At 41.4% G+C, this 133,406-nt stretch overlaps 1 protein-coding gene across 1 annotated transcript; it reads right to left on the bottom strand.

The window, feature by feature from the left end:
* Positions 1-28,063: 28,063 nt before the first annotated feature.
* On the bottom strand, positions 28,064-119,996 carry DNTT (DNA nucleotidylexotransferase; the record flags this gene model as incomplete). The annotated part of the gene is made up of 11 exons (XM_083441026.1): positions 28,064-28,499; positions 44,015-44,098; positions 45,623-45,886; positions 56,034-56,136; positions 84,856-84,988; positions 87,874-87,997; positions 93,964-94,035; positions 94,956-95,126; positions 107,535-107,663; positions 114,984-115,152; positions 119,794-119,996. 11 exons carry the CDS (start codon positions 119,994-119,996, stop codon positions 28,413-28,415), a joined length of 1,539 nt encoding a protein of 512 aa, XP_083297152.1. The 3' UTR covers positions 28,064-28,412.
* Positions 119,997-133,406: the final 13,410 nt, after the last annotated feature.

A 133,406-nucleotide genomic window follows, 5' to 3' on the forward strand; every position in this document is an offset into this window, starting at 1 on the left:
CAAAAAAAAACCACGATTGTGTGTTTGCCAAGCACTGAAGTCTTCCCATCTTTGGCAACTCTGCCAGCAAAAGCTGAAGATTCAGTAAGAAGACTGCTTCTGTTTCAAAACTGAAGGAAACAGGTGAGACTTTAAGAGGTTCTCAACCAAAATTCTTCATTGCCTGCAAGGGAGTTATTTGAAAGAAGGGCAAATATAATGTAATGAGGGCTCGTTTCTTTAAATATGGAGAAGTAGGGTGAGCTCTTGAGTCCCAATAAGCAATGGTTGCATCCTTTAAGCTGGCTTCAGTGCCATTTAAAAACTGCCCCATTAATGCACTACATGAAGCCCAGAGTTCAAAAGTAGGTGATTTCATGGGTTCAGAAAAAGGGGAGATTTTGATGACACAAAATTGCACTTTTCTAACATCTTTCTGCAAAATTGTGTTCACCCATCAATGGAAAAAACCCTTAAGTGCATGCTTAATTCTCTTATTTAAAACCAATAGGACTTCAAAGTATGGAGAAAGGACTGAGAATGAAGCATCTGCCTCTTAAAAAAAAATACTAGCCACATTTGAAGTATTTTCCAGGCACATAGACAGAAAATCTTCTCTGAAAGTCATGTGAACCAAGAGTAGATTGGAAAGCTCAGCCATTTCTCACCTTGTACTTCCAACTTCGTGGGTTTCTATAATAAGGTGCTGATGGACCATCTCCCTGTGTATATTTGTTATGATCCAAGTGACTCCTCCAACATCTGGGTGAAGATGTTTGGGGCTATAATTTCCATAAGCCACAGTCAGCATAGCCAATGGGAGTTATAGCCTAAACATCTGGAGGGCACCAGGTTTGTGTATATTCACCAACATAAGCTCAGGCAGAGGTAGTGACGGTCACACATTGTTGTGGGCCCTTGTGCAAAATACTGGGGGGGGGGGTCCCAATTAATCTAATACACTAGCATCCAATTACATTACATACATTCTGATCATAGATGAAACATTATTATGAGTAGAAATATAGCTAAAGATGGAATACAGAGTTTTAGAATATCTATCTAAAGAACAGCACAACTTTTAGAAGACATCTGAAGGCAGCCCTGTATCGGGAAGTTTTTAATGCATGATATTTTACTATGGTTCTATATACTGTATGCTGTAAGCCGCCCAGAGCGGCTGGGGTATAAATTATTATTATTATTATTATTATTATTATTATTATTATTATTATTACTGCTGCTACTGTCAATTATAGTGCATTTTTATATATAATATTAACTGACATGAGAGAGTTATGTTAGAATATAACAATGATTTAATTTATGATAATGTAAGATTTTTGGGTTTGGTGGGCCATCTAGTCTGTGAGCCCTCTTGTGCCACACACACACACACACACACACACACAATTTAATATCACCACCATTGGACAGTGGTGGGTCATGGAAGCCCTTCTTAATATCTTATGGGGAAACTCATATGGGCATAAACATTCCTTTATTCCTGAGATAAGATTCTGCAGATATAGAGAAATGGTCTTTCTTTCCTCCCTTAATCTCAAAAATAGCATCATCAACATTCCATCAAAGCTAAAATGTATCCAAATTAGCATAATGAGATATAAATACTGAAGCCTATTGAACATGTCTCCGCAGATTTCTCATTTTCATGTGGTTCTCCCCCCTCCCCCACCAGCAGATTTTAATTTCCCTCCAGCCTAAGTGAGGAAAAATAATTTTGACAGTTACTTGCTGTTAGGCAAATACAGAACCTGGTGTAACAGTCATATGCATTTTGTCAGTTTCTTTGGACGTAATTATGTTAATCTGCCAGGGGTATTTTTCCCACAATGATTTGTCACTGGTGGGATCAAGCATCCCTTTGTTATCTATGAACTCAGTCACATGCAATCAGGCCTCCTGCTGAAGTCAGTTGAGCTTTGCCGCTTTTACCAAGGTCGTACTCTGCCCCCCTAGCTACACATCAACCTTTCATTTCAACAATATTTTATTTTGCCCATATGCCAGGATATAGATTTCAGAACAACTGCCTCAAATAAGTTAACCTTCATTTAGCAAAAGGGAAAAGACATGGATTGGAAGCATAAAGGGTCTTTCGAATTAATCCACTGAAAATGTTACCCGATTTCTACTCGTTTGAGGTTCATATACAGATTGTTTCCTCCTGAAAGCATGTTAATAAGTACAGTGGTACCTCGGGTTACATACACTTCAGGTTACATAAGCTTCAGGTTACAGACTCCCATAACCCAGAAATAGTGCTTCAGGTTAAGAACTTTGCTTCAGGATGAGAACAGAAATCGTGCTCCAGCGGCGCAGTGGCAGCAGAAGGCCCCATTAGCTAAAGTGGTGCTTCAGGTTAAGAACAGTTTCAGGTTAAGTACGGACCTCCGTAACGAATTAATTACTTAACCCAAGGTACCACTGTATGGTCAAAATCTGCTTGGAAGTACTCTTGTACAAGCCCCAGAGAGATGAATGGGAGCCCTGGGCAGCTCAGTTGTTGTCAAGAGACTTTGAATTTTGAACTGAGAACCTCAGAGTGAGAGTGTGGGGACTTCACTTAATGGGCTCCCATTGTGTCAGGAGTCCAGGTTCCGAGCTTGATAACACAGTAAGCATAGGTAATTAAAAAGGAGGATTTATTGCAAAAACAAACAGATAGCTCCGGATGGCTCCAATGAAGCCGCCTACATTATCATTCAAGATGACTCTTCTGAAGATTCCTTCCAGTTCCTACAGAATATATTGAACCGTCGCCCTTTATGTCTCTTGTTTTGCTTCCTGTCTAGCAGCCCTCCCATTCACTGACTCTTCAGACTTATTGTATCAGCTCCAACCTCTTCCTGTTATGCCAGACTGTTTCTGTGTCTGTGTGAGCCTGTTTTAGCTTCCTGAGAGCTTTGGCTGTGTTCCAGCCCGCTCTCAGTTGTTCCCTTGGCAACCAGCAATCCAATGTCTGGGGGAGTCAGCACAGGCCGCTGTTTCGCCTGGGTCAAATCTAAACCTCTCTGTTCTGCAGCCGGCTGTAAAGTTCCACTAGGAGCTGGCTCATTCCTGACACATTGGCTGCATATGCTTACATGCCAGAATCCTCTCTGGGAGCAGAAGCGATGTACACCCATTTTTACATTTATTAGAAACAAGTGAGACCCGCAATGGTACTGTGTAGCATGGCATACTTCGGTTCAGAGTGTCTGGGTACTCAATTCATAACTCCTTGTGCCTGGTTTTCTGGTTTCTCTGCTCAACAGGAGGTATCAATCCTGTGGGTACAGGAAAAGCCACTTGTGAAGCCATACCCATGCAAGATTGGATCCCCTTTAGAAGAAACCTTAACAGCTGTTAAGCAGGAGCACCCAATCCTGCATGATACTGGCTGCTGCTCCCTCATGGGTGATTTCTGTTGCATGCAGAATATATGCATATTCTATGGTAACCTATCCAATGTCACAGCTGTCGAGATGTACTCAAATAGCAAATATGGCAATTATTCCAGAAAAAATGTAATTACCCTTACTAAATTCTCAGTTTCGTGTAATTTTGCATGCATGCAACTATGGTCAGGTGCACACTCTCATCACAAAAAGATAAACTCATCTCTGCTAATATTAATACTTGGCTTATCCAACATGAAGGAAGAGAATTTCTGCAGGAAAAAAAATTAATTGCTTTCCTCCTTTCTATTTGGAGCTGTTGAGGTGCCCTTTCTCATGTCTTTCCCGGAACAATTAACCTTTTGTCATGTGTACAAATGTTTGATGGAAGCCCCATGAGGTTCAGCATATGATTTACAGGGGGAAATGTACAAAGTTAATTAGTATAAATTGTAATTTGTATATTATCGCACACAGCAGCTAGGTGATATGGCTCTCGGAGAACTTGGATCACGCATTGGATTGTGATCTGGATTGCACCAGGCCCATATGTCTTATGCCTTAGAGGTTTCCTGCCTTCATCTCCAGGGAGTCTGTGAGTTAAGTTTTACAACAAAATATGACTAGCCAAACAGCTGGCAAGGTGATGCTGACTATAGTAAACAGGAGTCTACATTACAGAGGATGTAGGGCATAGTCATTGGATGCTGAGTTCAGAAAAGGTGGAACAATAAATGTTTTAATCAAGAGAGACAGTTACACTAGTGAAAGATGTTGGCTGTTGCTTGGATTACACTTTCTAAGTTCTTAGGAGCATAGGAACTCCCCTAACGCCAGCTCAGACCATTGCATAGCTGTCAAGCATCCCTTATTTGGCAGGACAGTCCTTTATCCCAGCACCATGTCCCGCTGCTGTCCCTTATTGATGATGTCCCTTAAATTTCCCGGGTTTCAAAGGAAGTAGCTCCTCTCCCTCCCTCCCTGCTGGCCAGGGAGGAGGGAGGCTCCAACTGTGTTGCTCACCCAATAAGAAGTCTAAGAACGACTGGGGGATGGAGCTTGCATGCCTTGTGCTGATCAAATTGGCTGCGTTGCCAGGAGACTCGCCTTTGCTCAGCACTTCCCAGCGGAGAGGAGATAGTGGTTTTCCTTGAGGCTTCGTTGGCTGCTGGCTGGGCTTTCTGCCTTTGGCTCGGAGGGGCTCAGAAGTTGAGCACACCTGTGCTTGGAAAATCCCTTATTTTGGCTGCTGATCCCTTATTTTCGAGGCTGCTGGTCCCTTATTTTCAAATCTGTAAGTTGACAGCTGTGGACCATTGGTCCATCTAACTCAGTACTGGCTTCACTGGCTGGCAGTGACAGTTCCGGGTTTCAGGCAGAGGACATTCCAAAGGTATCAGGGACCTGGGGACGCCCAGTATGGAAGCTGGAATCTTTAGCATGCAGAACAGATGCTCTACCACTGAGCGACACAAAGCACTTGCTCCGCACTTGCTGCTCTCTCCTTATTTTTCTTCCAGTTTTTCTTTTTCTTTTTTTCTATTTGGATAGTCTTCTATGTGTTATTGTATGTGTCCTATAAATGTTTATGCAACACTCTTCCCCAAGAGTTATGTTTGGTTCCCTCCTACCTTCAATTTAGGGGAGTCCAATTGAGTTTGAGATACATTGGTTTCACTCTTACAAACTTTCTCACACTGGTCCAAATGTGAGCCTTTAAACATTTTTACTAAAAAGTAGCCTTTCAGCTACAAATCAAAATACTCTCCCTTCCTCCTGCTGCATACTGGCCAACACCCCAAGACCACCTGCTCTGTGCATTTCTTTGCACGTCTGTGTCATGCAAGCAGCTCCATTTGCTTATAGAAACGCTAGCAGACACACTCAGGTGACAGCTCCTCTCACCACTGCCTTGGGATTTAACTTGTGATCCAAACATAAGACTCAGTGGCATGCCACACCTTTGAGAAGAAAAACATCAGCCGTATTGGGGGTGGGGGTGGCTGCTCAATGCATTCTTTATAGCAATTTGACTACAATGCAACTAAAAACATTAAACACAATTACAACATAGGCTGAAATTCGACAGCCCTCCTACGTGCTGCGATCCCAATCCTGGTCCCACTAGCCAAGAGCTTTTGATCATAACACCCTAGGTCAGCTTTCACAAACCTGGACCCCTTCAGATGTTTTGAATGTCAACTCCCATCAGCCCCAGCCAACCTGACTAATGGGAAGGCTGGTCTAGGTTTTTAAAAAATGCTAGAAGTTATTACAGAATTACAGTTCTATGCAGTTAAATGCAGTTTCCTAAGGGACCATGTTGCTCCATATAACTCCGCCTGGCAATTACACTCCTCAGATGGGGCATTGCTGAGAGTATTGCATGTCCCAGAGGTGTACTTGTTTGTACTAGTATCCAGGCTTTTAAAGTTGCAGTTCCAGCCCTCTGGAATCAGCAACCAGCTGAAATTATATAGGTACAAGAGCTGTTTAGGCAGCTCTTGAACATGTTTTTGTTTAAGAAGGCTTTCCCTGATGTGTGACCCAGTCATTTTAGGAATGTTAATTGGTCTAATTTTAAAGTCTGCATTTTTAGTAATTTATATTGCTATTGGAATCTGTATCTTTGGGGTATTTTGCCCCATTTAATCTTATTGCACAAGAGCTTCTGACTATGAAGCAGTTTATAAGTCGTCATCATCATCATCATCTTTATTGAAACCCAAATATTCAGCAAAAGTTGAAGATAGAGGGGGAAGTCATTTTTTTGTTTCCAATAAGCAGATTGCACTTCTCTCTCTACTGCCCATGGGTTCCATTGGAAGCTTGTGAGAGATGTTTATTTAATAGTTCGCAGACAGCGGGAAAACTAAACATTGCTTTGTTCAAACTGCATTAGCTCACACATTCCCTTCACACCTCATAGAGTCAGTTTCAAGACAGTTGTATGTGGCAAGCTTTCTAAATTACCTGTCAAAAGGAAGAAGGGAGATGTTACAGCGAAAGCCAAAATACATGATGTGACGTGACACAACTGGAGTGTTGTGCAGTGCTTGGTAGAAGACTGAGGGCCAAACAGCAAACATATCTATTATCTGGATTAAATAAAATATTGGTGGTGCAATCTCTATTCCTCCCATCTCAGTAAATTGGAAAATAAAGAGTGTGTCATACTGATGGCACAATTTATGTTCCTTCCATCTTAGTGACTTGAAAAACAAAGGGTACTATAGATGATCAAAACCTGAAAATCAGCAAGCCAGAAATGCCTTTAAAAATACAATGTACAATGTTGCAAGTGTATTTTATGAATGACAGTGCTGGTATGCATCTACTAAAGAATTAGGGGCAGCTAGTACTTCATCGTCAAGCTAGCAAGCTGGTTGTGCCACCCCCCCTCCCCCAAACAACAGAAATCCAGTGTGACATAGTGAGGGTGCTGGACTGGGAGGGTGCTGGACTGGGACTGGGACTGGGGAGCCCCGGGTTCAAATGTATGCTTAGCCAGGAAGGTCACTGATGACCTTCGGCCAGTCATGCTCTCTCAGCCTAGCCTGCCTCACAGGATAACAGGGGGAAGAACCAGGGCCGTCTTACACATAGGCACTAGGGCTGCGGGGCACCCAGGCGCCAGGCTCTCAGGGTGCCAGGCCGAGAGTCCCGGGCCCAAGAGTTGAGTCCGGGGAAGAGTCCACCCATTGGTCGGAGCGCCACGGTGGGCTCTTCTGCTGCGGCCAGCTCTGCTCCACGAGTTTGGGGGCAATTGAGCCAGCGAGACGCTGAGGCGGCCGGCTGGCCAGTTCCGCCCCCTGTGTGCCTGGGACTGGGCAATCGGGGGTGGGGGGTGCGCCGGGCAGATCTTTGCACCCCGGCACCACATATGCCTAAGACAGCCCTGGGAAGAACTGTGTATGCTACTTTGAGTTCCTTGGAAGAAAAGTGGGTTGGGGATTAATGATAAAATAAATGAGCAATAACTTGTATAAAAGATCATATTTGTCCATATAGTCCTATCTATCTGAGCTGGCTCTTCAGAGATTGAGGCAGAGGTCTTTCACATCACCTGTTACTCAGTCCTTCTAAATGGAGATGCCAGGTATTGAATATATTACTTTTTTCATGTTGTAAGCCACCTTGAACATGGTTTGAACTATTGAAAGGCAGCATACAAATAAAACTATGCATGTACAGTGGTACCTTGGTTCCCGAACAGTTTAGCTGTCGAACAAATCAGCTCCCAAAAGCCACAAACACGGAAGTAAGTGTTCCAGTTTGCAAATGTTTTTCAGAAGCCGAATATCCAACGTGACTTAATTTTTGCTTAATTTTTCTGTTAGAGTCAATCAGCCTTAGACTTATTTTTCTATGGCTGATCATGCCCATTACAGTAGTACCTCGGGTTAAGAACTTAATTCGTTTTGGAGGTCCGTTCTTAACCTGAAACTGTTCTTAACCTGAGGTACCACTTTAGCTAATGGGGCTTCCCGCTTCCACCACGCTGCCACTGCGCGATTTCTGTTCTCATCCTGAAGCAAAGTTCTTAACCCGAGGTACTATTTCTGGGTTAGTGGAGTCTGTAACCTGAAAGCGTCTGTAACCTCAAGCGTCTGTAATCCAAGGTACCACTGTATATGATGAAAGTCAAATTAATGCAATGGAAAAATGTAGGGACTGTTTTAGACCTTCCTTTAGTGGCCAGCAGGTGATGACCTTTTGCAGTAATTTTCTTCCCTCTGGTAACAAAATAATGCCTTCTTGATAACAAGATTCACACATACACAACCTTCAAGGCCTTGTTATTGATATATGTTTGTTCTGCAAAATGCTCCACATTACACTTGTGGCTAAAGGGAATCTATCCCATGATTGTTTGGAATACTTTTGTGCACACTTCACTATGAAAAACATTACCATATAGTACCCAGATTTATGTGTCAAATTAAAAAAAGAAATGGAGGAAGAAAACAGCTACACCAAATAACCAAAGCACACATACACAGAAAGATCATTTAATCAATTATATTTCCCTCCTTTATGGTACACTTGTGAATTATGTTCCTTTTGCATTTATAGTTAGGAACCACAGAGCAGATGGTGAAAGCTTAGCTGAAAGTGATGCATCTATTAAAATAACCTCTGCTGCCAAGTGATCATTCATCTGAGCTGGAGGTTTTCTCTCAACCCCCTCCTCTCTCCCCCCTTTCATGCCTTTCTTTCTCTCTCATTAAGCTGTGTTGTGACTACATTCTAATACACTGGGCAGTAATGACACTTTAAAAATATTACTCTCAAATGATGCATTATAATAAGGTTGGCTGCAAAGAATTATGGAACAGGGACAGAAGATAGAGGGCCCTTTATTCTGAACACACTTTCCCCTTTCACCCAGCTAAGGATAGGGGAGACGTCAGTTCATGTTTAAAGGCAAACATGCAGAATTTGCAACTGAACTAAAACACAGTCATCCTTCAAAATCTGCATTTTTCTCCATTTTGCAAGGGATTTCTCTATCCAAGTAATTGATACAAGAATGCATATATATATCAAGCTAAAGTGTGCACACAAATGCATGGGTTGGTGAAAATAACATACAAGCATGCATTTTACAGTTTGGGAATTCCTCCTAATGTTTAAATGTTACTTCATACTCTCAAACAGTAAGTTCTGACTGTAGCCTCACATTGCAGTTAATAATAGTTGCTTATTGTCTTCTCCTTTGAGGACACACTTAGCAATTTCCTATTTGAGATTATTTTTAGTTTTTAAAACAACAACAACAACAATTTATACTCCACCCAGCTGGCTGGGTTTTCCCAGCCACTCTGGGCAGCTCCCAACAGAATATTAAAAACACGATAAAAGATCAAACATTAAAAACCTAAACAGCCCTAAATAGGGCTGACTTCAGAGGTCCTCTAAAAGTCAGATAGTTGTTTATTTCCTTGACATCTGTTGGGAGGGCGTTCCACAGGGAGGGCGCCACCACCGAGAAGGCCCTCTGCCTGGTTCCCTTTAACCTCACTTCTCACAGGGAGGGAACCGCCAGAAGGCTCTTGGAGTTGGACCTCAGTGTCTGCCTACATCCAGTTGCTTTAGACCACACCCTCATAAGATTTGTGTCCTCAGACCTTCATTTCTTCTCAATCTTTTCCAAGATGCATTTCCAGAGAGGAAGATTGAGGGAGCATAGAGAAAAAAACATCAAGGCAGCAGCTGGGAGGAACTCGTTTTATGCACACAACATAACACAACACAAGAGATGGAGCTAATGAGGCCTTCGTCACTGAGCAGACACTCGTGGCAGAGAACTCCCAAGGTAAATTCTACCAACTAGGATTTTCATAGGTTTTCAGTGCAATGACACAATGTTTACGTGTTACCTCTGTATGCCTTTTACATGACATGATTATCTGTTGAGGGCTTGTACCACAGCTGAAAGCAGAAAATTTGCGAACTCACTACTGTAGTTTCTTTAAAATATGTTACTTAACTGTTTTCACCCGAGCTAATTGCATGTCTGTCTGAGGTAGAGGTTTTTAGCTAAAAAAGGAATGCAACCTTCCAGCGCAGCCCACAGCAGGCAATGCTGGAATAAATGAGGTTCTGCAATACCAAGGAGGAGTTGGTTGACCCCATTGTTGGTAATATATTTAAACTAATTCCAATTCCTTCTACAAAGGGAATCTATATTAAGTAGGCTGGAGCATAACTGGGCCTCCCTTTATTGCTAAATAGCTCGTGCCTGTGAAAAGAGGCACCTCTATTTTGGTGATTTGTTGGAGGGCAAAGAAACAGGAGCAAAAGTCTTTGCCTCCTTCAGGGTTAGAATCATAGAATCATAGAGTTGGAAGAGACCACAAGGGCCATCGAGTCCAACCCCCTGCCAAGCAGGAAACACCATCAGAGCACTCCTGACATATGGTTGTCAAGCCTCTGCTTAAAGACCTCCAAAGAAGGGTGACTGTTGCTACTTTAAAGGAAGCCATCAGCATCTCTCTCAGTGTGTAGCACAGTCTTGCCCATCTCAGTCTTGACAAGTGAGAAGGGATGTGTGCTTCGGATTGACTCCCCTGAAGCAGCTGCTGCCGCTATTCCCAATGTCACCTCTGGATGCAGAAAACACAACCTACCAGAAGAATAAGAAATCAAGATAAACTTTTTATAAAAGAATAGAAATGGTTTACTGGATATTTACAGATAAATTGTAAACAGATAAGAAAATTGGCAAGATCATTGTAATAACCTGCAGTTTCATAAGAGTATATATTTAAAGTAGATGAATAAATGAGCAAATTAATTTGGATATGCAGAAGATATTGAAATTAAATTTAAGGTACCGCAGAAAGAGGGGGAAAGAAGTCAAGTTTCGAAATGTTAAAATGATCGTAAAATTAGTGAAATGTATAAACCTGAAAAGCATAAATAAAACTTTTTGAAAAGAAAGTTTTGAAAAATTGGCTCAGGCATACAATTAAGCAATCTCTGCAAATATAAACATTCACTGGGGGAAAAATATATCATGCCTTGCAATTTGAAGTCTTTACGGATTGTCACTCACAGACAGCACAAAGGCAGTGTCACTCAAATGTGAGAGAACTTGTGGCCATAAATAGCAAATGAATCCATTAAGGACATCACTTTCCCATAGCATAAAGGATCTTTACTCTCCATGATGTGCTCTCAGGAGTCATTCACTTAGGAGGACATGACAGAGGTAAGCTTGTTTGATTGTTCCCTCCTTAATCTGTACTGGCTGATGAAGCCCTCAAATGGGAAGACCACTTATCAGTTTTCTTCCATGGAGAAAATCTCTCAGCATAAGCAGTAATACTCCAAAATGTAGCTCCTGCTTTTGAAAATGTCAGTTTTGCCAGAACTCTTCCCCCCAAAAAGATAATTCCTCAAATCAGAAAGAAAGGTGGGATCACTGGCTTTAACATCAGATAAAACATAAAGATTCACAAGAGATAGATGTGTATCAGCTGATTGCCTGGCAACCTGCAAAGGATTTGTAGCTTAGAAAAAAGGTAAGGAGGTCTATAAAATTATGCATGTGTGGACAAGGGGATAGTAGGTATTGTTCTGCTTCTCTCATCACATTAGAATTTAAGGCCATCCCATGAAGTTGAAAGAGGAAGTGCTTCTCCATGCAGTGCCTAGTTAAGCTCTGGAACTCACAGCAAGATGTGGTGGTGGCCACCAACTTGCATGGCTTTAAAAGGAGGCTAGGCAAATTCAAATAAGGCTTCCAGTGGCTACCAGCCAGGGTGGTTATGGTCTGTCTCTGGTATCAGAGGAAGCCTGTCTCCTTATACCAGCTGCTATGCACCAAATGGCATAACCCAACATTAGGGAATGCAGGGAGACACTCTAAAAGCCGAGCACAATGGAACAGCAAGCAGATTTCTTGGTGGCTTGGTAGCCCATTTCTGATGTTGGAGTGGAAGCCTAAGCTCTCATCCTCATGCTGTCAAGGAAGCTTCTTCTGGCCTAAGGGCTCTCTTTGCTGTCACAGTTAACTACAGGTAAGAAAATGGCCGCCATAATTGTTAAAATCCACCTGCCTTTCATTTCATGGACACTTCTCTTTTATATATAGTTTGTTGAACTTTGCATCAACTTCTTTCTTTACAAAATACTATTTTTCCAGGGCCATGTTCCTCCAGCCCTTTTAGGTTTTTGGCTCTCCTGCCCTCAGGCACAGAAGCCAGGCACTTCTCTCAGTCTGTCAACCGCCAGCACTTCTGCGGTCTCCCAGGAGAGCAAAGCTCTTCTCTTCAGACATTCTGTTACTTCTCCCAACCTCCCAACCCCTTTCCGTTTCTGCCTTCTCAAGCTCCATTTCTTTGCCTGGCTTATCAAGTATCCTTGTCTTTTATCCCAATGGCTGTCAAGCAAGATTTGTTAAAAAGGGAAAAAAAGGGGGAGTTGCCAAAAAATTTAAATGAACCTGCTCTATTTCACAGTTGCAATGACCTATTCCCTGCACTGACTAGAAATCCTTCCAGAAAAACTGTCATAAAGAATGTTTGAAGCATTTCTGAAATTTCATCATGCACTATTTAGTAAGGGAGACACAAAATCTTTTTCTTTTCTTTTTCAGGGTGAAGTAATTACAAGATAAAATATGAGTGTAAAGTAACCATAAAGACATACATAACTATGACACCTCATACGAAGGGATGTCAGAGAATTCCAACACTATTCCTCCATAGCTGACAGAGAGATAAATAATGTAGTTTTGGGCAGAAGATGAACTGCAGCGGCGCAGAAACAGTGCTACATGCAACAAATACAGGGTGGAATCAAAAACGATGCCTTCCTATATCAGAGAGAGAGAGAGAGAGAGAGAGAGAGAAGAACCTACAATGGTACAAGCAAATAAGGTGAATTTGTAAACTGGGATGGTGAACACAGGGACCTCTTCATGTTACAGGATTACAGTTCCCATCATCCCTGACCATTGGCCATAGCAACTAGGATTGATTGGGGTTAGGAACCAACAACACCTTTTGTAAATGCTTCAGAGAAGTTTAATTTTGAAATTTTTGGCAGGAAATCCCATCAGCCCCCATGATCGGCTGATGATGACGTCAACCAGGTGCACTGACAGGAGACTCTCCCCCCAGGTTTCCCATGGCAACACCAGGCTACAATGGCCCCTGCTGTTGAAAACGGTAAGCAGTTTTATGCTGATTGCATGAGTTATTTCACTGGCTTCTCAGCAAGGCCAGTATCGTCTGAAAATGTCCTGAAAAGAAGCCCATATCTGAAGCATATTTAAGAAGGGATACTACACACAGAGGTCTGAACTTACAAAGAGAACAAACTTTCTTTAACTTAATTGCATTGTCCAAAAGCCAAAGAAGGCCAGATTTAGTCTGATGAGGCCCTAAGCTACTGAAGGTAATGGGGCCCTTTATATGTCCAGCTGTTCTTTGTCAACAACAAATTGTCACTGTTTTTTGTGTTGAATGTATGCTATATGGTAATTTATGGACCTACACAACACAAAATACTGTTGCTGTATGTAGGTTTTATTTTATTTGTTTTTTATCTTATATTTTGGAAACGTACATCCAGTTGTTGTTTTTCCTTTAAAGTTTTTTTGGGGGGGGCCCAAGAGAGTGGGGCCCTAAGCTATAGCTTGTTTAGCTTATACGTAAATCCGGCACTGGCCAAAGAGCTATGTTATACTCCCCTAAAGCTTGGATACACAAAGTGGGGTTATTTGTTTTATATTTTTTTCCATTGAACACTAGTTGGCCCTCTTAGTTGCCCTTTGGCATGGAGGCTTTCTGAAAAAGACAATTTTCCTTCGGCCACAGAACCAGTTGCAAGTTGACAATGTTCAACAAATAAATAACAAAATGCAAAAACACAGTAAAAGAGACCACACCAAATAAATCAGCAATGTTAAAATCATATCAGATATTAAACCGTTCTTTCTTCCCATCTCATAAAGTAGTTCCATGATTTATGGTGCTTTGACCCTGCTAAACATCAATCAGGACAAAATGAAAGCATAGAAACATAGAAAGCAGCCCTCTGGCCTATCGAGCTAAGTATTTTCTACACTGACTGGCAGCAGCTCTCCAGGGTTTCAGACAGGAATTCTCTCCCAGCCCCACCTGGTGAGGCTGGGGATTAAACCTGTGACCTTCTGCATGCAAAGCAGATGCTCAACCCCTGAGCTACATCCCTTCCCCATAAAGAACCTATTGTCACACAACCATCTCAGTCCATGGAACCATCTAATGTTCCCACTTGCGCCCAAGGCCAATGCTGCTGAATTCCATGCAGGTCTCCCTCTTCACAGAAACATGTCTATACAATGCAATGAACTATGGTGGCCATGGACCAGGGTGGCCATATCTCCAAAGAGCTACCATCGGCTGAGATTATTAATATACAGTGGTACCTCAGGTTACAGATGCTTCAGGTTACAGACGCTTCAGGTTACAGACATGCCAAAGCATGCAGCTTTGCCACTGACTCGGTCTATACCTGCAAGCAGCTATTCAAAACACAGCACCTGGTGGCTTTACAGAGCTTTACGTAAGGTAAAGGTTTATTGAAATTGTATGGCCCAATGGCACATATGGCACTAAGTGGCACTAAGTGGGGAAATCTCTTTGAAAAATTATACTTAATCTTAGCAAACAGTACGCAGACTACAGATGATGAGAAACATTTGATCTGCTCACATCTAGAATCTCCACTTAGTGTGTGCTCAGGAAATCAGACTTTAAGCAATTCCAGGAGTGACACAAAGGCCTTTGGAGTCTTTGTATTGTCTTGCTCTACTGCAGACCACTGATGTCTTTGAACACTGAGTAGTTTTGTATAACTACATTGCATGCCACTGGTGCTACACTGGGCTTGCTGTGTTTTAATCTGCAGCAGAGTGGTCAGTTTTCTGACCTTGGGCTATTTTTTTCTTCCGTTTCCTGAGCATTACGCTTAGCTCTGATGGTCCCCAGAGGCATCTTTTCTGGGCCCAGCATTTTCCCTAATTTATATGCTGGCACTCAGAAGGCTAATTTGCTGGAAATGTACATGGATGCTGATACTCTGCTATATCTTTCTGGAACAGCTTCTGTCCCTCAGGCATTCACAGTGATACCACATTGTTCATCTGATCAGCGCTACAAGATGGGTTGAAATATTTTGGATTTAATTTTGAGAAAGGGTTTGGGCAGGAGGGTGAACCTGCCAGTCCAACCATACTTATTAGTGCCACACAACATTCCTAGCCTTCATTCAGTTAAAATGTGAAAAGGGGAGGGTGAATGAAAGAGGGGGGTGAATTGAGCATGCTGCCTTGAGGCTCATAGCCCAGCTTTGAGCAAGAAACTACCCACCAACAACAACCAGGGGGGGAAACTGGACATGTCATAATATTATAAGAACATATGATGCTACTTTATACTTGAGACAGATCACTGGTACATCTGACCCAATGTTTTCTGTTCTGCCTAGAGGCATCTCTCCAGGGTTTCTGCCAAGGTGTTTCTAACATCTGCTTTTTAAAACTAAACACCCCCAAACAAATCTAACATGGTTGTGCAAAGGGTGTTCTCATTTACAATTCCTTAGGGGTGGAAGCAATGCTTTTCCTGTAAAAGAAAAAGGTGCCAGTACTCACCATGAAGTTGTTACAGTAAGTCCCACACTTTTCACCAGTGCTTTTCTTCTAGGGGGGAAAAAGTGCCAGTGTTACGTACTCTTGAGTATCCCCAGAAAAAAGGCACTGGGTGGAAGGATCTGGTTCACTTAGTTTCTAATTTTCCTAATTTTCAATTCAGTTCTTCACAGTTTTGTCCTCAGAAATTTATTTTTCTTTTAAACCCTCATGAAAATTCATCAGCATTTCAATGCAAACCTCCCCTGATAAACACATTTTATACACAGTTTTGATGAATGCAACACATTTTTGTTTCCCCTAATATATTCACTTAAATGCACACCTTCTCCTATTTGGCTTTTTTTGTTTTTGTTTTTGTAAACATTGGTTAGAGCACTGCATCTCAACATTCGGATAAGTACTTCAGTTATGTGTTTCAGTTCACGTATAGTTTGGGAAAGTTCGAACTTGATAGATTCAACTTGAAATGCCTGCTGAATCACATTTATCCTCTGTCACATCTCCTCCCTATACACTGGTCTTTCTGAGTGTCAAACTGTAAAGCTGGAACTTCTTATTTTCCCATCTAGGCATACTTTTTAATATAAATGATTTTAGATCCCAGACCCCTTGGCTAAGAGCAGGAGTGAATGTGCCCCCCCCCCCAGGCCTCTCTATTTGGTCCTCAGAAATTTCTCAGGCCCCACACTTCCCTGAAGACCCCCACCCCACCTTGTGTTTTTTGCCTGGCTGGAATGTGTCCTTTAACTCTGATGATGCCTCTTGCTTATCAAGATGTGCAATAGGGACGGTTGTGTGACCATGAGGAGAAACTAGGTTACTGTACAAAGGTAACATTTATGTTTGTTGCTCCTCCCACTTTTGCCTGTGGTCCTGCCTACCCCTTGAATTCAAATGAATGTAATGCCTTGATTCTCTTTTTTATTATTAACTTCGTTTCTTTCTTTTTGGATTAGCATCCAACCCCCCAGCCCCCACCCGGCTTGTGACTCTTGGAAGGTTGCTCAGAAGGGACTGCTGAAAAAAGGCTTCTGGCCCATTGCTGAGAGCCACAGCATCCTGGGTAGTAAATGTTAAGAGGTCTGTAAAAACACAAACTCACGTTGTTCTCAGAACCTACCTCGCTGGCTCAAACGATGGGTCTCTCTAGTTCAGAGTGGCATCATTTTTCACCTCAGAACTGAGGCAGAGCTTGGCCTCATTTTTCTGAAGACTCTGATATCATCTCCATTAACTAGAATGGAGATATCAAACTTTTTTTTTTTTCCTTTTGCAGAATCAATGAGATTTGCGGGCCTAGTTAGCCCCTTCTGGGTAAATGGAGCACACCAAATTTCAAGAAGGGGTAATTGTGCAAGGACGATTTTTAAAGGTTCTTTTTTTTAAAAAAAAAGGATTCCTTTGTCCTTTGTAGTTTTGTAGGCCATTTGCTCTATCCTTCTGCCACCTCCATTCACTTCATGGAGTCTTGCACTGCCTGCATGGTATACTGTTTTGCTCTCTCTTATTTCACTTAAACTTTTAAAAAAAGCATGCTACCCATAAGTTATTGTCCCCTTTACGCCAACAGTAAATCTTCCACTTTGGTCCTTGAGGGTAGGCACACGTATCAGTAGTCGCCCCTTGCAGAGCTGTAACACTTTCTACAAGCAGAATCATTTCTCCAGGTGAACTTAAAGAAAGCCATAATGTCCTCTTCAGTCATATTTATTAAAGCAAGGTAGCTTTTTTTAATAAAAAAAAGAAGTATATTGTCAAATGCTACTTCTGAGGACTATTAGCAACAGCACATGAGCTAAAACTCTAGTGGAAAATATATTTTTTTCCAGTATAGGAAAGTAAAATCAGGTATTTAGGGTTCATGGCATACATTTTTTAAAAATCATTTCCATTTCAACATAAAATTCCACATAAGTAGCCAGCAGCTGCTCTAGGCAAGCCCAAGGGCTGGCAGACACCAGTGAAATTTTTGACTTTCCCCCTCCTTTGAACAGCAGACACCAGCTGATGCCACATTACATACTGATTTTGAAACTCTCTGCAATTACATAAGTGGCTTGCTGTGAAGTGTGGCAGTGGAGGAGATGGCTGTCCAGGAAACAAGAGTCCAAAGTCGCAAGCATCCTGGCCACTGTCTTCAAAATCTCTTTCTCTCTCTCCCTCCCTCCCTCCCTCTCTCTCTCTCACACACACCCCAAGGCACACTAGATGTGGAGCAGCTGTGGACCTCAGCCGACTTGCTTTTTTCCAGGCAGGCACTTCTACAACCCAGGGATTTGAAGTTCAAGATTAAGATTAGCCCTTGAATTCAAATGGATGCAATGCCTTGATTCTCTTTTTTGGATGAGCTTCAGGCGGAAAGACACAGGTGTGAGTTGGGGATGTTGGCGAGAATGGCATTCCTTTTATTTGTGTTTCTCCTGTCGCTTGCAACATAAGGTGGTATTCAGCTATCAGCCTAAGGATTCCCACTTTCGCAACAGGACTTTCTCTCTTTCCCATACGTGTGCCTCCTGTCCTCCCCGCAATGCTGCTAGGCTTTGAAGGAATCCCCTAGAACAGATTTAGGGGTTGGGGGGAGAGAGAAGGGAAGAACATTCCTTGGTGCAAGCAGAAATCCTTGCACAGACAGGAATGTCTATGTAGCACTACTTGCATACAACCAATGTGGGTATACTCACTTCCGTGGCATGATACCATCATCTTGCGCATTTCCCTGCACCTCTCAGTGGCAGCCAATGAAGCTGCACAGGAGGTAAAGAAATGTGATATTGCCCAACCTGGGGAAACCAATCCTATGTGCTTCAAGGAAGAAGACAAGATAGTACCATGGAGGTGTCACTTTCAATGGCATCCCCATGTCATATATAGCACATTGCTCCACTCTCAACAAGCCAGAATCTGCAGTGATTCCAGCCCAGGTTTTATTGCTCAGATTCCTCATTGACTGGATCTAGGCAGGCAGACATCCACACAAGATTTCGATAGCCTCTAGGATCACGTTCTGATGATATTACTTCCCATTCCTCTCTGTGTAGCAGCTTTACTCCTCTCTTTGCATGAGTGATCAAACAAACCAGGAAGTCTTTAGTTAATTATAGTTTCCATGAAGTTGGAACTGAAAAGCTTTGTTCAATGACTTCCAAAGAAGCCAAGGCAGGAAACAATGGTATGAGAGAAGCCCTAACTTCCTGCTTCCATACACACTCAAAGGTGCACATGACTCATCCACCTCTTGGCTTAATAAACCCAAATATGAACATTCAAGCATGCTCATTTTTTATACTCCTGCTGGAAATGCTTCAATAGCATATTCCTTTGCACTGAACACCTCTCTGCACCTTTGCATGAAACAATACAAAATTATTAAACTGCACATGTGATTCCATCCATGTTGCTTCTTAGAGGCTGAGAGTAGCACCAAAAACATTTGCAGGACTCAAAAGGGCTGTAGTTTGGTGGTAGAGCACATGCTCTGCATTCAGAAGGTCTCAGGTTCAGTCCCTGGCATCTATAAGGTTGGGATGTGAAGAACTCCCACCCCAGGGAGCTGCTGTCAGTGAGTGAGCAAGATGGACCAGTGGTCTGACTCAGTATAAGGCAATTTCCTACATTCCTAAGACTCAAGCAGTAGCAAAAGGCACACTCACCTTTCCTCCCTCCAGCTGAGTTCCTGCTATATACCGGGATGAGAAAGGTGAGGCAGTAGGGGGTTGGTGAGGTGTAAATGTGGTGGCAGGAATGCTGGATTGGTTCCACAAGTGCAACTGCACTGCACCAACCTTGCCCTTCCTCCCCTCTATCCTGAAATGCAGCAGCAACTGAAACATAGGGTGGTCAGGTGAGTGGCACAGTCCCACCATGTCATCTGCTGTTGAGCTAAAGGTTTGCTGAACTATTCCATCTCTTTTCTTACCTTGCTCGTTCATTCATTCATTCATTGCACCCAAACATGTTCAGCTAGCTCAACTCCTAATTTGGCTGCGAGATCCTGACTCTTGGTTTCAGCTCTGAAACCCTGCTTTGCGTTCACCACCACAACACTACAACTGAACTCACCTGCCAATTAATTCCAAATGTATTTGGAGGAATATTACCTGCAAATGATATAAGCCAGGGGTCAGCAATTTTTTTCAGCAGGGGGGTGGTCCACTGTCCCTAAGACCTTGTGGGGGGCCGGACTATATTTTTTTGGGGGGTGCAAGAGCACCACAGGCTGCTTACCTGTGTCTTGCGAGCAGCAGGGGCTGGCAGTGGCGGAGGGATGATGAGTGGTGTGCGAAAGGGCTCTGGAGAGGGGCTGCTTAAAATGGTGGCTGCTCCAGCGCTGCTGCTGCTGCTGGCACCAACCAAGCCCAGCCCCCTTCCTCCTCTAGGCAGGGCGGGAAGAAGCCAAGAGGAGGGAGGGAGGAGGTGCCGACACTGACGTCGTGTGAGGGAGAGGGAAAGAACATGCATGCTGGCGATCCACTCGGCAATTCTTGGACCGTCCGCGGGCCGGATCCAGAAGGCAATTGGGCCTGACCCAGCCCGCGGTCCTTAGTTTGCCAACCCATGGAGTAGCCTGTCAATGACTTCCTTGAGAAAAAGCCATCTGGTCAGGATGTTGCATTGCAATTTCCTCTGCTATCTCAAAACTGCTTGCAGCTGAGTGCTTCCCTTTTCTGCAAACTTTTAAAAAAGCAGATGAATAATTTTTAACACAATATATCGTCAACATCCAACTGATTTATTCCATACAGTATCTGAGCATATTGCATACCACGTCAACTCTGCAACTTACATTTACCAACAGCTGTTTTTCTTTTTGGAGCAGATGGTACGTTGAGTGTACCGTGACATAATTCACATTTGCATTATCAGTCACAAATGCTAATGTGTTTGAGGAAACTGGATTTTTGTGTTGAGCTAAGATATTTTTAGTAGCCACAGCACTTTTTAGCATCTTTCTGAAATCTATTAGTTTGTTAGTGCAATCATCAGTGAAGCCCAACTTCTGCTTAAATTTTGTTGGTAAAAATTAGTTATTTTATTACGCTATCTGTAATAAAGTAACACATTCGTTCGTTATTCCATTTAGGTCTGCTGCTGTTGCTGTTCACACATTGGCTTAAGTGGTCAGTATTCCTTTATCAGCAAATTGGAGCTGATCCAGCAGGAACATGCAGAAACTGTGTTTCTTTGCCACCACCTTACAGAAAACTGTGGTGTTAATTTGTTTCTTCAGCCTGTACTCGCTTGACTATAATAGTATGTGACAGCACACTACTAAGTTGTCATTTACAGTGGTAAGTCGGGTTAAGTACTTAATTCGTTCCGGAGGTCCGTTCTTAACCTGAAACTGTTCTTAACCTGAAGCACCACTTTAGCTAATAGGGCCTCCTGCTTCCGCCGTGCCGCCGGAGCACAATTTCTGTTCTTATCCTGAAGCAAAGTTCTTAACCTGAAGCACTATTCCTGGGTTAGCGGAGTCTGTAACCTGAAGCGTATGTAACCTGAAGCGTGTGTAACCTGAGGTACCACTGTACAGAGTAAATGCCACATCTATTCCTGGCTTTCATGATATCTGAGCACAGGAAACTTGTGCTGATTTGGATCTTGTCCTCTCAATGAACTTGAGAGCCAGTGTGGTGTAGTGGTTAAGAGCGGTAGTCTCATAATCTGGGGAACTGGGTTCGCGTCTCCGCTCCTCCACATGCAGCTGCTGGGTGACCTTGGGCCAGTCACATTTCTTTGAAGTCTCTGAGCCCCACTTTGTTGTGGGGGAGGAAGGGAAAGGAGAATGTTAGCCGCTTTGAGACTCCTTAAAGGGAGTGAAAGGCGGGATATCAAATCCAAACTCCATTCTTCCAGCATTCTACAAGCTTTTGCCCTCCAGATGTTTCAAACTCCAAACTCCCACCAACACCAGTGAACATGGTCAAATGGTCAGGCATTATGGGAGCTATAGTCCCAAACATCCTGTGGGTTCCAGGTTGCAGAAAGCTGATCCGGGAACTCTAGATTTACTATTCTGAACTTTTTGAATATATATCCATGTAGTGCTTCTCCCCTTCTGTCATAGCTCATGCAAGCCAGCAGGGCTTGGGATGTGACACCAGTTGAGGTTAGGATTGCTCTATTTAAATGTATATAGATCCTTTCTTTCCTAGCAAATTCAGAACAGCAGCATATTTAGAAACACATTGGGATGATTATCTGAATGGCACTGGAGCATTCATGTTTATCTCATTTGGTGCCCTGTCTCTTTGCCCATCATCCCCTATTCCTCCTAAGTATCCACTAACTTGATTTCCTCCTCACTCAACTAATGAAGATATTCTCAATCACTAACCCTTATTTGCTTACTTTACTCATATGCAGTGTCATGGCTGAATTATTCCACTTTCTTCCACCCTTTCCCATATCTTTGCCAATTAAGTAATGATTTGCCAAAATTCCCATTTGCCTACTTTGGAGTGTGCATTTGCTTGGCTTATAATACTCGGCTGTATTGCAAATTGATTGCCATTTCCTAAAGACGTCGTCCTCCACCTTAGAATGTTAATGAAGGTTCTGGATGTGTGCAGTCAGCATCCAGCAGCGCAGGTGCTTTGCAAATGTGTGCATCTACTTTTGTAGGATGTCTTGTATGTTAACTCCTTCCTCTCAGTTCAACTCTTGTTTGCCATTCTGAGTTATGTAACCAACAAAGCAGACATTTCCGTGCCAATATTCTCTGTGGGTGCTGCTTGAGATCAAAACTCCTCTCTTGTTGTACAGTGTGTTTGTTGTAGGGGGAGAGGGTCAAGTTTCCAAGCTGCTCTCCTTTATGGCTGGTGCTTTGAGACACAGTAACTGAAAACAAACTACAATCCTTAGAGGTATCATGATAGTGTGTGTAAGTGTACCACTACAACAAGCAATGAGAGACACTGCTTGGAAAACAGAAAAGTTTTTTTCTGGGGGAAAAAGCTTTCAAATGCCAAAACTACTGCAAATCCAGACAAAGAGAATTTACCAAAAAAAGTTAAAAAAATAACCAGAACTATGAACATTTTGTCAATATTCATAATTTATCTTTGGCACAGAATATTGTTTAGCCCAAACTGTGGAGTATCTGGGCACAGAGATATCTTTCTTTTTCTGGGGTGGGAGGTGGGGAACTAGAGCATATACAGAAAAAAGCTGGGTCAAGTTCTTTTCCTCCTTCCCACATATTTGTAGGACCATTTGCCCCCTGCAAAATTGGAAGTAGATATCCAGTGACTTTCAATGACAAAATCCTAACATCTTTCACAAGCAGTCTTATATTGTAAATGAAGTTCTGAAGCCCCTTCTTGTTTCTTATACAGGAAAAAGAAAGAAAGGAACCTTCCTCATATTTAAAACATAAGGGGAACCCCATTTGCACATGAAATGTCTTAGAATCCCCATCCCAAGATCAAATCAATCCTCAAGGGTGTTTTGGCGCATGCATACCCACAGACGCTCACACTAAATTCTAGCAGAAAAGCTGGGCTAAGTATTGCGGTCCTGCTTAATACAGAGGTCAAATAGTGATATTTGTTGTGCCATCAATGTTCATACATATAGACATCATTTGAATACACAAATGCTTTGAGCGCCCTTTGGATTATAAGCTGCAGCATGTTGATATTCACTCACAATCATAATCTTCCCTCTCCTTGCAAATGATCCCTTGCATAATGACCTTCACAGCTGCAAAGTTCAGCTCTCACGGCAACTCCCCCCACCCACCGTTTGCAGATATGAAGTTCAAATCTGAGTGAGCAAGCAACCTCTCTGGCAGGTGCAGGAAGGAAGAAGGTGAATAGGAAAGATATTTTAACAGGCTGCAGACATTGGTTAGGAAGCAGCTGTGCTGTGGCTGTAGTGGGACCAACACCACGACCACACTGCAAACACATGCCAATTGAAGTACAATCTCCTTCAAAATTGGGGAAGGGAGCATTTCCCCCCCCCCCATTGATAAGGATGCCAAAAAACAAAGGGAGAAATCGAAATCTGGCATAAAATGGCAGAATCTGATGCAAACTGCTTTATTCACTTGCCTATAAAGTGCTGCATATAAAAGTGCTGAGCACAGTAAACTGTGAACTGTTTCTACATGCTACCCATTTGGAATGTTACTGCTCAGTTATAACACTGATATCTCAATGAACCTTTACTTTTCCCAGTACATTTAAGTGACTGCACTTGGCTCCTGTGTACTGTTTTCATTTTCTAATCCAAGTTTGATCGATACTATAGATCAATAGAACTAATTACACACATTGTTTTGGCTGTACCTTTGCTAGTTATCATGCAAATGGAAATCTAAAGTGACTTGGTCACCTTTGGCAAAAGAAAAAAGATCTAAGAGAAGGGTGGAGCTGTGCACAGTGGTGGGGCACTGCAGCACGGAGGGGCGAAGCTAGCCCCCCTGTCTTCCATGTGTTGTCTGTGTGTCCCAGTCCAGCTTGTGACACAGGGTCTCCTTTCCGTCTTACAGACCAGCTTGCACTTCAGCCTGGAAAACAGGTTCTGAGAGAATCACATGAGGCACAGCCTGGAATTTCTTGAGTGAAAGCCCTAGATTGTAGCTGTACTTGGATGAAAGAAAAGCTTTTGAACCATATTTTTGGAATGGACAATTTTTATTTTAGGAAGAGACAGATTTTATTCATCCTGTTGCTTCCAAGTGCGCAATATTCATAACCTCAATAGAGCTGGCATCCTTGCTGCCCCATCCAAAGTGACAGAAGCCAGTGTGGTTAGGGGAGATACCAACCCAGAAGCCCACAATTCATCCCATTCCCTTGGTTTTCCTTGTCCTCCTCCAGAGCCTGCCAACCTAAACCCAATCCCAGCAGCAATGTGGGGTCATGACAGTGTATGGATCACAGCAGGGCATTCCACTTGCTTCCAGCTCAAATCTCATTGAGTCTGATCTGTTTCTAACCACCTTTCTACCACTAGACTGATGGAAACCTAGTTACATTAAATCATCACTGTGGGTGCAGGGAGGCAGCTATGCTGCATTGTAACAGTCCCTGGAATAAACTAAATGTTTCTAATTCATCATTTGAGTGGGTTTGGTGAACCCAACCTGCTCTCCACCCAACTCTAGTGACCTCAGAGATGAGAAATGCCCTCTACTCCAGGTGCCCAGCAACATGGCATTCATTTAGATCTCCTCATAAGGTAACATAAACCTTATATGTATATGATGCCTCTTTAGCGAGGGCCTGCAACTCACGAGCATTTCCCACCCAGCATGACAAACACATCACTAGTGATGGATGTCAAGAATGTTCCAAAAGGGGGAAAGGTCTTAAATTCCATGCAGCGCTTGAAGTTTGTGGTTGGGGAGAGAAAAAACTGAAACAGTCTCATTTCAAACAAAGCCATTCTCACCATTTTTAATAACCATGCAAAGTATTTGATAGCAAGTTTGAGTTAGTACATTCACACTTTGAAATAGCTATGGCCCATTTGCCATCACTACCAGCCCACCAGGGAAAGAATGTTGCCAGTAAAGAAAGTCAAACCTTTCGTGATTATGGCTTAATATTAGTCATGATGACATTCCTTCAAAAAAAATGTCATGATATTCTCATGTATTTGGCCTATTTCTAACCGAGGAGTGGGGAGCCTGTGGCCCTCCAAATATTTGTTGGACTACAACTCCCATCAGCCCATGTCAGCATGGCCAATCACCAGGGACAATTGGAGTTACAGTCCAGCAACATATGGAGGGCTACAAGCTCTAAACACAGCAGAGGCTCTCATGGATTTGAGATTGCAGTTGTTGGATAAAGATGAAACTGCCTTTGCTAGTATCTGCCTCTCCCAGCTCCACAAACAGCTCTGGCCTGGATCTAGTGACATTTCACAGTATTGGTGTAAGCACTGAACCTATGCAAATAGCAAGAGATACAATTATTTTTAACAATTTGGCTTTCATTTATTATGAAATCAACATAATGTAAAAGTTAACAAAATAGCATCACCTAAAATGTGATTTGTTGCATTTTTCTCTTACCTGTGGTTTTCAGGTTCACAAGTTTTCTAAACAGCCAAGGCAGCCTAGTCATTCAGAAGCCTGAGTCTTGAAACCTCAGACAACTCACAGTTCTATTATGGCCAGGGCTTTTTTTTCAGAGGGAACTCACAGGAACTCAGTTCTGGTACCATTCAGGTGGGTGCCATTGCCATTCTAAGAGAATGAGGGAGGTGTTCATGGTGAGTTCCAGCACCTCTTTTTCTAGAAAAACAGCACTGATGGCAATCAGACCTTTCATGACTAAAGAGCTTTCATTTTAGCCTAGATGCGGTTATATAAATTAAATTATAGGTATACTTTTACAATCAAACGTGGCATTTTATTACCCAAGTCTAATTAAATTCAACAGGAAATAATGGTGGGGCAGGCCCAAGTTTAAAATGGGACAACACCATAGTACAAAGAGTTCAACCTTGGCTTAAGACTTGGTCCACTTGAACTCACCCACTACCTGGGTTTAGAGCTGAATTATTTAGCCAAGTTTGCATATGCCAACTGTGTCTACACAAACCACTCTTCTTTCTTTTGTATATTTATTGTACATTTTACCACAGCTGTTCTTCACTTCCCACAGACCCTTGGTTCCACGAACAAGTCCATTAAACTAATTGGCTGTTCTTCTCATAAGTGAATGTTACAGGACAGAGCTCCCTCCATACCTGCCATATTGTAACTGTGCCAAGATTTCATTCTTAGGAAAGATCTTTGGAATTTCTTATTCATTAAAATGAGGTCACACTTCACAGAAGTACACAGTGTGTTATCTATCTTTTTTAAAAAATAAATTGGAGTCAAATTTTGGCATAATGAAATATGTACTGGAAGGATTTTTTTGACAGTCATGTTTACTAACACAGCAGTACTTCTCTAGAGCAGCTTTTCAAAAAGAAAGAAAGAAATTCCAGATATTAATTACTTTTCAGAGCCACACTTCAAATCATCCTTCCATTAATGCCATGGGTTGTTGTTTTTTGTATTGTTTTTTGTATACGAGAAACCTTTTAAAGTCTAGTGTTGCCATGGAATATTTAAATATGGATTGTTATTAACATTAGGGATAATTTGATGGGCAGGATCCCTCAAGTCTTTGAACTCCCACTGTGAAACTGTAGGAAACAAGCCTCTCTAAGCATTAAGAAAATACGCAGCTAACAAGAAAGTACTTATCCAGTCCCAACCCAATGGGCTCAAATGCCCATAATTTTACAGTGACACTTTAGAAAAATCACTCTGTAATCTCGTATTTTGGATAAAGTAATGCCTTTGCTCCGAATAAGAATATTAAAGGACAAAATGTGCCACTTACCACCCCAGTAATTTTCACTGCAGCTAGTCATTCTGCCTACATCTAAGTGCCGACACCATTATTGGACTTCAGCTTGCTGACATCTGGCCCCATTGCTCAAACCACTTAGCACCAAAAAGTAATCATACACTTATACAAGAGCTTTTGGCATCATGTTAAACACCACCTTTACTCAAGCCCACAATCCTTTATTTAAATCAAAGCAATAGCATTTGTTTAGCAAGAACCAATGTAATTATACATCAGTATTCATAGAGAAAAGACACCCGTCAATTAGTAACCATACCACAAGCTTCTCTTGATCTGTGTGGAGGAGTGCATAGAACATGTATTTAGTTGAGTTGGGGTCAGCTGAATCGGGATAAAGACTACTGCCTGATACTTCCAGTCTGGAGCTGCCCAGTAATGTTTGCTGCATGGTGTATGGATTGATGTAAAAGAAAAACCAAAGCAAATGGCAATGGTGGTTGCATTTGACCCAGATGTGAAGCTCAAGGGACAGCGGCAGAGCATTCCGAATTTGTATTGTTTGTGGAACCAGCCTGCTAGTTTTGTGCCATGTGGTTTGAGCTATTCAGCAGTGGAACAGACTTCCACAAGAGATGGTGGGCTGTCCTTCTTTGGAGGTTTTTAAGCAGAGTTTGGGTGGCCATCTGTTATGTATGATCTAGCTGATATTGAGTTGGACAAGATGACTCACAGGGTTCCTTCCAACTCTCAATTCTACGATTCTATTCTCCTAATTATGGGACACGCATAGCCTTGATTCTGAGCAAGCTCCTTTCCTCATCTTAAAGCACATGCAAAATGTCCCAGACAGTTGCAAGGCATTCTCAACATTTTCAATAGTTTTTATTCAGGTAACATTTGGTGCTGCTGGTAACATTATGGTGGTTGGTCACCTTGAATAATTCAAGCTTCCAAAAGAGAATTATGAAGCAAGTTGCAGGATCCATGAGACCAGACCCCCAAAATCTCTACACTACCTTAAATGCTATAGAAATCAAATGCACAATATTCAATTAAGGTAACAGACCTGTGCATGTCTGCTCATATGTAAGCCCCATTGCGTTCAGTGGGACTTAATCCCAGGTAAATCAGTAAAGAGTGCAACCTTAATCTGTGTCAATATTACCTGTATACCGTATTTTTCCGTGTATAAGATGCCCCCATGTATAAGACGACCCACAATTTTGAACATAATTTTTAAATAAAAAAACCTAGCCTTATACACGGAAAAGTACGGTATAATACATTTTCTTCAACACTGTTTTCTTTTTGTTTTTTTGTAACATGAAAAATACAATCAAATGTGACAATTTATGTACAGATGCACTAAATTAATCCTCTTTTCTTTTAACTATTCAGAGGATAATGACATCTACACCTGACTATCTATGTATATTTAATATGTGACTTTCTAAATAATAAAGACAGGCTTGTCAGGTAAATGCGCCTCTACAATGTGGTAGGTTTTTAATAATAATAATAAATGCTGTGAATTCGTAATAGCACTAACAAGTCACTCTATGCGTTTCTTTCCCATGGTTCAATGTAATCCAAACCAAGATGTGCAAAAATTTCTTCCTCACTTGCAGCTTTCAGGAAAATTTTCTGTAAAAATGAAAAAGAGAGCAGCATAAGCCTTGGGAAGGTAATAATTTTTGAAAACAAAAAAACACACAATTCTATTTGAAATAACATTCTTAGCCATTTTATAATCCAACCCTATAAAATGTCTACTCAGAAGTAAGTAAAGGTAAAGGGACCCCTGACTGTTAGGTCCAGTCATGGCCGACTCTGGAGTTGCGGCGCTCATCTTGCTTTATTGGCCGAGGGAGCCGGCGTACAGCTTCCGTGGCCAGCATGACTAAGCTGCTTCTGGTGAACCAGAGCAGCGCACGGAAATGCCGTTTACCTTCCTGCCGGAGCAGTACCTATTTATCTACTTGCACTTTGACGTGCTTTCGAACTGCTAGGTGGGCACCTCACCCCGTTGTGGGGATTCAAACCGCCAACCTTCTGATCGGCAAATCCTAGGCTCTGTGGTTTAACCCACAGCGCCACCTGTGTCCCTTACTCAGAAGTAAATCCCATCAAATTCAGTGCAGTGATTCCCAAGGAACTGGGTAGAGAATCACAGAGATACTACTAATCTTGATGTCATCAGAAAGAACCAGAAAATTCATCATCATGTTCTTAATGAAGGGCCATCCTTTTCTGGACCGACAAATGAACTAACTTTTCATAGAGGGTGCGGAAACGCAAAAATACAGAGGCTTCGCTTTTCTTTATGCTTGTAATATTTTTGTAACTCAGGATCAATTATTTGTGTCTGCAGGAACTCGCTCCCTATCTTAACTGAGCAATTATTTCAATGAATATAAATATGACATTTATGGTTGCTAACATGACCATTAACTACACTTAATACAAAATGGCTGTTTTGCAAATGACTTCTGTCTATGAATTGCAATGCTGTATTTCTCATTCTGGTTTCAATTATCAATAAGACATGTGAAGCGTGAAGTGAATGATCTTCGTTAACATTTTAATCAATGAATCTTTGTTAGTGCACCAGGATCAGATTTCAAAACCACCTTTTAACTCATAACTTGTTTTGGCTTTGTTCTATTAATATTGCAAATGTAGCTTTTCCAAAATGATTTGACATACAAGAGAAATCTTAAATGCACAAATTATCTTTGCTGAGCACTTTTTCCAAAGTGCCCTTCATTAACTAGGTTGTGAATGAATGGCATACTGGCTGGGAAGGTGAGCTATAAATATATTCAATTAAATACATTTATAACCCAGAGCTGTAGGATTTCTACTTTTTGTTCCCACTGGTTCTGATCTTGCTATTCTACCAGAACCATCCCTGAAATATTTTTTATTTGCTTTTCTGTTATATCTCGCCATCAACACATACTCTGTTACATTCATGCACAAACCGAAAAGAAGCACGATAACATAAATATATAACATAAACATGTAATAATAATAGTAACATATATATATTCCTCCAAGCTGCTTAAATCCTATATATCTTTACTTTTACTTCCCTTCTACTCTTTCCTTGGTTTCCTATCTACTATCGTTTTAACTGTGTTTTCTTGTTCTTCTACATTATTCTCATTAGCTTACATTGTCTCATGTTGTAGCATATACTGCTGAGTATTTGTTCATCCAGTTATGATAATTTTCTTGTTATTATATTTTTTCCCATATAATCTAAATATAATATCCAGTGCTCTTTCAACCAGGAGCTTTAAATCACTGCTAAATTGAGACATAAGGCAGCCACAAATTCTCCTACCCATACCTATTACCTACCCCAACCATAATAAATTGGGACAGTTGCATTACATAGGATCGAGGAGGAGAACAGAATGCAGGATTGAGAATGTGCCCAAGTCTCCCAATGAAGTAGAAGTTTTAAAGGGAAAAGGTGTCTCTCCCACATGCAACCTGGGAGCCCCGAAGCAAAGGATGACCTGATAACACGCTTCACGTGTTTGACGTCTCGTGAAATGCGCATCAACATTTAGGCATGGCTTACATGACCTTGTGCTGTGATTTCACTCTGAGATATAAAATGTTTTGATGGACATTCCGTTCTTCTGCATCTCTAAACAAGTCTTTGAGCTTCTTGTAAATGGCTCCTAGAAGGTACTCCATAAAATTAAATTGCCCTGAACAATCTGGCTCTGTAAGTTAAACGTTAAGTGCTGTGCACAGCTTTAAGAAAGATTGAAATTAGAAAATGTGCACATCCAGTCCAGTCTCTCACCCTCTCTCTGTCCCTCGCCTGTTGTCCCAACTGCCTCCCCCTTGTCTCCACCTGCTTTTCTCACCCAAGCCCTCCTCACTCACAAGTTTAAGTGGTGCCACTTTGAATACAGAAAGTGATAAGAAGGTGGCAGCAGAAACTGGGATCTCAATGGGAGAGGGAGAGGTGACAGCTGGAGCAGAGCACGGGGATCCTTCCTAGCACTAATGTCACAAATCTGAACCCAAATATTGCCCTTTGTGCACAGCCTTATTGAAAAGGAAATCATAGAATTCTATGATTTCCTTTTGAATAGGGCTCCGCACAAAGGGCAATAATGAAACCATTTCTTCCTGAAAGCACTTCAAGATTCATGCAGGTGGGTCAATCACAATAAAGATGAAGGAACAAAGTGGTTTCATCTGCCTATTGTGCTCTGAAGGCTGGGTCTTGCAAAGTCAATAGCCATGAGTAGCTCAGATCATAATGGGAAAAGGTATTCTGTTTGTAGAAGGCACAGAGACACTTTACGCACAAAGGAACTTCACCACTGGATTTGGCTACTTGGAAGAAAATCAGCCAAGAAGAAATATGCAAGAGCACACCGAGAAAAACAAGGCCTCCCTTTCATACAGTTGAGTTTGGTCTTCATCTCCCATTACCGCTAGCTTGCCCCCCTAAGAGCAAGAAAGCAGTGCCAGTAGAGGCAGTTCTAGAAGAGGAAGGATATGTTTCTTGCCCCAAACACAGCCAATTCTGCTAAAAGGAGAGGCTGAGGCCTCTTTCTCTGTGGAGCACACAAAGAGGCACTACCTCACAGGCATAGGAAAAAGCCAGACGAGCTTGGTTCTGACCTCATCTTCCTCTTCCTATCCCCCCCCCCCATCATAACAATGAGTACTTGCTACGGCTGTGCCAAATCCCAGATCCTGATCCATTTCTTAAAAAACCTTCATACTCATTGTCTTTATTACATACACAACATACAACATTTTTCTCATGCTCCTCAGGCAAAAGAAGGCTTACAAATGTTAAGATAAAGCTTTCCTGCTCTCTGGCTTAAAATCTTAAAAGCATGACACAAAAGGAAGGGAGGTTGGGAGAGGAGGAACAAAGCAAACTCAGGCGCTATTTCTTAGTTGCTGAGTTCTTGTCATGGCCAGCTGAAATGGAAAGATTTCCATGGAGATGAGGAGCCTCAAGCTGCTGGTCTTTCAGCAGAGCTGAGGGAGAGGTCCTGCAGTTTCTCCTCTCTCCCTCTCCTAGAGCCCATATATTATTGTTACCATCTCAGAGGACACAGCATGGGGCTAAGAGAGCAAGCTACAAACTGGGAACTCTCTGGTTTGATTCTTGCCTCTGCTAGGAACTTGTTATTGTTATTGTTATGGATGACCATTAATTTGTACCCCACTTTTATGTAACAAGCGACCCCCAAACGGCTTGCAGAACATAAAGCAAAACCAGCAAGTTGAGTGATTTGTGCACAAGAAAATCCTGATCCAAACTGAGGTGATTTTGGTTGAGCTTGGATTAGGCTGGAGCAGGCTGAGGTGGCCCTGGATCAGATCAGAAACACCTGGAGCAATCCAGGGCTGCCAAAGAGAGGGCTATGTCTGGGAGCAAGAGGTAGGGGGAAGATGCATGCATGCACCCTCAACCACATGTTTAACCAGGGTTTTCAAGCCTAACTAAAGACTGTTCCCAACCCCTGATTTGGTTCGGAGCCCAGATCCAGCTTGGCCCCAAATCTCCATGGCCTCTTCAAAGGGTCTGATCAGGTCCTAAATTGGATCAGGGGAGCATACTTGCAAGAATATGATCAAACCCATGAAGAAATGTTGCTGCTTCCAACAATGATATGTGGTTGAAATCACATGAATGGATACATTTGCTCAAAATTCATAGCAGTCTAAGAGGTGGGGGAACAGCCCATGTCAAATATGCCATCATAAGGCAGGCACCAGAGAAAGTTTTACACTTGTAAGGAGATAGATGTACCAGAGCTCAAAAGGTTCTATAAAGTCAAGAGCCCACTGATATTTATTGAATGTATCAGTACACTTGTGCAGCCAATCCCAGAAACATCGCCACAGTCCATAGAGGTTTTTCTTGACAGGCCAACAGTTATTACATGAAATACGTGTAACTGAAAGCCATTTTTTTGTTATCCCAAAAAGCCTGTGGAACAAGGAACACTCTTTTTCAGGGTTCAACTTGGGTCCCTTTTTTATTGATTGTATTTCAAGTAGACCCTACTCTGAGCTTACATGTACTGTGGGCAGCAAAGAGGGGCAGAATCAGAAAGGATGGGGACAGAAAAAGAACTTTCAACTAAATTAACCAAAAGACAGATGAAAAGTTTCACACAGAGCAGTCAAACTGCCCTCTTGTCCATTTCAATATAAAATGTTTTTCTTTTGAAATTCTATATGCTGTTGGGTGGTACAGATTCATATTTTGCCACCTAAAGCTGCACATATTCCTCAAGCCACAAACCACTGTGCATTTGTCTTAAAGTCAATATTCAGACTGCACATTTCTCAAAGTTACAAATGCAATTATCACGATCAGTTCATTGCTGGAAATTGCTAGGATGGATTTTCTATCTGAGACAAGAACTTCAGTTTTATGTAGATGAAGTGCCCGATAATGGGAGACACTCTCAAAGGAGCTTTTTTTTTACTCCTAGCACCATGAAAATTGGTGGCATGTATTGCAGCATTAACACCAATCCATCTGCCTATTCTGATGTTCTCCATCCAAGCTTCTGATTCATTCATATCAAGTCATTCCAATGCAGAACTGTGGACACTTCCTAATTTATGTGGGGAAATGCAAAAAGCCATTGACATCTGCATTATCCCAAAACAGGAGAACCACATGTACAATGTAATATCAGTACAAGGCTTAAGTCACTAGTCAGATGTAATAAACTCAATGCTTGTTAATTAGCTCTCAGAATGGTTTGGATCCAGAGAGCCAATAAGGCAGGCATCCAAGGTTGGAGGAAATGAGCCCAGGAAAGCAGAATAATCACCTGGGCTGTGAAACCAAGCAGAGCAGTGCAGGCTTCAAATCCTGAAGCACACAAAAAAAGGACACAGGGTGAAGAAGAGGAGAAAACAGGATGCTGGACTAGATGGGCTTTTGGTCAGATCCAGGAGGATTTCTTTGACACTCCTGGCATCAGCCTCCACTCAGGCTTCTTTCATGCTCGTTCTTTTAGGATACCAAGGAATCAAGGATCCAGCAACCATCTCCAGGTAAGTCATTCCCACAGGAAGTGTATTGATTTCAGTACATTCACTTACAATGGCTATCATCCTTAGCATTTCCTACATTGCTGAACAACATATGGATAAAATCCAGTGGGGGTGGAATCCAGTCTGGAAATATATATTTACCTGGTGCCTCAGTTCCTATGAGCTAAAATTCCACTGAGTGTAGCTTATGGGCCTCAGAGAAAATTCAGCCTCACAGCAGTGATTCATATAAATGCAGTGGCATATATTCTTACTCATTAGGAATCTGCACAGTCCTTTTGACTTTTAAACTAAGAAATAAATAAAAGTATAGTCCACCTTTTGGAGAATTTTCCACAAGTGAACAATAATATTTAAAACATTCCAATAAAACACAAATTATTTCTTCCATGGAAAATGTTGGACAACTCTATCACCCCTTACTAGACCCATATATATGTGGATCATAATTTCACTTTCAACAGACTTATTAATGATAGTGTGCAAATTATAAGAAGTATATATGTTATACTTTAATTACTATTTTAATGAGTCACAGTTAATGGGGGAAGTGTAAGAGAATGAAGATAGGAACATGATCCAACCAAGATCACATGCACTTAACTCTTCAAAAAGTTGCAGTCAAACTTTGAAACCCATTGAAATTAAACATGTTCAATGTTGGTTGATCATATTCCTAATCTTTTCTTCTGAAAGAATGCCTTGAATGGGAAATGTAATCAATAAATACATTCTAAGGCTCAGAGAATACTCACCTTCACAATATATACATGCAGGTGTGATTCAGGTATATATAGCCTTAAAATACAAATGCCAATTGAATGCTGAGCCTGAAACAATGATGTCCTTAAGTGAAGTTCTGAGCAATGCCAGATGAGGAAAAGAGTACACATTATTTTATGCATATAATCTTACACAGCAGAAGAGACATATATTGAAAAATGACACACACATCAAAAAGGGAAGTTCAGGCAGGAAAGGCCATCACAAAGGAAACATCTACCCAAAACTAGAACTGGTTACATTTGGAATGTAATATTCCTGGGTTTATGAACTTGCAGAGTTCCAAACATTTAGCAAAATGGAAAATCACCACAGCACTGGAGTTATCTCAAAGAATTAAAAACTAATTTGGTATTAAAAGTAAATGTTATAGCTGTTTTTTCATTAAACCCCTCAGCTGTGTGGCCAATTAGTCAACCTTGGCAAACAAGCCTTCAGAAAGATAGCCAAGTGAATATAAGATTTCAGCTGAAGTTCTACAATAAGAATTGGTGTTTGTGTGTGCCTTGAGCAGGGGGAGCCAGTGGTGCTCCACAGATGTTTTGGATTCCAGATAGCATGGTCAATGGTCAGGGACTATGAGAGTTGTGGGGTAGGCACATTAAGCTGCTCCAGAGACAAAGGTTGGGTAACAATAAGGCCAAAATGTATGTGGGGGGTTAAAACAGGCCACAATGTTATTGATTACAAGGTATCTGGATTCAGGTAGGTAGCCGTGTTGGTCTGACGCAGTCGAAATATACTAAAAAATTGTCCAGTAGCACCTTAGAGACCAACTAAGTTTGTTCTTGGTGTAAGCTTTTGTGTGCACACATACTTCTTCAGATACACTGAAACAAAAGTCACCAGACCCTTATATTTAGTGGGAGGGTGGGGTGGGTTTTTTCTCAGGAGGGTGGTAGGAGATGGGTGATTGACTCAATGGGATGGTAAACCTGTTGACGACTGACTGTTAACGACTGCAGGAAAAAGCAATGGATAGTATGCAGATGATTAGCATATGTAACGAGACAGGAATCCAATAACTCTATTAAGACCAGGTCTCTCCATAGTTTTCAGTTTAGTGATAAGTTATAATTCAGCATCTTCTCTTTCAAGTCTGTTTCTGAAATTCTTTTGTAATAAAACAGTTGCTTTGAGATCTTGTATTGAATGTCCTGGGAGATTGAAGTGTTCTCCTACTGGCTTCTCTGTAGCTGGAGCTGGCATTTGGCAAGACAGCATGGCACTGTGCCACAAAACTGTTTCCACTGCTAACTGGGGTCTCCCCTGCGTTTGAGATCCTAACCAATGTCATTTCCATCACAAGGGGGAGGAGGAGGAGGCATAGCCAATTATCAATCATCCCCTTTGTCTATCCACTCTGCTGTAAAGGGAGATTCCGTTCCACATTATAGCATGCAAGATAGGGAAGCCTTGAGCAGATTAAATTAACATCAAAGGCAACACCAAACATCTCCCCAACACCAAACATTCTTGAAAGTTTCCCCCATTCTTAACATTGAGATATTTCAGGAGTTACATGCAGTCTTTTATTGCTGTCCAAAGAAAATTAGCAATTAATCAAATGGGATGTGCTTGGTTCATACACTTTTGACTCCCCCCAAAGATGGGTAAATCAGAAATGAGTTTGAATGGACTAAGTGATCAAATGTCAGCAAAACAAACACTACAGCACAAATAACTGGATGCTCATCTTATTGACATTCACGTTTCTACAAATCCCAAAATAGCACTTCTAAGTGATTATTTTCTTGTTCCTATCGATTTCAATTACACGTCCCCCAGTCCCATGAGTCTGCAGCACTTGGCAGCATCTTCCTAAAGCACTCAGGATTGAATAATCCTAAATAAAAGCACAGAAAGGAAGATCCTACTGAGGAGGCAGAGACACACTGGGTTGGGGGAGGGAGAATTCACTACACAAGGCAATATCATGGATGAAAAATTAGGCATGGACTCAAAGGTATGGTGGCCCAACAGCACAAGCCAACAAGATGAAAATGTTCTTCTCAGATATTTCACTGCACAAATATCAACATCAATACTTAGTCTTCAATTGAAATATCAGGCAGAACTACAGACTTCCCCAATTATTACCCATGTTATTCAATTGCAGAGGATACAACACAGATTAAACAGCTGCAACATCCAGTAAGACAGATCTAGTGCTTCTGTCTATAAAACTGAGTGGGAACATAATTTGATTGGATCCCCATGTCATATATATTGGTCTGGCTACTGCTCAGGACTTCCCATTTGATTACCACTTATTATGGAACTTTCCTCTTCTCTTCTCCCACCTCTATCCCTTTCTTGCTTTATACTTTATAGCTGAAAAGCTAGCTTTGACTTGTATCATTTATTTTATGCCTTTTAGATTAGCAAGCCCTTTTTTAAAAAAACAGATATTTTAAAGGTTTCCATTGGCAATCTGTAACTGAGAACTACATGAAAATTGTGTCAGAAAACCAGAAATAATACAGAGCTAGAGTTTTTAAGCAAATCTCCCTGCTTTGTGAAGAACAGCACCTTCTTCCTCTAGAAGTCTGAACAGCATAAAAAAGAAATTGAGAAATTCAGACCACAAAGGCATTACTAATACCTTGGGATGTGGATTAATGGATGCAATGCTGAGTTAAACATAATGCAAGTTTGTAAATCAGATTGCAGAAAGCTCTACCCAACTTCTTTAATGCTAGATGGAATACAAATATTTGAGTAGCAACTCTAAACACTATTGTTGCTGCTGTACCTGAGATGATGATTATGATGATGATGATGATAATGATGAGGTCGTAACATCAATGTGCATGGTGCCATACAGAAAACCAGGAAATACGTTTCTTCCCAAGAGGATTGCAATATCACTTTTTATCAAATTTATCTTTACTGATACTCATTTTTTAAATAACATCAGTATGAATAACTTACTAATGAAGAAAGTAAAAGATTCCTGTTCAGAAGACATCTTAAAGCATACATAGCTCCGTCTATTTCATAGCTATTTGCCCAGAAGTTATACTGGCTGCTGGTGTGTGCAAAAATTGTATCCAATTATTGAAGCTTATTTGCTAAGTGGATGATGTGACAGATTTGGGACTAAGTTCCTGATCTTCAAAATGATTAACGGGTTGGAAAAAAATGGAACTGCTTAGCATGAACTGTGGCTTAGTGTGAACAAGCAAGTGTGCTGGTGTACAGTGAGAAAATCACAGCCACTTTGGTGAGCCAAGAACAAACCTTGGTTACAGCTTGTGGTTTGTTTGGAGGAAGACCAACTACAAATCCACGTTCTGGTGTAATGCCAAGCCAAACCATAGTGCAGCACCACCAGGACCAGAGGAAGAACAAAATGGCAAAAATATTCTCACCATGCAGCAGCACACTTGCTAAAATTTGGCTTATTTGTTATGTGCAAACTGGGTCAAGTCTGAAAGGGCAAATGAGATAACGGCATGAAATTTGTGTTGGACGGGAGAAGAGAAGAGGTAATTTTGCACTGTATTGTACATGAGATATTTATGTATGTTCACTTTGATAAAACAGACTCCAGGGGTAAACAATTTGACATGCCTTAGGCCTTATATTATACAACGAATGTAAATTCCACATTTAACTGGCATTTTGTTGTAGAAATATTCGCATTACAGTGCATGCTTTAAAGATCTAATCTATCCTTAATCCAGCTACAAATATAACGACAAATAAATTAGATGGAAAACCATCACTCTTTGAAATGACATTATAACAAACTCTGATTGAACAAGGAGTTTTCCGAACATAAGCCACTGACTCGAAGCCCTTGAGAAAAATCATGAGGAACAGTATTAAAATATGTAGTGGAATTTATTCTAAGCAGCCTAAGCATGAATACACTTTGAAGCAAATATGAACCAGAATTATGTACCCTAGTTTCATTTGATCATTGGACAAGTTTTAGAATCATAAATTAATGAAGCCCTATATGTTTCTATAAATGATTTTTTTGTGATATATATCCTATGAAAAAAATTACCTCCAATGTGCTTATTAGATAAAACTGATTTATCAAGCAAATGTTGGAAATAACAAGTATTTACAAATTGCTTGGCAAAAAATATTGCAAGCACACCAGGTTTATTCCCCTGTTCCTTTGAAATGATTATATGCTCACCATATTTATATTATATTGTTATATAATCCCAGGGGCATAGTATTTCCCTATGGGGGGATGTGGTGTCTGCAGAGGAATTCCCATAGAATGCAATAGAGCTCCATGCTCCTTCTCTCAGCACATAGAGTGCAGCAGATGGTTATGAGAAAGAGGTGGGTGACTGAATGGGAATATGGGGAGTATGTGTGGGCCTCTTATTCCCCCAGGCAACTCTGGTCAGTTGACTGCGCATGTGCAAAGTTGGAGGGAGAAGAAATAAGCATACAGGAATCCTTCTGCATGTGAGTTTATGCAGGGAAGAATTGTGCCCCAAATCCCATGTAAACTAATATATCTGATGAGAGTCACCTTTTCCTAAGTTGTGTGTAAAATCCATGGCCCAGTCTAGCTAGGCTCCAAGTGCATGCACAATCAGATTGCAGACCAATACACAATTGTGCATGTAAACAGATATCAGACATGCATTTCCCCTTTCTAGGCCAATAAACCAGGGTTGTTCATGTTCAATTGTTCAAAGAAAGCTGGAATTCCAATGGAAGGGAAAACACATGGCTTCAGCTCCTGCTTCTTCACCAAACATCTGATGGGCATGTTTTAGCTATCTCTTAAAGGTGAAGCCCTAGTGTAGGATCAGTAGATGCCACAAAGAAGGCTGTTCTATGAGAAGGAATAGAAAGTTTAAGACGTGTTTATTCAAAATATTTATGCACTGCTTTTCACCCTAGTAGATTCCAGGGTCATGTAAAAATCAATAAACAAGTAAACAAATTGATAAAACACAGACCAAAGATAAAGACGGTTGCTGTCTTTCTCTCCAAACCAATGGCAAAATGTCTGTGGTACAGGACACATTCATACTCATGGGATACTAACCGTGGACATTTATATGCACTTAAATTCTGTTGAACTCAGTGGCGTAGAAGGGTACAAAACACTGCACTGGATTGTGCCCATGATCATGATGAAATTATCTAACCATTTTTCAGATGTACTTTCATTTCAGATAAATTCCCCCAAAATGCCAACTGTGACAAGAGTATTAGCACCTCAGAGCTTCATAGCATGTAGATAAAGGAAAGCATAGGTAAAACATTTTAAGATACAGTATTCATATGAGAGTTACTGTTTTTCTATAACTCTGAAGTAGTGGTTTAGTTAGCTATTCTACTTTATAAGCAGCTTAGAGAAGTCTGTCCCTTTACAGCAAAAGGCTCTGAGGCTCTTTAAACCAATCTTTATCAGAATCCCCTTGGTATCAACACGCAGCAGCAAGCTTTAATTATACAAAAGTTGCTCGTGGACCTCAGAACGCACAATCCATTGCCCCAATACAGTCAGTTGTGTGTCCCCGTGGTTCAATGATATCACAAACACCATAATATCTGAGCCAATGGCAGTCATAGCTGGCTGACTTGTAAAGGGAATGAAGGCTCACTGTGACATGCGAAAGCCTGTTGCAAGCCCCAGGTGAACTGATTTGGTTTTATTGGCGTTAAAGAATCACTTGGCTGGAGTGAAAACGTGGCAAGTAGACAAAACAGAAGCAGAGGCTCTTATAAGAAGTTATACTGCCCACCACATTGGTGGATTTGTCAGCTAACAGGTTGTCAACTGTTAGATTTGTGTTGTTAACATTTTCACAGTTTCACAGGTGCTTCTATCACAACCTTTTGTGCTGAACATGGGATTTCTATGTTTTTATCCTAAGCAAAAGCCCAACAGCTAAGAATTCTGTGTGCAAAGTAATTTAATAAGTTTCAGATTTAAGTGGATTTGTACATTGCCCATGTAAAAGTGACCTATCAATTATGAATCTCTAGCAATTAAAGTTGCCAACTGGATTGCTGTGTAGAAAGCTTTAATATGCAAAACAATGCATGGTCATTCTTTTTTTTCCTTTTTTATTTTTTGGAGGAAGAGCTGAGATTATCTGAGCACTTGATTTCTAAAGCAGGCCAGGTGCAGAGAAAAACAAATTCCCAGAGTTGAATGCAAAATTGCTCTTCTGCCCAGAGAGATAAAAGCTGGGGAAGCACTTAGTAAGTGAAAGAATGTGCATCTGTTTACAATGACTCAGTGTTTAATTGTAGTAATGACTATGTGAACAACACCAATCACATTGGAAATCAATATTATAAATTTGGAATCTTTATGTTTACTTTATGGCTAATCCAGTCATTACTGCAGACATCTAAAGCAGACACTGCAGCTGTACCATGTTTAATTCATCAAGATGTTCTCTCAAGACTGACTGCCTCTCTGTTATCACCAAATAATTTTAGCTGAGCATCTGCCAAACTCTAGACTAGAGCATCCAGTTTTGCAAAGAACCATTAAAAGCCCCTCTTTAACTTGGCAAGCAAATCCACTTCTAGAGTTTCTTTGTAATAAAAGCAAGTATGAAACAAAATGTTCTGTGTTCCTACGAAAAGGCAACTGCCTTTAAAAAATGCAGGGGTATTTATTTATTTATTTATTGATAGTAGATAAGCAACATAAACACTGCCTGGAACCCAAAGAGCCTTTTGGAGAGTTACAGGCCATATTCATACGTTACAAGCCAGAGGACCAGTTTCAGATGGCATATATGAATCTGTCTTACACAGAAGAAGCCAGCAACTCCCCAAGGTCCTAGTTCTGCTACCTATGATTCTTTTAACTGAGGGGGGGGGAGAACCTTGGGTCCTACAGTGTTGAAAGTGAATGCTCCCCGCCCCCAAAGCTATGAAACTACTGGTAATCTGGTGCAAACAAATGTTACACTGGATAGCAGCAGCAGTGGATCAAACAACCTCCCTTCACAGAGAGAAGGAATTAGAGTATACAATTTTGCACTGTGAATGGAAATAAACGTTTTACAGTATCTGGAGGCAGCGCATGGAGGGTATAATCTCTATGTGAAGACATAAGAACAGTGCTCTCCCTAAATGTCTCACTGCTAGACATCCAGTTTAGTCAGCTATTACTTGTCCTTCATACTCATGAACCCAGAAAAATCTACCTGGTCGATGTTATAGAGGGCTCATCCAGACTTCCTTCTAGGCATCAGTGCAAGCTTTAAAGCTCCGTGTCTGAAGAGTGGGTTTTTGTTTTCCTTTGTCCTGGCTCTTTTCCTGGGAAAACTTGCATTTTACTGCTAAATTGGAGCAAATGGCAATAGGATTTTCCATAGGTTGTCATTTGCTCTGATTCATCCGTAAAATGTGGGCCAAGATGAGGCCTGAAAGGATACTAGGTTAGATTGTGATGCAAAACACATCCTGTCTTCTAAAGCTATGAGCAACCCAAATGAGTACAGAGGTACCTCGGTTTTCAAACGTCTCCGTTGACGAATATTTCGGTTTTTGAACGCTGTAAAACCGCAAGTAAATGCTTTGGTTTTCGAACACACCTCAGAAGTTGAATATGCCACGCGGCTTCCGCTGAATGCAAGATCCTGTGACCTAGCTGGTGGCTATTGAGTTTTCGGTTTTCAAATATTTCAGAACTCGAATGGTCTTCCGGAACGGATGACATTTGAAAACCAAGGTACCACTGAACCTCTTACAAGCTTCTTTCAAGTTTTAAGTGAGATGTGGCCTACTTTCATTAATATTAGAGAAAGGCTGCAACCCTATGCACACTTTCCTATGAGTAAATATCATGAGAGACTGACTTCTGAAGTAAACATTTATAGAATCTTTATAGAAAACATCATCGCCTTCACTATTATTCACTGAATTTGTTAGTCATTTTACTTTGCCCAGGGAAATCCAAAGTGACTTACAACCAACCAACCAACTAGACCAAAAAAACTCACATAGATACATTAAAACCAAGAGGAAAAAGAAATACATTAAAAACATCCTATCAACTTCTAAATGGTCATAGATAGTTAAAGGCCAAAGGTCTGGTTATAGAGGAAAGTTCTGTTATGCTCTGTTCTTCCTCAGAGCATCTTACCTCTGGTTCTCAGACTAGCTGTGTTTCAACAGCCAAACTGCACTATTGGCCTTTCAAGAATATTCTCTAGGCTTTGCTCTATTTTTATGAGAGTACATCTCCCTTCTTTGTGTGAGGTTTGTATAATTACTTAAGTCTCTGTTTGCAAGAACAATGTAAGCTCATATAATATATTCTCTTGAGGATTAAAGAAACTAGGAAAATGAGAATGGGGGCCTTTTCTTCTCTCAGGCTCCAGCTTCTATTCAAAAGCTATTATTATCTAACTACATGTTTGAGTGGCAAGGCTTCGGTTTTCAAATCCATTTAGCTAAATCAGATGAAAATGTTTCCATAGGTTGGCTAAGTGAAATTTATCCGTGATGGGCAAAGCAATCACTTTCCAAACTATGATTACTTCCTGATGGGGAGCTGCACTCCCCAACATGAAATCAAACTGATGCCTTAGAAGTGGGTGGCAAAACAGACACGGGTCCAACTTTTGAAAGAAAGAAAGCTATCAGTCACTGGTTTTATTTGGATGATCAGACTTCATCAGAGGTAGCCAAGATATGAAGGATTTTTGTGTACCCACACATAGCTGTGTTGCCCCTCCCTTTGCAGAAGCAGTGAAACAAGCCAGAAAACTCTAGTTAACTATGGTTTCCCATTGCATCGAAAACTGGGAACAACACTTAATGGCTTCCAAACAAGCCAGGCTATCCAGCCAATTTTATACCATGGCTTCATATCCTGGTTTATTTGGCAGCCATTATCCATAATTTCCAAGTTTTGGTATAGCAGGAGACTATAGTTAACTGCAGCTTTCTGACTTGTTTCCCTCTTTGGCTAAGGGATGAGTGAATCATCTGCATGTGGATGCAGGAGGTTTAGTCATATCTCAGTTTATTAAGCTGCGAAATCACTGAAGTGTGGCCATTGCATCAGCAAACATAAATAAAAATATATAGTTTATTTGCACTTTTTGCATACTGCTGCTCTTGTGAAATATTTCACAGTAATTGCTTACTGACCTTTAATTAACCTAGCAATAAGAGGTCTATTGGCAGCCATTAGAGTTTTCTGGAAGTTAACATTCTTACTGAAAGAATTGGATGCCACTGTTTGATACGACTGGGTTGAGCCAAGACAGATAGCACACAACATAAGGGAAGCTTTATGAATTCAATAATGCCATTTGAGGGGGGGGGGAGAGAGAGATAGACAATACCTTGGTTTTATCATATAATGCGTGATTATCCAGCATCATTTTCTTTTCGTGGGTAGCATATCTCCGCAGGTCACGTTCAAATTGCTACACAGACAGAAAAGTCACAACGATATGATAATAAGCCAAAATGAATCTCCAAATTCAAACTCGCTGAAATGACACCTTTTAAGAAGAAATGGTGTTTTCCGATTTCAGTAAAGGGGGGGAAATGCATTCACAGCATACGATTTACCAAAGGCTTGTATTGCAACACACTTCCCTGACTTGAAATTGATGCATTCAACAGATCTCCATCAATTTCGGCTACTTTGAAATATTGGAGTAAGACTGATCTTTTAGAGCCGGCATTAAAAGAATGGGGAAGGCAAAGTCGCCATCTACAAGGAAGTCTGTCAGGATCCCATTACTGTACAGATAACATTAAGAAATATGAAATTGCGATCATACATTACCCTCTTCTCTGTAATGAATGTAGCCTGCAGTTCATGCGAGCTCCATAATGGATGCTCACCCAGAGGGACTGTCTTTTGACATGTAATACTACATCACATTAGCTTTGTCTGATACTAACTGCCTTGCCGATTGTTATAGTTTTATAAGAAGAGATAGTTTAATTTAAACACATACTGGACTCCATTTGCTTGTGACTCACACAATTTGTCTGAGTCTAAAAAGCTTAAGTGTTTGCACTTTTCCAGTGAGCACAGAAGTTTGCAAAGTGCTTGGCTGCAGCTATCTGCCTAAAGGCATTCACGCTGCTGCCAAAGGAACACACTGAACATAGCATTGTTTTCAGGCTTATATAGCATTCCAGTGCATGTCTGTTCAGAAATAAGTCCCATAGAGTTTGATGGGGCTCATTAATATCTGTTATTTCTTGAAAGGAGCAGTAACGGGGCATATCAGGTTTTCTGTCACACACATGAATACTATGCAATATGGAAAGGGAGACATTAGGGTTTTCCAGTTCTGGTGCTTTCATTAAGGAGTCTTAGAAACTAGAAATTCCATTTTTAAAAGGATAACAATACTCAGCTGTCTTTTCAAAGAAGTACATTTGTAGTTCTCATGGTTGTTTGAGAATGTTTGGGAAATGTTAGCTACAATCTCAGGGAAAAGAAATGTCTAGAGAATGGTCCCAGTTGGCTCATCATTTGCTGAAATATTTCAAATTCCACAAATCCCCAATATGCCAAAGATTCATGATTAACTTTAAAATTAGGACTGATTTTTTAACAACTGCATTTTCTAAAAATATAAACAATTTCTTAACACCTAGCACAACCTTGTATGGAACCAGTACTGTGTAAAGGAACAAGAACTGAACCTGCACCGGGGTGATCTTGGTTCAAATCCCCAATAAACTGAAAAGCTCAATGACAAAACCTGGTCAGGTCACTATTTCTCAGACTACTCAGAAAATAAAAGAGCACTCTCAACTCTTTGGTAGAAGAATGAGATACACATTTAAAAATAAATAACCCCCACTGTGGACAATGGGAAACAATTAGAAAATGAAATATTGTTCAGATATATGGATCTTCCTATTATGCTGCAAATATCAGAATTTCAGCTCAGGTTTCAAATTAAGGAAAAGAGCTTACTTACCCTAGATCCACTCCATCCTAAGAGTGCAAATGCATATTGTTCAAAGGGGCTTACGACAAGATCCACGCGAATTGCTTTCCAGTCCTTCTTTCCTTCCTCAGCAGAAGCAACTGATATAACAGAGTTGCCAAAGTCCACTTTTCCCTTGGGTAATTTTAAAATTATAAAGCACTTCTGAAAATTATCTAAACCATCAACTTTTTTGCTCGGCAGCTTTTTCTTCTCAAATGTAGATTCAATGAGATCATAGTATAAGATCAATCCCTAGAAAGAACACACAATTCAGATAATTAATTAATAGCTGAAATCAGAAGACTAGCAATGTAGGTTAATGCTTGATGGACAGCAAGTCTTAGGACCCCCATACCACTATCTAAGAGTCATCTTGCCCCAAAAGAAGGAGAAAGAGAAGACATAACAGCCTAATGAGGTGCCTCTCCATCCAGCTTTCCATTGTTCCAGCTGAGATGGTCACTTCCTCCTCCAACCATAACCATAAGGACAATCTCGCTCTGAGTGGATGGGTAAAGGGAAAGCAGAACAACAGTCTAGACCACCATTTAGTTCCCACCAGATGAAGGGGCCTTTCCCTTCTTCAAACACCACCTAGAGCAGCCTTTCTCAACCTGTGGGTCCCCAAATGTTGTTAAACTACAACTCCCATCACCCCTAGCTAGCAAGGCCAGAGCTCAGGGATGATGGGAGTTGTAGTTCAACAACATCTGGGGACCCACAGGTTGAGAACTGCTGATCTAGAGACAGAACTTTTCTGGAAATATTGGAGCCGTGGGGAGTTTTCCAGGTGGTGGTGGAAAAGAGGGGGGGAATAAAAATATGCATTTCTTATTTTTACAGCCCTTTAACTTATTGAATGTCACTTTGTTATTTCTCACATTTGAGTTTACAAAAGAGAGAACAATACATCCATGCCAATCACCTGCATATTGGCAACCACCACTATTCTACTAGCAGGATGCAAGTTGTGCTCTAAGTGTGGGGTTTTCAAGAGAACCTCTATTGAGCCATTTCTACCCATTTTTGTCATCTGCTGCAGTGTTGCTGTTGCTTTTGAATTTTGTTTTCTGAATCTCGTTCCTGTGACATGTTGCAGTGCATTCTGATGTCTCAGATGGGCAATCTCTCTTCTGCTTGTGTTTCTGCAAAGCTGCTGTGTTCCTGCAAAGCTGCTGCCAGGGGAGTTGGAAGAGTCAACATTGTGCTAGATGGGCAAATGGCATAAGGCTGTTTCCTATGTTCCTGCCAACAAACGGCTCTTCCCCACTCCACCCCTTCCCTCTTTAAATTAGATTTCAAATCTGTAGGTGATGGTTCATAATTTTATATATGCAGATCATTCCAATCTTATGCTCATGGAATGCAATATGTAATTAGCTCCATCCCCTGAAGTAGCACCTGGTTCTGTCCCAACCCACTACAGTGGTACCTTGGTTTACAACCATAAGCCGTTCCAGAGGTCTGGTTGTAAACCAAAAAAGGTTGTAACCCAAGGCGTGCTTTCGCCAGTGGGGCCTCTCCCCCCAAAAAAGGGACACACACTTCCAGTTTTGACGTCGTTGTAATCCAAAACAGTTGCAAACCAAGGTACCATTGTACTTTGGTCTGACTCTGGACAGTAAAAAAACAAAGCAGATCCCACAAATCTGAGTCTTCCCACTTGTTCCAGGTGCAAAATCCCATCACTGTGATTTTAAATTTTAACCACATTTTTGAAGATACCAAGAGAAACCCCTGAAATGATTCATTCATTACAGGAATCTTCACTTCCAGTTTTGTGGCTTGGACCCTTCCAGAGAGCACTTCACTCCCTTAATCCAGGCAATTATAGGCCATTAAATAAGTTAGCAATAAAACATAGGTATGAAACATTCTTTCTCCCTTGCTGATTTAATAATATAAACTCAAGTGGATACGGTTTCAGAATCAGCGGATGATGCTGTGTGGCAAATATGATGAGAAAGGCATTTTGGGAATGAATGCCTCTAAGTTATTCTTTACTGCCTCCCTATCATTAAATGGCTTAGCAATTTGTAGAAGTAAGTAAGAACACACAAAGGCTAGAAACCTGCAAATAACCATATCATTGCTTTTCTTTTTCTTTTTCTTTTCTTTTTTAAAATGCAATTAGGCAACAGTTACACGGATGCTGACTTCAGCAAGCAATTGAAATCTGACTCAAAGTCAGAATGCAACTTCTAAACAGTAATCAAGGCCTAGGATATATCCATTGAGACAATGTTTCTGATTAACTTAATTTGATGAGGCACCGGACAATACCCTTGTTTCACATAACACAGCTGAAGCAGCACTTCTCTAGGTTACAAATGGGGCCTTTTGTGAAGGCAGCTAGCCGTGAAAATCTTAAAATGCTGTAATCTGAACAATGTAGTCTACAGAATATGAAATAAGCAACACTCTTATGTCAGTTCCTCAAGCATCTCTCTCTACTCCCACTTCCATTTTAATATTCCTGCACTTGCAAAGGACTATATGCCAGATTTAAATTTTAGCTGAAGGTTATCATACAGACCATTTTAACGTGGAGTTCAATTGTTCTGCTCAGTGTTAATACAAGGCAGTATTTCTGGCCTTTGGATAGATTTTTAACATTAAAAAATGAAAAGTTTTTTCTTATATGAACCAACTGTTTGTCAAAATTGCCAGTTTTGTGTCAATTGCACTAGTTTAAACATTGAAAATGTTCCTCATTTTTTGAGGAATAAAATTCTGGAAACTGCTGCAGGGTTAGCTTATTATCTAGACTAATAGGGTGCCATTCAGAATATGTCAAGTCACCTTACAGCCTTTGTGAAGACTTTAAATTGTTTCAGCCATTTTGTATTATGTTTTTAGGGTTTTGTGGTCTATTTTTAAGGTTTGGGATGGGAAAACCATTTCATAAAGTGTTGTATAATGGACAGATGGCATACTGATGTTATTATGTGATCGTATTTATGGATTCCAAATTGCATTCCTATTTTGTTTGCTGTGACTCACCTAGAAGCTTCAGTTTAGGTGACATACAGATTTAATTAATAGAAATGTGGTTCTTTTAGATATGGGCTGCTCTATGCAAGGGGGTGGAATATTCACAAGTTCAAGAGAACCAATGAAACAGAAACTTAAGGGAAGAGAATGAATCCTAAATACTAGAAGACACTGAAACATAACAAATTTTGTAAAATGTAAACTTAACCAGGTCTGTACTCCCCTTTGGATTGAGTAAAAGGGTGGGAAGTGGAGTTGAGATAATGTAAAACTAGCAAATGACATTGGGTAGAGAGAACTCAAAGTGTAGGGAAAGTCTCCCATCCAAGTACTAACCAGGCCTGACCCTGCTTAGCTTCTGAGATCAGATGAGATCGGGCGTGTTCAGGATAGTATTTGAGAGAGAGCAGGTGCGTAGCTTTATTGTTAGGGAAACATGATGCAAATGTAAAATGAGAAATTTTAAATTGCGGGTGTGTGTGCGCGCGCATAATAGCTTCAGTTCTTAGCAACTCAAAGTTTTCCATGCTGAAGATCTGTGCCGTAATCTGAGTTTAATGTGAATCTGCATTTATGTTACTTTTCTTTGTAGATAACATTAGATGTACTGGTTGAAATGGGGCACAAAGAATTAAAGGAAATTGGTATTAACGCTTATGGGCACAGACACAAAATAATTAAGGGAGTTGAAAGACTAATCTCAGGACAACAAGGTATGTTGCAGAAGGCTGGAGTTGATGCAGACTCCCAAAACATGACAAATGAAGAGCAGTATTTGTTATTCCAGTGGACAGACAAATCTGGGACTCAGGTCCACCTTCTGCCACTGCCATCCAGCAAGCTCCAAGGTAGCAGTGAAGCTGGAACTTCAGGGTGGGTCCCTTGTGCCCTTGGAAAGGAGCTGTATGGGAGGCGGGACACTATCTCTTGTGGCCTTGGTACAGAGATCCACCAAGGCACCCAGAGGAGCCTGCATGACTCACCTGGCCACCCAGAGAAGCAGAGGTCCCAGCCACTCTGAGACAGAGGCTTGGTTTTTGCATGCACCCATACACTGGGCCTGCACCCTTGCCAGGGGCCAACCTACCCAACCCTAAGGTACGCTCCTGAGAAAACCCATGCTCACTTATCTCTTAAAGGAAATGTGTATTAAATGGAACAAACTATGAAGGCAGACCCCATGTGGTGAGCCTGAGTTGGAAACTTAGTGGTTTAGCTGGAGCAAGCTAGTTTCTTCCCTGTACTGGCTGTCTTGACCTGAATGCCTTACAAATCATACTCAATAAAGTTGTGGCTTTCTCATCCCAGAGCCTTGTGTTTGTCTCTTCATTTCAATTGCTGCAGCAAATGCAGGTGTATTAACCATCCAAGACATGATAAATTATTAGCAGTTGATATACTACTGGCCCTGCTTTGTAAGCCCTCACCCAGCAGAGTTTACACTAAAAGAAAAAAGCCTAGAGAGGCATCGTTCATCATCACAACATCTTAGAGCATGCCAGGCCTCAGCAAGTGTAAAATGGCAACGTTCCATTGGCTCCCAGAGACGTTGTGCCAAGTCAGACCAGCTGAGGATTTGACCTAGACTGTCTTTCTAGCATAGCTTGACAAGCACAAATGCATCCATCTTTAGACAGCTGCTAAATCAGTCGGCATGAGTGAGACTGTAATTGTTTCACGTAGCAGGAAACCACTGTTCTAGCAACAAGAACAGGAGAAAATTATTAGGCTGGAAAAAATTACAAACTGCATAATTTTAGGGTCCATCTAATGTGCAAATCCCAAACTATCATTTAAGAGTTTGTTTTCAGTGACCAAGTTACAGCTTTATCCAAAATTGATTGTGCTGCAGGAAAAAGATATTGCCTTCAGTCTGTGCTAGCAAAACTATTAAGATGATTGAAAAAGAGTTTTTAGCATCACTGGATTTTCAGACCAGCCATTCAGTTAGGTATGAAGACCTTTCTCCTCCCAACCATTCACCCCAAGGAGGTTTGCAATTAAAAACCTGTTCTAATTTAAGACAGGGCAATTTACACACAGATGAAAAAACCTAAGGATAAAACCATGCTAATCCAGGCATTTCTTTTTAATCACAATAGTTAAACAATTATAGGATAAAATTCCAAGAACCCATGTATTTTGTATCCTGCTTTTCCACAAAATGGATATCAAGGTAGCCCAAATCAAAGCTGCTACTACTACAATAAAATAATAAAATACAATATGAGAAACATAAAAAAAACAAAGCAGGTAAAACACAAAATATACCATTGCTGACTATGTAAAATAAGAGAAATTATACAAATTTACCCAAAGTGGATAAATGAATTCAGTTTTCCTTGGTGACAAATATTATTTCAGTCCTGAATATAGGTAGCCCTGGTGATATTACACCAGTGGCATAGAAATAACTCTAGTGATTTTAGAAGGGCATACAGCAGTTTTGACACGTGGAAACCCACAACGCTGAAGCTCAAAGAGCTCCATGGACACACATTTAATTGAAGTTGTTTTCAGAGTACTCTGAAGACAATAGCTAAAAGCCTATAGATTTCCAATAGGACTCAAGATATTGATTTGAAGCCAAGGGCTATGCTTACAAAACAAAAGACATTATCCAGATGCAAGACTACCATTGACTTTCAATGGTGATTACTTTGGATATTATGCTTCATATTTCCGTTCTGAGGAAGCACATTATATGTAGCGTGCAGTGGGGGAGAGGCAGATCAATGTCTCCTTCGAGCGACGGAGTCTGGTAGTACAGATCATAAAAGCAGGACAAGAGAGAGCGTGGCTAGACAGTGGGAGTAGAGAGGCAGCATTTTTGCTCTTGAGGTCTGTATTCCTTCAAGGGGGTCCTTCCTATCAGAGGGTCATGACGACTATGGGTAGAGTCAGGGCTAAGATTGGACAGGGCTACGATCTTTTATCTCTTATTTCTCTACCACCCTTTACTAAAGACATATAATTCTCCTACTCCAGGCCTCCTCGAGAGGGGTATTCTGACTGTGACACCAACTCCTAGAGGCCTCTATATTATTATCCCAAGCTATGCACTGAAATATAACACCAAATATGAAGGCTCTATCAACTTTGCTTTTGTTGTTGGCATCTGTCTGTCTTGAGAGACAATGGAGTGTGCCTCCAGGGGTGAAGTGAAACCACTGGGGAATCACAGTGCCTGCTGTGGCTGCAGAGACCAGTAATTCGTTACTGCTGCCTCCTTGTTTCTGCTGCGATACTGGCACTGAAATGACCTCTCTGGTGTGCAAGCCTGGACAGTACTACGGAGGTCCACTCATATGACAAGACCCCCACTCTCAGCCTCTCTGATGTGGTCCAAAGGAAAGCAGAGCAATACGTTTAGCACCAGCTTGGCTGCAGAGTTGCCGGAAGGAGGCGTACATGACGCCATCCAACCGTCTTAGTTCCTGGCAACTCCCAGATCATTGGGTGGAAGAACATTTGCTTTAAAGTGCATCAATATATACTAATGACTGGTCTATAGCATTCCAGATGGCAGCCCACAGCAAAGTCATTTTATAATGCCCGTGTGGCATGTTTATAAAAACATTATTGTAAAAGATAATCCATCAATTGCAATGCAGCTTTTCTGTTTTATTGTTACCCTTTTAAGTTGAGAGGTCCCTTTTTAGCCTCTGTTCCTAGACTCGCTTATCCCCAATGATGCCACATCAAAAAGCATCATAGGCCTGACTTACCCCATTTGTTTTCAACTGCCTTTAAGAGGATGTGACAATGTTAAACTTTCAGCTGAGGAAAAGCAATGCTCCCAAACTACTGAACTGATGGGAGGGGTAGGTTTATTCATTGTTTAAAAGTTAAATGCTGCAGAATTCTTTCTCAAGAAAACAGCTGAAAGAAAGTCGGCACTGTGACCTTAGTGGCTTTCTTTTTGATGCATTTCAGCCTTTGAAGTTGTTGCACGAAAGCAGGAAAGGAGTGAATACAGAGACAGGCTTGCTGTCACAAGTATAAAAGCATGCTTTCCATTTGCATAGCAATCAAAGATGCTTTTCAGAAAAGGCAGGGGGAGTATAGGTCTTTTTGTCTTTTTTTTGCATTTTGATATTTGTTGACAGCCAATTCCTTCAGCCCTGATGGTAGGGAAAGGGCTTAAGAGGACTGAAACAGGGTTGCAATCAGCTGAAAGAATGGGCAGCAAGGCAGCAGGTTCATGCTTTACAAACCATGGAAATTCCAAGAAGAATAATTGATTTCAACTTTCCCAATTGACAGATCACTATGTTATCACATATTCTGCCTTACTGTCCTTGGCTTGGATATTTCATTCTCAACTCAAATCTTCATTCATGCATCTCTAAGTCTGTGCTGAAAGTGCTGAAAGCACATTCTTTCTACAATGGTTGTTGGCACCCATCTGTCTCTGCTTTGAAAACTACAGTCAGTTTAAAATGAGGTCTATACAGGACTGGCCCTATAATGTGGCATGGAGAAGCAGCCACCTCGGGTGGTAGAAGTTGCTGATACAACATTCCTTTTTTTAAAAAAAATCTTTATTAAACATTCAACACATATTTACACAACAATTTACCATGCTAAAATTTATGCATGCACACTACACAGAAAAAGGAAAAATATATCGAAAAATAGGGGGAAAGAAAATAAAGACTAAAGATAAGAAAGATAAAATAAACTTCTGATTGTTCTCAAAAAAAATATGAATCTCATTTGTTATTTTTTACACAGCATCATGTTATTGTACTTTGTTTCCTTAATTTCCTTCAGAGAAAAATTATTTAGTTTATTACAAGAATCATTCAAGGTCTGCCAGGAGATGTTTGCTATCATAGTAGTTTTTCAAATATTCTTTAAATACTATCCATTCTTTATTCACCCTCTGCATGGAGTACCCTCTAACTCTCCCCGTCATTATTGCCACTTGGATGTATTCTGTCATTTTTACCTGCCATTCTGACTTTGTAGGTGTAATTTCACTCTTCAAATTCATTGTGACCAGAATCCTGGCTGCAGATGTTGCATAAATAAAGAGTGGTCTTACTTCTTTCTTGATTTCAGTTGACATTATCCCTAATAAGAAGGCCTCTGGTCTTTTTGTGAATCGGAATTGGAGTATCTTTTTTAATTCATGTTCCAGAACTCTCTGATTTTTTCACATTCCCACCACATAATTGATGCTACATTCCTGTGGTCAACCCACTTGCCCTGTTGCCTCTGCCACTGTTGGAGAAGCAGCACCAGAAATTCCATAGGCTAAAACAGAGAGAGCCCAACTCAAATAAATAGGGGATCTCTGAAATTAGAGAAAAACTTTAGCACACAGTAGGACCTTTGAAAGGTACTTGGTGTTCAGTCTTGTAAGACTGAAATGGTGAGCACTTAACAGACAGAGCAGTTGGGAAATCTGTTGAGAATCATTGAGATGGTGGAAGGTTCAGGTGAGTTCAAAGAGGAAGTAATTATTTGAGTAATGACAATCCTGATAAGAAAATATATAGCAGCCCCAAGCAACTTACTGAGAAGTTGTAAAGTGGGCCTGAGAGCTAAATTAGCAGAGAGAGCAGATCCAATACAGACTGAAATCAGGGAATGTGATGATAAAATCAGAGACCCAGAGCTAAAGTGGCAGATTCAGCTCCTGAGACGAGTTTTCAGTTTCAGAGAGATGCACTAAGTCTCAGCAGAGACCAGCAGAATGGGGCAGCTTGACTCTAACAAAAAGCACGGCAACTTTCACTTCAAAGGGGATATCCAGAGGGAAGAGAGAACGAAGAATTACAGTAGTGATATTCATTCTCTCCTGGTTAGGAGAGATAATAGATATAGAGGAGATCCCACCCTTGGCTATTCATAATGCAATGCAAACAGAATAGCTAGCAGAAAGGAGTCTCATCTGGGTAAGCCATCCAAGAAATACAGGAATAAAATTTATGAGCATTCTGCTGAGAAATGCAGTGTTACAAAAGGCAAGAAGAATATAAAAAATTCGGAAGCTACTGTCCTTGAGAAATTTCCTTTAGCCACTCTCCCAAAGTGACATGCCTTTAAAATGGTGACTGTGGATCAAACTACAAGCCTGCAGCTATGCATGTGCTTTTTCTCTTAAACTCAAACAGAAGTGCAAAAGGGCAGATCTGGGTGAGGCTCACACAGGGAGGGGAGGTTTAATTATGTCCTCCCTCCCCAGCTGCAGCTGCCTCCACAGCAAATCAAAACAAAACTTTCTCCTAGTACAGTGGTACCTCGGGTTAAGAACTTAGTTCGTTCTGGAGATCTGTTCTTAACCTGAAACTGTTCTTACCCTGAAGCACCACTTTAGCTAATGGGGCCTCCCGCTGCACCGCCGGAGCACGGTTTCTGTTCTCATCCTGAAGCAAAGTTCTAAACCTGAGGTAATATTTCTGGGTTAGCGGAGTCTGTAACCTGAAGCGTCTGTAACCTGAAGCGTATGTAACCCGAGGTACCACTGTATCTGATAGTTACATCATTTGTTATTATTTATTATTTATTGAATTTGTATACCACCCTTCATCTGAAGATCACAGGGCAGCTCACAACATAAAAATACAAAATGAGAACACAAAATACATAATAAAACCAAGAAACCCAATAACCTCCCCTTCCCAGCAACACATTTAAAAGGCATTAAAAAATAAATAAACAAAATCTGGACAATTTAGAAGTATGCTATTTTGTATTATTGTCTAACAATGACTGTTTTGTTTTGTTTTTAATTGCATTAAGGTACACTTATATTGAATTCATGGGATTATGAAACTCATAGAAAATCATAATTCAGACACTGACCAAACTCTGATTTGTCTTCAGCCAAATTTGTCTTTGTTTTGCTGCATCATGTGCCATTTCAGACTATCCCCTCTGTTTATCCCACCTCCCTCTGATGCCACTATTGCTCAATTCCTACTTTGCCTTTTATTTTCAATAACTCATCCTTTTTCTTTTAATAAAAATGCATGTAACTGATATAGACCATAAGGCTTATAACCCATATCATTGCTCCCCATTCAGTGACTTGAGACATTTTAGTGATGTCACTGCAATCTGAGTCAGAGGTATAGTGTTGTACAACTGGATTTTACTTAGAAAATAAACTTCAGAGAAAGAATGTAGTCATGTATCAACCCAGAGATTCTGCTGGTCATTCTGGCAAGCAAATGAGCAATTAAGTATCTCTGGTCAAGAAACAGCAAGATGAGCAGAATGCAATTAGTACCCTTTTCTATTTAGCACCCCTCGCAAATTAGCACAAGCCAATACGTGTGATTGAAAAATAACTTCTGGGGTGTTGATCGGAGCAGATAAAGTATTCAACATCTACCTACATTCATCAAGCTGAGAGTGCTGAACACAGTGATCTTACGACAATTTGTCCTACCTGCTTTTTCCAAAAGTCAATCACTAGGTGTAACAATTCATCCTCCTGACTTGATCCTGGAACTGTGATCAAAAAGTCTACATCATGTCCAGCTTTCTTGCCCCTGTCAATAACAAACAAGCAAAGCAGAATAAAACTCAGAGGTGCTCTGTCTTTGGGAGGAAAAAAACACCCATATAACTTTTTGCTGAGATCCAAGTCCAACTTTCAAAGACTCCCCCCACCCAGGCCTTATGAAAACAGCTTGCAGGATAAAATGATAGCAATGTTTCTTAAAACATAATCAAATTGAAATCTCCTATTTCTTTTACAAGGACTGTCACTGTTCTTTGTTAAGCAATAATTTAAAGGGCTTGATGTATTTCATCTCTTATTCAAACTAGATAATACAGATCTTTTGGGGCAAGGTGTGATGTTGCTTCTTTTTCTGTTAATCCTGAAAAAGAAGGCATTAGTCTTCTGTAAAGGAAATAATAATTGAGATACAGATACAGATCTAGACGTGTTTTATTAATCCAAGGCAGTAACTTCTGATAAGCCTGGCAGTCCTGTCACCATCTAACGTTCTGGTTTAAATGTTGATGGACATTTTAATTACAAAAAAAAAAAAGTGTCTAGTTGCAGGTAATTTTATTCTCTTTCTTTTCTGCTCACAATTCAGGTATTTCTTTCCTTTTACAATATAGGAGTAATGAAGGTCTTTTGTGTTTCAGTATTAATAATAGCCTTAGTGGAGTGCCTCAAATTCTAAGCACATTTATTTATATACCTGTCTGTAGCCAAGTACAGATCTCACCTGCTATTGCCATGGAAGAACAAAGATGAAGCACAAACATGTCTGCAGAGTGTTACTGAGAGGCTCAGCCTCACTGTCATTTTAAGTATGCCCCCTAACACCTTGGCCCCAGAGAATCCCCATGCTACCTGCAGTTGGTACATCACGCAGAGGCTCAAGACCACCAAGGGCAATGTTGTAGTTTGACCCTGAATGATCAATGCAAAACTCTTAATAGTTTTTCATACCAGGAAGAGCCCTCCAGAAAATGTAGACATATTTCTATTCTTCCTAACCTCTAACTAATCAAGTCATAACAGACCAGGCACGAAGTAGTTTGACATATTTAAGGAAATTCCATGCTTGGTTTGGCACTGCCGCCATAAGTAAGCCGCATTACCACCCGTAAGCAGTGCTTTTTACTTTAAAAAAATGTTTAGAAGTACTCTCACTATCCTACTACCTAAATACATCACAGTACATATGAAGTACTTTCTACTCTTGAAATGCACTATATAAATGCTAAGTATTTTTATTAGTTATGTGATGGCTTCCAGAGTGAAGGCTTCATTGTTATATATAAAGTCATTTTCTTAAGGCATCATTGTGAAAGTATCACATGAAAAAGGAAGCTGAAGTAATTATCTCTTCAATGCAGTTTAAAGAATAGACGCTCACCATATTTAGCTGGAATTTGAAGGAGTGCTATTTCTCCCCCTAGCATATTAGAAAAAGTTCACTAATGGAAGGACTCAAACACTCTTTTTGTGAAGCATGACAATCTGTCAAAACCTCGCAAACTATTCAGTAATTTTCATGCTCATATAGAGTTCAAGTGCTTACAGGGGGAAACAATGGACTTCAATTTCTGTTCTTGCCTCCAGGTAAACTATCAGTTAGTTGTAAGCCCCCAACCCTTTGAACTGTAAGAAAAAGAACTAACAAAAAAAAAAAGTCACGGGCCTGCAAGATTAAATGCTTACATTAACCAGATATGTGACAAGAAAACAGAACGTAAAATACAGTATCTGCAGAGTAAATTCAAGATGCTTTGGAAAGTTCCAGGCTTTAATTTGTCCCCTTATGGCACTGAGACATTTCAGTCCCTCAGAAAGTTAGATGTTTTAGAATTGTAATTTTTAACCATTCCTTTTAATAACTAAAGATGTTGCTATGGAGGGTTATGCACACCAGGTTCAATTTCGACTAGAAAGCGATCACTGCCCTTGCTAGGAGAAACAAGAAAAGCTGCACAAATACATATTTTGCACCTCCAAAATATTTTGGCAATTTTATATTCCTGTTATTCAATATGATATACAATATATCCTACTTCGATTGCTTATAGATTTCAGTTGGAAATGATATTTATGGTGGATATGCTAGCATGATGGTTAGAATTTGTGTGCTATTAAAAATGTTTCACCCTACAAGCAGCATTTCAGATGCATCCAAAGCTATTCATGAACTTCCCTGAATCACATCCTTCAATATCAAAACATTTTATGAGTTCTGTGATCTGAAAGCACTAAACTATGAAAATAATACGTCATAAAGTATTTCATTACTACACTGGAACCTCGGGTTACATACTGTCCTCCTTACGAATGCTTTGGGTAACGAGCTCCGCTAACCCAGAAATAGATGCCCCTAGTTACGAACTTTGCTCCGGGATGTGAGCAGCAGTCAAGCGCCGGTGGCACAGCAGCAGCAGGAGGCCCCATTAGTGAAAGTGCACCTCATGTTAAGAACACTTTTGGCTTAAGAAAGGACCTCCGGAACGAATTAAGTTCATAACAGGAGGTACCACTGTACTGCAGATGTAGGATATGCTCTTCATTTTCTTCAACTATACAAAAAAGCATGATGCTCTACATTGCTCCTAAAATAGTCTGGTTTAGTTACACTATACTTCATTTGAGGATTTATATTTAGGCTGCAGCCTTATATATGATTACCCAGGGCTGGATTAACCATTAAGCAAAATAAGCACTCACTTAGGGCATGAAGGTAAGGGGGGCATCAAATAAATTTTTAATTGCCGGATTTACCATGGACCATATGGTGCAACTGAACCAGGTTCCACAAAAAAAGGCTCCCACAATATGTGTGTCATAAGTTCAGTGCAAGGGAAGGTTTTTTAATGTTTTGTTATGTTTTTATATGTGTTGGAAGCCACCCAGAGTGTCTGGGGCAACCCAGTCAGATGGTGGGTACCTAAATCATCATCATCATCATCATCATCATCTGCAAAGGTTACAGAGAAGGACATGAGAGCCTATCACAGCATTTAGGGCCAAACTATTCATGACACAAATCATATTGTTTGTCCTTGAATGAAGGCCTTCTTCTTCCACAAATTGCCAGTGGTGGGCTGGGGTTGCGTCCAACTGGAACCTTGGTACAGTGCGGTAGAGGACTTTAGCACTCCCTGTTCCCACATTCTCATTCTGGATTGGAAGTTCTGTTCCAGGAGTTTTCACTGAAAAAAGCTCCCGCTTTCTCCATCCTTCATCCAACCAAGCAATAGGCGTGATCACAATTTGAGGACACCTGAGGAGGTGTGGAGAAGAGGCAGTGGGCAGTGTGGCCTGGGGGAGTGAGGGAGAGTGGTCTAGAGCAGGCTTCCTCAACCTCAGCCCTCCAGATGTTTTTGGCCTACAACTCCCATGATCCCTAGCTAGCAAGACCAGTGGTCAGGGAAGATGGGAATTGTAGTCTCAAAACATCTGGAGGGCTGAGGTTGAGGAAGCCTGGTCTAGAGCAAGGCAGAAGAGGCCAAGCAGAGAGGCCTGGATGGTTGCTTTCAGTCCCTGACCTGACAGACACCCCTCCCCTATTCTTGAGCTTCTGGAATCATAGTTTACAGATTGCTGATGATGAATAACATTTTGAGTAAAGAGGATGATGAAATAAGTGTTAGATATAAGCAACATTGCATGCCTCCAGTCAGTTGAGAGCAGGCTCGAGACTAACAGATAGAGGAAAATACATGTTGTGATTTCCTACTCAACCCACAAGCTCTGTCCCTCAGCCCTGCTTTCTCCTGCAGGAGGCAGCAACGAAACTAGCTCTCACCTTGTAGGTTTGAAATCCTTGTAAATTTGAAGAAACTGGAAGTAATGAATCTCTCCCCCCGCCCCCATTACTAACAGGCCCTCAGTGTGTTTTATTTATTCTTTTTAAGTAATTCTATAGCGATGTGTGAATGAGGCAGAACAAGTGGTGGAGGGACAGCTTTCAATCTGTTAACCCTGCTATAAACTATAAGCCACCCATTTTATTTTATTTTTAAAAAAAACCCTAAGAATGAGAGCAGTAGCTGGAGTCACATGCCCATTTCACAAATTCAAACTGCATTAGCAGCGCTAATAGATAGCTTTACCTCAATCATATCAATGCCTATTGAGTAGATGGGTGAGGGAGAATCAACTGAAAAATGGCCTTCAGAAAATGATAGCTATTAGGCAGCTGAAATAATTTAGGGTTATGACAGGTGTTTTTTAAAAAATAAATAAGTTATTTATTCCACAAAGGAGCCAATAATCAGCCAGGACCTCAAACAGCTAAGTTGCTCAGAATGTCATGTGTAGAGTTTCTACAAAGCCTCACATGCAAACACCAGCCAAGTTTGGATCAACTTTCTTGAATTTTAAAGAAATATTACATTAGAAGAGACAGTGATAAGTGAAGAGGATGAAATCAGACATGTGGAAATTTGGAAGAACTTTCACGAGTTTGGAGGGCATTGATTGCTTGTCATTCGTACTGGTTATTTAAAGAGTTGGGTTTATTTTTTCCCCCTCCAAGCTAATTACAAGCTAATTTACTAGCTGGTTCAACCTATAAAATGAGTTCTACCACTAGCAACTGCCAGAGTTAACTTGACAGCCTCCTCCCACCACCTGGTGGGTTGTCTCATGCTGCGGTGAGTGAGATGGTCTCTTTCATCTTGATCTCTTGGAAGAAAAATAATATTCATGGCTGTATGGAATAGACAGGGCTGTCTACAGCCACATGAGCCTGCCAGCATGCTGATATCATTTGCCAAGGCCATTTTCGGTTTTGGCACCCTGCTTATGGAATCTTCGCCCCCATGGAGACTCACCTGATGCCCCCACTCAAGTCTTTTTAGTGCCTGGTAAAGGATTTTATTATCCCAGGCTTTTAAAACACCTTTTTAAAAACTTACTTTATTTCCACTTCTTTTCTATTTTTCACCATTCTGGTGTTTTCTTGTTTCAATGTGTTGGGTGTTTATTTCACAATCCCTGCATGCCACCCTGGGTGTGATAACATGAAGGGTGGAATATAAATATCCTAATCAATTTTTAAAAATATTTAGATGGAACCTGTTCAAAGCTTATTTTTGTTATTTTAGCATTATTTCCTCTGAAACTCTTTCTAACTAAAAACTGAGCAAGTTACTGAAGTCAATTTTTTTTAAAAACCCCAATAACCTTTCAAAGTATATCTTTATTCTTTATAACTAGAACGTATTTAACCTTATTGTATTTTGCATTTCGTAACCTTTTGGGCTCCAACCCTGTATCTGCTTACCTAGGAGTAAGCCTCATTGTCTTTTAATGTCTAAATCGTACTCAGAGTAGATCCACTGAAATCTATGAGCTGTACCCAACATTCTCTGCCTGCCAGCATTCTCTTGCACTTGCAAACAGGTAAGTTACAATGTTGTGCAAAAAAGGAATCAAATGCAACAGTTGCACAAGCAGGAACTCTTTGTGCAATCTATTGTGCAACAAAGTTACTAGCAACTTCCTTGTGTTGCTGTTCTTGTGCAACAATGTCTGGCAAAAATTTCACCAGCGGAACAAGTATACCATTAAGCGACTTTAACATAGCACCACACTGGATACAACCCAATGGACACGATTCATTTAGTTTGATGCAACACCGTGAAGCTTATTTCTGAGCAGCGGTGCATAATACCGCACCATTAGTAACTTTTTCCAGAAAAATGAAAATTCAAAGATTCCCCACTCCCCTTTTCCATTAGGAAAGAAAGAACAAGCATTGACTCTTGAAAGGGAAAGCTGAAGAAGTCCACACCAGACTTCCTGTTCCAACAGGAAGTAGCATGCGCTGAATGGCCAGATTAAGCGTGGGTGTTTCTGGTCACATGTGCATTCAAGGCAGCTTTTCAAAATAGCATTTGGATTCATGCTGTCAGTGAAATAGCTGCTCACATACTTTTAGAGTAAGAAAATAAAGCTTCCCTAAACTGCAAAACCAAACAAATCAGCAGCATCAGTCCGAACAACAGCTGAGAAAAACATGGGGGAGAACAAATTGCAAAAAGTTGCCGTTCTTCCTCCCCAGCTTTATCTTCCATTGTACACTTTCTGTTTGTTAATGAACGGGGAAGCAAAAGGAGAGAAAGAATTGTGTTGAGATGAAATCCCAGGCATTTGATCATATAAGCTCTGTGCTGAGCTCACCTGAGCATTTCCTGCATGATCTTTATTCCTTCATCTGCCAACTGGGGACAAAGATGCAAGATTGATGACAAAGCCGGAGGCAAGATTTCATTTTATAATTCATCATGATATATGGTCAGAAGCTACAGAGAATCATGAGAATATGGTGTACCAAAACACAGAATGACAAGACATCACAAAGGTGGTGTCTAAAATAATTCATTATAGACTCAAACCTGCATTCTTTATACAAGGGGAGGGGAAACCTCTTTGTGGTAGCCTTGGGACTATCACAGAAGAGACATGCAATTCAGAGTTTTATATGCCTAGAGCATGGAGAGGTATGGAGCAGCGGCTCTTACAGTACATAATACTGTAGCTGAAACAACATGTCAGCTTTGAACAAGCTGCTGCCATCTGATTAGATATGTCCCATGATTGTGGAAGGCCATTCCAGAAAATAAGGCTGTCCTGATACTTCGGCACCATTAAATCCCACTTATCTCCCAGGACTCTCTTAGCATTGCATATCCTTCCACCCAGTCTTCTGTTTAGAGTTCTGATACTGAAGTAGATTTCCTGCAGTTTCAGTGTTGTGCCTGTACCAAAGAAAAAGGAAAGAACCCTTCCAGGTGGAGAATGCTAATTAGGCCTAAACTTCTGTATATTTCAGTGGAGTCAAATATTTTATTGGCAGTGGCAGGCGCATCTTAATTCATTGTTGATGGCTATTTTGTTGTGTTCCTTTAACAAATGATAATTTTATTGTTTAAGACCCTACTGGCCTCAACACTTGCACATACTTTTGTAAACCAAGAAATATTTAATAAAAAATAGCTTTTTAAAAAAACAACAACACTGCAGTCTTCAGGTGGGCAACTTGGAATTCCCATCACTTGGATGCTCTAGAGAAACCTCTTTCTCTCTATTTGTGGAATGCTGGCCCCAGGGAGGTTTGCCTTCATTATATATTTTAGGCGCCAGGCGAAAATGTTCCTCTTCAACCAAGCCTTTGGCTGGTTAATATTCTATCTAAAGACTTTTAAATGGGGGGTGGGTGTTTTGTTGTTTTCATTTTAATTTTTTACTTATATTTTATCTTGTATTTTATTCTGTGAAGCGCCATGAAATCTTGTGATGAAGAGCAGTATACAGTGGTACCTCTAGTTACGAACTTAATTCGTTCATTCTTAATGGAGGTCCATTCTTAACCTGAAACTGTTCTTAACTAGAGGCGCGCTTTCGCTAATGGGGCCTCTTGCTGCCGCTGCACCGCCAGCACACGATATCCATTCTCTTCCTGGGGCAAAGTTCTCAACTCGAGGTAACTCTTCCAGGTTAGCAGAGTTTGTAACCTGAAGCGTATGTAACCTGAGGTGTTTGTAACTTGAGGTACCACTGTATTAAATAGATGATATAGATAGATAGATGATAGATAGATAGATGATAGATAGATAGATAGATAGATAGATAGATAGATAGATATGTAGATGATAGTCTCAGGGGGGACGAGCTTAGAAGCAAACCTGAATAAGATTGCGCTGCAAATCACTATATCTATCTATCTGCCTTTAGGCTCACACACTTTTTCTATACAAGTGACCAGCACCAACCTATCTGAATATGGGTACTAATGACTTCACTAATAAAACAGAAATGTTATTTTAATGCTCCACGGGTGCCAAAATGACTGAAAGTGGCTCTATTTGATGATTGGTCATAATTTCTACTTCTACTTAAAAGCTGTTCTCTTCAGAGTCAAAAGCAGCTATTTCCTTCCACTCAGCATTGACAAATTAAAACGTCAACACCTGAACAAACAAATATATTATCATGTACATTAACAGCTCATGTACATTAACATTCTGTGGTAGAAGACAATAATGTACCATCAAAAACCAATTTTGCATTAAAAAAAATTTCTAAAATTAGTTTTAAAATACCCACCTCCTGTGTTATTTCCCTCTCAGCAAAAACTAAGTGTAAATAATTTGTTTTCGATTAATACCACCTTAGCAATAAGTAAAGCTTGTGCTCTGTGACAATAACATAGCTCTCTAAACCTCCTGCACTAACATTACACTGGATTCACCCTCTAGCAGTCATATTTTATTTATTTATTTTCTTATTTCCGCTGTGGAATCCAAGGCAGCACACGTGTGAGTACTGTATGGTATTTATTAACAATACCACATATAAATGGCAAGTATGCCACCTTGGCTTCCACAGTGGAATACAAATGTTGGGAAATTTTAAAAAAAGGAAATACTAAATCTGGAGGGCAAGACCCAGCATAAAGGTAGTGCAATCGGTTTTGGGCATTGACATTCTTGCATAAATGGGAGCAGGCAAGCTTCACAGTCACTGAATATAATCATTGCTGCTGTCGCACTAGGAGCTGCACAATGCTTTTTGTTAATGCGCCCATTGGATTTGGCTGTTATGCTAAGCTAAGAATGAGATTTTCACTAGTAGACTGGCTGTTGCACAAGTGGGGATGCCACAGCTGGGTATCACCCAGAGCTTTTTTATAAATCAAATGGTCAAAAGCTGAAGAAAGTCATCACATTTATTTCAACATGCAAAATTATAAAGGATTCTTAGGTAGCCATTTTATCTGGGACTAAGCTGATTGTAGACTGAAAGGTGCATACTTTAAGCATATAAATGTTATGCTCTTTAATTATAGCCTAATGCTGGAGGCTGCTCCTGTTTGGGCTTTAGTTCAAGTTGAAGTTTTAATACTAAAGCTCCAGTCTACTACTAAATTATCCAGACTGGATAATTCCTAATTCTCCCAGAGTCTCTCCAGTGCTTTACCATCCAAAACCAGCACCGTGCTTAAGCTTTGACTTGCTAGTCTCAGGTTCATATAAATAAAACAACTGTACATGGAAGCCATCCACAGAATTTCAAGCTTTTAAAGCTTATGAAATGTAACATACCAATCTGTCACTGTTTTATATGAAGTCATAAAATACATGGCTCGAGTTTTCCTTTTGCTGTCTTGGCAGATCTTGTAAATTGCATTCCTTTCCAATCAAGCATTTCAAATGACATCATGGCAACTTCCTGCATGCATAAATTTTTGTGAGTGCCAATCAATGCTGAAGGGATGGGGGGGGCAGAAGCCTTCTACTTGTTTAAATAAATAAATAAAAGACATACACCCCAGTGAATATTGATGCGTATTCGTGGACCAGCTGTACTCAGCTGAAATGTTAAGAGCATACAGTCGGCAATTCTTAGTCTTAAAACATCTATCTGGGTTTTGCATACACGCACAAAATAACTGTCAGCACATTTCCTCACGCTCTGCAGCAAAATTTTCTAATAGGTGAAATGTCCTGTGTGACATGATAAAACAGACTGGACAATCCAGAATTCAGACCTTTCATTGAGATTAATTCTGATCTGTGTTCAGGCCTGGCTATGTGCCCAAATCAGCCTCAGTCACCCTGATGGGTTAGCTGTACTGAGAATGGGACAAAAGCTCTTGTCCCTGATTCTCAATCACTCTGTTGTTTTTGATGCTGTTGATCATGGACCAGTTCCATGGGATGGTTATTGAGGGACTGTCTTACAGTGATTTTGCTTCTTCCTATGAGGTCAAGAGCTCTTCAACTGCATATCTAATGCTGTACTGTTTTTAACACTTGATTGGGAGCCGCCCAGAGTGGCTGGGGAAACTCAGCCAGATAGGCGGGGTATAAATAATAAAATATTATTATTATCCCAGCCAGATGGGCGGGGTATAAATAATAAATTCTTATTCTTATTCTTATTCTTATTCTTATTATTTTACACTGGTATAGCTTGACCACAGTATCCAAGCATTGATAACATCAAGACTGGGTTACTTCCCTTGGTGTTGGTGCTGAAACTCCAATTAGTGTAGAATGCAGAATCATTTTGTAGCATAACAGCCGGCAGAAGTGAGATCCTACCAGCACATTATAGTTCTGTTCAAAGATCTGCTCAGGCTGCAGATTTACTAATCGACCAAGCTCAAGGTTTACATACTGATGGTTGATTAGTAAGATATTAAGTCCTAATATCTTGGGACCCATTTACTTGACGGATTATTGAATTATTTGAGGGATCACTGATCAATGAAACTCAGTGGGTGAACTGGGGCCAGTCTCTGAGCCTAACCTACCTTGTTGTTGTTGTTGCAAGGATAAAATGGTGAGAAGAACCAGCTACTTTCTTGGAGGAAAGGTTGGATATAAATGTATTGATAAATAAACAACAATTTGAAGTACCGTACTTTTCGCACCATAACACTCAGTTTCCCCCCCTAAAAGGTAAAGGGAAATGTGTCTGCATGTTATGGAGCGAATGCAGGCAGGAGGAGCCGCTCTTGCTGGCTGTTCGGCAGCCTCTCTTCCTCCACTTGGCTTGCTGAGAAGCCGGCAACAGCTGAGTGTCAGGAGACAGACTTTCTTCCTCCTGTCTGCCTGCTCTATGGCTTTTTGGCGAGGTGGGATAAGGGAGGCAGCTCGGAAGCCGGCAAGAGGTGCACGCAGCATGTAAAAGCCAAGGTGGGGAAAGGGAGACAGCCTCTCTTTCTCCTGTCTGCCTGCTCTATGGCTCTCCCTTACACAAATGTAAGCGGCTCTTACTCTGCTTTCTTTACAATGATCCGGAAGGAGGGATAAAGAGGGCATCCCCTTCCATCCCTCCCCCAGCACCTCACCGGTAAATTCAAACAAAGCAGCTTACAAGGCTCGTGTCCCTGAGTCTCCTCCTCCTCCGGTTCGAGGCAAGGCAGCTGCACAAATGTGAGTTCCCCCTCTCTCTTCCTTCCCTCCCCCCCTCCCTCTTCCAACTTCAAAAAATATTGGGGGGGACAGCCAGGTAAGCCCCACTTACATACCACAATGGGGGGTGGGGGATGACGCCCTCAAATATTTAATGGGGGGGTGAAGGCACCTAGGCCCATAGGAGTTGGCTGCTTTGCCTAGGACAAATGTGAGCTCTCTATCTCTCTTCCCCTCCCTCCCTCCCTCTTCCAACTTCAATAAAATATTGGGGGGGGCAGGTACAGGTAAGCCCCATCTCACAGACTGCAATGATCTCAAGACAAAGTGCATGCACACTGGTACCTTATATGAATGGCAATGCCCATCAGCATGGGGGGAGGATGACTCCCTCAAATATTTAATGGGGGGGTGAAGGCACCTAGGCCTATAGGAGTTGGCTGCTTTGCCTAGGACAAGTGTGAGCTCCCCCCCTCCTCTTCCTTCATCACTGTATTGGAGATACCATACAATACTGACAATTCCTTCATTCACGTGAGCACAAAGCACGGATCCACATGGATCCTCAGGATTTTTGCACTTGATCACCCCAAATTCACCATCAGATCACATAGCATGTCCATGGCTACAGCTTGCACCAAAAAAATCACACACCCACTGTTGCCTGGGGCCGCAGTGGTGCAAAAACGTGGTTACAAAGCACGGATCCACATAGATCCTCAGGATTTTTGCATTGGGCTACCCCAAACTCACCGTCAGATCACATGTCTGTGGCCACAGCATGAACCACAAAAATCATACATCCACTGTTTCGTTTAGAATATTTTTTTTTCTTGTTTTCCTCCTCTAAAAACTATGTGTGTTATGGTTGGGAGCATGTTATAGAGCAAAAAATACGGTACACATGCTCTCAAACCATGTAATTATACAGCTCAACAAGAGCTGCATAATCAAAGATTCAATACCAATCCTTATCTGACGACAAGACAATGAAGCGACTGTTACTTTTGCCCAAAGGCCCAATGAAACAAGAATATTTTAACCTGATGTCAGCACCAACCAAACAGATCCAAGTTGATGATGACAAAACCAACAGGGCCTCCCTGGCAGACCTCAAGTTATAGGTACTCTGGAATTTTAATCATTTCAATGAGGATAGGGAACTTGTGGTCCTCTAAATGTTGCTGGACTACAACCTCCATCTTCCCTGGCCATGCCAGTGGGGACAAATTCTGGAGGGTCATGGATTTGCTCCTTCTTAATTAAACAATTGACCTCACCAGTGCCTATACCAGTCCCAATACCAGTGCATTTCCTTATCTCCCTAATCAAGGTGGTTGAGGGTTCTTATGCTTGAGAAGAAGTGGCTTTAAACCACCCTGCAATAAATCCCATGGTTAATATTGCATTTTACAGGTATGGCCAAGGTTAATTTCTGTCTCCAATTATAAAAAACATTAAATCCATTTAAGTTGCACCCTCAGATTGCCTCCAAGCCCAAATGCCTTTCTCAGCTGCACTCCAAGCCTCATGATCCACCTACTTACATGCAGCCACAGTGGATTTTTAAATGTTAAAAAACTTAACAAACGAAAACATTTCTAGAGAAAATAAGTTTAAAAGACCACGACGTGTTCCTGCCTTCTGTTTTGGGATAGATGCTAGCTACAAAACACACAGCTGCACTCAAATCCTGGAGTTTGCCTTTGTTTACTGTGAGGATCTCCCATTTCCAATAATCGCCTGCATGGGAGTAAATCCCATTGAACTCCTTGGGTAGTAGGCCTGCATAAGAGTGCATTGCAAAATAAACCAGAATTCTGTATCCTGGGAGTGGGACATGCTACTCTAGGGTTGTTGTTTTTAATCTCTCTAGGCTCAATTATCATCAGCATTCTGCAAATCCTGGAAATTCACAGGTCCTTGTCAGCTCATTATGGTGAGGTTAAAAAAAAGTGTGTGTTTTAACTTTTCAGCTAAAATACTTGTGCTTACCTCAGGAATCCCCTGAGTATGAGGAGAATACTGCCTTATTTTATGGTGGCCCAGTTTTGTTTCTAAACAGTTAGGCACTCTGCTACCTCAGTTTGCTGTTAATGTTAGAAGGAATGGTAGAACACATCTAGTAATGCCTTTTTAAGGCTTTTATTACTTTTTATTCAGAATTTTACCAGCAGACGCCTTAATTTAAAGACTATTTTTACATAATCTGCTAACCAAAGTTACTAAAGTATAAAATGGATTAGTGGGAAGAGCCAGATTGCTCAAACAATAACCAAGTGATTGCTCCACTTTCATTAATAATGTAGCTGTGGAAAAGAGAAAGGTCAGCTGCATAAAAATTATTTACTGAAATAAGTGGACAGTGTTTCAGGTTATTAATTATGAAAGCTCTGTATTCTGAAAATCTGATTTTATAATGCTATTTGTTTCACTTTTTAAACAACTGCTAGAAAGAGGTTTGTTTTTTTTGAAGCAAGGCAATTTCAATTTACTAGTTCCCATTTTTATTATCCAAAAGAGAGTTGTTTGTTTTGGAATTATATTTCTATTCTCCTTACTCAGAATCTCTCTCACACACACACACAAATAAGTTTGAGCGATGATACTCTATTGGGGGGGAAGGAGGAGGAAGACATTTTTATTTATCGAAGCTCTAATAAAAGTAACAAATTACTTAATGGCAGCAATGTTTGCTGGGTTAATGCAGTCTGATGTGCTGGGGGAAGTGTGCTTTCAACTCGAACTCCCTCTGTCTGCTTTGAAGGTTTTGAAGTGATTTATTTCATTGTCTCACTTACCGCTGAAACTTCTAATATGCTCTTTTTAAATGCACGTCTATTTTAGCATGTCAACAAACATAGCAGTGTTGTTGTTTTTAATCCTTCAAAAGATAATGCTGTCAGTCCATCGTTCTGTTCATGCTCTGATGGATCTGAGGCAACGGGGCGCTCCTGTGTAACTGGGCTTTCCTTTTCCTTTTAATGAACAGAGAAGAACTATCTGGGTTCATGTCCTGCCACCTCTTTTGAATGGAAATGGAAACCCAGAAGAATATATAGAATATATTTAGAAATCTATGCTGGTATCCAAAATACAAATCTCGCTCTCGCATTCATCTGAAGTGGACCAGCCCCATCAGAATCAGCCAACCATAAGCAAAATGGTTGCTATTGGCTTCCAGCGCAATTGTAGTAGAAGTTATGTAAACATGACAGCTTTTCTATTAAAGTGCTCTGAAGTGAAAAACAGATTACTTAAATTCAGCCAAATGAAGAAAATCACACCGGTTGGACAGTCCTTTAACATAAAATGGGAATCGTGTTCCTTTTCTCTATGAATTGGTGCAGGGATGGCAGTAATGAGTGCACAGCTGTTTACACAGCTGGTGAAGTCAATGAGACATGAAAGGGACTCATTTTGGAAAGTTAAGTTGTCCAAACTTTGGGTTGTTTCCTTCACTGCTATTCTTTCTTTCTTTCTTTTTTCCAAAAAATAAATAGGTGCCTGAAATTTGATACGCTCCATCGTGGTTGTTTTTTCCTGTTTACTTCCAGAAATGGGCCACCATTTTTGGTACCAGTGAAGGTGATCTTACTTTTTAAGAGATTCTTTTAAATGACTTCATGATTCAATCTAAGTAGTGTTATGGATTTGCGGGGAGCAAGGATCCCCTAAAATTCCTGAGTGCCAAGTTCTTCCCCATAATCTCTGAAATTAGTGGGGTTTGAAGTCAAGCCATCTTCCTCAGGAGATTGGGTTAGATGGGTGCTATCAAAGAACGTGAGAAGAGTCATTTCCCTAACGAAATGCAAAACATTCAGCAGCAGACAAGGAGAAGGTGAAGTTCCTCTCTCACTGTTAGCAGAAGGAGGGGGAGGTTGCCGGGGCAACAGTGGTCATGATGTCACCACAGGGGGAAAAGGGGTGAGGATTGGGGGGCAGGGGTTTCTTGGAAGGATGAACAGGAAGTGAGCAGAACTCAATGCACTTTGGCTGGCAGAGACCAGGGACTGAGAGACCAGGGGCTGTGGTTGGCTGCTGCCATAGCCCCAAGCTTGCTGAAGCTATGAAAGGAGCAATGAGAGACAATCTTGGGGTTTAATGTTCTGACCCTGCCCCCCTCATTGTTGTATGGCATGGTGCAAAAGGCTCTTCTTCTTAACTGTTTGGCATCTGTCTATTAAGCAAAAGATCACCTCATCCCATATAGACCCACTCAAACACTGCAATCTGTGGAACTGGCACATATGTTCATTCCACATTTGTAAGGAAGCAATCTTTTAGTGTGGCAGGCAGCTCCTACACTGTGCAACTCCCTGCCCATTGACATCAAACAGACGCCTTCGCTGTATTCTTTTCAGTGCCTGCTAAAAACATTTCAGTTTAGGCAAGACTTCCCAGGCAGGTAAAGCTGATGTGTATTTTATTCTATAACTTTAGCTTACGATGTATACTTTTAACTGTGGATTTTCTTCGTTTTGCTTTTAAATTTGATTTTTATTGACAATTTTAATATGCATTTTATATCTTTTGTAAACAGCTTAGAGGTTTTAAGCAGCGTAGGAAGGTTGTTAAATAAATAAATAACATAACATTTTGGAGGGACTTGGGAATTAGGTCTCATACATTGGATGATAAACAAACTCCCGTTGAATTTTTGTACAGAATGTAATTGTTGTGGCTTCCCCACCATGCTAATTTGATTTGTGTGAATCATTTCCTTTAAATTGCTGTTGCTCTCGGAGGTCACAATTAAATTCATCCATATGGATCTACCAGCAAATTGGTTTCACTGAAACATTGCTAAGACTTCTTTGAGACTTATTCTCTCTTCCCCCTTATTCTCTTTGTACAGTTGTTTCAAATATTGCAAACAGCCTTCTTCCACACTCATCTGGTCCTGTTTGTTTTGTAATATCCCCAAAAGGTCTTGCATCACAAAGCTGTCCAGGCAATAGTTGAAGATGAATGCAGAATTCATCATGTAGAAAGCTGGCACTGCTTATTTTGCAATGTCCAAAACTTAGGCAAATGTATCCTTCTTTAAAGTATTACCAGGGAGTTAGAACAGATTCTGTACAGAATACATGTACTCACTATTAACTTTCAGGGTTTCTGTTATATATGTGGAAGGTTGGACCCAGGCCAGGCTAAGTATTTTTCAATGCAATGGAAGCAATGGGAAAAAATGAATCTGTCCCTTTCCATATACAGAAACTGACAGGACAGCCAGTTGTATCTTATTTCACTGCCACTACGAAAGCATTCACGCAACCATACCTAAGGGCAACAGGCATGCTCAGGAATGCAGCTCTGTTTTCCAAGCAGGACTGGCCCACCTGTTAGTCAAACAGAGATCTTTTGCTCAGGTGGCAGACTGGAAGACCAGTGGATTTGCCTGGCCAGCCAGCCACCACAGTTTAGCACTAGGAATGCTGCGGCCATTTCATCAAAGTGATCAGTGGGACTCTTACATAGTTTTTTTGCTCCTTGCTATTATAGTCATGCCTTGGTTCTCGAACGTAATCCATTCCGGAAGTCTGTTTGACTTCCAAAAACGTTCGAAAACTGCAGCTTTTGATTGGCTGCAGGAGCTTCCTACACTCAATCGGAAGCTGTGGAAGCCACGTCGGATGTTCAGGTTCCAAAACCGGAACATTTCTGGGTTTTCAGCGTTCAGGATCCAAAATGTATGAGTATCAAGACATTCGAGAACCAAGGTATGACTGTATATGTGAGGTGGCTCGACAGAGTGCCTCCCTCACTCTAACATGGTAAATACTGCTTCAAGTAGTAAATAGTTTACTACTATTAAGCTTTAAAGAATCCTTCAGCATCTGGTGTTTCACCACAGCAAGATACTGTCCGGTGTGAAGCCCTGGAGAGCCTCAGCACGCTCAGTGCTGCTGCAGTGACAAAAGCAACGAACAGGGCCAGGTCAGGACATTTTGCTACCTGAGGCAAAGGACACAGTGACACCTCTTCCTTTCCACATTCAGAAGCTAAATGGACTGGCAGCTGAATCTTACTTCAGCACTGATGATCTAACAGTGCTCGGTATTGCATCTGAAGGCAGCCACTCTCAATCCCACCTTGTCTCCCAGTCCTCTGCTGCCTGAAGCAGCTGCCTCATTCTGCCTAACGATAAGGCTGGCCCTGACAAAAGGAGGATGACAGTGTTCAAGGGCAGCCAGGGGACAGGTGGCATCAGGTGTCAGAGTGTCTTGCACCAGCTCAGTCTCTAACACCTCTCCACTTCTCCATGCCCCACTGCCTGAGGTAGCTACCGTACTTCATTCTGCCTAATGGCAGGCCAGCTGTGATTATGGGCAGCAAAATGAGCAATCTGACCATTGAGGCTATGATACCTATTTACTATTTAAAACATGGGAAGATAGAGTTGCATCCATATACTCAGAGCAGACCCATTGCAATTAATGGACCTAAGTTAGTTGTGACCATTCATTTCAGTGGGTCTACTCTGAGTAGGACTATTGTTGGAAGCAAATTCCCTACTCAAGGAAACTATTTTTCTTGCAAAGCCTCCACAACCCTACAGAAATAAAATATTGACACTGAAGAAGGAATGTATTTATACATAAGATGAAAGAGGAACAAAACAGCCCTAGAATAGCAAGAACATGTCAAGCTTTTTGCTTGCATTGCTCAGGGGAAGGAATAAACAATGCTATTTAAAGATGAGAGGGTTTGTAAGTGTAAACGGTAGATAGATCAGAAACAAAGAAGAGATGCCAGCTTGCTGCTGCTTTTGACTAGGGAACTTAAACATTAAGTTTGCCCGTTCTTGACAATTAACTCTCTTAATCAGTCCCAGCGAGTAAGAACAATGTTAAGGGTGGTGACTTTGCTACTAAAGGCTACTGCTGATGGGGTTCTGGATCCATTGGCTCGGAAAAAAAGGTGGTATTTCCTATTCTGCTTCACCAAATTGCGCATCCTCCCATTACCAGGACACAGTTGAGGATTACCAATAAGGCAGATTTTGCAGCCCCTAAAAGCACAAGAGCAGCAGGAGGAGGAGGGAAGGAAGGAAAGATTGCCATTTGCAGCAGGGATGGGCAGGATCCAATCCTGCAGGATCTACTTCATTTTTTTACTAGAACCCCAAGATCTGACATCCACAGCCAAGTGCATAATAGTGGCTGGGGGGGGGGGAGAGCCAATAACCTCCTGCACCACATGAGCCATACACTGGGTTGGCCTGCACATACAAGCACATTAACCACATCTGAATTATAACATCAGATATTCCAACATGTGCAAATGCTATGACTCACCAGCAGAGCTGCACAGAGCCTTGGTCAAAGGCAACCAATTGTGACTCTTATTTTTACAGGGGAGGGGTACCAATGCTGAAAGAGAAGCAATTAGCACAAAACCAGCCATGGAGGAGAATCATTTAAAAAATAAAATAAGCTATTTATATTGGGCCTTATCTGGCATTCTGGGTCTGCTTGTGCAAGAATTCCTGGGCTAGTTGCACAGCAGACTGTGCAATCCATTGCACAGCAAAGTTACCAGCAACCTTTTGCTCACCAATGTTCCACTAGCACCAAACATTTCACCAGTGGAACAAGTATACTGCTAAGTGCATTTAAACTAGAGCTGTATTGGATACAACCCATTGATTTGGAATCAAGAGGGCACATGATGCAGTCACCTTGCAGAAATTAAGCTGATCTGGGTGTAGTCAGTACCTGGTTGGGAGACAGCCTACTGGTCTACAAAACCCTTGCTGGTCTATTGCAAATCACACAGCAGAGATCTATCTATCTATCTACCTTTTGCCCATCCTGGATTTGAGGACCTTGAATATCAATTGCCAAATTTAGAACCCAAAGATATGTAAATCTGTTTCATCCCCCCCCCCCCCCGTGTCCATTTAGCAGTTGGAACATTCCAATTATAATCTTCCAGTGTACTGTCTGTTCTCACAGTTGTATGAAATCCAATTATGGAACATAGGAAGCTGCCTTGTACCAAATCAGACCATTTGTCCTCTTAGGTGAAAGCTGTTTCCTAGTTCTGCTGGAGCTCTCAGTGGCCTTTGATACCATCAACCATAACATCCTTCTGGACTGTCTAGAGGGGCTGGGAGCTGGGGGCACTGTTATACAGTGGTTCCACTCCTTCCTCCTTGGCCGTGTACAGAGAGTGGTGTTGGGGGATGAGTGTTCAGACCCCTGGGCTCTCACTTGTGGGGTGCCTCAGGGTTCCCCATGCTTTTCAACGTCTACATGCAGCTGCTGGGAGAGATCATCAGGACGTTTGGGCTGGGTGTCCATCGTTATGTGGATGATACCCAGCTCTACCTCTCTTTTAAATCAGAACCAGTGAAGGCAGTGAATGTCCTGTGTGAGTGTCTGGAAGCGGTTGGAAGATGGATGGCAGCTAACAGACTGAGGCTGAATCCTTACAAGACAGAAGTACTGTTTTGGGGGGACGGTGGCGGGCAGGTGCAGAAGACTCCCTGGTCCTGAATGGGGTAACTGTGCCCCTGAAGGACCAGGTGCGCAGCCTGGGAATTATATTGGACTCACAGCTGTCCATGGAGATCAATTCTGTGTCCAGGACAGCTGTCTACCAGCTCCATCCCTACGACCACTACTCTCCATTTTGGTACTTTTAAAGGCCTACTTTTTTCTGACACCTTTTCAGCCAAGATTACTTATTGAATGAAATTTTAATGGGAACTCCTGGAAGAGCTTTGGTCACTGTATGGACTAACTCCCCCCATCCAAGAGATGTGTGAGATACAGTAAGCCTATCGCTTAAAACCTCAGTAATCTTTAGTCTTTGATTTGATCCTATAAATAATAAAGTGCATGTCCTGAAAAATCAAAAGCTCCAGCTTTCCTTCTTGAAAAACTTGCAGAATTTCTCACTGTCTCATTCTTAGACAAAATAACTCTGCTGAGGCTACAAGCATGTAAAAGGAGAAATGAACAGAAGACCACTGCCCTCTTCAGATTATTAGAAAACCATTTGATAACAATTCTGTTGCAAAATACTGCTAATCCCATCATTGATCTTGGCTGAGGTTGGTTTGTATAGAACATCTTGACATTCCTCCCACAGATTTGAAAGTGGTACATTCTTCAGAATGATCCCCTTCCATTTTATTGTCAGGCAACAATTGCTTGTGCAGTCTCACTTTAAATAAGAGCAACATTTTTATGTAATTCAGATTTTTTCACATCTGCCTTGGCAGTCTCTCATCATAAATTATCAGAACACATGATCAGCAGACACTCAGTATTTGAAGCAGAAAATCTAGCACTTAAATTCATCTCAATAATTCAGTTTTAGTACAGTTGGCATATACTTTGGCTGCAGAACCACCAAACCACTGCTGTAGTGCACCACACATTCTAATAGTGCCTGGGGGCAAGCGAGTTTAAGTAACTGCAGAGTGTAACATCTGAGAAGATAAATGTCTCAAAGAAAATGAGCATGGCTGATATGTTGCTTGTTGCCTGCTGAATACTTTCCTTTCCATTGCAATACAAAAGTGTAGGCAAACATGGTTGCTAAGAAGCTGCCCATGAATACTGCCTGGGTTCTTCCTATGGCTGAGCCAAAATATCCCAGATACAATCAGAGTTCCTCAAAGGGTATCTAATCTGAACCTCTGTCAATGCACAAAATTCACCTGCTGCAGCAACCCTGATAGGTTGTATTCTACCTCTGCTTGGAAACCTCTCATGAAGAAAAAGACCACCACATTCTGGTGGAGGTTCCCCCCCCCCCCCACTGTCAAACTGTTTGTGCCAGCATCAGAAAGTTCATCCTAAATGTTCAATACAAACTCCCTTTCTTGTAACTTTAATCCATTGATTTCAGCTCCACCCTCCACCATCTCCATTTGCTCCACCAACTTGGGCTACTTTAAAAGGAGGATCAGACAAAATCATGGCAGGCAAGACCATCAGGCTCTATACTGCCTCTGGGATCAAAGGCAGCATGAAAGAAGAGGAAATAAATTTTACTGCTTGCAGTGCTTTAAAAGAAAATATAATGAAAATGATGTACAGATGGTATATATATATATAACACCAGTAAAACTAGCCAAGATGTACAAAACAAATAATAAATGTTGGAAATGTAAAGAAAAGGAGGGCAATATGTGGTGAGAATGTAAAAAAGTAAAAGACTTTTCATGATTTACAATGAAATTTTTAAAAATGTTGAAATATACATTTCCAAAAACCCCCCCCAAAAAACCCAGAAGCTCTTTTACTTGGTTTGGTAGGTCCAGAAATTCATAAGAATGATAAAAAATTGTTTTTATATGTGACTACTGCAGCTAGTCAAACAACAATAGCGATAGGTACACAAAAATGGCATTATGTCAGACTTCAGTGCAGCGAAGTCATAGTCCTTTCGACATGCTTACACAGGCAAAGAGAGAGAACTCCATCATGTCAGAATTAGGGTCGTTGATTTCCCTGTTTGATATTCAGGCTTATATTTCTCTCACTATCCCCACTTCTAAGTACAGTGAAGGTTTTATCTCAGTAGGAGTCTCCGCTTTGTACAGATGGTTTTGAGAGCCTGTCACAGAGAAATTAAAATAAAGCTGAAACAACGGTATTGTGAGCAAATCAAAGATGGTGCTGAACACACCAAAGGGTTGCAGTTCCTCTCTCAAAGTATCCATAATGCCATTATTTATAAGCCTATGTGTCTTTAAAGCGCTTGAATTGGCTGTGGAGATATTATATTAAATCGTATTACATGAACACAGAAAAGATGGCTATAGAGACCACAGGGGAAGTTCTAAGTTTGTTTTGAGATTGCACTATACACAAGGTATAAAAAGAAAGAAAAGCTAATCATGGTTCTTTGCGTTGTTAACTTGTTGTTTCCCATTCACGTTCGTCAAGTGATTTTAATTGAGCGAATCATTTTCTTTTAATAATATTTAACAGGCTGTTTCCTTTGCATACTCAACAGACACACAGAGATCCCTTTCCCCCCCTACCAGGAGTTCATTCACTAAAACAGGGATCTCCACAAGAAGTGCTATTCTTTTGACATTGCTTCCTAATAAATGGATTAAATGAGCCATGAATATTGGCATTTAACCAATAATAAAAACTATCTTTATTTATTTAAAACGTATCAGATTTGCTTCACCTTAAAAGGCTAATTGAAAAGGCTATTCAGGTCAGCTGCCGGTATTAAAGTCGACTGAATCACATTAAATGCTATTTAAAGGATGTGAACGGGCTCAAAGAAAAATTAAACCAGGGCCATTAAAATTTAATTTGACTTAGCAATGCCATTAACATTTTGGTTTTATGCAATGGCAGGCTTTCTAAAAATATGTCCGTATAATTTAGAAGCCCGGAGTTGTCAAGTGGATGGCCCTCGTGTAGGAAAAATGATGATGCGTGACCTTAAAAGAAAAATTATAGAAAGAATCAAAGGTGATAACTTCATTGGCTCCTGTGGGTATTTGACAGCTTGCTCTTATGCGGTATGCAGATGAATGCATTCACATGAACTACTCACAAGGAGAGCTCTCTTTTCTTTTTTTAGACCCATTTCATTCACTCCACTCCATTTCCTGTTATTGCTTTGCCGTCCTTGTTTGCATATCATCACCAACACTCTTTGAGACGCCACAGGAGACCACAGAGATGGGCAGTTATGCATTGGAGATAATTGCCAACAAGTGTGTGTCTCACTTGTAAGGGTCACATTAATCGGCAGCCAGTCCCTTGTAGAGCTTTTGAAGATGTCTGTGCAGTAATAAACATCTATCAGCTTGCTTGTGACAAAGAGCATTAAAGAATGCCAGTGAATTATGTTAGCATGCAAGGGACTGCAACCTCTCCAGTATGAAATGGAATAAGCTTCCAGTATGACAGTTACTGAATCCTGTACTAACTGCCTGAAGATGAAAGTGTCACCTTTTAGTGTCATTTATTAATATTATATTTCCATGATATTTTATTGATTTTGTTATTATTGATGTGCACTTTTATGAAAACCACTTTGGGTTCTGGTCAACAATAAACAAAGTGGTTTATAAGATTCTGATAAATTTTGAATGCACTTAAATACCTAACAGAAAATCCTAGATGTACTAGAGGTTGCAAAAGCATGGTTAATGTCAGTTCCCTGTTCTTCATCGCTCTCCTGTGGGAAATAGAAGCAAAGATCTGATCCAAGAACAAGGACTGGAGAAACTGGAGTCCTCCAGATGTTGCTCCCTAGCCAGCTTGGCCAGTGGCCATGGATAATAGAAGCTGAAGTCCATTCCCCATCCCAGATTTAGAGGGTTTTCAGAATGAAAGGAGCTCAGCTTTCTTCTCTCTTCCCTTAGAAGATGGTGCTTAACTCTGATCCTGCCTGGTTCTCAGCAGAATCACAGCTTAACTTCCTTCTATCTACCACTGAAGGACAAGACAGAAGGAAAATAAGCGTTACTGAGCAGGAGCTGTAGAGCAGGGTGCAATGCACCTCTCTTACAAGAGAGGTGCCAGGATCAGCCCCCTCCCCAAAAGCTCAGTTCTAGGAAGTTTACTTAGGGTTCGTCCAAATTTCTGCTTGTCCTGTGCCTAGAAAGCAAAGGTCCAAGTAGTTTTCCCTTTGCCCTGCTCCTGTCCCAGGGAAAACAGGCTCTTGAACCTGGTAGTTTGCTGAAAATCTGATTGCTGTTGGCTCCAAATGAGCACTAAAGAGCTGCTTTCTACAGGGGAAAGCAGTGGGACAAGAGGAAGAGCAGATAAGCCACTGGATGTTTTCATTGAAAGTGCCGGTCACTACACAGAGTCTCTCCCTGGAGGATCACACGTATCACACAAGCTGTTCTAGACTGAACCCAGAATAAACAAATCGCAACAACCATTTACATGGTTTATTGTGTAGTGTGTCAAATGCAAAGTGGAAGTAGCTGAGTGAAAACTTCAATGCATGCTTCCAGGATTAAATGTATACACTTCAGTAGACATTTTTCTTCCAGAAGTTATCATTCTTTTAGCAGTAATTAACAAGGCAGTTTCTGAGTGATGAGCAGCTGTGTGGACCTACATTAGGGTTCAGCATTGCTGAGCAGTACCTGAGGCCAACACTCCATCTGCTGCTGCCTGTTCACCTGCCATCTCTAAGTATTTGAGCAGTAATAGGAGCAAGAAGGAGAAGTATTTCTCCTTCTGGGCCAGGAGAGAGGGCAGGTAGTGACCGTAGGAAATAGATGTATCCACTCATGGAGGGAACCTCACTGAGGATATCTTGCTTAAGGGTCTCCCAACATCTGGCATTGACAATAGTGCTAGAATAGGGTTTTCTTTTTCCTTAAATAAACACACACACATACTGCATTTTGGTTATCTCGGGACACATCTTCCTGGGGCCACCTTCTGCTCCTAGAATTGGAGGTGTATTTCAGCACCACTATGCAGACAATGCTACAAAGGCAGCATAGGTAACATGCATCGCAGTGTTTGCAATAGGTCAATGATGTCAACTCTCAAACAGGCAGCGGCTCAAGAATGAATGATGAGACAAGCTCAAAAGAGACAGAGCCTAGGACTTTGCCAATCAGAAGGTCGGTGGTTCGAATCCCCGCGACAAGGTGAGCTCCCTGCTCCTGCCAACCTAGCAGTTCAAAAGCATGTCAAAGTGCAAGTAGATAAATAGATGCCACTTCAGCGGGAAGGTAAACGGCATTTCCATGCACTGCTCTGCTTCGTCAGAAGTGGCTTAGTCATGCTGGCCACATGACCCGGAAGCTGTACGCCGGCTCCCTTGGCCAATAAAGCGAGATGAGCGCCGCAACCCCAGAGTCGGCCACGACTGGACCTAATGGTCAGGGGTCCCTTTACCTTTACCTATGCAGGCAACACCACAAAGACAGCATAGGTAACATGCATCGCTGTGTTTGCACTAGGTCAATGATGTCAACTCTCAAACAGGCAGTGGCTCAAGAACACAGAGCGCATTTGATTTAGGTGATCTGGAAGCACCAAATTAGCACATGCCCTTGTCTTGTGCACATGTCTCTTTTGAGCTTGTCTCATCATTCAGAGTTAGTCTGATGCTGCTCATATAGCTCACTGCATAACATGTCACTCAAATTCTCTTGCAGTAAATTTTTGAAAACGCACCAGATCAGCAACTTCTATTAAACGCATCCGCAAAGAACTCTCTAGACTGAGACTGAATGTTTTTTCAGTGGGTTATACGACGGAATGGATTGGTGGGGTCCCTGGGGGGAAACCCTGATGTACAGCGGAGTAGTTTACCAGAGGCAGAACTGAGGGCATGGCACATGTCCAAAGGCTCTTCTTAGCCTCTGTCCTTGACAGAACAGCCAAATCCCACTAGGATTTGTTTAAGTTAGAGAATGTACAAACCAATTGATTGTCTCAAGCATCCATGCAGCAAAATTACCACAATGCTCCCTTAAAGTAGATTTGTTCCCACCAAAAAAAGGGAAATAACAGCTTGATAACACAGTTGTCATCCCCAGAATTGCACAGTGAAGAAATCTACAAAAATTACTGTCATTTGCACTAGAGCATCTCAGTGCAAATTCTCTTTTCCTTTATTACAGCTAATGTTTCAGACAAAGGAAAAGGCGTAGAGAAATCACAGCTAGGTACAAAGTGGCAACATCGTTTACTGTGTTAACATCCAAGTACCATGCAGACTTACCTCCCTGACTGAGATGGTTTTCAGCCAACGATTTACTTTAGATCTATACCGTTCTGGCTGGGTGATATATGGCAGGCTGTACTCCTTTAATCTCTAAAGCAGCCTTTCCCAACCCAGAGTCCTTCAGATAGTTTGGACTACAATTCCCATCAGCCCATATCGCCAATAGCCAGGAATGATGGGAATTGGGAGTTCAAAACACCAGGAGAGCACCAAGTTGAGAAAGTCCTAGGCTTTGCCTTTGTTCCAAATTAGCCTTGAAAGAGAAGGGATGCCTTAATATTGATTTAAGAGTGAGAAATAAACAAAACTTCCTTAGTGACAGGTTTAAAGTCTTACACTTCTTGTTTGGTATAAGGTGGTACCTACCTATTATTGTACAGCAGCAGTACATAATATGTGGCAGTCCACATTGATAACTCATAATATCATGTGCTGATTCTTAACAAAATGTGTCTACTGATCTGCTTTGTTCAACAGCCTTAATAAATAAACAATAAAATGCATTCCCATTGACGGTGTGGGTGGAAAAGCAGGAGATATATTTAGTCTTTTATCACAGCTGTTCTAAATTTACACAAGACTTTCTGCTTTGCCATTTGTTTTTCAAAAATCACCCAGATACAAGTGTGATTGCTGAAAGGCATTTTTATCATCTCCCAGCCTGGTACACAGAGAGACACAAGCTAAAAGTTGCAAATCACAAGAGGGGGGAAAGAACATTTGATATTCAGCTGGGTTTTTACTTCCACTACACATGCACAAGAAAAAGTACAACTTTCATGTAACCTAATCCCAACCACATTTACTCATAAGTAGGGCAGGGGGAGATTAGATTCAGTTTGCATTGAAAGGCAAACCAGCCTAATTCGTACTTTTTGAAACAATAAGCAAAGCAAAGCACAGTCAGCCTTCAAAATTTGTGCTCCCGTTGATTTTGCAATGCAGTTCTCCAGTCAAATAATGTGTACAAAAGTGCATATACTGGGGCAAAGATTGCACAAAAATGCATATGTTAGTGATATTAATATACACAAATACATTGTAATAAGGGAAACTGCTTTGAAAAAAGAGTGTATTATTAGGCAAAATGCCATGAAACATATGTACGTTAGGAGAGATTCACACTGGAATACTAATGAATATTCATGACGGTGTTTTTTAAAAAAATCACAAGCTGGTGTGGAAATGTGGACTGGAAAAATAAGAAACAACAATGAAATATTTGTCCATGTCTACTCAGAAGTAAGAGGGACATGGGTGGCTCTGTGGTCTAAACAACAGGGCCCAGGGCTTGCCGATTGAAAGGTCAGCGGTTCGAATCCCCACGACAGGGTGAGCTCCCGTTGCTCGGTCCCTGCTCCTGCCCACCTAGCAGTTCCAAAGCACGTCAAAGTGCAAGTAGATAAATAGGTACCGTTCTAGTGGGAAGGTAAATGGCATTTCCGTGCGCTGCTCTGGTTCGCCAGAAGCAGCTTAGTCATGCTGGCCATAGATTTGTGTTTCATATCTGCTTGCTATATTTTATTTGTTATGAGTAAGAGCTAACCGGTGGCTGACATAACCTGCATTTCACTTCAGGTCAGTGAAAAACCAGCTTGTTTTGTATGTAGGCATTTAAGAAAGTAGAAATGAAGTTTTGTTGCTTCTGAACTGAGCAGTGTGGCCTGATAGCTGACTCATGTGAAAAGATGTAAAAAAATGTGTGTCAGATTACTGCCAATAACCCAGATTACTGCCAATAACCAGTGACCTCTGGTTGAAGAACTAGCCATGTTTTATCTTATCACCTGAAGTCTCTGCCTCTCTGGAGTGACCTTTCATGTGCAGGAAATGTTGGCCAGAGAAGGAACCATACTTCAGCGCTTCTTAGGGACAATTAACATGACACTTTTGGAATAGTATAGCATGGGAAGTAGATGAATGTTAAAATCAGTGCTGAAATTATTGCTGGATTTCTTCACCACAAACAAGATGACAGGTCAGTACCACCATGGAACAACTAGCAAAACATTAATTTCCAACTCTGACAAACACTTAGCTAAAACTCAGTTCTTTGCAAAGCAGAGATATACAGTTAAATCTCAAGATATAAAAATGCAACACATGGGCTGAACAGATTGCAGAGAACTATCTTAGCTTCTGTTGTCATGTTTTGTTGATGTGGCATGTGTAAGAACCTTGGGGAAGAAAGTTGGATGAGTAATATATGCTTCACTTTCATATAAATGTACTTCAAAAGGTACAAAACAGAGAAACAAACAGCAATCACGTCTTCACTGTGCTGATAAGACAGCAGATTTACAGAAAACACGCCCCTCTTTCTAATACAACTAGGAAACAATGATCCACCCATTAATAAACTGTCTTGGGCTTCAGATCAATTTTCCTGAAGTTTAATACTTTTGGGATTATCAGGCTACTAAGTAGTGTCTGTATTCCCTTGTCAAAAAAGCAATATAGGGGAGAAATCATTTAAATAACAGAGAAGCAATCCTAGGAACCACGCACATGTCTGAATAAAATATAGCATTGCAGCAATAGACATATCTGTCTCAGAGAGGTCACTCTAGCCTTCAGAGCTGCTTCGAGAGTGTTGCCCTCAATCTGTCCTGCCTCTGAGACAGGTGTACATGTTGCTTCTATACACTGCTAGGTATTTAGATTGAGGGCCAAAATAGACGTGATAGCTTCCTGCCGCTTGCCACAAAAGGGTTGGTTGAATCTATGTGAGCTTTCTAAGTGAACACGTGCAAAAACTCAACTGCACTTTTGCACAGTCCTTCTCCCCATCCCTCAACCTCCACTGAGTCTTCCCCTCCCCATCCCCCCCAGTGATGTAGGTACATGTGATCAGAGGATGAGAATTCTTTCCAGGAGGCAGTTGGAATCAGGGTGGTGATGGGTCCCCAAAACACAAATGCAACACCCTATGGGCAGTAGGGGCAGTAGACACCTGGGCCGTGGAAGCTTTTAATGACCTGGTTTTTGGAGCAGGGGAAGGATGACTGGTGGGGGGCATCTTTCTTGAGGCCTAGGAGGATGGACAGAGGTGAGATTGGTCCCAATACAGCTTTACCCCCCATGTCACCCTTTGGGACATGATGTCCCACAAATCAAAGGTGGCCAAAAGGCCTATGGTTCATTATACATACCTTCTGAAACCACCAGTCAAAGTTACCAAAGCGCTGGGAGAAAATCTCTGCACAGATTCCTTAACAATTAGGCTGGCTGCATCTGCCTCTGCCTTAGATACACAGCTAACAAGGTCTTCATAGTGCAGGAATCCTGAAAAGCAATTTAAGTTTGGTATAATGAGCATAGTCTAGTGGACAACATATTAAGCTTGAAAATCTGGGAGGCCTAAGTTCAAGTCCCAGATGAAGCAGGGACTAATTGGATGTTGCTCAACTCACTGTCAGTCTTTGCTTGCCATCTAAGCTAAAAATTAGCTACCTCGTAGGCTTGGAATAATGATCATAATATATTATGGAAATGTACCAAGGCCAATAAATAACTTTCACTAACAGTTCACTCACCATTGTTGTTTTCTAACCAAAAGCTGGCTAATATTACATCAATGTAAATATGTGTGTCAAATTTCCTGCAAAGTAGTGATATCACTGCAAGAAATTTCCCCTAAGCGACAGGAGTCAGTGAGACTTTGATCCTATGCTGAATGAGTGGCATTTTTCAACTAAATGCAGACATTTTACCAGGAAAAAAAATATTTTTTAAAATAGAATGCAGGGGAAAGGAAATATCCAAGATTTTGTTTTATTTTAAAGGAGACTATTTATTTTCTTAAGTGACAATTCTGCATGTCCTCTGTTTCAAAATGAAAGCTCCATTAAACATCACCGGAAGATACATAAGCTCCACAGGGTCAATCATTTTACAACATTTTAATCTGCCTATCCCAGAAGGTTTGCTCATTAAGGCAGCTCAGATCCAAATACAGAAACCTGCCGTGATGTTAAGATCTGCCATGCAGCCTTTCTACAAGTCCCTGCTTCCTATATTGAATGGGTGAGAGAATGAGTTTTCTCTCGTGAACTTTGTCTTTGGAAAGTTTCACAAAAAAAGACTTGTTTAGCACTGACATTGCTATTCTTTGGGTGCCAGTGTGTTAGTTTGCTTCCAGATTCAGTGGTAACTCAGGTTAAGTACTTAATTCGTTCCAGAGGTCCGCACTTAACCTGAAACTGTTCTTAACCTGAAGCACCACTTTAGCTAATGGGGCCTCCTGCTGCTGCCGCGCCACCGGAGCCCAATTTCTGTTCTTATCCTGAAGCAAAGTTCTTAATGTGAAGAACTATTTCTAGGTTAGCGGAGTGTGTAATCTGAAGTGTATGTAACCTGAAGCGTATGTAACCCGAGGTACCACTGTATAATGGATTCAATGAAGCTTGCTTTGGTATGCAAGCATGCATAGGACTGCACTGTGAAGAGTGATGCCTGGTTTTATTCAGGTTTTGTCCTTTTCCAGAGTTCTATCTGATTATTTTTTTATTGGCTACTTTATACTGTTATTATGCAAACTGCTCCATGAGGTTTCCTCCCATCCGCACAAAAAGAGGGTGTAAAAATATAGGTAATGATGTTGACTGCAATAAGACCATCCTTGTTTTCAAAACAGAAAAGTGAAGTCTTGAAGAATGAGATTTTTCCAGTTAAGGGGGAAATGTGGCTATCTGTACCTATTGTACTGCAAGTGAGATGGGGGCAGCGTAGGAATAAGAATCTGAAAGGAAATGGTTAAAGAACTTGCACTTGGCACTCTCATGAGATGCGTGGTTCAGATCATGCTCCAGGAGTCTTGCAACACTGAAAACACAAAGCAGGACTACAGAGTTTATGATAAAGGACCCCAGGATGGTTAAGTCCAGTCAAAGGTGACTATGGGGTTGTAGTGCTCATCTCACTTTCAGGCTGGCATTTGTCCACAGACAGCTTTCTGAGTCATGAGGCCAGCATGACTAAACTGCTTCTGGTGCAATGGAACACCATGATGAAAACTAGACTGCATGGAAATGCCATTTACCTTCCCGCCACAATGCTATCCATTTATCTACTTGCACGGGCATGCTTTTGAACTGCTAGGTTGGCAGGAGCTCCCATTGCTCACCCCGTCGTGAGGATTCGAACCACTGACCTTCCGATCAGCAAGCCCAAGAGGCTCAGTGGTTTAGACCACAGTTCTACCTGTGTCATTTGAGAGCAAGGAGCCTTGTGGGGGCAGAAGACACAGAGGAAGATAGGGACTGAAATTGTTCAGTGATTAGTTTTCATACAGAATAAACTCATTCAACCCCAAAATTGCTTCTTTTTGAAACCAGACAAAGGGCCACCGAAACAGAAGGCCTCAAATAATAAGTCTATATTGTTGTACATATTATGTAAAAAGTATATATTTCTGGATATCTTATGCAAAATGAGAGGTAACCCACTGAGATGGTCAAACAGTTTTGAGTATGAAGTTTCATTTACAATTGTTCCTGAAAACTGAACCGACCGATAGGGTAAAATTCCAGAGGCTAGGCCTTTGGCATAAATTCATCTAGAACTCTATTTTCTAGCTCATGGTTGGCATTCAAGGACTGATTATTAGGTTTTGTTTTTGCTGAAGAAAAAAGTGAACATTTAAGTAAGATGGAAGGGAAGAAGAGAAGAGTATCATCGAGACAAATAAAACAAATAAATGGCACATTCTCTCTGAGCACTGAGCTACCAAAGAAACAGAATTTGACTTATTTATAGCATAAAATCCAATTTATGTGATTCTTGTGCAGTTATTTTGTGGCTTAGAACAATATTTGTTGGCAATACTAATTTATTTCATTTTAACAAGAGAATGTTTCCTATCAAGATAATGTTTATTGAGATAAAATATGAAACATCTCATTTTCCAACCTAAAACCAATCAGGAGAGTTTTCTTTATATTACCTAGGATGATTGACCTTGTAATTTATCATGGGAAATAGAGATCTTCAAAACAAGCATGTTCTGGTAAAAAAATATTCAGCTCTATTACATATTCTGTGAATAGCCAATAAATATGTAAGACATATGTGGATGAAATAGATCATATTTTTACACTCATCAGTAATAGCTATTCTGATCCATGCTGCTTTCAAAACTTAGCCTAGATTCCATGGTAACAGGACATTACCTGCTCTTTGCATTCTTGTCAGTTTTAAGTTCTTGTCGCATTTTACTTCTTCCAGTGTCCGGAAACCCATCCTGTACCACTTCTCAGATGTCTTCAGTCCCACTCCAAAAACAGAAGTGAAGAGCTACATAGAATGGAATGATGCTCAGTTTAATGAGCTGTGGAGCTTTGGGATAGCTGTGGACAACAATGCTTCCATGTTTCCCTTTTTGGCATTTTAGCACAAAGGAAAGTGTCTCAACCCCATTGCCCCAACTCCATTGCAAATGATGACCACAGAGTTCATATCTGGTAGGATTCCATGAATTATGAAGATGACAAGCACTCTTAATGCTGTTGTACGCAGATCTTCAGATTTTCCAGCATCAAACCTTTCTGCCACTCTTGGGACAGGATTCTCTTAATACACCTTGCCAATGGAAGCTCTGCCAAGGCAATTTCCCCCTTCTCCTTTCCCATGTGCCCCCTCCCCTGCACTTTGACATTGGCTTGAAGGTGTTGGAAAAGCCCCCAGAACAGCACACGGGGGGAGGAGGAAAAGGGGTATTGTCCTATCTGGCAAGCTACAATGTTTGCTCAGACAGAAAATTGGGAAGGGTTTGGTGTTTAGACAGTATCATCAAGATATGCAAGTGGCCTTGGCCCAGTATTCCTGAAGAAGCATCTCCACCCTCATTGTTCTGCCCGGACACTGAGGTCAAGCACTGAGGGCCTTCTGGTGGTTCCTTCACTGTGAGAAGCGAAGCTACAGGGAACCAGGCAGAGGGCCTTCTCAGTAGTGGCACCTGCCCTGTGTAATGCCCTCCCATCAGATGTCAAGGAAATAAACAACTATCTGAAGGCAGCACTGTTTAGGGAAGCTTTTGATATTTGATGAATTGTTGTATTTTAATATTTTGCTGGAAGCTGCCCAGAGTCGCTGGGGGAAGCCAGCCAGATGGGCGGGGTATAAATTATTATTATTATTATTATTATTATTCATAAATTAAATAAACAAAACTTGCTAAACTTATGTACGGGAACTTCAAGTCTTGCACTGAACGGAGGGGTGGAACTAGTTAGCCTCAAAAGCTTTACCAACTCTATGATTCTATCAGATATTCAAGAAACATAATATAGCTAGCTAGCCAGAAATAGGCACTGCCCACTGGGAGCTTCTCCTGCACAAGTCTTACAGAAATTAACAGGACTTATTCAAAAGCACATCCATACACTTGTCTGAGTCTTATTCCTTCCATTCACTGAAGCTTTTACAGGAGAAAAGTCCTGGTGGATTATTCCAAATAATGCCTTTGACTAATTGACAATTGCTATAGTAATATTTTTATAAGAAAAGTGAAGTGCAGCAAACATTTCCAGATACGAATCCTACATGAAAAATGCACTTTTATATCTATTTTATCAATGTGGTGTTTCCTCAATGCTTCACAGTCATTCATTCGTCTTGAGACCTGTCTGTAAAGTCCCATTATAATTCTCTTCCTAGTGAGTCCACCCTTTGAAACATGGACCATACTAATTTTATCTTGTCTTTCTAATGAGACTATTTTTTAAAGCAATTATGATAAAGAAAAGAAGGGGATGGAAATCCTGGACAATTCGAAATACATATTACTCGACATTTAAGATATAAAGAGTGAAATTACCTACTCTTTGTGGACAGCTTTCTGTTTATGAGGAATAGTAATTGTATTTTGTAATCTCATTTTTCAAAAATTATTTAGATTCTTATCTATTAATTTCTAGTACTTTGTTTGCTTAGCAGTGTTTTAATGGGATCTAGAGGATTCAAAGAAGTTGTATTAGTTCTTGTGTAAAGATTAGAATGGTTTTCTTTTTTATATAAAAAATGGGCTATCAATGATAGTAACAGGAAACAAAATTAAAAACTTTTCTTCCTCTAAAGAATATTGTCTCTTTTAAAACTGTGAGTCAAGTTAGATTCACTGATAACTGTCTTTCTGTTAGTGAGTAGTTTTACCTGCACTTACACTTCAGGACAAAGAAATTTCCTTTGAAATTAGTCTCAAAGGAGCCAACTAAACTTACTCACAAGTAAAAATTAATCCTGATGACTTGTGCTTCTGCTTTCTGCACCTTCGGTAAGATGGGATGGAGAAACTTGCACATCTCCCCAAAACCTGATGTTCAGATCAGTATGAATTTTGTACATCTTATCACAAATTTGTAAATTTCCATTGTGCCATCCTTGGGGCCAGTCAGCCTTTAGCTCCTGGAGGCGGGCCAGAGTAAAGACTTCACCCCCAGGCTCCACCCCCACCCTCAGCTTGCCCCTGATTGGGCAAATTCAAACATCAGGATGGCAGCCAGCCAGGGAGACGTACCAAAGGCAAGCCACCATGGTGAAGTCAATTTGACCACCAGGTGTGTGAGGGGCTGCCGTGCTGGGCTGCAACCACCACCTACCTTTCAGACCAGGTAAGAGGCCATTACCAGAAGAACAAAAATCAGAAGTCAATTGTGAACAAACCCCTGTACAAATTCATTTACAAGAACAAGCAGGCTGAAATACCATTCAGCACCCGCTTGTGATACAGATGCCTAGGACAGAGAACTCCAGGGGCCATAGAGGAGTTCACAAAACAAAATTCAGCAAAGGAGACGAGGATGTTGTCATGCCACTGGAGTGTAGAGCATGTGCTGTATAAAAGTGAAAGCACCCTACTTCCCAAAAGCATCCAAACCAAGATTACTCATTCTTTGGAAAGTATCCACAGTGACATTTGTGAACCCAAGAGGACTCACGTGCCAAGTGGGAGCAAATACCTGGTGACCTTCATGGAAGACTATTCCAGGCACACTGTCACATCTCTCGTGAAGCAGAAAAACGAGATGCTTGAAAAAGTATTAGAGCTTACGGCAGCACCCAGAAACAAGTTTCAATAGGAACTGCAAATACTCTGCACAGACAATAGGAGGAATACAAAGGAAAGGAAGTGAAAGCCTATCAACAGGAACAGGATACGAAACACTAGAGAACCATGCCATGGCCATCTGCTGGATGTGGAATGGCAAGGGATGATACTTCTTCCTTCCTGTCAGGCAGAAAAATGTATTGGACTAGCCCTGCAAAACTAGCATGGCAATGGGTGCCTGGTGTTCAACTGGAACAGCCAAAGGTTTTGCCAAGAGAGGGAAAATGTTGAAATTTCATCCTGCAAAGTAATCTCAAATCTGCCCAACAATGAGGCCAGGAAACAGAAAGAGGCAACAGCAATGATAAGACATAGATGCTCACCCTGTTGCTACCTGGACAGAAAACTATAGGATGTAAATGGACATTTAAAATAATACGCAGTGCAGAAGAGGTGTTCCGTTTATAGATTTGTGGCCAAAGAATATGATGAAACGTTCACCCGAGTTGTAAAGCACATCACTATAAAAGCACTCCTAAGTGCTAGAAGGGGGAGCCAGAAGGGGGATGCAAATCAAGGACCTAGGCATAAATATTGCCTTCTTGCCTGGTATCATAAAGGAAGACACTTACATGGACCAGCCACCCCATTTAAAGGAATTAAAGGACAAGAACCTCATGTATAAACCTCAAAAGAGTGTCTATGGAATTAAACTGGCTGCTGGAGCATGGAATGAGAAAATAAATGAAGTACTTACCCAGGAATGATTCATACAAGGTAAAACCAATCCAAACTTGCACTCCAGAAAACAGGAGAATAAATGGGCATATGTGGGCTGCTTTTTCATTGTTGATATTTGCTTTTAACAAAAGCGAGACAAGCAATGGGATAATATGCAAATCAAATCAACATTTTGAAATGAAAGACCTGGGAAACATCACAAATCACTCTAGCATCCAGATGGAAGGAAAGGAGGACAGGAGCTTTAATTGGAAACAAAAATATCGCAATGATACTGGGACATTTCAGCTTGAAAAAGATACAAAGGTCCACTCCAGATTGTAACTATTTTGTGGGAGGAATTCAATCACATACCAGCAAATTTAGGTTTGCACAATTAAAGTAGATTCAGGTACTCCGGCACCCTTGCACTACAATGTACAAGTAAAAAAGCAAGGAAACTGATGGGGAAATGTGCTAGAAAGTGTGGGACAACAACAATGGATTGATGGAAAGTCATATAATTTCCACACAAACAAATCAGAACCATTGCTCAATGAACAGCAGACATCACAGAACCTCCATGCAAGCTTTGTGCAGAACAAATCAGGATGAATGCTCAAGTGAGGTACTCAAACAAAGTGAAAACCACCATAGAAGTAGGATGAAGTAGGCACCACTTCAAGCTCCACACAACAACCTCTCCTGTCATCCTTTCAGTAACAGGCAGCAACATGCAGCATTGATTAGCAACACAACCCTGCCCAGCCCAGTCCACTGTCCACTACTGATGCTGTTACATCTATAGGGATAGATCTGGAGCTGCAGTGATGTTGTGCAGGAAGAGTCAGAGCACAAAGTGACTGGAATGCAGTGAAAACAGGGATATGGTAGCCAAGGGGGCGAAATCCCCATGAAATTGCAACTGCAAGCAACTGTAGATTAAAAGAGAATTGGACATGTGGAGGCTGACTAGGCTGGGGGTGCCACCACTCTCAAGTCCACCAACATGGGGAAAGAACTATTAGCTGGACCAGTTGAAAGGACACAACTGATGCATCTCCCTCAATGGAAGAATAATATGTGGCAGGTGCAAAAGCACATCAAGAAGCCATTTAGATTAAATTTAAGATTGGATAGACCTGAACCAATATCAGTGTTCAAGCACAATCAAGAGTCCGAAAAGGTTTAGCAGGCATTAACAAGAAATTGTTGACATTCAGTATTGTCCACCTGAAGAAAAGATTGTAGATGTGCTCTGGAATTTACAGAAGAATGGTACACCTACCATTGAAAAGGGATGCAGAAGAAGTTACAACGTGCAAAGAGATTCAGATCATTGGTTTTCAGTCCATGGGTTGGGACCTATTATTTAGTAATAGCTTGATCTAAAGTGAGTCTCGGTTGCAGTACTACAATCATATAGATAGATGATTAAGAAATTAAGAAATGGGTCCCCAAAGGCATGTTTGGGTTAAAGGTGAGTTCCTGGTCAGAAAAGGTAAACAAAAAATAAAAACAAAAACTACTGATCAATGTATACTCTCTATGAACATATTTTGTTCCTTCTCAACAGTAGGCGGGGCTGTAACGTGTCTTGTGAGTTGGCTAGTGCTTGTTTGTTTCTCTTTTTTCTCTGATCCAAGCATCTTCCTTTCTATCCTTTTGCTCCTTTTGTTCTTCTGATGTCAAGCTGTGCAATGCTACTTGCAGTTTCTGGTTGTAGTAAACTATTTGCAGAATGAAATTCTGCTGCATGTGTGTGTGTCATTTTTTTCACAGCTGTATTACCACCCCACAAACTGTTCACAATCTACATTTTCTACATGAGGAAAATATATGTGTTGTAATTGTTCTGAAGTTTTTTTATATAAAAACCCCCTCGAAATTATACTGTTTCTTCTTAATATCCATTTCCTCCAAATCCAACTAACCTCTGTGTGTGAGAAGGAGATAAAATGTTGCTCAGTTGTACAAATGTTGACATATATAATTTGTACAGTCATAAAATTCTTCTTTGATGCCAGGATTCATGTGTAAATGTCAAAATTCACCAGACTTTGAGCATTCATTGTAACATATTTTATATATTAACTTTGTATGTCAGTCACCTCGGAATAACTTTGGCCCTGAAAGGTGGCATTGAAATACTGTACTGGAAATATATTTTTTTAAAAAAATCAAATCTAAATTAACATTTAATATTTGTTTTCTTATAGTTTCCATCTAGTAATTCTTACAGGACTGAGAACTTTAATAGACATGTGATGATCCCTTGCCTGTAAAAGCTATTTCATTTGTTTCAACAGAGAGAACATGTACACTTAAGCAGTCATTTTCTCATTTAATCCATTGACTGAAATAATAAGATTTCCCTTCATGTCCGAAACCAAGCGATTGTGCACATTGAATGGAAATGAAGGCAACACATTAGGGGGGCGAGCTAGAAGATCAATTCTATGTGCAAAAAAAGAAAAGAGCAAAATAGACTTACTTTTATTGATCTATAGTTTTCACTGTTTAACACAGCATTCACTCGAGGACTCTCTCCATCTTCTATTATATCCTGTAAATATGAGATGCATACAGATCTTTATTGTGGAAATGTTTTTTATAGGGTTTGTTTATAGGAGAATAAAGTCTGATGAGGTCATGTTTACAAACTTGCCACCCTCAACTTCTATAAGCTTGGCAGTTTTGTTTTAAGATGAAGGCTGCCATAGATGCCAACTCCTTGGGCCATGGGTGCCCAAGCACCCACAAAATTTCCCATGAAGGGGCCAGGCACCCACAAATTTCAGTGCCAGGGCCATGCATGCTGCAGAGTCGCGGGGCCAAGTTGGCATCCCTGAAGGCTGCAGTCTAAGCCGTGGAGTCAGGAGAGCTGAAAATAATGCCAATATATTCTACAGCTGGCAAACAATGTCCCTCCTTTGGTTCCAGATAGGACATGGGTAGACAAGTCTAAAAAGCCTGGGCATTAACTCTGGAAGTCTATACTCAATTCTGACCAAACAAAGTCTTCTATACAGCGGTACCTCGGGTTAAGTACTTAATTCGTTCCAGAGGTCCATACTTAACCTGAAACTGTTCTTAACCTGAAGCACCACTTTAGCTAATGGGGCCTCCTGCTGCTGCCACGCCGCCGGAGCACAATTTCTGTTCTCATCCTGAAGCAAAGTTCTTAACCTGAAGCACTATTTATGGGTTAGCAAAGTCTGTAACCTGAAGCGTATGTAACCTGAAGCGTATGTAACCCGTGGTACCACTGTATATATTTTGCTCTATGAGGCTTAGCTTGGTCAGAATCATGTTAATGCTAAATGCATTGTCCAGCATTTGTAGCCTTCATTTAATTGGGTTTATTATTCATCCCACAATATTTGTTCTTTAATTGTTTTCTACCTTCGTTCGACAATCCTGCTAACATCAAAACACTAAAAAGACAATGTATCTGTGTGTGTTTTTAAAGGCATTATAACTTACCTCTATGATCACTTTGACTTGTTCTCCCATCCAAGGCAATCCTTCAACATCACTTACTCTAACGACAGCAAAAGGAAGAAATTTCAACACAGAAGCAGCTCTCCTAAATGCAAGGCAATGCCCTTCATCTTCTCTGAACTCATAGTTTTCAGCCAGTACTTCAAACGCATCCTTGGCGGGGCAAAGAAGCAGAGAATGAGTTGTTTAAAAACTGACACTCATACATTCCATACACAGAAAGTTTAAAACCTGCAAGCTGATGCACAGACTTCCTTAGACCGCAGTGGATGTAACATAGCTAGTAACTGTCTGTGACATTTTGCTCTTAGGTACACTTAATAAAAGGACCTTTCCATGGACTGCTTTGTGGCTTTTTGACCTAAAGAGGAATAGGTGACATATCACCACCAATTTGACCAAAACACCAGAGGCAAGAAAGGTGAAATACTGCAGTTTCTGTAATACTGAGAAATCTGCCCAAATCCTCTTTGTCAAGCATGTCATGGCGTGACCTCTTTGTTTCTTCAAAATAATTGAGGGGGGAAATGGTGGGTGAGGGGGAAGAGTCAGTAGGTGCAAAAATTGATCTGGGGCTCCTATATATTGAGCATTGGTCCTGATCTGCTTTCACAGTTCTTGTCTTTATTAAGCATGCATTCTGGTTTGTTTTACAAGAAGGCTATATGGCAAGGAGCATTCACGCTGAATTCATTTCCGCATTATTTCCCTAACCACACAAAGTCCATTTCTTTTTTTTAAAGTGGGCTTGTTCTGCTAGGACAAAAGAGTGCTTTAATCCACTAACTGCACAAACCTCCCACAAAATGGTAGTAGTCTGGAGGTGCCCAGGGAAGTGCCCAATGAAGGGAATGAGGAATATAAACAAGCACAGCCTGGGTATTTCTTTCCTTTTCTTTGACAGGGTTCCAACTTCAGGCTAGCAGTTTAAATGGAAACACGTCTTTGCAAGATGATGGGCACTTTTTAACGAAAAGTTATAGGCTGCATTTCAGCTAGCTGAAGACCTTTCATTAAAGCTCAATGTGTTTTATGAGTCAAACCTATGTGAGCACTGTTGTGTTCAGTGGAACCTACTCCCAAGGAAACTATACATAGAATGACATTGTTCTGATCCTAATACATTGGTTGTTATCATGTAGTACAGTGGTACCTCTAGTTACGTACTTAATTCGTTCCGGAGGTCCGTTCTTAACCTCAAACTGTTCTTAACCTGAAGCAACACTTTAGCTAATGGGGCCTCCCACTGCTGCTGTGCGATTTCTGTTCTCATCCTGAAGCAAAGTTCTTAACCTGAGGTACTATTTCTGGGTTAGCGGAGTCTGTAACCTGAAGCATATGCAACCCAAGGTACCACTGTGTTGCTGTTTGGGAAGGGAGTGAATAAATAATGGCTTGGCACAGCTGTTTCCATTTTTTGACTCTGTGGGGCTGTGGTTACGGGGGCTTTCATTATTAGATCCTTCACCTTCACTTCAAAACTACTACATGACCGTGGTTTGTGTTAACTGGTCCTCCAATGGGCCTAAGAGTGTTGTCACATCTTATCTAATAACATCTGGCAAGCCTAATGGTATCTTTGTTGGACCCCTTTTTTACAATTAAAGCAAGAAAACTCAACCAAAGATCTGTCTTCTACACAGACCTTTAACAGCCATTGTTCTCAGTGGACAATATAATGTGCCGTCTCAGTTCAGTAAACGTGTTATCTTGGCAAATGTGAGTTTGGAGAAATGCATTTGCCAAGATAACATCTTGTTGCCGCCTCAAACTAATTTGGGAGTCCAGTTTGGGTCACTGAAATGCAAGGAAAGTTCGCAAATGTCAAATGCTTTCCTGTTAAAGTGTACAGGACTAAGACGGTGCATTATGTCTGTTGACAAGAAGGTACGTTATGTTCACTCATTGTCGAGTTATGTTTTCATTGGGGGGGGGGATAACCTAGATAATGCCAAGCTTGTCAGATATTAGGCAAGACATGACAAAAATTTTAGGTCTGATGAGAAAACAAAAGCACAAACCGAAAATGTCTAGGGCACACTGTAACACCTGGCAAAGTTAGATAATATATTGAAATGTTCAAGTGGCAGATCAATGTGTGTGTTTCTTTTTAAAAAAAACTTGGCTTTCAAAACTTTTTAAGTATACTAGTTTCTCTTAAGATTATCAGTGTTTGAAACAAAGTACTTAAGTGTCACAAATTTCTGAACTACACCAGAAAGAAGTTCTCATAATTGCCAGGTAAGATGAATGTAAATTACGGCAGTCTCTTATGTTCTTCTGTCAGAGGATGATGGGAATTGTAGTTCAGCGACATCTAGAGGGCCATTGGTTAGCCACCTCTATTTTAACTCTTTGCCCCATCACGGTCCCAACTAGGACCCCTCACCCTATAGGAGGGAAACTCACCAGCCCCAAATGCACCAGCTATTCATAAAATAAAGAATGAACTGTAGAAAAGCAGACAGCATGACAAATGTCATGTCTAGTTTGGCTCTGGTACACTATTCATCCAAACCATGTTGTTTACCTTGAATGGTAAAATATGACTTCTGCAAATTGCAGTATAAGAACTAGATTACAGAACACTTTGAAAATAAAATGAAAACATACTTAGAAATAATCGGCTTTCCCCTACGCATTTGACACCTGTTTTCACTTCCATCATAGAAAAACATGGCAGATGTTTCACTCAGAGAGCATATTATGTTTTGGGAAGTCTCATTTGCCCCCCTCTGCTTTTTTGAACTTGCAGTCAAGGTAGAAGAAAGTTGATCTTGCTACATTTTGACCCAAATACCTCTATTTGTAACTAAACTGCCTGTGTGGGTGTGTATTGAACCTCAAACATTTGTAGGGTCCTTCCTTGAGGAATGCATTAGTACAATGCCTTTTTTAAAAAAAATCCGATTCACATATTACCCTCTTAATGAGGAAACACTTGTAATAAAGACCTGCCCTGTCTGTACTATCCACTGGATGGAAGGAGCAGATGCAGTCCTCCAGATGCCAACGCAAGTAGAAATGGCTGGGAAATGCATCCAAGCACACTCATGCTTGCTTCACCTTGCCAGATGCTCTTGGCAAATCATGAGTTCACCAGCTGCTGCTGTTGCTGCTACTGACTCACCTTCCACGAGCTCTATTATCTTCCTATTTGCTCTTGCAGCGATTGCTTCCTCCTGAGCAAATGAGGATATTACCGTCACCCCTTCCAATATAACTTCATGTAGAGCACAGAGAGCAGAAAGTATTGCTGACAATTTTATTCTCCCTTTGGATTATGATTACCAACCGGCGGGGGGGGGGGGATAGCCTGTCCGTTAAAATGAAATGGGCCTCTTGTCAGATGTGTGTGTGTGTAGAAGCCATAATTTCGGTCTAGTCGCCAGACGTTTTTGCAGAGAGGTCTCTTCTTCTTCTTCTTCTTCTTCTTCTTCTTCTTCTTCTTCTTCTATATTTTTTAACATTACAAACATCCATTGAAACAAAACATTCAGAAACCAAAGCACGGCTTCCTGCAGCCAATCGGAAGCCCATTCAGACATTCGGCTTCCAAAAATACTTCACAAACTGGAACAGTCACTTCCAGGTTTGCGGCGTTCGGGAGCCAAAACATTCGAGAACTAAGCTGTTCAGAAACCAAGGTATGACTGTATCATGGAGAAGAGTTATCCGGAGGCAGAACTTTTTCAAATAATGCCAGTGCATGATGGGTGGAGCAAAGGACATCACCGTTTGTACAAGAAATACTGAACGCTGCCTTAAAGAACAAAGGCAATCTAAGTGGAAAAAAAGAAAGAGAGGGAAAGCAATGGCCCAGTCACATTGCACTTGCTTAAGCTATCAAGATAAATGATAGAAAGCATAATGCCATTGCTATTTTAGGTAGGCTACTCCTTGCTTTCTGCTAGTGGGTGGACAGGTCTTGAGGGAAAATGTGTTACTGCCTTAAACTGAGAAGAAAACTAAAATGCCACGTCTACTCAAACATTCTTGACAGCCAGCTAAAAGATGTCATCAAAGCCTTCATTTCAGTGATGTTTTCATTACTCTGTGTTTTCTCCAACTACCCAAGAGCTCATTAAGACATTTTAAATAAACAATCAGACTAACATTTGAATATGTATTCCCCCCTAAACAAACCACTGCCAGCAAACGCTGAAAGAAACTGTAGGACTGCCTTTTCCCTGTAAGACACATTTTGGCATGTTTTGATTTATTTGCTCAGGATTAGAATAAAATAAAAATCTGCTTCATCACCTCTATCTCTTCTCACTGCCATGTAATCAGAATCAAGGGAGAAGGGAAGCACTGCTAACTGTTTGGATTTAACAAATATTTAATTGGCTTGTATCCTAGCAGGATACCACATCAGTATATGATACCGATAATTTTTACTGTCTCTTAGCCTGCCAGAAACATCCTAATAAAAAGGATATCTTCCACACTGTGTATTAAAAAGCAACATAGCCAAACATCTTAATAAAAAGGATATCTTCCATAATGTGTATTAAAAGCAACATAGAGAAACAGTTCATTTACATTAATCTAGTACAGAGGAGAACCCTGGATTCCTGCAGTGCTGTAATATTTCTGGTCCATGCATCACCTCCAAGAGATTTTAATTAGTTGCAAAGTTGATCCAGTTTTCACCTCTTATAAAAGTATTTTACAGATGTCTCCAACTCTAGAAGTTGGCAATAAAAAGATTACAGTTTCTGTTTTTGGTGCTAACTATACAACTAAACAAAACTGCATGGTTGTCGTTTGCATATTTTTAACTGCAGAGGAGAAAATGGCCACAAAGTCAGCACCAACCATACCTCAGAGGGGGAAAGCTTTCCATAAACGAATCAGAAACAAATAGAAACTGAATTCCAAAACTGCATAGAAGTTTGCAGAAATAGATCTCAAGACTTGTCAATCATTTCTTTCATAGGCTACTTTCCCAGTGGATTGGGTCCCTCGCACAGGACCTTCCACATTCAGAGCAAGCAACTTCTACATAGTGCTAAGGTTCACAGAGACCATCTATTACTTTATTGTTTCAGCACATCAGTTTGTGAATTTCTCTTCCCTAAACACTTTCTACACTAATAAAATGTTATTTAGAAGATATTGTCACCAAGTTGTCAGATTTAAACTGCATTAAAAATAATTTACTTGTTTACCAAAGTCAGTGACACAACAGACTCTTTTAGGGATGGGGGCAAAATAATGAAATGCTACGTTAATAGGAAAAAAGAACAATCTCCCATCACCCACATACCGGATATAGTAAGGCAATTGGTATTCAGTCTATAGTCAAACATCCACTTTCTTATTCTCATGAGTAATGGCCCAAAGCCAGTACAATTCAAAAACTGTTTGTAATGAACCTCAGGATTGCTCCGCCCTTTGTGCCAGCCTTAACTACTTTCTGTTCTCAGAATTAAATTGTATTTGTCTATAAGAAAAATGTCCTTCTGCATTTTATTGCAGTTCAGTATTAATATTCTAAGCTAACCAACCTTCTTGGAGGGTTGGGGAGAGAATAACAATGTTTGTTTTGGCTCATAAAAATCACACTGCAGGCTTGAGCTGTGCCTTATGGAAAGAGACAGGAAGGCAACAAGGTCTTGGTGCTTTAATATGTGAAGAATCCTTTGCTCGGAGAGGGTAGCCGGTGACCATGTTACTGATTTATTACAGAAGCAGAGAAAGAAATTAAAGACTCTCCAGTTGAAAACTACCATGTGATTTTACACTCTCAGACATTTATTAATCCTTCATCATGCAAGAAGACACATAGGGCTGCTGTGGAACTGCCTACAGGTTACAAGTTACATTTTCACTTTTGAAACTTAAGTAATAGGTAAGGCACAATTAGCAGCCTGAAAATGCTACTTAAAATTGGGGGGTGGGTCTGCTCAAAACTCACCCACCTTGCACACATGTGTGAGACATGCACATCTGTCTACAACAGGTCTGGGCAACCATTGGCCCTCCAGACATTGATGGACCACAACTCCCATCGCATACTCTCCAAGTGCCCCTATTTTCCAGGTACAGTCCCAGAATTATGAAAGCCATCCCAGCTTCTGATCTGATCCCAGAATGTGCATTTCCACACACACCCCAGCAGTGCCACCGCCACTGAGCTCAGGGAGGAGGAGGAGCTGGCACTTGTCCTGAGAGGCAGTGGCTGAGAGCGATCATCTGACCTCCTCCCTTGGGCAGCTCGTAGCAGTTTCTGGAGAGCAGGCAAGGAGGAAGAGAAACTGCCACTGCGGAGGCCCAGCCCATGCGTAGGCACGGCAGGCTAAGGCAGGGTGGAATGGGGAGGAGAGATACAGTTTGATTTGGGGAGCTGTCTTTTGTTTCTAAGATGCTGTTCCTGTGCTGGACAGCACATGACACTGTCTGGATATTTGGGTTGTATCTTTGATGCTTATGTTCTGTTTTCAAAGAGCGCCGAATAATATTTTTATGGGTCTGCACCATGATTTCTTCCCATAGGAGTCAGTTTTTACGCTTCCAGTCACTTCAAACTGTGCAATATTAATATCTGCTTTCTTTCGCAGTCCTTCCCCACTGCTCAGTTTCTCCTTGGGCCATCCAAAATGGCCTGTAGCCGCATCTGCAGCTCTGGCCTCTTTTATTCCATCTGGCTGTCAGGTTGGCTGATGAGGTCCCTTGGCCTACATTCTTTATTATCCAAAGCATTAGAGCTTGTGGCCACTCTGCCCTGGTCCACACCACAGTGTGGAAATGTTGCAGCCCTGGGCATCACCTGACAATTATGATTTAGGATGTAACGTAGCAGAAGCTTTATCCCTAGAAGTAGACACTGAAAACCACGACTTGTAAGAAAAGAAGATTTCTTCAGCCTCGTTACATGAGAGTGGCTGCGGTGTTAACAAAACACCTGTTTTCTTGCTTGACTTGAGAGTATGGAAAATGGCACATTTAATTGCCTTTACAAAGCAACCGCTATTCTACAAGAGAGCTCAAAAGTGGGGTTTGAGAGTCCCGCGGGTCACTTCTAAGTGAAAAATCCCTGTCTTTATCAAAGACCACACAGCTCAACACAGGCTGCGGTGCTAACATTAAAAGCTAAAAATAGCAACAGCAAGAAAAAAGCTATTGCCAAGTTACAAAGGGAAAGAAAAGGCAATATATTTATATCTTAAAATAAAGTGGTTATAACAAGATGCTATCACCAGCACATAATTCAAGACAGTTTGGACCTAATTTGCAGGCTATGTGGCATTCAGCCAGAGACAATGCGTCATTTAATGGTTGGTTGCCCACAGCTTGTATAAGTAAATTATACTGCTGCCTCATCGCAGCTCCGTATTTGCACAGAAAATAATCTTTCAGGACATCTTTTTTCTGAATGTATGAATTACAGTCAAAGCACAGGCCCCAGATAAAAACGCTGTGGGACAGAAGTTTAAATATAAAACTATTGCTATGAAAATCCTCCCAGTAAATGCTGTTCTTGCATTGTTCTTCACCACAAGATGTTAAGTGGTCCCACTGCAATTTACTAGTCATTTCAAGGTATATCTACTGTGCAAACCTATTTCAGTTTTGCACCTATTTAACTTGTTAAGGTCTCTCCTGCTCTGCAAAATAAAATCATGGAAATCATAGCATGCAGAGGTGGTAAGAATTATCTGTTGAGATCCCTAGACTCCCTCCTAGAACTACAGCTCCCAGAGTTTCATAGGAGTGCAAAATCAATTTATAATTGCTATTACATATGTAGAATTAGCATGCAGGTGGGAGGGGATCACAACAAGTGGGCATTGTGCTAATTCTTATATTGCCCTCTAGTTGATCTGTTGATCTGTCAACAGCTGACCAAGCCTTAGCATCTGTTATCCTGCATTGCCTGGTTGTTCTGATGTAGAATATCTAATCTCCTCAGAAGGAAAAAGGCCCATTTCTGGCCTTGCTCTGTGCCATAGCACACTTAAGCCAGGACTGAGGAACTGCTAGCTCACAGACCAAAGATGGTCCTCCAGACCTCCTCATTTGGCTCACAGTGCTGTTTTCAGGAAGCCGTGCCCACCTAAGGGCTTCAAAGGAACAACTTGGAGCTGAAACCTCCTGGTTATTCCTTTGATTGAGAAAGGTATGTTCCCATCCACCCAGGTGGGAGTACACCTTCAATCCCCCACCCCACATATTTCCCCCATTTGGAAGAGAAACCTGGGGGGCACCTCTGAAAGACTTTTGTAAACATAGCTGCTGAAGGATGTTCACAAAGCCCCTGTAGTTCACAGGGGGAAACCATCTGACATCACAGTGATGGCTGTAGCACTAGCAGATGATGCAAATGACTATCTGATCACCTAAGAAACTTTAACCGCAAGTGAAGATATTTGCAAAGTGAAGGGCTTATATCTACCATGAAAGAGACCTCTCCCCCCTTCACAGCTTTTCAGAATAGTGGAAGCTCAGGAGATCCCAAAGCAATAAAATATGCTTCAGAATGCAGTTTTATTACTTGCAATGAACTGCTTTCAAATGAAGAGAACATAATAAGTAAAAATAATAGTAAAAAGTATCACACAAACTTTTTTTAAAATTAAAAAAACTACACATCTGATTTATTTAGGTGCTACAGAATGACCCACTGGGGTGTAGTCATCAATTGTTTAAAACTGCCACTGTTCAGCCTTTCAGAGTTTAATTTTACTGACCTTTAGAGTGATGGATTTGAGAGCCAGCTGGACTATATTTTGAAATAAGAAGAAAGACATCAAAATTATATGCATGTACAGCTGCAATGGACTGACTGGGCACACCCTCCCCTCAGAGGCATCATCTTGTTTTGCAATGTTGTTGTTCATTATGGGTCACTTCCACTACCATGTCCTGGCATGGACACTGCTGCTTGTGTAGCCAAAGCAGGAACATCTACACACAAGAGGGAGATATTGGCATGCTTGGAAGAACCCCAAAGTACCAAAAAAAAAGGTGGGGAGAACCCAAACGGGGGAGGCGAAAGACGGGTGAGGATTGAGCATTCTCAGTAGCCACTGGATGCCGACTAACCATATGACCTATTATTGATGGAGTAAATAGATAATATTTTATTTGACATTAACATTTCAAAGACAAGGATTAGGCCTATTTTCAATGGAGGAATTTAATGCCTCTTCACTGTAGAGGGCAACAAACAAGGCAGAAAAGGGAAAGCATAGAGCATGAGGCCTACGCAACGTGCGAGCCATGAAGACAAATTAATATTACATTTATACACTACATTTTCTCCAAGGAGTTCAATACTGTTACGTTGTTCTCTCCTTGGGAACAGCTGCTATGAGCATATTATGTCAGCCCTTCAGTGGTTGGAACAGCTCCCAGCCTATTTCTGGGCCTAGTTCCAAGTGTTGGTCTTGTCCTTTAATTCCTGTCCTGCCTTGGTGCCAGGATGCTTGAAGTATGACCCGCCTCCACATTTGCCCACTTGGACATTTAGGTCCCCATCAGAAGCCCTTGCTTGGACATGAAGCTTGCTATGCAGCAGCATTTTAAAGCAGTCTGACCTAATTTACTGGTCCTGAACTTACATGCAGATCAGCAGGGACTCAGGCGGCACAAGAGGAGCTTGGGCAGAAGAGCAGGGGGGGCGCCACCTCCCCAATCTGACACTTGAGTCAAGAGCAGGGTTGCCACCTTTGGTTGGGCAAAATACAGGACAGGTCAGGGGGGGAATTGGGGAGCTAAAAATTACTTTACCTGGTGCAGAAATGACTTCAAAGCAAGCCCTTACTCTCTCTAGCTCTCCAACTCTGAGTCTCTGTCTTCAACCTCTGCCCACACAAAAACTCTTTCCACCTGCTCTCCACCAAAGGCATGCATACCCCCTTTCTTGTTCTGACCCACTCTCTGCCCACACAGTTTGGAGGAGGAGGAGGAGGAGCTTGAAAACACGAAAAAAGGCATCCAAACAGGACATAAGACACTTTTCTCTTTAAAAATGGACAACCACATTTTTCTAGGGGCAGGTGGCAAGCCTAGTCAAGAAGCTCAGCATGGCTCGTGGCGGGTTATGTCTTTCCCAAGAAGGTTGTAATTCCTCACCTCCACAGACTTTCTACTCCCGTTTATTCTCATTACCACTTAACTAACTGCTGAGCAGACTTTTGGAATTCATTGGAAATACCTATACAGTGGTACCTTGGTTTACGAACTTAATCCATTCCGGAAGTCCGTTCTTAAACCAAAGCTTTCTTAAACCAAGGCGTGCTTTCCCATAGCAGTGGGGAACTCAATTTACAAATGGAACACACTTAACAGGAAGCGAAACATGTTCTGCTTCCAAGGCAAAGTTCACAAACCAAACCACCTACTTCCGGGTTTGCAGCGTTCTTAATCCAAGTTGTTCATTAACTAAGCTGTTCTTAAACCAAGGTACCACTGTATATCTATAAGCAGTTGCTTGCCTTCATACAAAGTAGGCCTCATAAATGGTTCCAAATTATGCTACAGCAGGCTTCCCCAACCCAGTGCCCTCCCAATGTTTTGGACTACGGCCCCATCCTCCCTAGGCAGCACCACCTTGACTTAGTATTACTTGTGGAAAACACAAAAAGTGTCATGGCTGTTACTTTAATGAGGGACATGAGAGAGATGGAGATTCTGCAAGTGAGTTCAGATGCGGCATGAAGCAGGCACAAAAACTATATAATAAATGCCCTTGTTTTGAGCTGTCAGTTTAACGAGGTAGGGGGGAAATGACAAAAGAGCTTAACTTTTAAAAAGCCAAAACAAAGCAATAAATCTTTATGTTTAGGCATATCTGAAATAATATTGTGGGGGTAATATGCAGCCAATGATTGCAGAGGAAAATTCATAACTAAGGAGGACAACACAGCAGCTTGAACAGGCTCTGAATTTTGAGTGGCTCAGGAAAATGAAATTCAACATTCAGCTGGAGTCAGTTGCAGTCTGTAGCCCATCATAGCCAATCTGTTCCTCATTTTGGTAGAATGATTAGAATCCTCAGGGCCTAACAGAGGATGCTCATACTCACTTGACATAATACAGAAAGAGCAGAAAAACTTTACTATCTGAAAGCCCATTTCCCAGCTATTGATACCGTGGGGAAAGATTCCTTAGAAAAGGACATTTACATGGCATTTTTCACAAGTTCTCAAAAGGTTACACAGTTCTCAGTAACATTTCCAACCCTATAAAGTAGGCCAAGAGTAATTAACAACAGCAACAAATGTTACAAATTGGGGGGTGGAAAGGTTTTGGCTGAGAGAGAATGGTTTGCTTAACTAAGCTGAGCTCACTGACCAGAACCACATTGCAACTAGCCATGCACTGAAATGAGGCATGCGCTTGTTTTGGTGTTTGCCAATCACAAAACAGAACCATTTTCTATTCCCATGTGGCAGGAAAGCTCTAGTCTAAAAAGGTTAATTGGTAATAGCAGTGGTGGGACAAAAAACGTAGGTTGAAAATGCCAGTGAGGCACACATTGAAATAATCACAAGCTACCATCTGTCCCAACCCATTAAGGAGAAAATGACAATGGACCTAGACACTAGGTGGTTAGTTGTCTCTCTCTTGTACTGGAGGCCTTTAAGCAGAGGCCTGACAACCATCTGTTGGGGATGAAGCCTCTAACTCGAGGTTTCCTACATCAAACAGGGGATTGGACTACAAGGTCCTCTCCAACTCTATGGTTATATAACCACATGACAGTCATTTTTATTGTGTCCATCAGGAAGCATAAATTAAGTTGCTACATCAATTCTTGAAGCAGTTTACAAGTCATTTCTGTTCCGATTTTCCAACAACAAATTTTGGGCTCATAGCAGCTTGCAATAATCACAAAAACAATTTTTTAAAAAACCAAGAAACATTACATTGTTGCTGGGAAGTGTGTGAACTAAATAGCCATGTGGAAAAAAAGTTGATTGTGCAGCTCTTGATGGATTGAGGAAAACCCTATCCACAAAGTTGTTTGACCCACACACAACCACCAGGAGTGCTTCATGACACCACAGCAAGGTTGTGTGAGATCAAGAAGCCATTCTAAAGGAACAAGTGCTTTAAAAAAAACACGGTTTATTGATTAGCTTTTTTTAAAAAAGTGTATTCATTAACTAGAATTGTGCCAAAGCTCTGTGCATATTTAGAAATAGTTCCCATAAAAGTAAGCAAGATAGGCTTCTTAATAAATATGCCTAGGATGGTTGTTCATTCTCCGCCTTAGGTGTTGCTGCTTCCTGGGCAGCTATACAGTGATGCCTTGTTTTGCAACCGGGATCCATTCTGGAGCTCCGGTCACTAGCCGAAAAGGATACGGGGCAAAGCACCACATCTGCGCACAGGCACGGAGCGGTTTGTGCTTCTGCGCATGCATGAGCCATTCCGATACTTCCAGGTTTGCTGCAGATGTTTGCCAGAACGGACGCTAGACAAGGTGGGTGTTCACAAAGGTATTACTGTATGAACAACGTATTTTTGGTCTATAACTAGTTCCTCAAGGTGCCTGTGGTTTAGTGTGACGATCTATTCTGAGAAGAAAGTTATTATGTATATTACCGTGAATTTTTTGTTGTAATTATTTAATGTTGTCCTCCTTTGACAGGCATATTGGGAGACACTATCCATACCAAGGACTGACGTATCCACTGACTGCATGGATGAAGTAGCAGAACACTTTTCACCCACCTAAAAAGAGAGAAGAGGGGGAAATGGGCAATTTGTCATTCTAATAATTACCTCAAAACCTGATTGCCAAGTTTCTATTTCTACAGAATATATTCAGTTCCTTTCTCGCCATGCTGCAAAACATTTCAAGCAAACAGCCCCTTCTGTTTCTCTCGTGGAGACAATGTGCTTTTGAACAAACCCAGCCATATTCTCATGCCATCTTTCTCTTATTCTGACAGCAACAGTTTCAAACTGTGATGCTCCCAATATAGAATGAACATCACAAACGCCTCTTACTGCCAGCTATGGGAGATACCAAATGACCGCAGCATCATTTGGCCTGTGTCTGAAGGATCCATAATGGGACCCACACCACTGATAGAATTTTCATATTATCTCCCATCATTCCCAGACATGATGCTTTTTATTCAAGTATTGAGTTACCATGGGAACACAGGAACCCGCCTTATATCAGCTTAGACCATTAGCTTAGTATTATCTAAACTGACTGGCAGCTGTTGCCCAGGAGTTGTTCCAGGATATCCCAGGGTTCATACCCAGGGCATGTAGCCCTTCTCCCAGAGGGCAAACTTTACATTTGCCATGAAAAAGTTGTTGTGAAAAATGTCTCTACGGTGACCAAATGGCCATAAAACACAGATTCTGGAGAAAGATAGGGATAGACCTATCTGGAGAAACATACAGCCTGTGCATCACATTCCCTTCCGGGCAACGTTCTCAGGTTCACATAACCACTAGTGCAGAGGGTCAGAGACAAAACTGGGCAAAACAATGAACATAATTTTTTTAGCTTTGTAGTACATTAGGCTGGTTTCTTAATGCAACACACACATTTCTCTATCCTCCAGCAAGAGTCATTATTAGAGTTCAAGGACACATTCCGGCCAAGCAAAAACACTAAGGCAGGAAGTAAATCAAGGGGTGTGAGGGGCGTGGCCTCAGGAAAGAGGGTGTGGCTAGGGAGTTCCACACAATGTGATCTGGAGAGCCACATTTTGCCCCTGAGCCTGAGGCCTCCTGCCCCTGGGTTAGGCTGGCTAAGTCATATTGCCACACATGCTCTGACTAGTATTAAATCTTCTCCATGCCTGTGTTCTTTATCCTAGCCAGTACCCAAATGAGGAAAATACATTGCTTCCTCCTTTCCAAAGACAAGAGGGCCTCCATGTTGAGCTGATACTGTAACATGGTAAAGCTGTCCACTGAATCCCAGCTGTCCAGCAAGAGAATCAAAGAACAAGTGGCTCATGAGTGGTTTCCTCTAGCGAAAAGCAGAGTTTGATAAAGAATTGATTCTTAAGGTTGCTTGAGAGCACCTAGTACTGCTCCCCTTCTTAATAAATATGATTCACAAAGTCAAATTATAGAACATCTCCGTTTGGAGGGGAAGGCACCCATTCCAGATTGGTTCATTCTTTATTGACACATTTCAGGACAAAGATGTAGGAAACCAGGTATAGCGTGAAAAGCTTTCTTCCATGTCTACGTCAGAGACATGACTATCATATATGGTACAAAAGACTTTTGCCAAATTAGATAAGCCCTTGCGCTAATAATATTTCATCTAAAAGTTGCCATTATATATGATCCAGTGGAGACTAGAAATTCATTTACTTGTTCAATGGCATTTGTATTAGGATAATTTCTAATAGCAGTAGTAAGCGCAGCTTTCTGGTAATTTTCGCTGTGTGTTTTGAAAGGAGGAAAATTAGTGTGCGTATGTCTGAGCCTGCCTTGGCAAATAGCCCAAAGGGATTCAGTAGGTTGCGACAAAATCATTCAGACTTGATAATAATACAATCTGTGAATTATACTTTAATGGTGGATTTTAAACTGCAGACATCATATCACAGCTAAATGGGCTGCCAGAGACCCAATGCCAGCTAAAGAAATTCAGAAGACAGTAGTGCTGCGTGGGAAATTTCAGAAGTTAAGTCATCTCTTAACTTTGTAAAACTTACAACTTCTGAGTTCTCTAGTTTCAATGATTTTATGCAAGAGCAGGCTGAAGAATATGTCTATTATGTGTAATTTATGACCTATAGCTTCAGTTTGCCTGGTACAACATGATTAAGTATCAACATGGCGTGGAAAATAATTTAATCACCTTAAACAAGTTCCTTTCAATATAAAACTTATACTGTACTCTCTTGAGATTTTAGTTAATTCCAAGAGCCTGTTTAGACAGAAGATTTTGTAACATATATAATCAGTGATGCTATATTTTTGGAACAAGGAAATGGCCAGTTACACATGCTCCAGTCACTTACAGATTAGACTAATGTAATGCGTTGTTCATGGGACTGCTTTTGAAAAGTGACCGGAAACTCCAATTGGTGCAAAATGTGGCATGAAGTCTTATGATAGGAGCCAGGTCAATTTATTATATTACACTAATACTGCATCAGTTGCATTCTGCCAGCTTTTGAAGACACAAATAGACTTGAAAATTGCCTCCTTGCTGGGACCTGCAGGGGATGCTGAGATTACAAAATTATAGAACTATAGAGTTCAAAGGAACCCAAAGGCTCATCTAGTCTAAGTCTCTGAAATGCAGGAATCACAGCTAAAGAATCCCTGATAGATACCCATCCAACCTCTGTTCAAAAACCTCCAATGAAGGTGTTATGTTCTGAGCTTGGATCCTAGAACAATAGGCAGGTAGGATCCTAGAATGCAACAACCTGATTGGCCTGCAGAAGCACCCCAATCAGGCCCCAGGAGGAAGTTAATCAGTCTATTAGGCCAGTAGGATCCTAGAATGCAACAACCGATTGGCCTGCAGGAGCAGACCAGTCAGGCTCCATGAGGGAAGCAGAATCAGCCAGTCACACGGGACCTATTGTGTAAATAATGCATATAAAGCCAATGGTTTCGGGGGGGGGGTTCATTTACTGTTTTGAGGAGCTGCAATAAAGAGCATGAAATCACTACGCAACTCCAAGTATATTTCAGAAGGAAAGTCCAACACCCTCCAAGCTAGTTTGTTCCACTCTGAAACAGCTCTTACTGTCAGAACGTTCTTCCTAATGGTTAGTCAGAATCTCCTTTCTTCTAATTTGAATCCATTGGTCTTACCCTGTGAAGCAGCAGAAAGCAAACTCCATCTTCCATGTGACAGCCCTTCAGCTATGTGAAGATAGCTGTCATATCACCTCTCAGTCTTCTCTTCTCCAGGCTAAACATACCCAACTCCCTCAACCGTTCCTCATGAGGCTTGGTTTCCATACCCTTGATCATCTTGGTCGCCCCACTCGGAACAGGGATGGTTGCCCAGTCTCTGATCCTAGCTCTGTGCAGCTTCAACAGAGCAAAATCACAAGGGGACAACCAGGATATTGTGTGGCTGGATGTGAGAGCCAAATGATTTTTTTGTTTTAATGCTATTGTGTAATGTTGCCTAAAATCTGCCACCTGAGATAACCGCCTCATTCTGCCTAGTTGTAGCATTAGCTCACTGCCTTGTCCCTCACCTCCTGGCTAATCCTGGCCTTTCCTCCTCTCGCTGGGCTCCCCTGCAGTGGCAGAGTCCACACTCCAGTAGAGTCCATTATTTTGTCACTGACCCTTGTCTAAAATTAGCTGATCATTGTAAAACAAATCTCCACTTCATGTTGCTCCAATTAAATTACAACAAAATTAATTTGAAAAACCCTTAAAAACCAATTAACCTTTATTTCAACTCTTCCTTATTCCTGGAGGCAGCAGAAAATCTGAAAGACCATTCTGGTAGCAAAACGTCATGGGCTGGTTTTAAACATGCTTAAGGCAAGGGCTTCCCTGCCTTCTGTTCAGTTTCAGTGTTTGGTGTGTTGTTGTTTTTAATTTCATTAAAATTCTTACTGCTTTGATATGTGTCTTGATTATGAAAAGTTCATTTGAGACGGATTCTAATTAGCCGACTTGTACAGAACGAAGCCAGAGTTGTTCCTACACGGGTAAGCATTTAGAGCATGAAATATTTGCACCTTTTAAGCCATGGGTAGGCAAACTAAGGCCCAGGTGCTGGATCCAGCCCAATCACCTTCTCAATCCGGCCTGCTGATGGTCTGGGAATCAGCCTGTTTTTACATGAGTAGAATGTGTGCTTTTATTTAAAATGCATCTCTGGGTTATTTGTGGGGCATAGGAATTCATTCTTTTCCCCCCAAAAATATAGTCTGCCCCCCGCCACAAGGTCTGGGGGACAGTGGACCGGCCCCCTACTGAAAAGGTTTGCTGACCCCTGTTTTATGCCATAGAGAAAAGGATTGTGTTGCAGCACATAAAACATGGGAAGAGCATTGCATCAGGTCTGAGAGAAGCCACAGCCTGAGGAAGGAAACAGTGGTGTGTGGTGAAATTTTTTGTAAGCGAGCAGTTAGGGACAGAGGCGCCAGCTTGTGGGGGCAATTGGGGAGGCAATATCACAACTTCACAATGTTGTGCGTGTGAGCATCGAGCCTCCTTCTCTAAGCCAGGCTGAAGCTTCCCAGGCCTCTGACAGAATGCTAGGACCCTGCTGCCTCCTTCCCAAAACCGGGCAGGGAGGCTCTTGGACCCATCACTGCATCGTACCTCCCTCCCTAAACCAGGCAGAAGCTTCCTGGGCTTGGTTGGTCCATTGAAATTAACACGCCTGTGGTCAGATCAACACCATACATGACCATCATTATCCATGGGTCAACTCTGAGTAGAACTAACCATCTCAAATCTTTGATATCTATCCTGTAGTTTGGGGCATAAGTAGCGCAGTTGAGAGAAATTGCTACCATAAACTTGGAAAGCTCGGTTATTTTACATCAAATCCCTTAATTGTTATGCAAATGTATATAATATTACTAAGTTACTCTCTCTCTCTCTCTCTCTCTCTCTCTCTGTGTGTGTGTGTGTGTGTGTGCACTCACATACATACATACATACATACATGCACACACAGAGGGATTTTCATTACCTGTTCCTGAATTACATCATCTCTCCCTGAGCTTTTAATCTTTTAGCACAGCCCCTCGTGTAAGCCAATACCGAAGCTTAACCTGCATAAATCAACAAATGTATTGACATAAACAGGCATTATCCAAAGTATTGACTATATTCTTTTCTTCAACAGATCCATTGGCAATATTTTTTAAAATATATATATATATAAAAGCGCTGTACAACGTCCGGTGCCTGAGAGCAATATCGCCATCTGGTGAGCACATGTGGATTTTGCTAACACAAGACTTGGATAGTCGACTTGATTTTAGACACATGCTTAGGGCTCACCCAAAATAGAGTTGTTCCTTCTTAAAGTTTAGCAAATTATCCAGGGTGTGCAACACCTGTACTGAACAGAGCGATCACAATATCCGGAACAAATCAGTCAACTGCAATATCCCAAAGAAATCTGGGCCTTGCAATATCCTGAAGAAATTAGGGAACTGCAGTATGTTTTTTTATCTGCTCAGGTGATAGAGACTCGCATCTCAGCAGAGCGTTTAAATTATTGATGATGCCAGATCCATATTTCTTGATCAATTGTCATTTCCTGGCTCTGCACTCATAAGAACTAATTCTAGCATTCTCCAATTATGAGCCATCCAGGTTCTGTGAACAAAAAGACTGAAGTGATACTATACATTAACAGCTTGTTCACACTTAACGGCGCTGCCACTGTTCTCTCCATGTAATTATCCTCTGACTTGCTCACACCCACAATCTCTTAAAGCACGGCATTCACATTTGTAGCTGGACAGCCTTGCAATCCCTCCTGTAGTCATGATGGCACTTGCTGAGCTTGCCATGATGGCAGCAATTGCTCCTGCTTTTTATGCCCATTCTTTGGGCATTGTAATTGACATGGGATGAGGACTACACATGAGGAGTTCCAATAGCAGGGCTGTCCTAATTCCTATTAAGCAATTACTTTCTTCAAGATAGCCACAGAGCTGCATTAGGCTTAAATGAATAAGAACAGTGTCTTGCTTGTGGTGGGGGGCTGCTGTTCTGGGCAGGGGGGGCGAGGAAGTAAGTCGCAAACTCAGCTGGGCAGATACAATTAGTGGTGTGGTTCTCTGGCTTGTGGCATGAAGCACATTACTAAAGTTATAGGGAAAACGACAGTGCTATAATGTTCAAGACGGATTGGAGAGTTAACATTGTGCTCACACACAAACTGAAAGTTCTTGCATTGAAAGCATTCTGCAACAGAGCAATATTATGGTGGGGGGTGGTTGGGTGGACAGGGGGGTCTTTGAGAAGCTACCACCATGTCCTCTGTTCTGTCGGCTAGCTGTGACCTGGCCCCCTCAAATGTTTTAGGGGAGGGGGTGAAGGGACCTTGGCCCCTAGGAGTTGGCTCCTATGTCTTCAGTCCCACTTTGAGGGACATGTCAGCAGAATGAAGGGGTTTAGGATCCATGACCGACCTCCCTACATGAAAGGCAGGGTAGAAAGGGTCTCCCAGTGTGGTGTGGAGAGCCAGTGTGGTGTAGTAGCTAAGATTCGTAATCTGGGGAACCGGGTTCACATCTCGGCTCCTCCACATGCAGCTGCTGGGTGACCTTGGGCCAGTCACACTTCTTTGAAGTCTCTGAGCCCCACTCACCTCACAGAGTGTTTGTTGTGGGGGAGGAAGGGAAAGGAGAATGATAGCCGCTTTGAGACTCCTTCAGGTAGTGATAAAGCGGGATATCAAATCTAAACTCTTCCTCTTCTTCTTCCCAGGCTGAGAGACTAGGAGAAATAGTGGGCTCCCATGTGGGAAATGGGAGAGTCCACTTCTCTGTATGTGGATAAATGACAGAAAATGTGTTTTTTGAAAAGAAAAAAGATACATCGCCTGGTCTCAGTGGCAGCAGCCCCTTACCCACCCAAAATCTGACCAACTCAGAGTTCGGCATTTGGTAATTACATGTGCACCACCATGTACTTTGCCATAGATTATTTATTGATTATTTAAATTTGTATGCTGCTTTTCCATACAAATACACTCCAAGATCATCACAGCTGGATATCAGGGAAATTATGGAGGTGGGTAGTCAGAAGGGTAGAGAAGATCATGTGTACCAGCACTGACTCTAGGCCATTATCTGTTGGCTTCATGTTTCTCAGGGGGCTTCCACAGAGAAGGAAAACAACCCCAAGCCATGTTTTAGCAGGAGAATAAATTAGGTAAGCCAAGTCTGGCTGTGATCCAACAAGCAAGTTAAGTACCTTGGATTTCAGCCACTTTGGATTCAATGAAGCCAGCCTTCAAATCCATTTAAACCTAAGTATTCTGGCCTGATCATCCATTATTTGTGGTTTGACTTTTCCAACAGCCTGTTGATTTCACACTGAGTCCACTTTACTTACAAGTCGATATCTCTCTGAATCCACCGGCCTTCCTGCCTCCAGGCAGGCTGTCAGCCACGAGACGTCCAGGATCCTGAATCTCGCACTGTCCTCCACCTTCTGTGCTTGTAGCCATTTCAAGATCTCAGCGCAAGAATTATTCTCAGTCACAATGTGTGTGACAGAATCACTAGGAAAGAAACAAATATAAAGAAAAAAGTCTTTCTCCCAGTTATCAGGCATAACCTGGAATTTTGCTGTTCACAAAATGAACAAGGGGAAGTGATTTGATGCCACGGTGCTTTCGATGACACCTTCAGACTGGACTGTCCTCTGATGCTCAGTATCAATTGATGCCCTTAAGGCACATATTCCCCCCCCCCCAACATTGCCTGCAGCACTGAAAACATTTGGCCTGCCCACATGCTGTTGCAATGAAGAGCCTCCTTAAGGTTACCTGACAGCCTTGAGAATTAACGGTGCGCCTGTTCATTGACTTGGAGCTTCATAACAGTTAAGAGACAGCTGGGTTAAACCCTTCAAGCAATGCCACTGCTGGTATTTCTCAATAAGCTGTCTGTACTTCTACATATGGCAGCTGAAAACCAGCACAATCCTTGTGCCTGATGCCCACAGGCTTGTGATCTTCAATATACCAGTTCTCTGGTTTAATCCAGGCAGAGCAGGGACTGCATAGTGACTATACATTTATGGGACATTTAAAGCACATTATTTCCCTCAAAGAATTCTGAGCACTGTGGTTTGTTAAGGGTTTCTGGGAATCGTAACTCTGTGAGATATAGACTACAGGGCCCAGAATTCATTGAGGAGGAAATGTGCTTCAAATGTGCTTTTCAAGGGATAATGTGCTAAGCCGTTTAAGACGCTTACCAAAACTTGTTTCTAAAATTACCGCCTGAATAGGACAGCACCTCGCATAATTTCATCTGGCATAAGCCATATGGGAAATATATAGTGAGGCATTAACTTACCAAATGGAAGCAAGAGCCAATCAATCAAATTTAGCTGCAGTGGCACAGTGACTTGACTTGCCACAGCAGCTAACAACCAGCCAACGCCTTCCAGAGAATGCTGGAATATGTTGCAGAGCAGAAAAAATAACAATCATTATGTCTTTATTACATGTCTGCATTCGCTGCAGCCTCCAGACAGTCTTCAAGGGCAGTGCCACATAAAGTGCATTGCAGTAGTTCAGTCGAAAGTCACTACGGCATAGATTACTAAGCCCTGGCCGTCCTGGTCCAGGAAATGTAGCTGTAGCTGCCAAACCAGCCTAGTATGACCATAAACACATAGAAGCCACCTGGGACTCCAGTGACGTGACTAGAATCCAAGCGTTCCTGCAGACTGTGAACCTGTTCTTTCAGAGGATTTCAATCCCTCCCAGAACAGGTTGTCCACAAAATTCCCAGATACTGGAACTGTCCACCCACAGCCTTATCAGGATTCAGTGTCAGTACCTTGGTCCTCATGCACCGTGTCACTGATTGCAGGCACCAGCCTCTCCTGATTCAGATGGAATGGAGAGGCAGAGCTGTACTAATGACCTGGTGCTCCAAAAAGCCAAACAGCAGTTCCCAGTAGTTACATACTAATACTGAATAATATGCCTGGCATGCTCTGGTCCATAGGGCCATGAAGAGTCGGACACAACTAAACGACTAAAGAACAACAACAACAACAACAACAACAACAACAACTGAATAACATTAGGCGACTGAATGGATAATTGCAGCCAGGACCCCACAGGACAAAAGCCACAGAGCTGAACAACCACCCGCTAGTATGACCTTGCAGGTAGGAGTGAAACCATCACAATACAACCAACTATTGCCTTTGCCACTACACCATGTGCCTGAGATGGGTCAATACTCACCACTATGTTCCTATAGCTGACTTCAGAGGAACAGGACTCATTGTCACAGACACAGAAAACTTGGTTTGCAGTGCAAACTGCAGGCTGCAGCAGGGAGGCGGGTAGGATTAAGTTCTCTACCCAGCTTGCTGGGAGCCCAGTCCAGTTATCAGGACAAACTGGGGAGAGAGGGATGGTGCACTCAAGGGCAGAACTACACAGTGAAGGTCATGTGCAATTTGACCCTAATACATCTTGAAATGCCAGTTCTGAAATTCCACTAGTCAGGCATATTATAGAAGGGAGGATCCAAAGAATTGCCATCCTGCTTCTGCTTTGGATTATAAATTGTTTTAATTGCTTGTTTTATTGCATTTTTCCATTGATGTTGTAAGCTCAGGTTTTTTTGTGGAAAGATGGGATATGTTTTCTAAGTTAGAAACATAACTGAGTAATCAGATTCACTGTGCATCAATGTTCTTATCAACACCGAGCTAGGTTCTGCCTTGTTGTCTCAACAACAACAAATTTCAGTTAGAGATGTTTAACTTCTGCTTCCTGTGGTTTATATCCCTTTATATAAAATGTGCATATTTAATGTATATGTATAAAGCTGACGATCTGGGAACTTTGCCATTTCTGCACTCACAACAGCAGCAGCTCAGCCAACAGTGCCACAGTTTCCTCTGATACTTTTACAGCTGCATCATCTTCTTGGCAAAAAAAATATATGTAAGAGGTGTGGGATTTCCACAGATATTGTTGACAATATTTTAAAATTGACGGTTAAATGGTCTTGGCTGAAGTGAATTCAGAACGGATGCAGGAAAACAAAGCGATGCATTCCATTTCCTCACTAACAATATGAAGCATATTTGCAAGATTTTCTTTCTCCACCTTTTCCTTGCTCCAAAGGCATTACTCTGCCATCACACACACACAGGTATCTTCCCTAGCCTGGAAATGCCAAGGATTAAATAACTTAATGGAGCCTCCAGGAACCACCCCAGCCCTCATTAACATAGGCTTGCTTTGAATTCTGTATCTTGGTCACACTAGAGCAGGTATGGGAATCTGTGGCTCTGTAGATGTTGTTGGCCTACAATTCCCATCATCCCTGATCCTTGGCTATGTTGGCTTGGGATGATGGTAGTCCAACATATGGAACTGTTCTTAACCTGAAGCACCACTTTAGCTCATGGGGCCTCCTGCTGCTGCTGCGCCGCCGGAGCACGATTTCTGTTCTCATCCTAAAGCAAAGTTCTTAACCTGAAGCATTATTTCTGGGTTAGCGGAGTCTGTAACCTGAAGCGTATGTAACCTGAAACATATGTAACCTGAGGTACAAGCATGTTTGATTAAATTTCATGATACCATCATGTTAGGTCAGGAACCATTGTCGGTATGGAAGGAGATCAGAAAGCCATTGTGAGATGAATTAGATGCACTCCTAATATTCTACTTGACTTGAGAGATTCTATTTGAAAGAATTAAGAGCAAAAATGATCAGCAATTTTGCCACACTGGTGCCCTAAAGCATGGGAATGACAAAAGAGGTCAGACAACTGGGACAACTGGTCGGACAATCGTTAGTCACCAGCCACATGATGGCAAAGAATGCACACAGCCTGTTGTGGATGCCATCGACCATGATGTACCAGAAGAGAAAGAGAAGCATGTCTGTGTTTACTCAAAAGACACAGGAAGAGGCCTTTATTTGCAATACTCTGTTCAGCCCGGATCAGAAAAGATTTAAAAATAATGACAGAATGGAAATCTGTTCAACTCCAAAGCACATCAGCCTCTTAAAAGGTGTGTTTGAAAGAACTGCCTATTCAGACTCTAGCGGAAAGGGAGATAAAAGATTTTATGAGTGAACTCTACAAATACATTTAGGTACAGAGTTTAGGGATGTATCGGCACATAACAAACGGAGGAAGATAAAGTGTGTGTGTGTGTGTGTGTGTGTGTGTGTGTGTTCAGGCTGGTGATCTGAAAATTGTCTAGAAACCAATTTATTCCTTTATCATTAAAAGAATGAAATGTCTGAATAGTCTTCTGAGAAGCAGTAATGTAAAATAAAGGACTCTTGTTGCTTCAGAACTGATACAGTAACTTGTCTCAGGAGGATTTCCGAATCTGAAGCCATTATCATTGTGGTTCCCACATTTCCCTATAATTTTTCTAAATGGCCTAGAGGTCCATTGAGGGGGGAAAGGCAGGAGCTCAGTCAGTAGAGTATGAGACCCTTAATCTTAGGGTTGTTGGTTCAAACCCCATGTTGGGCAAGATCCCTGCATTGCAGATGTCCTTCTGGTCCCTTCCAACTCTACAGTTCTATGATCCTATGCTGAAAGCTAGGAAGAAGACTCACATGAAGGTTATCTTGATCACCTGAGACCCGGGAAAGCCGCTGCCAGCCAGTGTTGAAAATACTGGGCTAGATGTACCAATGGTGTGATCCTGTATAGTGCAGTTTCCTATGTTCCTATGGGATGCTAGTTTCTTGCAGCAGTCAAGAATTGTAGCCTATGCATATACGCAGAATACACCTCTGTTGAGCTAGAGTGCATTTGAACATTCATTTCCTTGAAGCTATATAGACATCAAACTAAATATGTAACTCGAATGCTAAGTGAAGTTTCACAGAAATGTTGCTAAACAGCCCACTTACTCCACTTATTATTCAATTCAGATCTCTTTGCTTCGTTATCTTCCTGTCAATTTCCAAAACTTTTAAGCGACAGAAAAATTACTAAAAGACAGCTACAGAATATCTAAGCACATCCTTGCAAACCAAGGCTGCAATTCTATATCCCTACTTACCTGGGAGAAATTACTTCTGAGTAGACATGCATAGGACTGCACTGTCAGCAAAAGATGTTAAGCTCCAAGTCTACATACAAAAGAATCTAATGAATGGTGAGGGTGGAGTGGTGGTTTTTTCCCCCATACCTTAGCTCATTTTCTACCCTGAAGCCTTTTCTTCTTGCTAAATCCATCAGGAATGTCCTTCTGCTCATTCCCATCTTCTTCTCAACAATAAAAATGATTATGTCATTGAACTGTATTTTGTAGCTGCTCACAGGAGCTGAAAGTTGCATCCCTTTCCACTTCTTCCTCGTGGGAATAAGGCCTGTAGCTCTGATCATATTCATGACACAATGCAGACGTTGTTTGTCTAAACCAACGCTTCACTCAGAAAAACCAGCTTGCACTCAGTCTGTCTGCCCAGCCAACAGGCAGCTTTTGATGGCAACATCCAGTGATGTCATTTTGCTCTAGTTCTCTTCCAGGCTCACAAGCTCAAAGCTATATGGGAGTAAACACACCAGGCTTTTTTCAGACTCCGTGTGATTCACGCAACTTTTACAACTTTCTCTAAAGTCAGAAAGCAGAAAAGGTAGTGCAGTTGTCACTCCCAATTCTGTTTGAAAAATCTGTCCAAGAAGATAGTGAAGCAGCTTCAGAAAACTTTGGTTTCAGCTGGTTTTGAAATAAGAATATCATCATTACAGTGAAATGGTACTGCTAGGTTTCTTTCTCTTAAGCTAGGAGTGTGCCCCAACCACACGACTCAGATCAGATTGCAGCTTGGTGCTTCAGAAAACAGTCTGACTCAGTCTGAAACACTTTGCAGGCTGCACAATTTGGCTCGGGATCTGTGGCAGAGTCAACTTCAGGAAAAGCAAAGCAATTCCTCCTCTCCATTCACTATTGGGAAATTTAAAAAATAGCCACAGATTTTGTGTGCAAGCTTTACAATTAATTGGAGGGGATCAGAACTGAAACACATTTGCTTTCCTCTTCCAAAGCACTGAGACTGAAACTTGGTAAAATCCTATCCTCTGATTGCAAGCTTGATCTAGCCACCCACAATTCTCTCTCTCCTGCCACAGGGTTTTGCTTTAACTAACCCCTCACAGACATCTCCCAATCCTGGTGGTTTCCATTTAGCAGTATGTAGTACTGAGTGGTCCAATGTGTGGCTCACAATTGTGTTCTCAGTAAAAGCATGGTTCCATCCTGACACATTTTGCATTGCACTACCTTGGATGTCACTAGTCAATTCACAACCCAAGAGCAATCAACTCATACTAGAGAAACTCTTCTGAAGAGGCCAAATGCAGTCTACAGATTCATGGTTTATTATCATGACTTAATATTCTCAACCTGTAAAGGCAGTTAAATTAGGATACACAACAAAGAGTACTGTGACAAAATGAACAGGACCTCCATCTCATATGATCCATGACATCCCTTGACCCAATACAATATACCAATGGGTCAATGCCCTTTGGACTACTGCTCTGTGCAATATTGTGGACCATCATGATTACTGGCCACATTTCCTATATTCAGATCAATACATGAACAGAGAAAGATGGTTATATTCCCAATGCATGCTGAAAGACCACACAAATACTACATTAGACTTTTGAAAAACACTCTCCCTTTATGACCACTTTCAGCTGGTGTGCAACCAAGTTGTCTAGAGGCTGGCGGGAAGCCAACCTCAAGTGAAAACATCCCTACAAAACTTCCAGTTATCTGAGTCACAGCACCATATGCAATATCTTACTCTTCGCCACCCATGACTAGTAGTACAAAACCATAATGGCCACAGAACTGTTTGTGGTACAGGGTGTGTCTTAGACTTCCCTTGAGCCTTTTGTAAGTGAAGCTGCTTGAGTGAGTGCTGTGTGAAGCACAGGGATGATAAGGAAGACTCAGGCTTATTTAGAAGCAAATAGCCAGGCTGTGAGCAGAGAGAAAAGAGTTCCACAAACATTTGGACCATTAATAGCAACTAACTTTGGCTAGGTTGTGCCCAGCCCACTAAGTCTTACTCACAGTAAGCTGTATAAAGCTTGGTCCTACACAGAACGGGGACATAGGAAGCTTCCTTCATCCTCTCTCTTTCGCAATATTGTCTACTTTGACTGGCAGAAGCTTTCCAGAATCTCAGGTGGGGTGTTTTAGTCACAGCACAACTGTTCATTGGTGCTGACTATCACCACCATGTTATGCTGCTGCTGTAAGAATTGCACTGGCTGCCAATTAGCTCCCAAGCTAAGTTCAAGGTGCAGGTAGAATCACAGAATCATAGAATTGCAGAGTTGGAAAGGACCCCTGTGGGATTCTCACCTAAAGCATCCATGACAGACAGCCAACCAACCAACCACTGCTTTAAAAACTCCAAGGAAGGAGAATGCACAACCTCCTGAGGGAGATCATTCCACCAGTAGTGGTGCACAAAGCCAATATTATAATGCCACTATTAAAATCTATGGTGTGGCCACTTTTGGAATGCTGTGTTGAGTTGTGGTCACTTCACATCAAAAAGAAAATTGTGGAGTTTGGAAAATTTCAGAAGAAAAGCTACCAATATGATGAAGGGTATGGAGCAACTCCCTTGTGAAGTAAGGTTATAGCATTTTGGCCTTTTTAGTAGTGGTAGTAGTAGTAGTAGTAGTAGTAGTAGTAGTAGTAATAATAATAATTTATTTGTACCCCGCCCATCTGGCTGGGTTTCCGCAGCCACTCTGTGTGGCTTCCAACAAAGATTAAAAATACATTAAAGAATGTAAGAAGCAACACGATAGAATTGTGTAGAATTATGCATGGTTTGAAGAAAGTGGATAGGGAAATGTTTTTCTCCCTCTCCCATAACACTAGAACTCAGGAACATCCAAAGAAGCTGAATGTTGGAAGATTCAAGGCAGGCAAAAGGACTTCTTCACACAGCTCATAGTTAACCTATGGTGATGGGCACCAAGTGGATTGGCTTGAAGAGAGGACAATTTCATGGAGGAAAAGGCTAACAGTGGCTGCTAAGCATGATGGCTATACTCTGCCTCTGTGGTTGGAGGCTGTATGCTTCAGAATACCAGTTGCTGGAAACCACAGAAGGGGAGAGTGCTGTTATGCTTGAGTCCTGCTTTTGGGTTTCTCTGGTTGGCCACCGTGAGAACAGGATGTTGGAATATATGAGTTTCTGACCTGATCCAGTAGGCTCTTCTTTAGATAGCACTTTAGAAGTGTCTTAGTTCAGTAAACATTATCTGAAATGTTCTGAGTTATGAACAAGTTTCTCAGGAATACATACAAGTATCTGTAGGTCACTTGGTTAGAGCATGGTGCTGATAACGCCAAGGTTGCAGGTTCAATCCCCATATGAGACAACTGCTTATTCCTGCGATGTAGGGGGTTGGACTAGATCAGCCTTTCTCAACCTGTGGGTCCCCAGATGTTGTTGAACTACAACTCCCATCACCCCTAGCTAGCAAAGCCAGAGCTCAGGGATGATGGGAGTTGTAGTCCAACAACATCTGGGGACCCACAGGTTGAGAACCGCTGGACTAGATGATCCTCAGTGTCCCTTCCAACACTACAATTCTGATTCTGATTTCTACAGAAAGCTCAGGTGCCCATACAGACTTTGGCACACATGGACCTGAGGGTGTTAGATCCATGTGTTTGTTGTACGTTGTTGCATTCTGTAAGTGACCTTGAGAGAGTTTTACACTTATAAAGCATCCAACCAACTTTTCTAATAAAATAGCTCCCGTTGCTCGGTCCCTGCTCCTGCCAACCTAGCAGTTCCAAAGCACATCAAAGTGCAAGTAGATAAATAGGTACCGCTCCGGCAGGAAGGTAAACGGCGTTTCCGTGCACTGCTCTGGTTCACCAGAAGCGGCTTTGTCATGCTGGCCACATGACCCGGAAGCTGTACACTGGATCCCTCAGCCAATAAAGTGAGATGAGCGCCATAACCCCAGAGTCGGTCACAACTGGACCTAATGGTCAGGGGTCCCTTTACCTATTAAGAAACAATGCAGCTGCCTTTGCCTACCTGGTGCCCCTTCCCCTCCCCCCGCCCGATTCTTGCTGGCTGGGGCTGATGGAAGTTGTAGCCCAATCCCTCTGGAAGGCACCACTTGGGTGAAGACTGACATAAGACACCCCTTACAAGGGAATTATGCAAAATTACATGTGCTAGAACGATCTGTGAAGACATGGCTCGAAGTACGTTGTCACCTCTTTCCTCAGATGTAAAGAACTCTTAGCATTTTCCAGTGTCTCAGAATATCTTCCCCGTCATTTTTGTAGCCCTTCTGTCACTTGTTTCTCTTACGAGACTTGCTGTTCGTTTGAGATCTGGTTTTTATTTACTGCTGTGCATTCCATCTGTTACCAATGCCAGTTCTACCAAAGTCTACACGTTTAGAAGTAGCTTGCCACCGGTCCTTTTCTTTGTCTTTGACTAAAATCTCAGAGGAGCAGATTTAGAACAGGGATACATGTGTTATAAATAATGGGGTTTTTCGGAGGACAGGGGTGCATATTGCTTTGAATAGGGCGAAATCATACACATGCAAACAAACAAATATAAGCAAGGTATAAGACTGATAAATAAGATGTACTCTAAAGTTGTTTTCTGTGTTTTCTTTCTTTCTTTCTTTTTGTTTAATTTATTATCACTTCAGGCATCTGTTCTTATTACCACCAGGGAATGATTCTGCATTCATTACAGCTTGAAACTTCTGTTCGTAATCCAACTCTGTCTGGGTAAAGTGTTAATTAGTTGTAGTTGCTGTCATTGTTAAGTTGGCAGCCCCAGGCCACAGCAAAATATTACCAGCACATCAGGCTCTAAGGATATGGATTCCACTAGGTGCACACAAAGGATTTGCATGACTTATAGCTCTGATCAGATGTATTGGACATTAATTGCTGCATCAGCAAATACTCCCCCTGAAAAGCACACCATATGTATCTATTTCTGGAGACAGTGTCTCCCAGCATTTTCTAGTATAAATTATGATAAACTGCACACAGAGGTTTCATTCAGGCAGTAGGATATTAAAGAAACAAAGCATTATCCTGCTACTTTAAAATGATTATGGCTTCAGAGGCGAGCTAGCACTAGAGAGGAGCAAATATTGAGAATATGCACAAGCTTTTGTTCTAAATATAAGATGGGAAAACTTTGGTCCTCCAGTTGTTTTTGTGGTTGGACTCACACTCCCATCATTCCTCACCATTGGCCATGCTGGCTGGGAGTTGATGGGAGTAGTAGTCCAATAATATGTGACTAGACAGGTTCTTGTTTAGCTATATTTGCTGAACCTGTTTGGTTTACTGTGCTTCTACTGCTTAGGTGGTATCGTAAGGAGTCATAGGGCATCAAAGCCAAATGGGTCCCATGTAATGCTACTCAACCAGCCTGCTAATTTCTGAGACATTGCCCAAACAATTTCTGGCTTCTGCACTGAATACAATTCTCAGGTTTGGCATCAGGGAGCACATACAGGCCCCAGCCAACTCCAGAACCCCCTAGCCCTACTCCTCCTTGCTGATAATGTCTGTTCACTTGCACCCTCCAAGTGAGGAAGCTGAAAACAGTGAGAAGAAAGAGCAGCTATCTCCACTCACCTTGCATTTCCCTTTGACCAGCCATCGGATAAGATAAGGCCCAGGAGAAGAGGTCAGGTGAATGGGCAATGCCAACAGTGGCAAGGAGGAGGGCCCCTTGGTGCCTTCTTCCTTGGTGCCATCCTAAAGCATGGATCCAGCACAGACAAACTCCATGGTTTTGGGAGTGTTTGTATGGAATCTCAGAACAAATACAGCCCTACTTATGCTCTGACAAAACAATGCCACCAAGATTTAGCATGTAAACACACAGTCCAATATCTCATTGACTTAAAACAGTATTTTATGAAATTTTATGTTAAAACAGTATTTTCTGCTTGACTTCTCTCATTCATGCTTTCTCTAGTAAGGGTAAAGGTAAAGGGACCCCTGACCATTAGGTCCAGTTGTGACCGACTCTGGGGTTGCGGCGCTCATCTCGCTTTATTGGCCGAGGGAGCCGGCGTACAGCTTCCAGGTCATGTGGCCAGCATGACTAAGCCGCTTCTGGTGAACCAGAGCAGCGCACGGAAACGCCGTTTACCTTCCCACTAGATCAGTACCTATTTATCTACTTGCACTTTGACATGCTTACGAACTGCTAGGTTGGCAGGAGCAGAGACCAAGCAACGGGAGCTCACCCCATCGTGGGGATTTGAACCACCAACCTTCTGATCAACAAGTCATAGGCTCTGTGGTTTAACCCACCGCGCCACCCACGTCCCGCTGCTTTTTCTAGTACACTCCAGTAAATATCAAGAAGACTGCTTTTGTATCTAATAAATCCGCGCCATTGCCACATTTCCAAAGTGCACATTCAATTAATGCTTTGACTAATTTTGTTGAAAACACTTTTCTCTGCGTGTTGTCTTATTATTATTCTCCAGATTAACAGAGTTGTATGAAGATCCAAACAGTAACTGATTACAATGCATTATGTGCCACTGATGGTGGAAAACATATGACACTTCGCGAAGATAGGTACATATTAATTAGTGGAAATGAGTGAAAACAACCCAAAGTGTTGGGTTTAAATAAGATTTGCAGTGTAAAAAAAAAAAAAACTTTTAAAAGTAATTCTTTTGAATATATTCCCATGGGGATAAATGACAGGTTTCTGTAAAGTGTACAATGCTAGCAGCAGCAGTGGATGGTGTTTTGGGGCAGAGGGACTTACCTGACCTCCTGGCAGATGAGTCACTACAGTTTACTGGGAAGAAAGAGGTAGAGGTGAAATCAGGGTGCTGCAAACACACAAGCAGGAAGGCTTGATTTGTTCAGCCAGTGTGTTTGCACCACACCAACCTTGCCACCGCCTCATCCTTTCCCAACCCGAAAAACAGCAGCATTGACTCACCTGCTGGGAGATCAGATAAGCACCTCCATCCCACCATGCTGTCTGCTACTGATTACAAGGTAATGTGTTTTCAGTACAGTCCACTTAGTATGACTCTGTCTAGATCCAACTTAACATCTTCTTCCTTATATATCAGCCTCCAGTTTCTGTAAGGTGCCTTCATTTTATTGTAGCTGGCTTTGTTTTTTGAAGCAAGCACAAGCTTCAAAACTGTAGTTCAGCGTTAGAGAGTTCAAATGGATGGTGTCTGCTTTGTACTCTCCATTCAAGAGAGATAACAGAAATTGCAACAACAAGGTTGAAAGAGATACATGCCCCTTTGCTCTTGCCTTAGAGAGAGCCAAGCAGGTGTTCAACTGTTAAATGAGATGCAGGAGGTTCTTGCTCCCAAGTGAAGGTTCAGAATCAATTAACTGCCTCTTATTCTGTAAATATGAACCAAATGGCCCGAGAATGCACTAGGAACACCAAAGGATCCCCAAAGCTGCTGCTGCCACAGTTCTTAGAAAAGCCATGCTTAACTAGTATTGCAGCCCACGTTGCTATATTCTCAGGCATTTGATCTACTGAAGGGAGGCATTTAACTATTGTTGAACTGACTGTGATGCAAAGAAATATTGCATGTTGCTGCTGTGCTAGCAGGAAAGAGATTATATAATTTCTCCAGCTGATTATTTTCAGTTCCTCTGTCCTGTGCAGCCCAAGCCTATTCAAGTTTACTCATAAGCTCAGGGCCCTTCCAGATTGGTGGGTTTCTCAGGTTTCTGCAACATGTCGAAGAAGAAGAAGAAGAAGAAGAAGAAGAAGAAGAAGAAGAAGAAGAAGAAGAGGAGTAGTAGTAGTTTGGATTTGATATCCTGCTTTATCACTACCCTAAGGAGTCTCAAAGCGGCTAACAATCTCCTTTCCCTTCCTCCCCCACAACAAACACTCTGTAAGGTGAGTGAGGCTGAGAGACTTCAGAGAAGTGTGACTAGCCCAAGGTCACCCAGCTGCTGCATGTGGAGGAACGGGGAATCGAACCCGGTTCACCAGATTACGAGTCTACCGCTCTTAACCACTACACCACACTGGCTCTCAATAATAGTCTGTTGAGGTGGATTAATAATTGTTGGAAGAAAGTACTTACTCACACAGGGAATAGTTAAACTATGGAACTCACTGCCACGGCAGACAGTAATGGCCACCAACTTGGATGGTTTTAAAAAAGGATTGGACAAATTAAGGGAGGATTGGACAAATTAAAGGCTATCGATCGCTACTAGTCATGATGGCTACATTCGGACTCCAAGGTTGGAAGCAGAAATGCTTCTGAGTAACAGTTGCTGGAAACCACAGGAGGGGAGAGTGTTTTGGGGCTTGGGTCATGCTTTTGTGTTTATTTGGTTAAGGTCTTAAATTACTATTAAGCCAGGTTGATTATTCTTAATTATATTTTTAGACAAACAGAAAGACGGGAAAGGAATGATCCTTTTAATCGTGAGAAAGAGGAAGCAGTCACATAACAGGGGCAGCTTTGTGGAATATTCATGCCTTAAATAGGGAAGTTTGGATTCCTTCCACCCCCATCACATCCAAGGATGTGTTTACCACATCTGCTGTAGAGGAACACCCTGAACAACTTTTAGATAATGAAAATGATTCCCCTGATGATAAGTGACCTAGAGGGTTTCAGCTGAATAATGTGACTTTTTAATCACCAAAGCTATTCACTGGAAATTATCCCATATATCAAATTTACTTTCCACTTGTAATATTCAGAAGCAAAGTAGAATCAGTCAAAGCACTAAGATTAGAAAAACAGAATGAAAGCAATAACAAATAAGAATATAGAAGATGATGGGTGTGTGAACTGCTTTGCAGCCTCATTTTTCTACAGCTGCATACATTACATATATTTAAAGCATGTAACTTGCCCAAAAGAATCTTAGGAACCGTAATTTAGCTCTCACGGAGCTACAATTCTCAGCACCCTTAACAAACTATAGTTCCCAGGATTCTTTCAAAGAAGGCATGCGCTTTAGATGTATGGCGTGTTCACAATCCAAAAGTCAAAGTTACTTTCAGAGGTCACCTTGTCCAAACCTTCACCCAAAGTCAGGGCTACCCAGCCACCAGCCCCTACAGAGCAATGTACACAATCCAGATTACAGCAAACCACAAGAACAGAGCAGGTGCACTCCCAGAGCTGCCTGCAAAAGTAACTGGCTCCAGATGATACAGCCCTCAAGTTAGTGAAGAAAACCACACCATAGAGAGAAAGCACAGAAAGGGAAGGGAAGAGGCTTCCGTACCAACTGTCAATGGCAAACATGTGAGAACAAACATAATAATCACCTTGCTGGTCCAGACCATGAAATCCACTCCAAGCCAGATGCCACCTCAGCCCTTCCCTTGAATGGTCACATTTCCATATTTTAAGCAACAAATCTACCCTTTTCACACACCAAGATACATAAATGTGCTGGCAGCCTTCTACCCAGTTACTTGGTCAGAAGTAAAGCCGTTCTCAATTCCTAAGCGTTCCTAACCAATGCCAATCGGTTGCAAGGAATCAGTATGGCTGGCAGTAATGTGGCAGTTGGCAGCTAGCATTTGAAACAGCTTTAATGGAAACATTAGATAAGAAGTCAGAGCCGTGGAAATAGTTGGATTTTGCTAAAGTCCTATAGGGACTACTTTAAACAGAGCAACTACCATTTCCAGGCTGGATGCAGTTTCCAAGAAGATCAGATGCTGTCTAAGAGAATCCTCAGGGTGCATGTTCTGTCTTTCCCCAAGCTGGCTGGCCAGGCTCTACTGAGGGTGCAATGCCTCAATCCTGGTCCACCACTGCAAGCGGCGTTTCACTTTTAAATAGCCATTACATTGTGGTAGTGGCAGCCTTGGAGACACCCCTATATTCTGTAGCATAGAGATAGACAAATGGTTGACTGAGATCCACCGGGAGATTGTTAGGCAATACATACAACATATAAGCAAGTAAGCAAACCTCTATCCATAAAAGGGCTCCACCATCACCCAAAAATCAGCTGTTAGAATTCTTGATGTAAGATTGTACTTGTTGCATACAGGTCATCCCAGTGTCTTCTTCTTTGGCGATCACTTGTAGCCAAGTAAGATTGTCTTCCAAAACAGGGTTTTAGCAGTGAGTCCGTAAGTGATGGTGGGGGCCAATTCTGGATCCATACATCCTTTCACAGTGGGGACAAAGGTTTCCAGGTGGGAGTTAATCATGGTGAGGGTTTGCCAAGCATGCCTTCCTCTTAGCACGTTTCTCCCTTTCGTCCTGAGTTTGGGTGTCTTCGAAGTCCGTGACACCTTTGGTAAAGGCTGTTCTCCAACTGGAGTGTATAACTCATGTGGCCAAGTAGACAATTGCTTCCACCACCACCCCAACCACCCAGACCAGCAATTCATACCTGGTTTTGGTTCATGGACCTCAGAGCTCTAGCAAACAACAAAGTGGCTCCCCAACCTTGCAGTCTTCCCATGGCTGCTTTAGAATTCACAATTCCACCTTAAGAGGCCCCCTGTCACCAAGAAACAATCAGGACTGCAGTCTTCTGATATATTTCCTTGTTTAGAATTTCACATATTCTCAGTTTAAATTGATATTAATGCCCATCAAGTACTTGCTTGGAGAACAGCAGTTATTTATACCAGACAACCCTATTTGTTTTGACTAGTGTAGTTATCAGCTGGAACTCTGCTTTCAAATAATTCAAACCAAAAAAGGAAAAAAAATAGTCCTTGCTGTTTTATAATTTAGAGGCAATTTGGTTCAGCTGCGGTTTTTCATTACACCACTATAGATACACTAATAATTCATTATCGTTCTTTTCATTTGCTCCTGGCTGAAATATCATGGGACGTACAAATAAACTGCCCTTGAAAATCTTGTTTTTGACATAAGCAGGAATTCAGTGCGCGGCTTGAAAACTAGAATGAGACCCAACTTCTCAGAGTGGTATAAAGCAAGCTAAAATATATTTCTGTTCCCTATCACCACCATTAAAAAGGCTGAAATATGCTGCACAGTGCCTACATGTCAACATGTTATATCTGATATAATCACTAAGAACAAGAATATCACAAATGTTATTCCAGTAATAGCTCAACATAGTGATAGTAATCAATATGTAGAGCTTTCACTGGGAATATCATTTGCAAATGAGGTGACTACCTCAATCAGCTGATTTTGAGTTAGCAAGCAAGAGCAGCATTTTTTTTATTATTACTTTATTATTGTATTTTTACTGCCAGGGACAGGGAGAGATACTTGTGGGATTTTCTGCTACGGTTGTCAAAACAATTCCTTGGGGTACAATTCGCTTTAACTTTGTGAGCCACCTGAGGCACTACAATGTCTTCAGCCAACCAGGATTCAAACCAAGACAAGAGCGAAATGCAAAACAAACTAAAAACCAGGCCAACTAGTTTATACGAGTTTGTAGTGCCTGGTTTCTTATTGTGACGTAGAGAAGGCTGGAAGCCAAATTATAAACTCTATATATAAACTCAGGAATGGGGAGACAGAGGCTCTCCAGATGTTTCTATAACTACAACTCCCATCATCATCCCTAGCCATTGGTCATGCTTGCTGGAGCTGATACAGTTCAACGACATCTGTAGGACCAAATGTTCTCAATCCCTGTTCAGGGTGATCATCGTTTCAATCTGCATTGCAGGGATGAGGAACCAGATGTTGTTGGCTCTCAATTCCTCCCAGTCCCAATCAGCATGGCCAAGAGTCAGGATAATGGGAGGTCAAATTCCCCAACCCTGTTGTATTGCAATCCCACATTTATTCCCTGAAGGGTGGAAGTTGTCTGAGATTTTGCTGTGTTTTGCATGGTTGAAGACATCATAGCAAGGCTGCTCACCATTGGTAAGAAGCTAAAGAGGTGCACAAAAGTTTATATTTGTGCCTGTGAGAAGCATGCCACTTAAGTCACCTTGTGTTAATTTGATACAACATTTAAAGAAGAAATGAAATGTACTTAATTATAAGCCAGGTAGGTGTAGGTTCTCATTATAATTACTTTCCTACTAATGGAAGATTTGCAATAATTGACCAATCTATTATATATCGTGCAGATGTTTTATGAGACAGAACTCTGTCAGCTGGCACCTCTGGCAAAGGAAGGGCATTGCAGATATTAATTGTCCTGTGGCACACTTTCATAGATGAGTTAAAGCAACACTAAATTATCCTCTGCCATTCTTAATTATATTTGCTTTGTTCACATCCTTCTGTGCCCATCTGGTGGCTATCCAACAGCAATGCATGCAGTGTTATACATCTTGGCAGAGTTAAATGCCCTCCGATTGGTGTTTGTGTGCACGTGTTAACACATGTGTCCATTGGCACTGCTGGTGTAGTTTCTTCAAAGATTTGGAAGGGCGGGTACTATACAAAAAGTGGCCAGAGATTATGGTTGTATGAACTAAGTCATGGTTCCCTGTAATTATTCAGGGAACTAGGGTAGTAAAAGGAGGAAGGTTGGTTATAACCACAGTACAGCTGGTGTGGGGGACTTTTGGTCCTTCAGAATTTGTGAATTACAACTCCCATCATCCCTGGCCATAGGCCTTGCTTGCTGGGGCTGATGGGAGTTGCAGTTCAGCAACACCCTGAGGATAAAAGGCTTCCCCAACCTGCTATGCAGGTTGGGGAAAGATTAAACAAACCTTTGTTAATATCCCTGACAAATAAGAACCTCAAATATCAGTTTCAACAGTAAAACTCCATACTCTTCAGCATCAAAAAAGAAACCTCGTGAATTCTGACAAAATGAAAATTTGGCCAGAAACAGAGCAGGCCACATACCTTTGAAATAATGCATATTTGCATAGTCTAGACAAAGAAGAGTTCATAAACGTCACAATAACTTTTTGTAAAACAGGGGTAAACATGTACTTAGAAGTAGCTCAGTCAGAGACTTCTTTCGGAGCAAGAGAAAGCAGGCTCTGTGAATCAGCGCCCATCTAATAAAGAGCACCTACACTTTGCTGTCCAACAATATCTGCTTCCTGCACCTGTGCAGGTATTTTTGACAGTGCCGCAGTTTGTGTTTTTAGCTACTTACTCTCTTCAGTTGTGACTCTCCTCAAAATGGTTTAAACTACCTTTACAGATGGTGTTGGCTACCATTCCTGCAAGGGGGAAGGAGACACAGGAAAGTCCTGGAGATGTTTTCCAGGTTGGCATTTGATCATTTCAGTGAGTGATCACATTTGCTCATTGTTGATTTCAGTTTGCATTGGACATCTGAGCCCCAAAAGGCAAATGTTGAGAGGTAAGAAAGAAAAATTGTATCACTTGCTGAGGTCAATGGCAGCATACACACCATATACACTTAATGCTCTCACACACCCAAAGGAAGAATTGTGGGAACTGTAGCCTACCCCTCACAGAGTCCTTAACAGGATTCTTGGGGATGGTGTGCTTTAAATGCACTTTAGCTGTATGGTGTGTACTCAGTCACTAATATATCATCCAATCCCCTTGCATGACATTCACATGGGGCAGAGCCAGATGCTTTAAAGGCCATTTGCAATGGCACTGAGCCCTTAAAGAACATTGCATTGCTAAATGATCACTTCCATCTGCTGAGGAACATTATTACCTAGGAGATATATGCTCTATCTACCCTAGGTAATACCCATTGATCTCCCATGTGTTTTGTGTGAAGGTTTTTTTAGTTCCACTTTCTTCTTCGCTATAACTCTGAATTCCAAATGGACATTATCTCTTGCCAGAGAAAAATATTTCATGATTGCCATACGT

This window comes from Podarcis tiliguerta (genome assembly GCF_965153285.1).
Source record: "Podarcis tiliguerta genome assembly, chromosome: 5".
NCBI lineage: Eukaryota > Metazoa > Chordata > Lepidosauria > Squamata > Lacertidae > Podarcis > Podarcis tiliguerta.